The sequence below is a fragment of the Panulirus ornatus genome, chromosome 6, assembly GCF_036320965.1.
Source record: "Panulirus ornatus isolate Po-2019 chromosome 6, ASM3632096v1, whole genome shotgun sequence".
Classification (NCBI taxonomy): Eukaryota; Metazoa; Arthropoda; class Malacostraca; order Decapoda; family Palinuridae; genus Panulirus; species Panulirus ornatus.
The window spans coordinates 2,100,983-2,245,161 of NC_092229.1; the positions used below are offsets into that span (position 1 = coordinate 2,100,983).

The 144,179-nt window shown below is 39.1% G+C and overlaps 4 protein-coding genes across 7 annotated transcripts in view; 1 reads left to right on the forward strand and 3 right to left on the reverse strand.

Moving 5' to 3' along the window:
• Window positions 1-4,059, reverse strand: part of LOC139748994 (glycine receptor subunit alpha-4-like) — a 9,866-nt gene extending 5,807 nt beyond the window's left edge. The window contains exons 1-2 of the mRNA XM_071662351.1: window positions 3,670-4,059; window positions 3,230-3,312 (exon numbers count right to left, since the gene is read on the reverse strand). Of these exons, the coding sequence (XP_071518452.1) occupies window positions 3,230-3,312; window positions 3,670-3,815 (229 nt within the window). The 5' untranslated portion in view covers window positions 3,816-4,059. The remainder of the gene's footprint in view (window positions 1-3,229; window positions 3,313-3,669) is intronic.
• An 18,844-nt stretch (window positions 4,060-22,903) lies between these two features.
• Window positions 22,904-86,376, forward strand: LOC139749261 (mitochondrial intermediate peptidase). The gene is made up of 16 exons (XM_071662997.1): window positions 22,904-23,226; window positions 33,044-33,172; window positions 37,497-37,630; window positions 38,725-38,849; window positions 43,146-43,287; window positions 44,922-45,110; window positions 45,455-45,596; window positions 48,553-48,763; window positions 52,486-52,659; window positions 54,894-55,029; window positions 55,458-55,564; window positions 55,875-56,022; window positions 69,353-69,614; window positions 73,622-73,747; window positions 77,723-77,844; window positions 84,385-86,376. Exons 1-16 carry the CDS (start codon window positions 23,023-23,025, stop codon window positions 84,563-84,565), a joined length of 2,532 nt encoding a protein of 843 aa, XP_071519098.1. The 5' UTR covers window positions 22,904-23,022; the 3' UTR covers window positions 84,566-86,376.
• Window positions 86,377-116,287: 29,911 nt separating this feature from the next.
• GCS1 (mannosyl-oligosaccharide glucosidase) lies at window positions 116,288-132,498 on the reverse strand. 3 transcript variants are annotated; one of them, XM_071662354.1, is made up of 5 exons: window positions 132,397-132,498; window positions 127,325-127,603; window positions 126,943-127,100; window positions 124,597-124,774; window positions 116,288-120,338 (listed from the first exon to the last, which is right to left on the reverse strand). In XM_071662354.1, exons 2-5 carry the CDS (start codon window positions 127,601-127,603, stop codon window positions 118,464-118,466), a joined length of 2,490 nt encoding a protein of 829 aa, XP_071518455.1. In that variant the 5' UTR covers window positions 132,397-132,498; the 3' UTR covers window positions 116,288-118,463. The 3 variants fall into 3 exon arrangements, with proteins under 3 accessions (XP_071518455.1, XP_071518454.1, XP_071518453.1); XM_071662353.1 differs by having other exon boundaries at window positions 132,321-132,460; XM_071662352.1 differs by lacking the exon at window positions 132,397-132,498 and adding an exon at window positions 132,170-132,380.
• A 6,924-nt stretch (window positions 132,499-139,422) lies between these two features.
• Window positions 139,423-144,179, reverse strand: part of LOC139748998 (uncharacterized) — a 36,631-nt gene continuing 31,874 nt past the window's right edge. For both annotated transcript variants that reach the window (XM_071662358.1, XM_071662357.1), the window contains one exon: window positions 139,423-142,358. In XM_071662358.1, the coding sequence (XP_071518459.1) occupies window positions 142,176-142,358 (183 nt within the window). In that variant the 3' untranslated portion in view covers window positions 139,423-142,175. The remainder of the gene's footprint in view (window positions 142,359-144,179) is intronic.

Genomic DNA, 144,179 nt, shown 5'->3' on the forward strand with positions numbered 1-144,179 from the left:
ATACTCACGCCTCTACCCTTTATCATTTCATTTAGCCCGAATGACTCTTCTTCCCTGTACTGCTCTCTCCCTTATCTCTTCTTCCATATCACCACACTTACACAAGACAACTCCTACATACTCTATCAAGTTAAATTCTTGCATACATTTTTCCTGGTATGATGAACAGACTTATTCCCCCATAATTGCTACATACATCCTTAGCACCTTTTTCTATCAATAAAGGAACTATAATAGCTTTCACTCAATCCTCAGACACAACTTTCTGTTTCCATGCTGAATTACATATAAGATGCATCCATTCTATCACACTTTCTCCTCCATACTTCAGCATTTCAACTATAATCTCATCCTTTCCAGGTGCCTTTCCTACATTTAGCCTCATTATTGCCCTACTTACCTCCCTTTTTACTATAAGCCCCTGTACTTGTATCCTCTCCCTCTTATCCTCCATACCCATGCACGTAACAACTGCTGCCTCACCTGTTGTCACATTCATCAGTTCTTCAAAATACTCTGTCCACCCCTCTTATAAAACATCCTAATGGCTATACCAACACATTCAGATGCACAACCACTCTCAGCCTGATCTGGTGATATGTATGATACATTATACTGATGAGGGCGACGCTGAATGTGCTATATGATTGTGTTACGCCGGGATTACGTGACCGCTCTTTCCATCCTTCAACATTCTTATTGTTGTATAGTTACGAAATAATATTTATAGGGACTAGAGCACATAGGGATTCATACATTGTCACCGAGATCACTCAACCTGAAAAGTACATTTCCTCTCACCACTGCTCATAGTATCCATCTGACGAACTGTCACGAAGACCTAGCAAATCACCTACTCACACGACACAACACACCCACCCACCACTGTGGCTGGCTCCAGAAACATCATCCTTGATGATTTTAACGATTTCAGCCGCGGTTAGATGTAGACAGCTTGGGGCTGACATGTAACGTGCAACTGGTAAAAGAAAAAAAAAACATCAGTGCACGACGTGTGTTAAACTGGCCAACGAAAACTGAGCACTTTGTGTCTCCTCCTCCTGCAAGCTGGTTCCTCTGGGCGTCAGGAGGCGCCATATCGGCTACTAGCGACATATTCTAGCAAATATTTAGGGAGTATTATATGTTTATACGAATAATATGATTATGATTATAAATGATATGATCATGAATAATGCGATCATGAATAATATGATTATAAATTATATGATTACGAATAATATAATTATGAATAATAAGATCATGAATAATATGATTATGAATAATATGATTATGAATAATATGATTACGAAAAATATGATTATAAATATGATCATGAATAATGTGATCATGAATAATATGATTATGAGTAATATCATCATGAATGATTATGAACAATGTGATTATGAATAATATGATCATGAATGATATGATTAGGAATAATATAATTATCTACGTATTGAGACTCGTCTGTAGCACCGAGTCCACCGTGCTGGTGAACACCATGATGTTGGTGGCTGACAATAACTATGTTACCTGACATGCCACAGTGTGGCAAGTTCCATGCGTCCAGTAATGAAACTGTGAACCATCTCAGGTCTGCTGTGTGATTCAAAATTGTCGGACCGACCACAGTAAGGCATACCAACCCTCCCACAACATCAACAGCAGCTTGTCGGGTCGTTACGAAAGGCATGCACAAACTGTGCACCAATTTCCCTGATTAAATCAGTGTACATCAGCCAGTTGAACACGGCTGAGGGATGGAACACATCCCTGTGTACTCACTAGATATAGACGAAGGGGTAACTCAAGAGATGTGTGTGTGTGTGTGTGTGTGTGTGTGTGTACTCGAAGATAACACCTGGACTTCTCTATACGAAACTTGAGGCAGTAACTTGTGAGGGCGCCTCTGGTCAACAGTGAACATCACCACAACGTTTCAACAGTAGTGCTTCCTGCTAATGTATCTTTAACTACCAGTTAGTAGAGGTAATCACAGGCTTCCACTGCAGTAAAACAACAATACTTCCTGATTATTCAGTGGATTCAAGAAACGTGTTAGTCAAGAGCTTCTATCATGCCAGAAAAATGTAAAGGTAAATAGAAAATGGATTGAACACGTAGAAAATAGATTTGCAAACCAAACACGGCAGCGAAATTTATTGTAGGAGGAGGAAGATGTGAACAGACGAAGACACAACGGCGTCTCCATTCTGTGTCAAGAACAGATATATGACATTCAGAACAGCAAAATCTCTTGGGAAAGTAAAAGTAAGGACACAAAGTATAAAGATATCAGAATGTTAGTCGGAGGATAATGGGTAAAAGCAAAATATAGATTTTTTGCATACATCATGAAAGCATGGCGCCTGGGAGCACAAAAGACCTCCGTCAGCAAAGACCAACACAGATGATCGAAACATTTCAACAAAATCCGACAACTGAAGAAATTATACCAAAGAGGACGACTGTGAATACGAGAGAAACTCATTGAACGTTAAGACCGTCAGCAACAGACAACCTATCAATAATGAATGCCAAGTCCGGCAGCTGACGATGAGGTAGCTAAATGGAATGACCTAACCTAGAACCCAGTGAGACAACACAAGACATTACAGGTATACCGTTACACATGATATATGTATGGCTCTCTACATAGGTCTAGCACTCTCAACAGATAAGATTCAGTTTGACAACAATGCCGTTCAACATGTTGAACCAACAGGAAAAACGTAAGTAAAGCAACAGATCAACAAGGAAGCTCATCACTACAACCAGATGAAATTTCACTAATGCTTCTCAAATAGCAAAACTGACGATGTTGCTGCCGGGATGAAGCTTAGAAGAAAGCAGCACTGCAGGAATTCATGCATTGGTCCATGTACCACCATTATACAATGGAGACTCTACGTTTCTCCATAAACAATATACACCCGTAGGCTTGAAATGACACATAACAAAAGTCGTAAAGAATAGTTGAGACATATTCAGACACGTGACTAACGGTAGTTACATTGAAGTCTATATAGACTTGTGCCAGGTATAAGCTCACTACAACGTATGTACGCTTATCTGACTCTCATTTCACCATTTGTGAAAGTAAACAAAACGATCTTACCTCACCAGGTAGATATACTCCTCTCTCTCTCTCTCTCTCTCTCTCTCTCTCTCTCTCTCTCTCTCTCTCTCTCTCTCTCTCTCTCTCTGTACATAACCAAGGACTCACAGCTGAGGATGTCGAGAAGGCATTCCTGGACGTCGAAGGGGAACTTGGAGAACATGGTGGAGCAATCCAGCTCGATCTTCATCCTGGGGAGCATATGTCAAGATCACTTTGGAGGGTACTGGAGGATGAAGGTCAACGAAGGTCAAGAGGTATTCATATAAAGTCAACAAATAACAACGAGATCATGAAGGTCATGTTGGTCAGAGTTGAACAAGGTCAACAACCTTTAAGTGGAATGAATATCATTGACCGCCGGTGGATGTTTACCTTATGTATCATAGATCTAATGTACCAGCGTCTGTGCATCCTCATCATGGTCATTCATTCATTTTCTTCCTCCCCCCCCCCCCCTCACCCCCTTTTCTAAGTATGGAAGTGAAATATTCCACCAGTACAGACAACTCACCAGTCCAGACAACTCACCAGTCCAGACAACTCACCAGGTAGATATGAAAATGGTGTTGTTGGAATAAACATGGACTCCCTGCACATCCTTGAGGACCTTCACAGTCTTGACGCTACGCACGTTCAGGATGTAAGGGTCCGGCAGCCAGAGCTTATCCAAGATGACTGGGAGTACGACCATCCTCCTCACTTGTCCCTCGTCACCATGACGACTCCTGGGGTTACCTTCGTCCCATCCTTCTGCAGGGTAGTTGAGACGCCAGTCCTGCCAGATGATCCGGAAGTAGGAGTCGATCAGGACTGCCTGGAGGAGGAGGAGCAGGCAAGCTGATGTGTATACGACCTCACCCAGGGTTCTGTTTAGCGTTTTTTCACCAATCTGAATTAAGTTCAGATACACTTGCACTCACCAGCAGCTGTCCTGATTCGTATGGTATGAGATGATATTTGATAAAATCTTTTTACTACAGTTTTTTGTGACTAATCTTCAACAGGATGTGGAGAACTAACTCAGACCGTTACTGTCTAAATACAGTACTTGTGATGATGGTCACAAGTATTCAACCTTTCTTTTCCAGCTCATATCCTGTCTGGATCGAGCCATTAGTTCAACTCTTGATAAGATACAAGTTTCCCAGAACAATGACTGTAATCTTACCAGAACAATGACTGTAATCTTACCAGAACATTTTGGTGAATCTCTTACAATTCCGCCGTTAACTTAGAAGAGTAAAATAGAAAAGTTTTGGCGAGAAGTCTAAAATACTGAGTTCATAGCATGATTCAGTTATCTAGATTTCAAGCTGATTGCTGCTTAAGTATACATCTGATTATCGTATAAACACACACACACACACACACACACACACACAGCACTGTACTATAAGAGAACGTATCTGGCGTTGGTCGAGCAGGGACATCAACCCCCAGAACACCAGACCACACAAACAGCCTACGGCGCGCCTGCTCGTACCATGTGTAGCTACACCCCTGCCCATGACGCCCTCGTCCGCCACTATCTGGCAGGTCACACCCTTGTGTTCTAACATTATCTGGCAGGTTCTTTGCTCACCGTCTGTCTCGCGTCTGTTTCCACGATGCCGTTGACTTTAAGGCTGATATTGATCAGGAGGGGACGTCCGTCTGTGGACAGGAGAAAGAATACCTGAAGATTGTAAGAGGAAGATACTGGCAAGGGTAATGCTGCAGGAGAAGATAACTACCTCACTCTCCTCCTACACACTCACTAACACACACACACACACACACACACACACACACACACATTATATATATATATATATATATATATATATATATATATATATATATATATATATATATATATATATATATATATATATAGCTGAAATAGTTGTAATAAAAGCTGATGATAACGAAATTTACCGCTGATAGTTATCAACAAATACAAGCACTCATAAACTTTTTTCTTTATGTGAAATTTTCACATAAAAATAGATTTCCAGTAAATTCACTATTGATCTTTGTAGTATGAAACAGGAGTTCTGAAATTCACCGAACATAATGGAATTCAATACATATGTATTTTGTAGATCTGAATCAAATGACGATAGAGTCAGAGACGCGACGAAAGTGGATATCAGGTTGAAATACTGACATGGACTGGCCAATAAGGTTGATGGTGTGCGTCCAGTTGTGTAATGGTGCCTGTATTGACCGGGTCAGCGAGCATACCTGGCGTACAGGTCTCCCGCGTCACCAGCAGCTCCTGATACATCCGTCGGTAACCTGCTTTGAACGTCGATTGTAGGTGACGTGAAGGTCACAACGTATCGGCAGGAGTGTCATGAGGAACACTTCAGAGTATGTTGTTGTCGCATGGACCTTTAATGACAGCTTAGGAATGGTGTCCGAGGAAGGCTACAGTGAGGCCAAACTCTGTGGAGACGAACTGTTGACGCTGTCGTGTGAATTAGCCTTTTAATACTAGTTTTATTAGAGGAAAGCTAATGATGTTGACGTCTTCTGTGACAACAGATTAGTACCTCAGAAAGAGATGGAAGAGGGAAAGTAGAAAATTTAGAAGTAAAACCAGATGATAGAGTGAGAATGAAAATCTTCAGAAAGAGATTTGACGTGTAGCAAATTGCAGCTAATATACTATAACACAGTTAACCTCCGGTGGATGATATAAACTTTATGAAGGTAGAATCGCTCCATCGAGCTACATCATAACATTTCCTCTGTTGTCAACCAGGACCAGATTTTGCGTGAAATCTTTTCCCATTAAACTTTTGATTTACCTTGTGGCCACGGAGCTACCTCCTGTCGGTAGCCATCGGGAACCAAGTTGTGATTGTTGTTGTCTCTCTGTGTGGCACCGGTGGACTGCAGAGCCTGCTGGTTAGTGGCAGCCTGACCTGCTGCCCCACTGCATGAGGTCACCAGCCACACCCTGAGTGGAACATCAAGGTCAATCAGTTAGTAGGTAGTGAAGGAATTTGCACTAAATCATCATTTTGTCTACTTCTTATATTTTATGTTTCTCTCTCTCTCTCTCTCTCTCTCTCTCTCTCTCTCTCTCTCTCTCTCTCTATATATATATATATATATATATATATATATATATATATATATATATATATATATATATATATATATATATATATATATATATATATATTTCTTTAGCGAGGTAGCGTTAAGAACAGAGGACTGGGCCTTTGTGGAATATCCTCACCTGGCCCCACTCTGTTCCTTCTTTTGGAAAATTAAAAAAAAAAGAGAGGGGAGGATTTCCAGCCCCCGCTCCCTCCCCTTTTAGTCGCCTTCTACGACACGCAGGGAAAACGTGGGAAGTATTCTTAATCCCCTATCCCCAGGGATAATATATATATATATATATATATATATATATATATATATATATATATATATATATATATATATATATATATATATATATATATATATATATATAGTATCCCTGGGAATAGGGGAGAAAGAATACTTCCCACGCATTCCTCACCTGCCGTAGAAGGCGACTAAATGGGACGGGAGCGGGGGGCTAGAAACCCTCCCCTCCTTGTATTTTAACTTTCTAAAAGGGGAAACAGAAGAAGGAGTCACGCGGGGAGTGCTCATCCTCCTCGAAGGCTCAGATTGGGGTGTCTAAATGTGTGTGGATGTAACCAAGATGGGAAAAAAGGAGAGACAGGTAGTATGTTTGAGGAAAGGAACCTGGATGTTTTGGCTCTGATTGAAACGAAGCTCAAGGGTAAAGGGGAAGAGTGGTTTGGGAATGTCTTGGGAGTAAAGTCAGGGGTTAGTGAGAGGACAAGAGCAAGGGAAGGAGTAGCACTACTCCTGAAACAGGAGTGGTGGGAGTATGTGATATGCACCTGGGCATGAGAAGAAAGATCATGAGAGGCAAGTGTTTTGGGAGCAGCTGAATGAGTGTGTCAGTGGTTTTGATGCGCGAGACCGGGTTATAGTGATGGGTGATTTGAATGCGAAGGTGAGTAATATGGCAGTTGAGGGAATAATTGGTATACATGGGGTGTTCAGTGTTGTAAATGGAAATGGTGAAGAGCTTGTAGATTTATGTGCTGAAAAAGGACTGGTGATTGGGATTACCTGTTTCAAAAAGAGAGATATACATAAGTATACGTATGTAAGTAGGAGAGATGGCCAGAGAGCGTTATTGGATTACGTGTTAATTGATAGGCGCGTGAAAGGGAGACTTTTGGATGTTAATGGGCTGAGAGGTGCAGCTGGAGGGATGTCTGATCATTATCTTGTGGAGGCGAAGGTGAAGATTTGTAGAGGTTTTCAGAAAAGAAGAGAGAATGTTGGGGTGATGAGTGTGGTGAAAGTAAGTGAGCTTGGGAAGGAGACTTGTGTGAGGAAGTACCAGGAGAGACTGAGTACAGAATGGAAACAGGTGAGAACAAAGGAGGTAAGCGGAGTTAGGGAGGAATGGGATGCATTTAGGGAAGCATTGATGGCTTGCGCAAAAGATGCTTGTGGCATGAGAAGCGTGGGAGGTGGGCAGATTAGAAAGGGTAGTGAGTGGTGGGTGAAGAAGTAAGATTATTAGTGAAAGAGGAGAGAGAGGCATTTGGACGATTTTTGCAGGGAAATAATGCAAATGAGTGGGAAATGTATAAAAGAAAGAGGCAGGAGGTCAAGCGAAAGGTGCAAGAGGTGAAAAGAGGGCAAATGAGAGTTGGGGTGAGAGAGTATCATTAAATTTTAGGGAGAATAAAAAGATGTTTTGGAAGGAGGTAAATAAAGTGCGTAAGACAAGGGAACAAATGGGAACTTCAGTGAAGGGGGATAATGGGGAGGTGATAACAAGTAGTGGTGATGTGAGAAGGCGGAGTGAGTATTTTGAAGGTTTGTTGAATGTGTTTGATGATAGAGTGGCAGATATAGGGTGTTTTGGTCGAGGTGGTGTGCAAAGTGAGAGGGTTGGGGAAAATGATTTCGTAAACAGAGAAGAGGTAGCAAAAGCTTTGCGGAAGATGAAAGCCGGCAAGGCATCGGGTTTGGATGGTATTTCAGTGGAATTTATTAAAAAAAGGAGGTGACTGTATTGTTGACTGGTTGGTAAGGTTATTTAATGTACGTATGATTCATGGTGAGGTGCCTGAGGATTGGCGGAATGCTTGCATAGTGCCATTGTACAAAGGCAAAGGGGACAAAGGTGAGTGCTCAAATTACAGAGGTATAAGTTTGTTGAGTATTCCTGGGAAATTATATGAGAGGGTATTGATTGAGAGGGTGAAGGCATGTACAAAACATCAGATTGGGGAAGAGCAGTGTGGTTTCAGAAGTGGTAGAGGATGTGTGGATCAGGTGTTTGCTTTGAGGAATGTATGTGAGAAATACTTAGAAAAGCAAGTGGATTTGTATGTAGCACTTATGGATCTGGAGAAGGCATATGATAGAGTTGATAGAGATGCTCTGTGGAAGGTATTAAGAATATATGGTGTGGGAGGCAAGTTGTTAGAGGCAGTGAAAAGATTTTAACGAGGATGTAAGGTATGTGTACGTGTAGGAAGAGTGGAAAGTGATTGGTTCTCAGTGAATGTATGTTTGCGGCAGGGGTGTGTGATGTCTCCATGGTTGTTTAATTTGTTTATGGATGGGGTTGTTAGGGAGGTGGATGCAAGAGTTTTGGAAAGAGGGGCAAGTATGCAGTCTGTTGTGGATGAGAGAGCTTGGGAAGTGAGTCAGTTGTTGTTCGCTGATGATACAGCGCTGGTGGCTGATTCATGTGACAAACTGCAGAAGCTGGTGACTGAGTTTGGTAAAGTGTGTGAAAGAAGAAAGTTGAGAGTAAATGTGAATAAGAGCAAGGTTATTAGGTACAGTAGGGTTGAGGGTCAAGTCAATTGGGAGGTAAGTTTGAATGGAGAGAAACTGGAGGAAGTGAAGTGTTTTAGATATCTGGGATTGGATTTGGGAGCGGATGGAACCATGGAAGCGGAGGTCAATCATAGGGTAGGAGAGGGGGCGAAAATCCTGGGAGCCTTGAAGAATGTGTGGAAGTCGAGAACATTATCTCGGAAAGCAAAAATGGGTATGTTTGAAGGAATAGTGGTTCCAACAATGTTGAATGGTTGCGAGGCGTGGGCTATGGATAGAGTTGTGCGCAGGAGGGATGTGCTGGAAATGAGATGTTTGAGGACAATATGTGGTGTGAGCTGTTTTGATCGAGAAAGTAATAATAGGGTAAGAGAGGTGTGTGGTAATAAAAAGAGTGTGGTTGAGAGAGCAGAAGAGGGTGTTTTGAAATGGTTTGGTCACATGGAGAGAATGCGTGAGGAAAGATTGACCAAGAGGATAAATGTGTTAGAGGTGGAGGGAACGAGGAGTGGGAGACCAAATTGGAGGTGGAAAGATGGAGTGAAAAAGATTTTGAGTGATCGGGGCCTGAACATGCAAGAGGGTGAAAGGCGTGCAAGGAACAGAGTGAATTGGAACGATGTGGTATACCGGGGTCGACGTGCTGTCAATGGATTGAACCAGGGCATGTGAAGCGTCTGGGGTAAACAATGGAAAGTTGTGTGGGGCCTGGATGTGGAAAGGCAGCTGTGGTTTCGGTGCATTATTACATGACAGCTAGAGACTGAGTGTGAACGAATGGGGCCTTTGTTGTCTTTTCCTAGCGCTACCTCGCACACATGAGGAGGAGGGGGTTGTCATTTTATGTGTGGCGAGGTGGCGATGGGAATGAATAAAGGCCGACAGTATGAATTATGTACATGTGTATATATGTATATGTCTGTGTGTATATATATATGTATACGTTGAGATGTATAGGAATGTATATTTGCGTGTGTAGACGTGTATGTATATACATGTGTATGTGGGTGGGTTGGGCCATTCTTTCGTCTGTTTCCTTGCGATACCTCGCTATCGCGGGAGACAGCGACAAAGCAAAATAAATAAAGCAAATAAACATATATATATCCAGGATTGCTCATCGCTTTTCGCTCTCCACTATTGAATAATTCATTTCATCAATCATGACAAGCTACTGACACATTATGCTACCTCCTCAGCTACCGATCTCTCCCAGGTCAGGCTGTAGTAACATACCAACATTGACTGATTCATATCACCTGCTCTGAGAGAGCCAGTAAGAATCATGGTATCATTCTTCACCATCAGAAATAATGTTGAAATGATAAGTCGAGGTGTTTGAGCTCAAGTTTATCGTAAGTATTGTCTTTTTAACCAAAAAAAAAAAAAAATAGTGAAGGAATGCGCGTTATTCGTGATGAGATGCATGACTTCCTCATGTTCACTCACCTTATGACTTTCCTATAAAAATTTCTTTCAAGCATATCAGTTTTGCAAGGTATATAATTTTTTTGTAGCTGTCTCCCGCCCAGGTGTGCGTGTGCCGGAGGGAGTGGAGGGTGGGGATATAGCATTGGCTTTGCTATTCTTATTCTACTGCTGTTAAGAGGACTGAATTTTATTCTTCATTTTTCAGTATTGTTAAGGTAAGACCACTTAACTTGGCCCTTCGGTCTGTGTGGTCTGAGTATCCATGTAACTCTCTCTCTCTCTCTCTCTCTCTCTCTCTCTCTCTCTCTCTCTCTCTCTCTCTCTCTCTCTCTCTCTCTCTCTCTCTCTCTCTCTCTCTCTCTCTCCTCTCTCTCTCGTATAGTAATCATACCAGCCCCATGGAGTTTTGTCAAAGCCATGATTATATGTTATCTTGTCCCCCGTATGATGTGTGGGCAGGTTGCGTGTCGCTTAGTCATCAAGGTGTACAAGTATTCCCAATATTGGTAATGATGACCATGAACGACGTATTTCCTCTTAACCTCGCCTTTTTATCATCTTAATATCTTATTTATCTCTTCATTTATACATGCGGTTATAAGAAATATGAAGCTAGTAAAAAATGCTCACATTGTCCATTGTTCTGAAAGCATCGTGATTTTTTTGATACTTATATAAACCATGTTACTACAGTGTGTGATCTACATAAATTATGTGGCTACAATGTGTGATGTACATAAACTATGTGACTACAGTGTGATCTGCATAAGTTATGTGACTACAGTGCGTGATCTACATAAACTGTGTGACTGCAGTGTGTGATCTACATAAATCATGTGACAAAAGTGTGTGACCTACATTAAGTGTGTGACGACAGTGTGTGATCTACATACTAAGTGACGGCAGTGTGTAATCTACATAAACCATGTGACTGCAGTGCGTGATCTACATAAAATGTGTGACGACAGTGTATGATCTACATAAACTGTGTGACTACAGTGTGTGATCTACATAAACTGTGACTACAGTGTGTGATCTATATAAGATGTGTAACTATAACATATTTATCTAAAGCTTTACATATTTTTGTGTTACTGTTTTTGTATCCATCATAACGTATGACAATGTTTGCTCCTGTTTTTCAGTGCTTCTATTTGAATAGAACTGCCGGTGTATGAACAGCACACGAGTACCAGGGTTGACGCCAGGGTCTGGTAGACTACCAACATACTTTTTACTCACTGCACAAAATAGATTTTAATTCTCTTGCTGACGTGAGGAACCGGAGTGTGTGGTTCTTCCAGCATGGAGGAATGTCACGCAATGTATGTGGCTGATGGCGTAAACAGATGATGCATTTTCGCCTACATTTACTGAGAGGTAAAATAAAATGAAATGAGTATCAATTCGTTTCGCAACCTCAACAATGACACTGAAATATTTTGATAAACTGGCTCAACAGTTCATGATGTATTAAGTAATTACATACAATTTCTCATAAATAATCGGCATCAAAATGTGGACATAATGGAAACAGGTAGGCTACAGGAAAGACACGTAATGTTTAATTTATGAGTTTTGACGTATACGTAACCTAGCTTCAAATCACTGGTCGATGGCTGTTAGATCCAATATATATATATATATATATATATATATATATATATATATATATATATATATATATATATATATATATGTATTGGAAAGGATCACAATTTTGCGCGTGATCAAGTATATTCCTAAGAGTCTACGGGGAAAACGAAACACGATAAGTTCCCAAGTGCACTTTCGTGTAAAATTCACATCATCAGGGGAGACACAAGAGAGAAATATAACAGTCAGTTGATATACAACGAAAAGACGTAGCTAGAACGCCATTTGGTAAGCATACCAAATGGATACTTGACTAACTGGGCTGGTGCGTTACTTAAATACTGTCACTTCTCTGGTTTACTATTCACTCGTTGAATGGGTTACGACTGCTGTAATATTGAGGGAAAAAATAATTACATAGAAACTATACGTGGGAAACAATGTCTATCTTACCAGAAGACGTGGCTCGACAGGCGGCATTGTGTTGCCATTCTTCGACCTGGCCACCTAGGGATGTCCTCTGAAGAGCTGGCTTCTCTGACAGATAAGAAATGTCTTGTTCTTGTGATTTATCTCGTTCTAGCCAGTGACCAGGACCTAATCCAGTGTTGGTAAGTCAGTACTACAGAGAATTTTGGTCTTCCTTTTCAAAAGAAAAAAAAGAATATTGCACTGTTGTTCTCTCTTCTCTGACCAGACTGAAGTTCTGTACACACTGTCTCTCTGACATATCATATGAGGATGCAACTGTCTTCCTCCGTGGATTACTCTGGACGTCTTTCTAGCCTTTGACTGCAGAAAACATTAACACATCATCACTAAGGAAGGATCAGCGCGAGTGCCAGCCACGACGAGAATCCGCACGTGTTAGTGCAAAGTGGGGACAACAGAGGGGCTGGAATGGAGGACATGCTCAGCAAGCACAACCTACCGTGCATGCAGTACCTTACGGGCTTTTGGTGTGTTTATTGATAGACTGGAATAAAGGAGAAGGCTGACCCCACTGCCAGGCTTGAGGGTCTACATGGGAGTTGAAATAGCAATTTTTAATCGTTCTGCATCTCTGTTATGGGCTTCGTGCTGCTCCTGTTGACGAAAGAACACAAGTGAGGACTTTATGATGATTAGCGATGCATTTTGCAGAATCTTTAGGTCAGTTGAAGACTAAATTCTTCTGTAAGAGTGTTAAAAGATCTGGCTTGATTATTTTTCCCCTTTTTGTTTAAATCAGGTCCTCATCATACCCACTTCGATCATAATCGTGCCTTCAGTTCGATGTTTCCACCCTGTGCCAGATCTGTTCCAATGTCTTCCTCTTCAGTCTCACTGAAAATAGCAACGTTGCAAATGAATAAGTCTGTTGATCTTGATGTTCTTGATTATATCCAACATCACCTCATGAGGCTTAGTGTTCATGCCTGCAGAAGCTTCCCAGCAGTAGAGGTCAGATCCAATACGTCAACAACGCCGGGAGGAGGAGTGACTGCACGGCAAGCGGCCGGGCGGTAGGTCCGTCTGCACCTTACAGCAGCTCAGACACACTGGCGCCACCATAAACTCCTCCCCAGCCTGGACCTTTCTAGCACGAAGGTACGGCTCTTGCGTAGGATGGCTTAACGTCTTTACCCGAGGGTCGTAACGAATGTTCAAATGGTCAGCCGCCAATGCAATAGTGGCTATGATTTTTTTATATGTAGTGGTGATAAATCTGAGATGTATAAGTGTCTCCATGTTTCATGTGGATGATTGACTCACTGGTTCTTGTGGATGATTGGCTTACTGGCGTATGTGAATGACTGGCTCACTGGTTCATGTAGATGATTGGCGCACTGGTTAATGTGGCGGACTAGCTCACTAGTTCATAAAGATGTTTCGTGTCCTTACTGGATTAACACTGCTTGTCAAGGAATAAGATCAGAAACATGAAATTAGGTATACTCTCTGAAGGTATACCCTTATATATATATATATATATATATATATATATATATATATATATATATATATATATATATATATATATATATATATATATATATATATATATATTATCCCTGGGGATAGGGGAGAAAGAATACTTCCCACGTATTCCCTGCGTGTCGTAGAAGGCGACTAAAAGGGGAGGGAACGGGGGCCTGGAAGTCCTCCCCTATAGTTTTTAATTTTCCGAAAGAAGGAACAGAAAAGGGGGCCAAGTGAGGATTTCCTTCAAAGGTTCAGTCCTCTGTTCCTAACGCTACCTCACTAACGTGGGAAATGGCAAATAGTATGAAAAAAAAAAAGAAGAGAGAGACAGCGACAAAGCAAAATAAAAATAAAAAATATTGAGATGTGTGGGTGTGTGCATTTGAGTGTGTGGACGTGTATGTATATACATGTGTATGGGGGTAGGTTGGGCCATTTCTTTCGTGTGTTTCCTTGCGCTACCTCGCAAACGCGGGAGACAGCGACAAAGCAGAATAATATATATACATACATATATATATATATATATATATATATATATATATATATATATATATATATATATATATATATATATATATATATATATACATATATATATATATATATATATATATATATATATATATATATATAGGTTTGCGGCAGGGTTGTGTGATGTCTCTATGGTTGTTTAATTTGTTTATGGATGGGGTTGTTAGGGAGGTGAATGCAAGAGTTTTGGAAAGAGGGGCAAGTATGCAGTCTGTTGGGGATGAGAGAGCTTGGGAAGTGAGTCAGTTGTTGTTCGCTGATGATACAGCGCTGGTGGCTGATTCATGTGATAAACTGCAGAAGCTGGTGACTGAGTTTGGTAAAGTGTGTGAAAGAAGAAAGTTAAGAGTAAATGTGAATAAGAGCAAGGTTATTAGGTACAGTAGGGTTGAGGGTCAAGTCAATTGGGAGGTAAGTTTGAATGGCGAAAAACTGTAGGAAGTAAAGTTGTTTTAGACATCTGGGAGTGGATCTGGCAGCAGATGGAACCATGGAAGCGGAAGTGAATCTCAGGGTGGGGGAGGGGGCGAAAATCCTGGGAGCCTTGGAGAATGTGTGGAAGTCGAGAACATTATCTCGGAAAGCAAAAATGGGTATGTTTGAAGGAATAGTGGTTCCAACAATGTTGTATGGTTGCGAGGTGTGGGTTATGGATAGAGTTGTGCGCAGGAGGGTGGATGCGCTGGAAATGAGATGTTTGAGGACAATATGTGGTGTGAGGTGGTTTGATCGAGTAAGTAATGTAAGGGTAAGAGAGATGTGTGGAAATAAAAAGAGTATGGTTGAGAGAGCAGAAGAGGGTGTTTTCAAATGGTTTGGGCACATGGAGAGAATGAGTAAGGAAAGATTGACCAAGAGGATATATGTGTCGGAGGTGGAGGGAACGAGGAGAAGTGGGAGACCAAATTGGAGGTGGAAAGATGGAGTGAAAAAGATTTTGTGTGATCGGGGCCTGAACATGCAGGAGGGTGAAAGGCGTGCAAGGAATAGAGTGAATTGGATCGATCGATGTGGTATACCGGGGTCGACGTGCTGTCACTGGATTGAATCAGGGCATGTGAAGCGTTTGGGGTAAACCATGGAAAGTTGTGTGGGGCCTGGATGTGGAAAGGGAGCTGTGGTTTTGGGCATTATTACATGACAGCTAGAGACTGTGAACGAATGGGGCCTTTGTTGTCTTTTCCTAACGCTACCTCGCACACATGAGGGGGGAGGGGGATGTTATTCCATGTGTGGCGAGGTGGCGATGGGAATGAATAAAGGCAGTGTGAATTGTGTGCATGTGTATATATGTATGTGTTTGTGTGTGTATATATATGTGTACAATGAGATGTGTGGGTATGTATATTTGCGTGTGTGGCCGTGTATGTATATACATGTGTATGGGGGTGGGTTGGGCCATTTCTTTCGTCTGTTTCCATGCGCTACCTCGCAAGCCGGGAGACAGCGACAAAGCAAAATAAATAAAGATAAATATATATATACATATATATATATATATATATATATATATATATATATATATATATATATATATATATATATATATATATATATATATGAGAATTTTCTCTTGAAGTCCATCCCTCAGTAACGTTCTCTCACACCGCTTCTCAGTACTTCCTTGTCAAATTTCCTATTGTGTTCCCTAGCTCACTGCACGTGTCCCCTAGCTCATTGTATCCGTGTCCCCTAGCTCACTTCATCCTAGTCTCCTAGCTCAAGGCAACTAACTGTCCACCAGCTCACTGCTCCCGACCGTTCCCTAGCTCACTGCATCCAATTGTCCCCTAGTTCGCTGCAACCAACTGTCCACTAGCTCGCTGCACCACAATGTCCAGTAGCTCGCTGCACCCTAGTGTTCCTTAGCTCGCTGCGGCCCAGCGACCCCTCGCTCGTTGCATATTCTCCAAATCAGAACCACGTAAATCATAACGAGTACCTCTCTATCTCCTGTAAACATTAAGGAAAGTATTTTAAACCAGTCATTACAGGCCAGACTCACAAATACGGGCGCCATTCTGTTTTTTATGTTTTTCATCCTTCCCAACTAGTCTTTGAGCTTCTTTAGACAAGGTTTCCACAAAGATACACCATATTTCAGTTCAGGTCACATGTGAATATACATATTTAAACTTATCTCCACTCTCGCTCCTTCATCTCATTCTTAAGTTTGTTAGTAATGCATAAACTGCCCTACAATGTCCCGTAATGTGCCTCTCAAATTATTGTATTTTGCAACAATATCACAAGATTTTTCTCAAATCCTGACTCCTCTATAGTCTCCTCAGCTAGTCTATTGATCCACTGGTTCTCTTCTCATTCTCAGTACATGACACTTTGATGAGACGTCACCATCCACTTATACAGCCAAGCTGCTGGAACATCTAGTTCTGCAGTTTTACAAATCTCTCACATCACCAGTATCTCTTAACCACTCGCTGAAATATTGGCACACGGTGTCATTCCTTCTGGTATGTCATCAACCAAGAACAACACGGGGTTTACGACAGGTGTTTTTGCCAGTCCGCTGGTGATTTCCCTCCACGGTGAACAGCGTCCCCGTGATCAATACTGCTATCACTCCTCCTCTTTACTATCATATTCAGCTTTCCACCCACCCGGCGTTACGAATTCAATTCCTCATTTGCACTAATAACGTTATCAAATGGTCCCGCATCAATGCCTTTGTAAGATCCAAATAAACACAGTCCACCCATCCCTATCTGCTTGGTATCTTTTTGTTAATTATTTCATAACTATATCTTTCAGAAAAATAACATAATCTTCAATCCATAGAGGGGTGTTGGAAAGGATGTTGCCGTTAAAATACATACATCTATGAAGATGTGATCAGATGAACCAACTGGTGCGAGACTGCGTAGTTACAGCACGAAAGATTAGAGGCGAAAACAGATCCAGAATATTAGGAGATTGGTCACATGAATATGGGTGGCGTACGAGATAATTTGTTCTAGATCGTAAAGAATGGAGAGCGTGAGGGCTTCAGTTTCCCCCTCATCCGTATGGGAGGAATTCAACCATTCCATATAGTTAATCGTGAAATCCCGTGGGAAGAGGATCTTGGCTTGTGGATCAGAGGATTCCATAGTCTAATGGCCGGAGATTAGATAGTGGAAGAAAGGTATGAAATTTGTAAAGGAAAAGTACGATATTTCGGAGACAGACCTTGAGTCAGAGAACATTAAAGTTTGGGGACTCGTGTCCTCGAAGCAAAGAATAAGTGTGTCGTTGTTGGAAGTAGTACAGATACGACCTTTGAACCACAATCGAGAGTGGAGATTATAGATGGATACAAAAGGGGCTGGTGAGAACATAATTAGACGAATGGGTCTCAGAGAGGAGTAAGGTATTAGGAGAGGAACTAGACAGATAGTGCTCAACAGAAGGGAAGTTACTAAAAAGATTGCAATTGGTGGTACAGTAAATAGGAAAGCAGTCAGGTCTATCAGAGGGAAAAGTCGTAGTAGAGGCCGGTACTACTGCTGTCTGAGCCCTTCCTTTCAATAGTCAGGCGGGGCTTGAAGAATCTCAGCACCCCATGATGCTGGGAACTTAGTATAGTTAGTATATTTGGTGATGGACTTTCTTGTGCAATATTGCTCTTCTGTGTTTTTCCTCAACTGTAAGTTTTGTCTTTTTGTTTCCATTGTTGTATTTAGATTGTATCAAACTTCATGGGATTGTTTATATTAATATTTCCTTCACTTTTATGTGCTATGTGCTTTGTTTTTCTGAGTGCTTTTATGATTTGTTTGCGTTTTACATTTCTTATCCAAGTTATGTGACTCAGTATTTTTGTCTTTTTGCAGATTCGTGATGATGCCTCTGTGAAGGCGAATGACTGAATGTATTAAATGATGGACTTCGGACAACTGATGTTTGAGCATTTGGTAAACATGTTTAATAAATGGCGTCCTAGCTTCGTCTCTTCGATGTATATCAACTGACTTACATTTCTCTCTTGTGTCTTTCCTAATGATGTGATTATTACACGAAAGTGCACTTGGGAACTTATCGTGTTTCATTTTCCCCGTGGACTCATAGGAATATATATATAAATATATATATATATATATATATATATATATATATATATATATATATATATATATATATATATATAGGGTGGGGGAGGGGGGCGAAAATTCTGGGGGCCTTGAAGAATGTGTGGAAGTCGAGAACATTATCTCGGAAAGCAAAAATGGGTATGTTTGAAGGAATAGTGGTTCCAACAATGTTGTATGGTTGCGAGGCGTGGGCTATGGATAGAGTAGTGCGCAGGAGGATGGATGTGCTGGAAATGAGATGTTTGAGGACAATGTGTGGTGTGAGGTGGTTTGATCGAGTGAGTAACGTAAGGGTAAGAGAGATGTGTGGAAATAAAAAGAGCGTGGTTGAGAGAGCAGAAGAGGGTGTTTTGAAGTGGTTTGGGCACATGGAGAGAATGAGGTAGGAAAGATTGACCAAGAGGATATATGTGTCGGAGGTGGAGGGAACGAGGAGAAGAGGGAGACCAAATTGGAGGTGGAAAGATGGAGTGAAAAAGATTTTGTGTGATCGGGGCCTGAACATGCAGGAGGGTGAAAGGAGGGCAAGGAATAGAGTGAATTGGATCGATGTGGTATACCGGGGTTGACGTGCTGTCAGTGGATTGAAGCAGGGCATGTGAAGCGTCTGGGGTATAAACCATGGAAAGCTGTGTAGGTATGTATATTTGCGTGTGTGGACGTATATATATACATGTGTATGGGGGGGGGGGGGGGTTGGGCCATTTCTTTCGTCTGTTTCCTTGCGCTACCTCGCAAACGCGGGAGACAGCGACAAAGTATAAAAAAAGAAAAAAAAAAAAAAAATATATATATATATATATATATATATATATATATATATATATATATATATATATATATATATATATATATATATATATATATTGGAAAGGATCACAATTTGGCGCGTGATCAAGTATACTCTTATGAGTCCACGGGGAAAATGAAACACGATAAGTTCCTAAGATTCCACAGGGAAAAGTCAAACATTTTTCCCTGTTGACACATAGGAATATTATACTCTATCATGCGCAAAATGGTGACTGAGTTTGGTAAAGTGTGTGAAAGAAGCTGATAGTAAATGTGAATAAGAGCAAGATTATTAGGTACAGTAGGGTTGAGGGACAAGTCAATTGGGAGGTAATTTTGAATGGAGAAAAACTGGAGGAAGCCAAGTGTTTTAGATATCTAGGAGTGGATTTGGCAGCGGATGGAACCATGGAAGCGGAAGTGAGTCACAGGGTGGGGGAGGGGGCGAAAGTTTTGGAAGCGTTGAAAAATGTGTGGAAGGCGAGAAAATTATCTCGGATAGAAAAAATGGGTATGTTTGAAGGAATAGTGGTTCCAACAATGTTATATGGTTGCGAGGCGTGGGCGATAGATTGGGTTGTACGGAGGAGGGTGGATGTGGTGGAAATGAGATGTTTGAGGACAATATGTGGTGTGAGGTAGTTTGATCGAGTAAGTAATGAAAGGGTAAGAGAGATGTGTGGTAATAAAAAGAGTGTGGTTGAGAGAGCAAAAGAGGGTGTATTGAAATGGTTTGGTCACATTGAGAGAATGAATGAGAAAAGATTGACAAAGAGGATATATGTATTAGAGGTGGAGGGAACGAGAAGTGGGAGACCAAATTGGAGGTGGAAAGATGGAGTGAAAAAGATTTTCACCGAACGGTGCCTGAACATGCAGGAGGGTGAAAAGCGTGCAAGGAATAGAGTGAATTGGAACGATGTGGTATACCGGGGTCAACGTGCTATATATATATATATATATATATATATATATATATATATATATATATATATATTTTTTTTTTTTTTTTTTTATACTTTGTCGCTGTCTCCCGCGTTTGCGAGGTAGCGCAAGGAAACAGACGAAAGAAATGGCCCAACCCCCCCCCCCCCCCATACACATGTACATACACACGTCCACACACGCAAATATACATACCTACACAGCTTTCCATGGTTTACCCCAGACGCTTCACATGCCTTGCTTCAATCCACTGACAGCACGTCAACCCCTGTATACCACATGACTCCAATTCACTCTATTTCTTGCCCTCCTTTCACCCTCCTGCATGTTCAGGCCCCGATCACACAAAATCTTTTTCACTCCATCTTTCCACCTCCAATTTGGTCTCCCTCTTCTCCTCGTTCCCTCCACCTCCGACACATATATCCTCTTGGTCAATCTCTCCTCACTCATTCTCTCCATGTGCCCAAACCATTTCAAAACACCCTCTTCTGCTCTCTCAACCACGCTCATTTTATTTCCACACATCTCTCTTACCCTTACGTTACTTACTCGATCAAACCACCTCACACCACACATTGTCCTCAAACATCTCATTTCCAGCACATCCATCCTCCTGCGCACATCTCTATCCATAGCCCACGCCTCGCAACCATACAACATTGTTGGAACCACTATTCCCTCAAACATACCCATTTTTGCTTTCCGAGATAATGTTCTCGACTTCCACACATTTTTCAAGGCTCCCAAAATTTTCGCCCCCTCCCCCACCCTATGATCCACTTCCGCTTCCATGGTTCCATCCGCTGACAGATCCACTCCCAGATATCTAAAACACTTCACTTCCTCCAGTTTTTCTCCATTCAAACTCACCTCCCAATTGACTTGACCCTCACCCCTACTGTACCTAATAACCTTGCTCTTATTCACATTTACTCTCAACTTTCTTCTTCCACACACTTTACCAAACTCAGTCACCAGCTTCTGCAGTTTCTCACATGAATCAGCCACCAGCGCTGTATCATCAGCGAACAACAACTGACTCACTTCCCAAGCTTTCTCATCCCCAACAGACTTCATACTTGCCCCTCTTTCCAGGACTCTTGCATTTACCTCCCTTACAACCCCATCCATAAACAAATTAAACAACCATGGAGACATCACACACCCCTGCCGCAAACCTACATTCACTGAGAACCAATCACTTTCCTCTCTTCCTACACGTACACATGCCTTACATCCTCGATAAAAACTTTTCACTGCTTCTAACAACTTGCCTCCCACACCATATATTCTCAATACCTTCCACAGAGCATCTCTATCAACTCTATCATATGCCTTCTCCAGATCCATAAATGCTACATACAAATCCATTTGCTTTTCTAAGTATTTCTCACATACATTCTTCAAAGCAAACACCTGATCCACACATCCTCTACCACTTCTGAAACCGCACTGCTCTTCCCCAATCTGATGCTCTGTACATGCCCCCACCCTCTCAATCAATACCCTCCCATATAACTTACCAGGAATACTCAACAAACTTATACCTCTGTAATTTGAGCACTCACTCTTATCCCCTTTGCCTTTGTACAATGGCACTATGCACGCATTCCGCCAATCCTCAGGCACCTCACCATGAGTCATACATACATTAAATAACCTTACCAACCAGTCAACAATACAGTCACCCCCTTTCTTAATAAATTCCACTGCAATACCATCCAAACCTGCTGCCTTGCCGGCTTTCATCTTCCGCAAAGCTTTTACTACCTCTTCTCTGTTTACCAAATCATTTTCCCTAACCCTCTCACTTTGCACACCACCTCGACCAAAACACCCTATATCTGCCACTCTGTCATCAGACACATTCAACAAACCTTCAAAATACTCATTCCATCTCCTTCTCACATCACCGCTACTTGTTATCACCTCCCCATTTACGCCCTTCACTGAAGTTCCCATTTGCTCCCTTGTCTTACGCACCCTATTTACCTCCTTCCAGAACATATATATATATATATATATATATATATATATATATATATATATATATATATATATATATATATATATATATATATATATATATATATTCCCTGGGGATAGGGGAGAAAGAATACTTCCCACGTATTCCCTGCGTGTCGTAGATGGCGACTAAAAGGGAAGGGAGCGGGGGGCTGGAAATCCTCCCCTCTCTTTTTTTTTTATTTTCCAAAAGAAGGAACAGAGAAGAGGTCCAGGTGAGGATATTCCCTCAAAGGCCCAGTCCTCTGTTCTTAACGCTACCTCGCTATCGCGGGAAATAGCGAATAGTATGAAAAAAAAAATATATATATATATATATTTATATATATTCCTATATGTATATATATATATATATATATATATATATGTATATATATATTTTCCTATGAGTCCATGAGGAAAATGAAACACAAGTTCCCGTGTGCTCTTTCGTGTACTATTATTCTTTTATTCCAAGATACTTTTTGTAATGAATGATAATGTTGTATAATGGTTGGCAGAAATGTGCGCCAAGGTTGTTCGCTGAATCGCTGCACTTTTCCTCAGCTGTTCTATACTTCTAAAGTTGTAAGCACAGATCGAAAGGTCTTGTAAATGATATAGGTGAATTACATAAAGTCCAGATTTTCTTGTTGATGTCGCGTCGTTGTTATGGTAATGATAAGAACTAAATCTCTTTGGAGTCATTGGAAGAAGAGACCCTTAGGAAAGTGGCGATTGTGGTCAAAATCATCTGAAGTTAGATATGGGCAGAGCACCAATGTTAATTCTGTTCATACTTGGTCACCCCTCGCTACTGCCTTTAACACCAAGCCCATTAAGCTCCTGAGCCTTCATTTCACAAAGGGTGCATCTGTAAGTTATATTATTTATAGTGATATATCGCTGGATTTTCGTAAAAGCTCATGACTTCTTTTTCATATGACATTTCTTGAAGGCTCACAGATTATGACTTGTGTTTATGCTTTTATTGAGAATGTTGTAAATATTCTGCATTAAGGAAAGAAATCACAGTTTTTTTTATCAGTTTAGGTTCCAGTTTAACATAACGATTTATCTTTTGATATAAGTGACTAGTGGGAAGATGCTATGAACTTCAGGAAAAAGGTGAAGATAGAAAATTATAAGGCGGTGAGACATGCCTAGAAGTAAAAGAATCTTTTGAAGACCTAAGTTAACTTCTCCTGGCAGCCGAGATTTATCTCAGGTTTTGATGTATTCGAAATATAAGAACATTATCCTCTTCCACTTTATGAGGCTGCATGTTCATGACAGAATTGTCAGTGGAATCCTTTTGTTCACAGAAAGGAATACAAACCTTTGAGTGTTAGATAGATTAAGGTTATTGTTACCATTTCAGACATCCAGCGATATTAGATAAATTAAGGTTATTATTACCATTTCAGACATCCAGCGAAATTTCAGATTTTAAGTCATGGGTAGGTCAGTTAGTTTAAAGAGTACCTCAAATGTCTGAATTAACACAACCTATGAAAACCCTGTTGTGTAGTTGATAAGTGTTTCAATCCACCAGTTGAATGGGTCTAAGCTCGAACCTCAGACCTTTGAGTTCCAGAAGAATTGAGGGTGTTATTACTATTTTGGATATCCAGTGAAGTTCTGGATTTGAAGTCATTGTTAGGTTAATTTGCATACATGTGACTGAAATGTCTTTGAATGAACGCAATGGAAACTCTGTAGTATAGTTGTTAATGTAGCAACCCATGAGTCGAATGGGCCTAGGCATCAATGTTGGTCAGGGCAGCCAGCTCACATCTAACCAGGCTCTTCAAGTCACTCCTTTGGGCCTGGTCATTAAATGGATATTACATAAGTTGGAGAAGCAAATTGGAAGATCAAAGTGGGAATGAGTCTGATTGATTTCATCATGGCATCGCAAGGATATGATTCAGGACTGCACCTGAATATGAAACATAATCTTCCTCATCTGCTTAGTAACCCAGATTAACTTAGCATTTTAATGTTATGATCATATACAGAAGTTATTCCTTTAGCATTTCAGTGTTTTGATCATATACAAAAGTTATTCCTGCTTGCTCCTTCTGGCTATGTGATGAAGCATGTAAACTGGTAGCCCAACCTTCTAGAGTCTTTCTTTTTTTGTGTTTACACAATTGCACACTATGCCATGGAACTTTGTTAATGCAAACCGTAATACTCATGTGTTTCAAGCTACAGAAAAAATAAGGTAAATGTTGGTTGCTATGGAAAATTAGATATAAGTTGCATAGATTCTCTTGATTCCTTGACATGTTTTGCTGACTTTCACATTTGACCACCATCTTAATCTGAATTTTATACTCTTCCCATTGTTGAGTTAATTATTATCACACGATAAGAATTAATGCTGCTGATCATATTCATCCCACAGTTAACCATTGCAGTAGACTAGCATTGTGAAACATTATCATTCATATACCAAAGCTTAGATATTGATATTAGATATTTGCCAGGTACTGAAATTGGAAACTAACTTATGTTTTGTTCTTTTTTTTAACTACACATTTTGCCTAATCAGTAATGATATACTCAAGTCCTGCTACCATTTATTGCATGTGGAATTTAAAAGGATTTATGATGGAATGGTAGGACTTATTATGGAGAATGAATTAAGACTGGGGAACATGACAATGATTATTTTTTTTATATGTTAAGTAAGTTAAGATTAAGGATGTAAGGTATGTATCCAAGTAGGAAAAGAGGAGGGTGAGGGTTAGTCTGTTGCAGCAGTGTGTGATGTAACCATGACTGTTTATTGTTTATGGATGGGGTAGTGATGGAGGTAAATGTGAGAGTCTTGTATAGAAGAGCAAGTATTCAGTCTGTAAGGGATGAGAGTGCCTAAGAAGTGAGTCATTTTTTGTTTCCTGATAATACAGAACTATTGGCTGGTTTGAGTGAGAAATTGCAGAAGTTGGTGACTGAGCTTAGAAGAGTGTGTGAAAGGGGGAAGTTGAGAGTGAGCATGAATAAAAGCAAGGTTATTAGGTTTAGCATAGCTAACAGACAGGTAATTTGGGGTGTTTTTGAATGGAGAAAAATTGTAGGAAACTGTTTCAGATACCTGGGTGTGGCTAAGACAGTGGATGAAACCAGGGAAGCAGAAGTGAGTCATAGTGTGGGTGAAGGGGCAAAGGGTCTGGAAGCACTGAAGAATACGTGGAAAGAGAGATTGTTATTTTGGAGGGCAAAGATTGGTGTGTAAAGGTGTAGTAGTCCCAACAATGTTTTATGAATATTAGGCATAGACTGTACATATGACTATGGAAAGGAGGGCAGATGTGTTGGAAATGAAAGGTTTGAGGTCATTCTATGGTGTGAAGTGGTTTGATCAAGTCAGGTATAAAAAGGCAAGAGAAAGGTGTGGTAATGAAAAGCTTGTGGTTGAAAGAGCTGAAGAGGGTGTGGTGAAATGTCTGGATATATGGAGAGGATGAGTGAGGAAAGGTTGAAAAAGGGGATACATATGTCAGAAGTGGAGGTACAGAGAGAACTGTGAGACCAACTGGAATTGGAAGGATGGAGTGAAAATTTTTTAGCGATTGAGGCCAGCACATGCAGAAGGGTGAAAATTGTGTATGGGATAGAGTGAATCAGAACAATGTGGTATACAGGGGTCGATGGGCTATCAGTGGACTGAATCAGGGCATATGAAGCAGTCTGGGTAAACCATGGAAAGGTGCATGGACCCTGGTTGTAAATGGGGAGCTGTGGTTTTGATGTATTGCACATGACAGCAGTGGAATGGATGAGCTTTTTTTTTCACTGTTGGAGGCTCTAGTCAACAGACAGAATTTCACATCAAGGCTAGGCCTTAATAGAAATATAGAGAGGTTAATGAAAGGGAAAAAGAAGAGACAAGGGAAAGTAATTAAGAATTTTGGAGGAATTGAAAAACATGTCTTTTAAAATGTGCCAGGTCATGATTATTGGGAGAGATATGTTAAAGGAAAGAGTTCCCAAGCTTCAAAATGTAGGGAAAAAAACTATTATCAAGACTGCCCTTCCTTTAGTTGCCAACAGCCGCACAATAATCATGTGATGCAGTAACCCTTCCTTTAGTTGCCAACAGCAGTAGCAATGCCGATAGAAGAAGGAAAGTAAACCAACATTGCGGTGCAGAGCAAGTGGATCAAGTTTTGAAGTTAGCCTGGGAGAGTATGTAAGTTGGACCTCTTTCGAGTCACCTCAAGTAAGGATCTCAGCTAAATCCAAGACATCAAAGTTATGAAAGCAGTACTTCACCGAGGAGGGATTAGTCCTTTGTATTAACAAAGTAGCTGTTCTGAAGAAAATAAATTTCAGCATCTAAAACAGGACTTCTAGTTTCTTAGATGCAGACTTAGCTATTTTTGTTATGTGAGGTTTCCAAGTTAGAGTGGATGTTACAGTAATACCAATTATTTGCACTGAGTCAAGAGGTGGAATTTTTTATTGATAGTGAGATGGGTAGAAACTGGGTCTTGAAGGTATTAAACTTCAGCAGATTTTACCTTTCCTACTAGATATCCTGTCCAATTCTAAGTTTATTGAGGAAATTGTTTTCAAAAGTTTATCGAGGATATTGTTTTCAGGCAAGATGCTGATTGATTGAGAGAAGGAGCAAAATTGAAGGATATGGGGGAATGCATTGTTAAGTTTTCGGCATATGAGTGCATTAGAGTTTTTGAGGAAGAACGGATAACTTTGATCAAAAGTCCTTGAAGGACAGTGCTGTTGATGGAGAAAGGAGTAGAAGCTGATCCATCAACAACCACGGGATAGATTGGCCAGAGAGGAAGCAAGACATGAAGGAGCAAACCGAAGGAGGGAAGCCAGAAGAGGGGATCTGAAAGAGAAGACCCTGATGCCACACCCTGTCAAATGGGTAACTTCATAGGATTCCCCAGAATCTTTCCAGGATGATGACCAAACATTAGTAAGATAGGAAAGAATATCACCTGTGGATCTTGCCACATGGTAGCCAGAGAGACCATAGATAGGGGATAAGAAGGGTCACCCTTCTTAGAGATGGAATGTATCAGTGCATGCTTCCAAGAAACAGTAAAAGTTCTGGATTTTAGATAGGAGGGGAGTAGATAAACAAGCACTAATGCAAATTCAGCAGCACACTTTTCCAGTACAAATGCACTGATTCCATCAGGACCATAAGCTTTGCTTGTGTCCAGAGAGTTAATCACTTTTCAGACAGTTTAAAAAGATATTACAGGAAGGGGCATAAGATTAGTAAGAGGAGCATAAGGTGGTGAAGGAATGTTAGAGTCATCCATTATAGATTAAGAGGGAAAAATGGGAACCTAAGTGAGTTGTCTATGGGAGAGACAGCTATAGTATCATCAGGATGGAAAAATGAAGGAAGGGTAGAGCGACAGAAGTTATGAGCGATGTCCTAAGCTAAAGACTAGAAGGACCTCTCATTGTATTATTAGGAGAGGTTATTGTATTTCCTCTGAATAAAGGAACACTTTGCTTCAGTATAATGTGCTCAGAATGATTACGGGCAGTGATAAATGCTGAATGGGAATCAGAGAAAGGAGAGGCTTTCCAAGCCCAATATGCCTGATCCCTGGTGTGAATGAGCTCAGAATAGGAACTGTTGAACCATGGATTGGCGGAAAAGGTCATCTTGGGGGGATAAAGGATTCCATTCCCTCAGCAATAACCTCTGCTAAGTGCTTGACGGAGACAGAATCATCACTGCTTAGGAGACGGTAATTTGCCCAAGCAAAGTCAGAAAAGAATTTTCATAAGTTATTCCAGTTAACTTTGTTGAGGTGCCACTATTTTCATTTTGATAAGACTGCTGGAAGGGAAGATGCCATTTAAATAGACACATTATGAGAGTGCGGTCAGGTGAACCAACTGGGAGTGAGATTGTTTAGTACAGTGTGAAGGATTACAGATTGTGTAGTACAGTGTGAAGGATTACAGGTGAAAAACAGATCCAGAATAATAGGAGAGTGATCACAGCAATCGGGAATATGGGTGGGATGAGAGATGATTTGCTGTAGATCATTGAGAATGGAGTATGTGAGGGCTTCCATCCCCCTACCATCCATATAGAAGAAACTCAACCATTCCCTATGGCTTGCAGTTGAGAGGATGCCACAGTCTCATGGCAAGATTTTAGATAGTCGAAAAAGATATGATATTTGCATAATTAGGAGGGCATTAGGCAAAACAAAGGAAAAATATGGTAGCTGGGAGGCAGACCTTGAGCCAGTTATCATCAAAGTTTTAGGACTCAAGGTACTCAAAGTATGTAGCAGGTTTGTTTATGTTGGAAAAAGTACAGACACCACCTTTGAACTGGAATCGTAAGTGGAGATTATAGAAGGACATGAAAATGGGGCTAGTAAGAACATCATTAGACATTTGGATCTCACAGAGAAGTAAGACAATGGGAGAGGTATTAGATGGATGGTGTTCACAGAACAGAGGCTATTAGAAAGACTACTCATGTTGGTGTAGTGAATAGAAAATGAAGCTGGTCTATCAGAGAGGGAGAGATTGTGGTAGGAGCTGGTATTGCTGCTGTCTGAGCCCTCCTATTTTCTGGCAGTAGAGTCAGGTGGGTATCTAGAGATTCTTAACACCCCATGATATCAGGGACTGTGGGGCCATAGATTTGTTGGACTTTTGTCATGAATATCTTTGAAAGTGATAGTGTAGACAGGAGAATGCAAGAGAACCTATGTGAACTAAATAAGTGAAGTTTGCTAAGGTGTATGGTGCTTGTAAGAAGATGCCAGGACTAGCCTAATAGTCCCGTTCTGATGAGACAGAAAGTATGGTGAGTAATCCTAACGTTGATGGTATAAGGTGGTTCTAGGCACCACATTAACGCTCCTTAGTCAGGATGGTAGTACAGGTTGCGTGTCCCTAATCTGAAATGCATGGGACCAGAAGTGTTTCAGATTTTGGAATATTTGCATGTACATAATGAAATATGTGGAAAATAGTATGGTATGGAAGCAAACAGTTAGAGCTGAAACATACCTCAACATTTTGACTGTTCAACAGTCTTCTTCAGGAGATACTGATTTCAGCATTCTGTGGGACCATATTCCCCAACAAGTGATGGTCACCCAGTCAGATGCCTTAGCATGTTGCTTTCCGATTGGATTGCTCATCCGGCTTCCTCCACTCGTTCACAGCAATCTCTGCTGCCTGACATGACCAGCAGATGAACCAAATCCTTGTTTTAACATTGTTCTTATTCCCTTCCCCTAGGCAAGCTCTCACACTATCACTAAACAGTCGACAGCAAGGCAACTACAGGCAAGTGACAAACCGTTTAGTGATAGTGTGATAACTTACTTAGAGGAAGAGATTAAGAACAATGTTAATACAAGGTCTGGGTTCATCTGCTGGTCACATCAGGAAGCAGAGATTGCTGTGAACAGGTGGAGGCAGTGGACAAGCAATCCTATCAGAGAGCAACTCGCCAAGGAGTCTGACCAAGTGACCATCACTTGCTGGGGAATTCAGTCCTGCCAAATGCTGGAATCACTGTCTCCTTAGGAAGACCATTGAATGATCAAAATGTTGAGGTATGTCTCAGCTCTAACCCGTTTCTTTCCATACCATCCTGTTTTCCACATTTGTCATGATGGATAATAGATGATGAGGTATCTTGGGAATGGGACCCAAGTCTAAACACAAAATCCATTTATGTTTCATATGCAACTTATAGCATAAGGGTAATGTATATAACATTTTTGATAATTTTACCTTCTGTTGAGTTCCCATGTTTCATGTGATAACTATTACCCCATTTGATGCAAAGTTGGGAGGTATGACCTGCATGAATTTGGTAATGAAGGAAAGGAAAATCATGTAAAATGTAAAACAGATACTAGAACATCTTGTGATATGTGGAACAGTGAATGGGTTAAGGGTATTAGCTTCATATTGGTTACAAAAATATTTGCACTCAGGTTCCTTTTTACAGAAACATTGATATTTTGTTGGTAAATGCTGATATTAGGTTTGTCATTAAAACTTCTGCCTATTGTTGTGTATTGTTAATGTCTTAACCCCTAATTTTTTTTTATGTAAGTCCAAATTTTTCAAGTTGAATAGTGGACCAGTACTGTAAATAGTGTGAAGGGCCATGACCATGAATGTATAATTGCAGGTATATGATAATCACTTTTGTTGAGGAAAGATTGACCAAAAGGATATATGTGTCAGAGATGGAGGGAACGAGGAGAAGTGGGAGACCAAATTGGAGGTGGAAAGATGGAGTGAAAAGGATTTTGAGTGATCGGGGCCTGAACATGCAGGAGGGTGAAAGGCGTGCAAGGAATAGAGTGAATTGGAACGATGTGGTATACTGTGGTTGACGTGCTGTCAATGGATTGAACCAGGGCATGTGAAGCGTCTGGGGTAAACCATGGAAAGTTCTGTGGGGCCTGGATGTGGAAAGGGTGCATTATTACATGACAGCTAGAAACTGAGTGTGAACGAATGGGGCCTTTGATGTCTTTTCCTAGCGCTACCTCGCACACATGAGGGGGGGAGGGGGGTTGTTATTCCATGTGTGGCGAGGTGGCGATGGGAATGAATAAAGGCAGCCAGTATGAATTATGTACATGTGTATATATGTATATGTCTGTGTGTGTATATATATGTGTACATTGAGATGTATAGGTATGTATATTTGCATGTGTGGATGTGTATGTGGTTGGGTTGGGCCATTTCTTTCGTCTGTTTCCTTGCGCTACCTCGCTAACATGGGAGACAGCGACAAAGCAAAATAAAAAATATATATATACTTTTGTTGAATGTTATGCTTTATGTGTCTTCACAAACTGCAGCCAGTCTGTTGAAAGTAGAACAAAAAAGTAACAAACACTGGTATTTTGTGATTGGCATCCTTATATTACAGTATCATATGATATAACATAAAATAATACTGTAGTCTTGCCAGAATTACAGTGCCTTACTTTTAAATTCACAGGTTGCTATTATTGATAATGTGTTTTTTGTTTACTAAATAGATTAAAGTATATGGAGGTCTCAGTAAAACAAGGAAGAATAGCAATTGAATACTATATGACACTGATAACATACAAAAATTTCATCTCAAGACAGAAATTCAAGGCCAAAAATATTCTCATTCACAGTTTTGTATAAAACTTTCATGGCAGTATGCTTTTCTTGTACTGCATTGTGTTTCCTCATTTTTTTCCTCTGCTGGCATTTGCAACAGAGAGAAAAATAGGTGGGAAGCATGCTTTGCTGTCCTGTTTCTACCACAGTCTAGGGTAGCAAGCAGGTAATCCCATCATGAACAGTCAGGTCTCCTGCTACCTCTCCTTCCAGTGGGAAAATAATCCTAGAAAAAATCCAAAGGTACTATAGAAAAAATGGTGTTGCAGTATTGTACAACTTAATGCTGACAGCTATAAAGTGTAGGCACATATATATTTTTATGACCCTAGTCCTTTGAAGCAAGAAATGCTTTAAGAGACAACACTGTTTCATCAGCTGAGGAAGATGCAGCCGCACCAAAGATGATTTTTCACTCGCAACATAACCTCAGGCATGTGGAGTCGGTAATGCCTGTATCATAACTGTATATGTATACAAAACTATCCATTTTCGTAAATGTAGGTGAAATTTTCAACATCAGAGTTTGGGGAATTAAGAGATGTGGAAACTTTCTTATGATTGAGATGAGATTTGAGTTTGTTGCTTCAGTAGACCACATTTTTCATCACATCGAGTTCAGTATGCATGTCTATAACACATATTGCTTGAGCTTTGGAGATCCTTCCACACTTCATGAGCCTCATAGTGCAAACAGTTGTCACTTTTGAAAATATAGTAGAAAAAAAGAAGGAATAATTCTTATAGAAATGTGAAGCTCATGGGAGAATGTGGCATACTTGTAAACAAGACTTAAGAAGATATTTAAGCTGAAGGTATTTGGATATCCTCCCCATCTGTACTGTCACTTTTAAAAAGGTAGGAATAGCATAAGGAACTGAGAGAGGATCTTTCTTCAAAGGCTCTTTTATCTGTACCCTATACTGTGTTTTTAAGGAGGGAAGGGCAGGTAGGCATAAGAAACATGTTACATTTTCCCATTGTTATTAATATTTTGGCCATCTGAGGAAGTTAATGCTCCATAATCATAATTGAGTCCCAGTGTCTCAGTCCCCTTTAACTTGGAATTGCAATTTTCTCTTGAAGGTGCGTAAAACTTAATTCATCTTTTTTTTTCCTGTGCTTGATGTATTACCTCTGATAGCTTTTAACTTTGTGGTTACCCTCTAGTAACTTTAAGCCTGTAGTTTTGGGTGTAGTTTTTCACCAGATTAGAAAATTTCTTTTGATTTATGGATGATTTATATTTCTCTAGATGTATGGATGATCACATTTAATGATAGTTACTCTCTTCTACCATGTTTGCTTTTAATGGACATTACATAATGGAATCATGTTGTGATTAGAGAGACAGAAAGGGAGCAGTTAGTGTGGGAATGGAATTTTACAGGATAAGCTTTTTGTGTGTAACTTCATTGCTTTGGTATTTACTGTATCTGCTTTTTCCAATTTGGTTGTTTGCATGTGGAGAGAAAACATTTTCTCATCCAAAGAGATATTTCTTTTGGAATTGCTACACATTTCAACATTACAGGGCTTGTTTGGCATACAAGAGCTGCAAGAACCTGAGGGATTTTACTTATTGAAGGAAAATGCAGTTCATGAGACTGAAGACTTGGTGGCAGAGTGCTGCTCCCCAAACAGAACACAGAAGATGGTTGAGGTGAGTTAAGAGTGCTATACAATTAGTATACCTGGATATTAGCTACTTTAGCTTTTTATTTCTTTAGATAGGAGTTGGAAGGCAGACAGTGGGTATTAGAAGGGTTGGTGACAGCTGCATGGTGAGCCAGCACCTCCAGTGGTTGTCAAGTTACATTCCTTTGAACCAGTAACTGTCTTTCCTTTCTGTCTCACCCACATGTTGCCTGCTGTCATTCTATCCACAAACATACAATCTTTCCTTATCACCCATAACACTTGACACCACTTAACTTGCACAATCATTCCTCTTAACTGTAGATTTTCCTTCGGTGAGGGCTGTGCACTAGCCCTACCTTGGCAAAATGGTTGGAGCAATAGCTAGTTGTAGAAATGTTAGGCAGGAGCATTGGGTAGAAACTTTAGGTAGAGGTAGTAGATAGGAGCATTAGTTAGAAGGAATAGGATGGAACAGTAGACAGGAATATTAGGTAGAAGCAGTTGGTAGGAACTTTAGGTAGACGCCTCTGAAAACACTAAACTGTAGTATCCCCCTGCCAGTGGCCTGGTAAGGGTGAGGCACTGAAAGCTAAGAAGTGGCACTGGAGTACATCAGTTATGGAGATTTATTTGCCATGGCCACCACCTTGAGGGAGTTCCAAAAGGGAATGGTTGTTTAATTTGTTTATGGATGGGGTTGTTAGGGAGGTAAATGCAAGAGTTTTGGAAAGAGAAGCAAGTATGCAGTCTGTTGTAGATGAGAGAGCTTGGGAAGTGAGTCAGTTGATGTTCGCTGATGATACAGCGTTGGTGGCCGATTCGTGTGAGAAACTGCAGAAGCTGGTGACTTGAGTTTGGTAAAGTGTGTGAAAGAAGAAAGCTGAGAGTAAACGTGAATAAGAGCAAGGTTATTAAGTACAGTAGGGTTGAGGGACAAGTCAACTGGGAGATATGTTTGAATGGAGAAAAACTGGAGAAAGTAAAGTGTTTTAGATATCTGGGAGTGGATTTGGCAGCGGATGGAAACATGGAAGCGGAAGTGAATCATAGGGTGGGGGAGGGGGCAAAAGTTCTGGGAGCGTTGAAGAATGTGTGGAAGTCGAGAACATTATCTCGGAAAGCAAAAATGGTTATGTTTGAAGGAATAGTGGTTCCAAAAATGTTATATGGTTGCGAGGCGTGGGCTCTGGATAGAGTTGTGCGGAGGAGGGTGGATGTGCTGGAAATGAGATGTTTGAGGACAATATGTGTTGTGAGGTGGTTTGATCGAGTAAGTAATGATAGGGTAAGAGAGATGTGTGGTAGCAAAAAGTGTGGTTCAGAGAGCAAAAGAGGGTGTTTTGAAATGGTTTGGTCACATGGAGAGAATGAGTGAGGAAAGATTGACCAAGAGGATATACGTATCAGAGGTGGTGGAGGGAATGAGGAGAAGTGGGAGACCAAATTGGAGGTGGAAAGATGGAGTGAAAAAGATTTTTTGTGATCAGGGCCTGAGCATGCAGGAAGGTGAAAGGCGTGCAAGGAATAGAGTGAATTGGAACAATGTGGTATACTGGGGTTGACGTGCTGTCAGTGGGTTGAATCAGGGCATGTGAAGCGTCTGGGGTAAACCATGGAAAGCTGTGTAGGTATGTATATTTGCGTGTGTGGACGTATGTATATACATGTGTATGGGGGTGGGTTGGGCCATTTCTTTCGTCTGTTTCCTTGCGCTACCTCGCAAATGCGGGAGACAGCGACAAAAAAAAAAAATAAAAAAAAATTATATATATATTATCCCTGGGGATAGGGGAGAAAGAATACTTCCCACGTATTCCCTGCGTGTTGTAGAGGGCAACTAAAAGAGAAGGAAGTAGGGGGCTGGAAATCCTCCCCTCTCGTTTATTTTTTTTTTTTCATTTTCCAAAAGAGGGAACAGAGAATGGGGCCAGGTGAGGATATTCCCTGAAAGGCCCAGTCCTCTGTTCTTAACACTACCTCGCTAACGTGGGAAATGGCGAATAGTATGAAAAAAAATATGGCGATGGGAATGAATGAAGGTAGACAGTACGAATTATGTACATGTGTATATATGTAAGGCATGTGTTTGTGTAGGAAGAGAGGAAAATGATTGGTTCTCAGTGAATGTAGGTTTGCGGCAGGGGTGTGTGATGTCTCCATGGTTGTTTAATTTGTTTATGGATGGGGTTGTTAGGGAGGTGAATGCAAGAGTTTTGGAAAGAGGGGCAAGTATGCAGTTTGTTGTGGATGAGAGAGCTTGGGAAGTGAGTCAGTTGTTGTTTGCTGATGATACAGCGCTGGTGGCTGATTCATGTAAGAAACTGCAGAAGCTGGTGACTGAGTTTGGCAAAGTGTGTGAAAGAAGAAAGTTAAGAGTAAATGTGAATAAGAGCAAGGTTATTAGGTACAGTAGGGTTGAGGGTCAAGTAAATTGGGAGGTAAGTTTGAATGGAGAAAAGCTGGAGGAAGTGAAGTGTTTTAGATATCTGGGAGTGGATCTGGCAGCAGATGGAACCATGGAAGCGGAAGTGAATCATAGGGTGGGGGAGGGGGCGAAAATTCTGGGAGCCTTGAAGAATGTTTGGAAGTCGAGACATTATCTCGGAAAGCAAAAATGGGTATGTTTGAAGGAATAGTGGTTCCAACAATGTTGTATGGTTGCGAGGCATGGGCTATGGATAGAGTTGTGCGTAGGAGGGTGGATGTGCTGGAAATGAGATGTTTGAGGACAATATGTGGTGTGAGGTGGTTTGATCGAGTAAGTAATGTAAGGGTGAGAGAGATGTGTGGAAATAAAAAGAGTGTGGTTGAGAGAGCAGAAGAGGGTGTTTTGAAATGGTTTGGTCACATGGAGAGAATGAGTGGGGAAAGATTGACCAAGAGGATATATGTGTCGGAGGTGGAGGGAACGAGGAGAAGTGGGAGACCAAATTGGAGGTGGAAAGATGGAGTGAAAAAGATTTTGAGTGATCGGGGCCTGAACATGCAGGAGGGTGAAAGGCGTGCAAGGAATAGAGTGAATTGGAACTATGTGGTATACCGGGGTTGACGTGCTGTCAATGGATTGAACCAGGGCATGTGAAGCGTCTGGGGTAAACCATGCAAAGTGTGTGGGGCCTGGATGTGGAAAGGGAGCTGTGGTTTCGGTGCATTATTACATGACAGCTAGAGACTGAGTGTGAACGAATGGGGCCTTTGGTGTTTTTCCTAGCGCTACCTCGCACACATGAGGGGGGAGGGGGTTGTTATTCCATGTGTGGCGGGGTGGCGATGGGAACAAATAAAGGCAGACAGTGTGAATTATGTACATGTGTGTATATGTATATGTCTGTGTGTGTATATATATGTGTACATTGAGATGTATAGGTATGTATATTGTGCATGGGTGGACATGTATGTATATACATGTGTATGTGGGCGGGTTGGGCCATTCTTTCGTCTGTTTCCTTGCGCTACCTCGCTAACGTGGGAGACAGCGACAAAGCAAAATAAATAAATAAATTGTATATATGTATATGTCTGTCTGTGTATATATATGTATACGTTGAGATGTTTAGGTATGTATATTTGCATGTGTGGACATGTATGTATATACATGTGTATGTGGGTGGGTTGGGCCACTCTTTCGTCTGTTTCCTTGCGCTACCTTGCTAACACGGGAGACAGTGACAGAGCAAAATGAATAAATGTGTGCGAGGTAGCGCTAGGAAAAGAGAACAAAGGCCACATTCGTTCACACTTAGTTTCTAGCTGTCACGTAATAATGCACCGAAACCACAGCTCCCTTTCCACATCCAGACCCCAAAGAACTTTCCATGATTTACCCCAGACGCTTCACATGGCCTGGTTCAATCCATTGACAGCACGGCAACCCCGGTATACCACATCGTTCCAATTCACTCTGTTCCTTGCACGCCTTTCACCCTCCTGCATTTGTAGGCCCCAATCACTCAAAATCTTTTTCACTCCATCTTTCCACCTACAATTTGGTCTCCCACTTCTTGTTCCCTCCGCCTCTGACACATATATCCTCTTGGTCAATCTTTCCTCACTCATTCTCTCCATGTGACCAAACCATTTCAAAACACCCTCTTCAGCTCTCTCAACCACACTCTTTTTATTACCACACATCTCTCTTACCCTGTTATCACTTACTTGATCAAACCACCTCACACCACATATTGAAGCTCATTTGCTGTGTTCCCACTTTTTTCATTAAAAACTTAAACTAGTCCAGATAATGAATGACTGCTATTTTAGCTCACAGGTTGTTAAAAGTGAAGATGATGTGCAGGTCATGTATTGGCATTAAAAAGTTAAGATTACTTTGTATCTTTTGTCATCAGGTGTTTGATCAGTTGTCTGACACTCTGTGCCGCGTGGCTGACCTCGCAGAGTTTATCCGTATGGCTCATCCTCATGCACGATACTCTCATTCTGCTGAGGATGCCTGTATTGCCATTGGTGGACTTGTTGAACAGTAAGTATCATAAGGTTTGTTCATATGTATCTGTTTTTTACCCTTTATATGACAGTGTGTGAAAGGAGAAAGTTGAGAGTAAGTGTAAATAAGAGCAAGGTTATGTTCAGGAGGGTTGAGGGACAAGTTAGATGGGATGTGAGTTTAAATAGAGAAAAATTAGAAGTTTTGTGTTTTAGATATCTGGGAGTGGACTTAGCAGCAAATGGATCCACGGAAGTGGAAGTGAGTCATATGATTGGGTAGGGGAGCAATGAAGAATGTATGGAAAGAGAGAATGTCATGGAGAGCAAAAATGGGTATGTTTGAAGGAATAGTAGTTCCAGTGATATAATATGGTTTTGAGGCATGGGCTTTAGCTAGACTTGTATAGAGGAGGATGGATGTGTTGGAAATGAAATGTTTAAGGACAATATGTGTTTGAGGTGGTTTGATCAAGTGTGTAATGAAAGGGTAAGAGAGATGTGTGGAAATAAAAAGAGTGTGGTTGAGAGAGCAGAAGAGGGTGAGTTGAAATGGTTTGGACTTAAGAAAAGAATGAGTGAGGAAAGGTTTACAAAGAGGATATATGTGTCAGAGGTGGAGGAATCAAGAAGTGGGAGATCAGATTGGAGGTTGAAGGATGGGGTGAAAAAGATTTTGAGTGATCGGGGCCTGAACTGGGGCCTGAACATGCAGGAGGGTGAAAGGCATGCAAGAAATGGAGTGAATTGGAACAATGTGGTATACTTGGGTCAGTGTGCTGTTAAGGGACAACAAAGGCTTGTGAAACGTCTTGGGTAAACCATAGAAAGGTCTGTGGGGCCTGGATGTGGATAGGGAGTTGTGGTTTCAGTGCATTACACCTGACAGCTAGAGACTTAGTGTGAATTGAATTTTAGATACGTTTGAGTGAGATTTGAAACATTATGTATATGATCCATACACAAGTGTGGGAATGAATTTAAAGGTAATAGAATAAAATGAAAGTTTTATCATTTATATGCATGTTAGTATGATTGATTTTGTAACAACTGCAGTAAATGATAATTGAAATATGTAATCCAGCCCTTAATGATAATTTACTTATTAATGGGTCATCATTTATATTTTAGGTTAAACACCCATAGAAAATTATATGACTCTTTGCAAGATGTTGTTCATCATGGTGATAAGTTCCCAACCACAGAAGTTGATAAGCATGTGGCAAGACTGTTCCTTTTTGACTTTGAACAATCTGGTAAGTGTTCGTGTAGTTTCCTATGAAACCATAAGAATATGTGTGTAATGCAGCTGTAAATATTACATATATTTTGTTCTTCTGTAGCCAGTTAAATGGAAAGCTGCACCATAAAAGAAAATTGTGGCCATCAAACTTGCCAGATAACCACCATTCAGTGGCTCACTTAATCAGCAGAAATACATAGCAAACTAGCAGTCAACCCATTCCCAACCTACACTAAGCTTAGACCTTGCAAGCAGTCAGGTTTTAACTGACTCATGACTTGACAGTTCCCCATTGAAGCTTTAATATAGATTTCCTTTAAAACTTTGTTAATTCCTTGCTTCTGAGGTGACAGTGAAACTATTTCAGCATTTCAGATTGGAAAAAAAAATTGGTTCAATCCAACAGTGCAAAAATGCACTCTCTTCTAATATCTCATTTCTTATCATTAGACTTAATAATGCTGCAATTTATCTCTGCAACAGCATAAGCAACAGCATAAACATAACGGGTATATCCACGTCTTCCACTCTATTTTGGAAACCCCACATAATGCTCATTACAAAATTTGCTTCTCAAAAGTTGGAGATGGTGGAGAGGTGCCAAGATTATTTTCTGTTTGTGAGTGGCCATTCCATGTGTGCAGGAGTTTTATTCACCTCAACATAGAATACTGTTCACATATCTGGGATGGCTTATCCCTTATTTATCTCATAGCCAGAGAGGAATCAAGTGCTGTACACTTTATTAACTGTCTTGTTATTACATGTTCTTAACCATCCCTATCTGTCCACACTGATTTGTTGCCCATCTTCTGTTCTTCAGGTATTATTATGACCAGTGCTCCTGTAAGCTCTTACCATGTGTCCCAGCAACTAAGGCCTGGATTTTTGCCACGTTGATGGCTGCAGCTTCCCATAGTTTCTGTGTGGAAACCAGCTATACTAGGATTGTCTGTTGAGGTATTCTTTCCTCACACAACAAAGCTGTGGAATTCTGTTTCATGTGTCTTTTCCTCACAGCAAAGCTTTGGGACTCTGTTTCATCTGTCATCTTTTCATCTTCCTATGACTTCTTCTTTAAGAGTCTGGTCTGCAAACAACATAGGAGCTCAAAGTAATTTCTTCTTTGGCATTTATTCGTATTTTATCTTTCATCAGAGATGGCTACTATTGTTGGATGTTTTTGCCTGTGCCATGTTGGTTACCACAAAAAGAGATCCTTCTAATATTTACTGTAAATTCCTTGTATAAGTTAATGTAAGTGTTGAAAGTTTCATGTCAATCCACCAGAGAGAATTATTTAATTGCCTTAAAACATGGAAGAAAGTGGTAGATTGTAAGTATCTCATCTTAGTAGGTTTATAATGTAAACATGATTTGCTTGCATGAAAAATCTTGAGAATTGTTATGAATTAGGTAAGGCTTTGTTCTTATATCATACTTTAATATGAAATATTATTCTCATAAAGGGTTTCAAAACCTATCAAAAAGCAATAAGCAAATCTCTTGTAAAGGAAGATGTAGGTCATGTAAAGGAAAACCTCCTAAAATAAGTAGATGGGAATAAGGTAGTAGTTGGCAGGCAGCCAACAACTGGAGAAGTATATTAATAGTACTATCTGCCTGAATATTGGGAGAGTTAGTGATGGCTCTGCAGTGAGCCAGCACTTCAGCGGTTGTCAAGTTGCTCTCTTTTGACCCAGATAAATGTCTTTTCTTTCTGCATCGCCCACATGAGGACTGCTGGCATTCTGTCCACATACATGCAATCTTTCTTAGTCATACATAACACCTGACAGCACTTAACTCACACAGCTCACTCTTTGTACTCTAGATTTACCTGGAGTGAGCACATATGCCTCACCATGTCTTTTAGCAAAATGATAGAAGGTATAGATAGGAACATTTAGGGAGGAGCTTAGTTAGGATCATTAGGTAGAAGTAGTTGGTAGGAAGATTTGACAGGAGCATTAGGTAGTAGTTAGTTGGAACATCTGGTAGGAGCCTCTGAAAGTACTACGCTAGAGTAGCTTTTGCCAGTGGCCTGTTAAGGGTGAAGTGCTAAAGGCTAAGATGTATTTATAGAGTTCACTAGTTTTGGAGACTCTGTTGCTCCCTTGAGGGGGTTGCAGGAGGGAACAGGCATCAGAGATATAGATAGAGATAGAATAAAGATATAAAACATGAAAATTATGATTTATCAGTGAAAGGATCATGGAAGCAGAAGTGAGTCACAGGGTGAGGGAGGGGGCGAAGGTTCTGGGAGCGATGAAGAATGTGTGGAAGGACAGAACGTTATCTCGGAGAGCTGGTATATTTGAAGGAATAGTAGTTCCAAGAATGTTATATGGTTGCGAGGCATGGGCTATTGATAGGGTTGTACAGAGGAGGGTAGGTATGTTGGAAATATGTAGCATGAGGTGGTTTGATCGAGTAAGTAATGAAAGGGTTGAGAGAGCAGAAGAGGGTGTGTTGAAATGGTTTGGACATATGAAGAGAATGAGTGAGGAAAGATTGATAAAGAGGATATATTGTCAGAGGTAGAGGGAACAAGAAGCGGGAGAACAAATTGGATGCGGAAGGATGGAGAGAAAAAGATTTTGAGTGATTGGGGTCTTAACATACAGGAGGGTCAGAGGCATGCAAGGAATAGAATGAATTGGAACAATGTGGTATAACTGGTTTGACTTGCTGTCAATGGACTGAACCAGGGCATGTGGAACTTCTGGTATAAACCATGGAAAGGTCTATTGTCTATGGGGCTTGGATGTGGATAGGGAGTTGTGGTTTCGGTGCATTATATATGACAGCTAGAGACTGAGTGTGAACGAATGTGGCTTTTTTTTTGTCTTTCTTGGCGCTACCTTACTGAAGCAGGGGTAGCAATGCTGTTTCCTTGTGGAGTCGGGTGACACCAGGAATGGATGAAGGCAAGCAAGTATGAATATGTACATGTGTATTTATGTATGTATATGTGTATGTGTATGTATGTGTGTATGTGTTGATTGTATATGTATGTATATGTGCATGTATGGGCGTTTATGCATATTTATGTGTATATATGTGGTGTGAGGTGGTTTGATTAAATGATGAAAGGGTAAGAGAGATGTGTGGAAATATAAAGAGCATGGTTGAGAGAGCAGAAGAGGTTGTGTTGAAATGGTTTGGACATTTGGAGAGAATGAGTGGAAAGATTGACAAAGAGGATATATGTTTCAGAGGTGGAGGGAACAAGGAGAAGCAGAAGACCAAAGTGGAGGTGGAAGGATGGAGTGAAAAAGATTTTGAGCGATCGGGAACTGAACATACAGGAGGGTGAGAGGCATGCAAGGAATAGAGTGAATTGGAACGATGTGGTACGCCGGGGTCAACGTGCTGTCAGTGGACTGAACTAAGGCATGTGAAGTGTCTGGGGTAAACCATTGAAGAGAATGTGGGGTGTGAATGTGGATAGGGAGCTATGGTTTTGGTGCATTGCACATGACAGCTAGAGACTGAGTGTGAATGAATGTGGCCTTTTTTTGTCTTTTACCTGACGCTACCTCACTGAAGTGGGGGGTAGCGATGCTATTTTCTCCTGAGCAGGGTAGCACTAAGAATGGATGAAGGCAAGCAAGTATGAATACGTACATGTGTGTATATGCATATATTTGTGTATGTGTCTGTATATGTGTATATGTTGATATTCTTATGTATATGTGACTGTATGGGCATTTATGTATACATATGTGTATATGAGTGGATGGGTCATTCTTTGTCTGTATCCTGGTGCTACCTTGCTGATGTGGGAAACAGCAATTAAGTGTAATGATAATGATAATAATAATAGTAATAATGATGAGAATAATAATAATAATAATGATGATGATGATGATGATGATGATGATGATGATGATGATGATGATAATAATAGAAAATTATATGAGTAGATGAGCCCTTCTTTGTCTGTTTTCTGGTGCTACCTCACTGACGCTGGAAACAGCGATTAAGTATGGCGGGATGGCGACGGGAATGGATGAAGGCGGCAAGTCTGAATATGTACTTGTGTATATATGTATATGTCTGTGTTTGTATATGTATGTATATGTTGAAATGTATATGTATGTTTATATGTGTGTATGGGTGTTTATGTATATACATGTGTACATGGGTGGGTTGGGCCATTCCTCATTTTTTTCCTTGCGCTACCTCGCTGACCCAGGAGATGGCGATTAAGTATAATGAATATGAATAAATAAGATGTATATAATTTCATTGCAATGTTCCCTCATGTTTACTTTTTGATTATAATCTTCTCATCTCCTTACAGGCATACATTTGGATAAGGTACAGCGTCATCGTGTTGTGAATCTTAATAAGTCCATCCTCACATTAGGTCAGCACTTTATGAATGGCTCCCTTCAGTCTAGAGCTATACCAAAAGCTAAACTTCCTGAAGCTATAAGACAACAGTAAGTTTGAAAGTATCCTTGATTATGGTTTTTGATTACACAGTAGTAGGTTGCACCCTGAAAATGATAAGATTGATGATGTATATCATTATTACTGATGTCTGCATTGTCTTCTTGTTAGTAGGATTCTTTGGTATAATTATGATCCAGTCTTCCGTAAATTTCAAGATTCAGACTTTTGAGCTTTCCTTACAGTGATACCTGATCTAATGAATTAACTGTGGGAAAAGGCAGTCTAGTAAAAGCTGAATTCCACTATGTCCTGAATTTTTCCTCAGGACTGCAAAGACTAAACTTACCTTGGTCCAACGTTGATGTGGTTTTTAGGTCATTCCCCTCAAGGCCGGAGGTGTTTAGGAAGTAGTAAAGGCTTCTCAGAATTGGATGGAAATACTTGTAGGAGTGATTCTGGAATCATATGAATCACTTCGTGGTCAGAAATATGGCATTCTTGAAATGCAAACCACTCTCCTCATGCTCATGATGCTTTGTCATTTTCAGCCTTTTAGTTGTGCTAAGGTGTTTCCTGGGCCTCTTATCATGTACAAAGATTAAGACTGATGAAAGCAAGAGGAAGGGTTTTAGAAACAGAAAAGGAAATGTATGGAAAACAATGTAATAAGTTCCAAAGTGTATTCAAAGTGGATATATTACCTCTAGCACTAAGTAGATGGGATTAGGAGAGACCTTTGAAAGGAATGAAGTTGCTCGCCAGAAAAGGAGTAGTGGAAGTGGGCTAATGCCTTGTATTGGCAGATGGCTTCATCATTTCATGATTTTTTTTCACTCTGTTGTTCATTTGCTGAGTACTGTATTTTTTCTTAAGTCATATCATGGATGGAGCTACTGTGCAAAGCTGGAATCAAATTTTTCTTGATTTCATATCCTAACTTCGCAAACTAGATTTTGAGCTATGACCTCAGATCACCTATTCTAAGTTCCTAGAAAAGATTTTCTGTGGTCAATATCCATCTTCTGAACTAGAATATGTTTTAACTAAATGGGACTAGGAGACCATGGAAAGCTTGGACATTATTTACCAGAAAAGGAGGACTTGAAGTGGATAATGCCCACTTTTTGCAGACATTATCATGATTTCAGAATAGTTTTCATTGTGTATTTCATTCTCAAAGATCTGTTTATCTGTTGTTATTGGCAATATTGGGGCCATTATTCATGGCAGTAATGAAATTTTTCTTTGTAATTTCACTTTCTTGCTTAGTTTTGGAGAAGGATTTTGAGCTCTTATGCCCTCAGTTCTTTCATTTTAGGATCCCAGAAATGTTTCTATGTAGTCAGAAATTATCTTATGACCTAGTTTTTCTTACTAGTTATATGATCTTATTTTTAAACTTGTCTTTTAGCTTAGGGTAGATTTCTTGAACCTTAGTACACTTTTTGCATTGTGGGTAGGTGGGATCTAGATCAGTTGCGACCCATTGGTAATCTGAGAGAAACATCTGCATCTCTTGGACACATATCTAATTTATTAATCACTTTTGTCTTCAGATTTTAAGCCATTATTTGTTGAATATGCATGCATATTCCGCTCTATCAAAAATGTATGTTTATTGAATTATATTTAAGTCATTAGATTTTATCACCATTGAAGTAAAGATTGCTTGTTTTACCAGTTTTGCTATAGATGGAGACAACATTGTTGTAACTGGCTTGCATGCTGATGCTCATATGGAAATCACTCGTGAGGCTGCATACAAGATATTCCTGCATCCAGATCCTCATCAGGAAGCACTTCTGACTGAGATGATAAATGGAAGGCATGAGATGGCAACTCTCTGTGGGTTTCCTTCATATGCTCATAGGTTGGTAAATTTTGTATTGATGAATAGTGTTTGTTTATTCATGGGGATGGGAAATGAATGCTACTCATATACCTCTTGCATGTCATAGAAGGCAACTAAGAGGAGCAAGCGTAGGGAACTGGCAATCCTCCCCTCAAGTAGAATTTCCTATAAAGGAACTGAGGAGGGAGCCAAGTGAGGATATTTTTCTCAAGGCTCAATCATCTGTTTGCTTTGCTGCCTTACTTGTTTGAAAAATGGCAAACACATGTGTTTCAAGAGAATTGTATTTGTGTAATATATCTTTGCATAAACTTTTTACTTTTGTTTTTGTATTAGTTCATATATACCATGTGTCTTTTTAGAGCTGTAAATGGGAGTTTAGCAGAAACTCCCAATCTGGTAACAGAATTTTTGAAACTTCTTGCAAAAGATGTAAGGATCCGAGCTTCAGAAGATTTTGCTGAGATGAGTGCCATGAAGAAAGCCCAGTACAAATATTCTCGGGTAAGATACAATACATGCTTTAGTGTTTGATGATTATATTACTCTCTGGTTTCATTCAGAAGAGAAATGGCATTATCTATCAATCTTCATCTCTGACTCCAGTTCCTTCCAGGAACTCCCATCAAGGGGTTCACCATTTCTCTCTCTCTCTCTCCAGTACTCTTCCACTCTGTTTCCCTATGTCATTGGTGGTCATCTTCCCACACCAACCGCTTTGATTGTAGTATCATACACTCTCCTTTTAAACTCCCTGTCCTGCATTCCATCCACATGCTCAAACTACCTTAAAGTATTACATTTCACCCACTGCCACTTCACACTTCATTCCCTTTGCATTGCCTGCTATATCAACTCTCATACACCCCCCCTCATTTCTGGTCATACCACATGCTCCTCTCAAATAGCTTATTTCCACAGCCTGGATTCTTGATCTCTGTGATTCATTCCATGTGCATGTTTTTGCTGCATCAGTCAGGTTTGGGAGGACTATGCTGTCCCTTTATCCTTTCTTCACTTTCGTACTTACACCTCTACCTTCATTATTCTCTTAAGGGACCCAGTGACTCTTCTGCCCTTTACTGCTCACTCCCTTATCTTTCCTATATCACCAAATGTACCCAAGATAACTCCTAGATACTTAAATTCTCTTATCTCTTCCAGTCTTTTTTCCCCGTGTGTTTAACACTGTTTAGTACACTTTCTTTTTTCACTCTATAGGGTTTTGCAAAATCTACACTTTTACTAAGTTTCCTATCAAACTCCATTACTTAACTTGTTTTTACCTTCAATTGCCAATGCTTACACACATCATAAAACACTCAACCTTCTGCAGCTCCTCTTCTCTCTCATCAAACAGCATAGTACCCTCTGCAAACAGGCTTGTCATTGGCTACCATAACTCACCACCACACTCCATTTCAGCATCCTGTGACCCAAGTTTTGTTTTCATATGTCTCATCACTCCACCAATATATATGTTTAAAAGCCACAGTGACATCACACAGCCCTGCCTCACATCCACATATATACTGAAACTTGCTCATCTCTCCATCCACTCTTATGCATGCATTTGTTATTCTATAGAAGGCTTTCACACCATCCAGCAGTTGTTCCCCTACCCCATATATCTTTAACACATCCCATTGAGCATTCCACATAACTCTGTCATATGCTCTCTCTAGATCCATAGATGCTGCTTAAAGCTTCATGCCTTTCACTACTTACTTTTCCCCAGTCGTTGTCTCCACAGAAGTCTGATTTACTCATCCCCTGCATTTCGTAGAACCCCATTGCTCCTCTCTTATTCTGCATTCATTTACTTCTATAACTATCATTCATCTTTTGTATATACTTTTCTTGGTATACTTAACAGACTTATTCCCCTGTAATTGCTAAATATATCCTTAGAGAATGAGAGGAAAGGTTGACAAAGAAGATATATGTGTCAAAGGTGGAGGGAACAAGAAGCTGGAGTAAATTGGAGGTGGAAGGATGGAATGAAAAAGATGTTGAGCTTTCAGAGGCTGAACATGCAGGAGGTTGAAAAGCGTGCTTGGAATAGAGTGAATTAGGACGATGTGGTATACTGGGGTCAACATGCTATCAGTGGACTGGACCAGGGCATGTGAAACATCCAGGGTAAACCATGGAAAGCTCTGTGAGACCTAGATATGGATAGGGAGCTGTGGTTTTGGTGCATTATACATGACAGCTAGAGAATGAGTGGGAGCAGATGTGGCTTTTCTTCATCTGTTTCCTGGTGTTGCCTCACTGATGCAGGGGGTGGCGATGCTGTTTCATGTGGGGCAGGATGGTGCCGGGAATGGATGAAGGCAAGCAAGTATGAATATGTTCAAGGTATATGTATGTGTATGTGGTTGAGAGAGCAAAAGAGGGTGTGTTTGGACATATGAAGAGAATGAGTGAGGAAAGATTGACATAGAGGATATACGTGTCAGAGGTGGAGGGAACAAGGGGAAGCGGCAGACCAAATTGGAGGTGGAAGGATGGAGTGATAAAGATTTTGAGTGATCTTGGCCTGAACATACAAGAGGACGAGAGGCGTGAAAGGAATAGAGTGAATTGGAGCGATGTGGTATACCAGGGTTGACGTGCTGTCAGTGGACTGAACCAGAGCATGTGAAGCATCTGGGGTGAACCATGGAAAGGTCTGTGCTGCTTGGATGTGGAGGGGGAGCTGTGGTTTTGGTGCATTACACATGACAGCTAGAGACTGAGTGTGAACGAATGTGGCCTTTTTTGTCTGTTTTCCCGGTGCTACCTCACTGAAGTAGGGAGTAGTGATACTGTTTCCTGTGGCCATGCATCCCAGTGCTTCCTAATGGATTTGTTAGAGCTCTCTTCATTTTGATGTTAATTTCAACCATTCTTGATTATTTACAATATAAGTATTCCTCTATTTCATGTGTGGCTGGGTGGCAACGGAATGGATGAAGGCAGCAAGTATGAATATGTACATGTGTATATATGTATATGTATGTGTATGTATATGTATGTATATGTTGAGATGTATGGGCATGTATATGTACATGTGTGGGTGTTTATGTATATACATGTGTATGTGGGTCGGTTTGGGCCATTCTTTCGTCTGTTTCCTTGCGCTACCTTGCTAATGCAGGAGACAGCGATTAAGTATGATAGATATAAAAAGTATTCCTCTGATCTTCACAAGTTTATTAGCCATTTGATTCTCATAAAAGTATCTTTTCTTAGTATCCTCATTCCCCCTAATTTCTTTTACCCAATTTTACAATTAACCCTTAAGGAAAACATGTCAGCTTGGGATTAATGTCCAGACTGTAAGTACAGTTTTGATAAATGTGAGACTGTTAAATGTAGGAGCAAAGAATTAAAATGGCTTACTACAGTTGTCACATTACCAATAGACATTATTTACATTAACTTAACCTTCTCTTATTCCTATGCAATACTTCAGGAACTAGCTCCTTGGGATGTGCCATACTTCACAAGCCAAGCTAAGCAAAGCAAGTTTAAGGTCAGTGCAAATGATCTGGCACCGTATTTCTCCCTGGGAGCAGTAATGGAGGGACTAAATGGACTCCTCAGCTGTCTGTATGATGTCACTTTGGAGGTAGAAGAACCAGTACCAGGAGAACTTTGGACAAGTGATGTTTATAAACTGGCAGGCAAGTGTATGGAAAGGACAGAATATATTAGTTTCAGGTCATCGATTTCATTTTCCTTTTTCATTGAGTAATTATTGTAAAATTTGTGTTGATCCAAAAGTCAGTGACCACTGTCAATTTGCATTGGTATTGCTTCATCAGTTTTTTCATGTGTAGTATTCAAATTAGTACCATATACCCAGAATCTTTTCTAGGCTTTTAATTTTTCTTAATCTACCTATCCAGATTTATTATTATCTTTCAAGGTATTTATTTTGTCTTTAAGGAATTGTTACAAGTAAGATATTGTAGTCTCTGAGCTTCATATTGCTAAAATAGTGTAGTAAATTAATAAAATAGCCTTTAGCTTAATACTTGAAAGACCTGTCATTGGATGATGATGAGAGTAGGAATGCTTTGCCTCACAGATAACATACATGCGACAATTAAGGGCAGTGATGAATGCTGAATGGGATTCAGAAGAAGGAGAGTATTTCCTTGCCTGTTCTGCCTGATCCCTTGCCAAAACGTCCTCAGAACAGGAATGGTTGAATGATGGGTTGGAAGAAGAGGTCTTCTTGGAGAAATTAGGGATAAATGCTTCCATTCCCACAACAATAACCTCTGCTATGTGTTTGGTGGAGACAGAAGCATCATCACCTAAGAGACAGTAATTTACCTATGGGAAGCGAGAAAAGAATGTTTATAAGTTATTCTGGTCAGCTTTGTTGAGGTGCTAGTATTTATGCTTAAAAGATGCTGCTGGAGGGGGAGGTCCCATTAAGATAGATACATTTCTGAGAGTATGATCATATAAACCAGCTGGGCAAGATGATGTAGTTACAGTGGGATGGATTAGAGGTGAAAAACAGATCCACAATATTAGGAGAGTGGTTGCAGCATTCAGGAATATGGGTAGAGTGGGAGGTAATTTGCTCCATATCATTGAATTGCCAGTACCATGTCACGTATCATTAAAAAAAGAGTGGGGAAGTGATAAAGGTTGTGATAAAGTGAAGAGGAGATGGAATGAGTGTTTTGAAGGACTGTTGAATATGTTTGATAATAGGATGGCAGATGTAGAATGTTTGGGTCAGGGTGGCATGTGAAGTGAGGGAGTTATGGAGAGTGGATTGGTGAAGAAAGAAGACATGGTGAAAGCCTTATTTAGGATGAAATGTGGAAAAATGGTTAATTTGAGTGGTTTCTTTCTTTCTTTTCTTTTAAACTATTCGCCATTTCCTGCATTAGTGAGGTAGCATTAAGAACAGAGGACTGGGCCTTTTTTGGAATATCCTCACCTGGCCCCCTCTGTTCCTTCTTTTGGAAAATTAAAAAAAAAAAAAAAGAAACGAGAGGGGAGGATTTCCAGCCCCCTACTCCCTCCCCTTTTAGTCACCTTCTACGACACGCAGGGAATACGTGGGAAGTATTCTTAATCCCCTATCCCCAGGGATAAATTTGAGTGGTATTGCTAATATATTTCATAAGAAAGGAGGTAATCATGTTGTTGATTGGTTACTTGGGATTTTTCAGTGTATGTATGGATCATGGTGAGGTGCCTAAGATTGCCAGAATGCATGTATAGTGCCATTGTTTGAAGGCGAGGGGAATAAAGGTGAGCTTTCAAACTACAGAGGTATGAATTTGTTGAGTGTACCTGGTAAGTTGTATAGGTAGACAGTGAATGATACAGTGAAAACCTATACAGAGCATCAAACTGGGGAGCAGCAGTATGTTTCAGACTTGGTAGAGGATGTTCTGATCAGATGTTTGTCTTGGAAGAATGTGTGTGTGAAATAATTTGAGAAATGGATGGATTTGTGTGTGGAATTTATGGATCTGGAGTATACCCCAGTATACCACATCATTCCAGTTCACTCTGCTCTGTGCACACCTGTCATCCCCCTTCATGTTCAGGCCTCAGTTGCTCAAAATCTTTTTCACTCCATTCTTCCATCTCCAATTTGATCTTCTGTTTCTCTTTGTTTCCTTCACTTCTGACATGTATATCCTCTTTGTCAATCTTTCCTCACTCTTGGAGGTAGAGTTGGAGAGAGAACAGATGATGAAAGCCTTTGTAAGATGAAGTGCAGCAAGGCAGCTGGAGTGGATGGTATTGTCATTGAATTTCTTGAGAAGAGAAAGTTGGTGACTATGTAGTTGATTGGTTAGTGAGAATTTTCAGTGTATGTTTAGATCATCATGGGGTGCTTGAGGGTTAGCAGAATGCATGTATAGTGCCACTATATAAATTCAAAGGGAATAAAGGTGAGTGTTCAGACTAATAAGGTTTAAGTTCCTTGAGTGTAATTGGTAAAGTGTATGTAAGAGTAGTGATTTAGAGGGTGAAGGCATATACCGAACATCAGATTAGAGAGGAACAGTGTGGTTTCAGGAGTGGTAGAGGATGTGTGAATCATGTGTTTTATTAAAAGAATGTGTGTGAGAAATACCTAGAGAAACAGAAGATTTGTATGTGGCATTTATGGATCTGGAGAAAACATAGGGTTGATAGAGATACCTTGTGGACAATCTTAGAATACATGTTGTGAGTGGAAAGTGGCTAGAAACTGAGTTTTTATCAAGGGTTTAAGGTGTATGTTCAAGTAGAAAGAGATGAGAGTGTGTGGTTCTAAGTGAAGGTTGTTCTGCAGCAGGGATGAGTGATGTCACCATGGCTGTTTGATTTGTTTATGGATGCAATGGTGAGGTAGGTAAATGCATGTCTTGGAAAAAGGAGCTAGTATGCAGTCTGCAAGGAGTGAAAGGGCGTTGGAAGTGAGTCAGTAGTTTTGTGCTGTGTACAGGGCACTGATGATAGTTTCAAGTCTTGAAAGTCAAAGGGAACAAGTAGAATGATTAAAAGAATATCTTTTAAACCTGAAAGTAACCAAGCAAGGAAAATACAGAATCATTTAATCAAAAACATTTCCTGGAATATAATAATTTCATGAAGTGATTAGTTTTGCAGTATCTGTTGATTTTAAGAAATTTACATAGAGTGAATATAGATACATGCAAAAGAAGATTAGATGCATGATTTAAAACTACCAGATGAACCTAGAATAGACAACGTTTATAATTTGTGTTATGGAACCATGCTTGATAGAAAAGATACTAGTCCGACATTTTTGAGGGCCAGGACCAAAAGGTACAAATCATTGTCTATCTATCCATATCTCTGACACTTATTCCCAACTGGAACTCCTTCAAGGAGGTGGCCATGACAATAGTCTCCATAACTAGTGAATCCCAATGCTGCTTTTTAGCCTTTAGTGCCTCACCCTAATTAGGCCACTGGCAAAGAGCAACTGTAGCACAGTTGTTGCAGAGGCTCCTACCTAATTTTCCTGCTGACTACTTCTCTCTGTATCAAGACACAATTAGCCACTCTCACAGCACCAATGTGAGCAAATGAATGATGGGAAAGCCTAACTGCTTAGTATTACCTCACCTGTGCTTCATAAAGTCGTAGGTCACAGTGGGATGTAGTATGGTCATTGTGTCATTCATATGTGCCCTGATGATCGAAGGGGATGAATCCTCATGAATATACATCGTCTAATGTGGGAAAACTGTCTTTCAACCTCCCATGGAAAGCATGCTTTCACCGTTGCTCATAAGACTTTCTCTTTAGATGAGAAAAGAATAGTATTTACCTGAAAAACAGTTCCTATGTTAAGGATTGTATACCAGTGGCAGAAATTGAATGTTCATATAATTTCTTATTTCTCCAACAGTGAAGCACAGCACAGAGGGAGTATTAGGGTACATATATTGTGACTTTTATGAGAGGCTTGGTAAGGCTCACCAGGACTGCCACTTCACAATAAGAGGTGGAAAGTTGTTACCAGATGGCTCATACCAGGTGAGAAACAACAGTTTATTTCATATTTTGTATTCTGCATTTATTCGCAACACATGAAGCTGGTAAGGTAGATTAGTGTGCAGAGTGAATAACTGTAAAGTAATAATGTGGAAGAGTTTATCATATTGCACACAAGATGAAGATGCATTTGAATAGTTGAGAGGTCATATGCACTTGATACACCTTATATGATTGAGAATGGAGGGACATGTAATGTACCCCAATGGAGGGACAGAAGCTAAATTATTTTTATGAAAGAATTGCTCCTCTGTGTAGAGATATTACTAAGAAACTGAGATATTTTTTAAAATAAAAGTATTATGAATTCACAAATTAGCTAGCTGTTGTCTATTTTAGGGAATGCTGAAATTACTGATATAATTCATTTAACTTCATGCTTGTGACTGCTGTTGGTGAATTACAAAGAAGCAAGTTTTACACTTATGTAGCCCCATCTTTTAACCATGCATATATTTTTTTTTTTTCTTTTTTTTTTACTGTCTCCCGCGTTTGCGAGGTAGCGCAAGGAAACAGATGAAAGAAATGGCCCAACCCACCCCCGTACACATGTATATACATACGTCCACACACGCAAATATACATACCTACACAGCTTCCATGGTTTACCCCAGATGCTTCACATGCCCTGATTCAATCCACTGACAGCACGTCAACCCCGGTTTACCACATCGATCCAATTCACTCTATCCCTTGCCCTCCTTTCACCCTCCTGCATGTTCAGGCCCCGATCACACAAAATGTTTTTCACTCCATCTTTCCACCTCCAATTTGGTCTCCCACTTCTCCTCGTTCCCTCCACCTGCGACACATATATCCTCTTGGTCAATCTTTCCTCACTCATTCTCTCCATGTGCCCAAACCATTTCAAAACACCCTCTTCTGCTCTCTCAACCACGCTCTTTTTATTTCCACACATCTCTCTTACCCTTACGTTACTTACTCGATCAAACCACCTCACACCACACATTGTCCTCAAACATCTCATTTCCAGCACATCCATCCTCCTGCGCACAACTCTATCCATAGCCCACACCTCGCAACCATACAACATTGTTGGAACCACTATTCCTTCAAACATACCCATTTTTGCTTTCCGAGATGATGTTCTCGACTTCCACACATTCTTCAAGGCTCCCAGGATTTTCGCCCCCTCCCCCACCCTATGATCCACTTCCGCTTCCATGGTTCCATCTGCTGCCAGATCCACTCCCAGATATCTAAAACACTTTACTTCCTCCAGTTTTTCTCCATTCAAACTTACCTCCTAATTGACTTGACCCTCAACCCTACTGTACCTAATTACCTTGCTCTTATTCACATTTACTCTTAACTTTCTTCTTTCACACACTTTACCAAACTCAGTCACCAGCTTCTGCAGTTTGTCACATGAATCAGCCACCAGCGCTGTATCATCAGCGAACAACAACTGACTCACTTCCCAAACTCTCTCATCCCCAACAGACTTCATACTTGCCCCTCTTTCCAAAACTCTTGCATTCACCTCCCTAACAACCCCATCCATAAACAAATTAAACAACCATGGAGACATCACACACCCCTGCCGCAAACCTACATTCACTGAGAACCAATCACTTTCCTCTCTTCCTACACGTACACATGCCTTACATCCTCGATGAAAACTTTTCAATGCTTCTAACAACTTGCCTCCCACACCATATATTCTTAATACCTTCCACAGAGCATCTCTATCAACTTTATCATATGCCTTCTCCAGATCCATAAATGCTACATACAAATCCATTTGCTTTTCTAAGTAATTCTCACATACATTCTTCAAAGCGAACACCTGATCCACACATCCTCTACCACTTCTGAAACCACACTGCTTTTCCCCAATCTGATGCTCTGTACATGCCTTCACCCTCTCAATCAATACCCTCCCATATAATTTACCAGGAATACTCAACAAACTTATACCTCTGTAATTTGAGCACTCACTCTTATCCCCTTTGCCTTTGTACAATGGCACCATGCACGCATTCCGCCAATCCCAAGCTTATGCCAGGCACCCATTCATCGATCAACCCCAAAGGTGAAGATGAACAGCTGGGTTGACTACGAGCCAGCTGCCTTGTCCTGGACTCAATCCCAGGTCCATTATATTGTCAGGTTACAGTGCTAACCACTGCACTCTGGTTGCATAGCATTGCTGAGAAATGCAAGTGCAGTTAACAAAGTCTAAAGCACAAAGAACTAAAATTTGTATAAAGTTCAATATTTTTCAATTGTGTCTTGAAGTTAATAAGGATAATTTGAAGCACACATTCTCAGTGATTGGACTGTACCTGGCTTTGATGGATGATAATGCTGTAAGGAGTAGAAAGGTAATTCAGTTTCACCAGCCTTCTGTGTACCATATTGATCAGCAGTATCAGTATTGAGAGTTTAAGAGTTTTTGCATTGATATATCCCTTAACACCTTGAGATGGATATTTACATGAGCAATGTGATCCCTCTAGGTGAATTTTTATGCATCAAGATTTGTGTCTCAATTTCAAAGTTGTGTACCAAACCTGGGTGTGGCAGTGCACATTTTAGTGAGTTGGGAAAGAAATAGAGCAGATTTCAGCTAGATTTAGAGGACCAAGCAGATCATCCTGAATTATTTGGAAATGATGATCTGTCTTTGAATCATATGGAGAGTGATTTTTGGGACTCTAGCTCTTTCAGCACCAAACATTAACCAAGATGAGGTAAGGAAAAGTTTTCTAGCAAAAGTGGAGGAAGTGTTACTGTTGCCTGCTTGACCTTGACAGCACCACATCTTACTTTTGTAGCTGTTAATCTTACAAACTTTTGCAGTTTTGACTCCTACCAGAACATGTTTGCAGATGATGCAGAAGTCATAAGGGAAGTAAAAAGCAAGGAGGTTTTCATCAACTTACTGGGGAACCTAGGCATACCTCAAAGTTGGTTGAATACATGGTTGATGAAATTCAGTTCATGTAAATGTAATGAGGATGGGTCACAGTGAAAGAAGGTCTTGATATGAATATTATTTAGCAAGAGATTAGCAGTGGGAATCTGTGTGTGAGAGCAGTTTGGGAGTTGATATCATCGCTAAACTATCACCAGAGTCCCACCTTCGGAGAACCGTAGTTACAGGTACCAACTGTGTGCTGGCAAATATTAGAATTGCATTCAAATTCTTGGGGAAGGAAATATTCAGCAAGCTGTTTTACATCCTACATAAAGCCAGAACTAGAGTACACCTTTCAGATTTGGTCACTTCACCAATAGAAGCACAAAGAGCTAATAGGAGAGGTCCAGAGGAAGGCTACAGAGATGATACTAGAATTAGAATTGAGTTATGGGGAAAGACTAGAGGAATGAAATCTGACTACCTTAGAAGCAAGAAGAGTGAGGGGTGATCTGATCATAACCTTTACATTTTTAAACTGATCAGTGATGTGGAGAGTGAACTGTTTTCAAGAAATGAAGGAATAGAGCAACTACAGGACCTAACATAGAATTAAGCAAGAAACTTAAGAAAATATGAAGAAGTGCTTTTATACTGTAAAATTAGTGGATGAATGAAAGATATGATGGAGGATATGGTTAATTCAGAAAGCATTCTGTATATAATTTTGAAAAGTTGTTTGATAGCATAGAATGTTCAAAAGATAGAGCTTTACGAGAGTAAAATACTCTCCCTGTATGTTACAAATAGGTACTCACAAATAAGTAATAGGTAATTATATGGGCTTCTGTGGTGTAGCAGTTAGTTTTGATGACTATGATTCATACATGGGCCTGCCTGGGTTTAAATCACAGGTGTATCAGTTGCCTTGCAGCCAACCCATTAGTTCATCTTTCCCTTGGAGTTGATCTGTCTTTGGGTACCTGACTTAGGCTAGAATGTGTGCATACATATTTAGAGACAGAGTGTATATTATTATTATTATTATTATTATTATTATTATTATTATTATCATTATTATTAGAGAGAATGAGTGAGGATAGAGTGACAAAGAGGATATATGTGTCAGAAGTGGAGGGAACGAGGAGAAGTGGGAGACCAAATTGGAGATGGAAAGATGGAGTGAAAAAGATTTTGAGTGATCGGGGCCTGAACATGCGGGAAGGTGACAGGCGTGCAAGGAATAGAGTGAATTGGAACGATGTGGTATACTGGGGTCGATGTGCTGTCAGTGGATTGAACCAGGGCATGTGAAGCATCTGGGGTAAACCATGGAAAGTTCTGTGGGGCCTGGGTGTGGTAAGGGAGCTGTTGTTTCGGTGCATTATACATGACATCTAGAGACTGAGTGTGAACGAATGTGGTCTTTGTTGTCTTTTCCTAGCGCTACCTTGCGCGCATGCGGGGGGAGTGGGTTGTCATTCCATGTGTGGCGGGGTGGCGATGGGAATGAATAAAGGCAGCAAGTATGAATTATTTACGTGTATATATGTATATGTCTGTGTATGTATATATGTATACGTTGAAATGTATAGGTATGTATAAGTGCGTGTGTGGACTTGTATGTACATGTATGTACATGTGTATGTTGGTGGGTTAGGCCGTTCTTTTGTCTGTTTCCTTGCGCTACCTGGCTAACGTGGGAGACAGCGACAAAGTATTATAGATAAAAAAAATTATCATTGTTGTTGCTTGTCATTTCCCACATCAGCAAGGTAGCGCCAGGAAACAGACGAAGAAAGACCCATCCACTTATACACACTCATATATATACATATGTGCACATATATGTACATATACATACAAAAGGAGAAGAATGTTATCTCAGAGAGCAAAAATGGGCATGTTTGAAGGAATAGTAGTTTCAACAATATTATATGGTTGCAAGGCATGGGCTATAGATAGGTTTGTATGTAGGAGGGTGGATGTGTTCGAAATGAAATGTTTGAGTTAGTAATAAGAGATGTGTGGAATTAAAAAAAGTGTGGTAGAGAGAGCAGAAGAGGGTGTGTTGAAATGGTTTGGACATATGGAGAGAATGAGTAAGGAAAGATTGACAAAGAGGATATATAAGTGGAGGGAACAAGGAGAAGTGGGAGACCAAATTAGAGGAGGAAGGATAGATTGAAAAAGATTTTGAACGATTTGGGCCTGAATAGAGTGAATTGGAACAATGTGTACTGAGGTAAACATGCTGTCAATGGACTGAACCAGGGCATGTGAAACATCTGAGGTAAACCATGGAAAGATCTGTGTGACCTGGATGTGGTTAGGGAGCTGTGGTTTTGGTGCATTACACATGACAGATAGAGACTGAGTGTGAATGAATGTAGCCTTTTTTGTCTGTTTTCATGATGCTACCTTGCTGATGCAGGGGGTAGTGATGCTATTTCGTGTGGGGCGAGGTGGCGCTGGAAGTGGATGAAGGTAAGCAAGTATGAATATGTACATGTGTATATGTATGTATGTCTGTGTATGAGTATGTATATGTGTATATGTTGATATGTATATGTACATGTATTGGCATTTACGTATGTATATGAGTGGATGGGTTGTTCTTCTATTTCCTGGCACTACCTTGCTGACATGGGAAATGGCGATCAAGTATGATAATGATGATAATGATAATAATGATGATAATGATAATAATAATGATGATAATGATAATAATGATGATAATGATAATAATGATGATAATGATAATAATGATGATAATGATAATAATGATGATAATGATAATAATGATGATAATGATAATAATGATGATAATGATAATAATGATGATAATGATAATAATAATGATGATAATGATAATAATGATGATAATGATAATAATAATGATGATAATGATAATAATGATGATAATGATAATAATGATGATAATGATAATAATGATGATAATGATAATAATGATGATAATGATAATAATGATGATAATGATAATAATGATGATAATGATAATAATGATGATAATGATAATAATAATGATGATAATGATAATAATGATGATAATGATAATAATGATGATAATGATAATAATGATGATAATGATAATAATGATGATAATGATAATAATGATGATAATGATAATAATGATGATAATAATAATAATGATGATAATGATAATAATGATGATAATGATAATAATGATGATAATGATAATAATGATGATAATGATAATAATAATGATGATAATGATAATAATAATGATGATAATGATAATAATAATGATGATAATGATAATAATGATGATAATGATAATAATGATGATAATGATAATAATGATGATAATGATAATAATGATGATAATGATAATAATGATGATAATGATAATAATGATGATAATGATAATAATGATGATAATGATAATAATGATGATAATGATAATAATGATGATAATGATAATAATGATGATAATGATAATAATGATGATAATGATAATAATGATGATAATGATAATAATGATGATAATGATAATAATGATGATAATGATAATAATAATGATGATAATGATAATAATGATGATAATGATAATAATAATGATGATAATGATAATAATGATGATAATGATAATAATAATGATGATAATGATAATAATGATGATAATGATAATAATGATGATAATGATAATAATAATGATGATAATGATAATAATGATGATAATGATAATAATGATGATAATGATAATAATGATGATAATGATAATAATGATGATAATGATAATAATAATGATGATAATGATAATAATGATGATAATGATAATAATGATGATAATGATAATAATGATGATAATGATAATAATGATGATAATGATAATAATAATGATGATAATGATAATAATGATGATAATGATAATAATGATGATAATGATAATAATGATGATAATGATAATAATGATGATAATGATAATAATGATGATAATGATAATAATGATGATAATGATAATAATAATGATGATAATGATAATAATGATGATAATGATAATAATAATGATGATAATGATAATAATAATGATGATAATGATAATAATGATGATAATGATAATAATGATGATAATGATAATAATAATGATGATAATGATAATAATGATGATAATGATAATAATGATGATAATGATAATAATGATGATAATGATAATAATGATGATAATGATAATAATGATGATAATGATAATAATGATGATAATGATAATAATGATGATAATGATAATAATGGTGATAATGATAATAATGATGATAATGATAATAATGATGATAATGATAATAATGATGATAATGATAATAATGATGATAATGATAATAATGATGATAATGATAATAATGATGATAATGATAATAATGATGATAATGATAATAATGATGATAATGATAATAATGATGATAATGATAATAATGATGATAATGATAATAATGATGATAATGATAATAATGATGATAATGATAATAATGATGATAATGATAATAATGATGATAATGATAATAATGATGATAATGATAATAATGATGATAATGATAATAATGATGATAATGATAATAATAATGATGATAATGATAATAATAATGATGATAATGATAATAATAATGATGATAATGATAATAATGATGATAATGATAATAATGATGATAATGATAATAATGATGATAATGATAATAATGATGATAATGATAATAATGATGATAATGATAATAATGATGATAATGATAATAATAATGATGATAATGATAATAATGATGATAATGATAATAATGATGATAATGATAATAATGATGATAATGATAATAATAATGATGATAATGATAATAATGATGATAATGATAATAATGATGATAATGATAATAATGATGATAATGATAATAATGATGATAATGATAATAATGATGATAATGATAATAATGATGATAATGATAATAATAATGATGATAATGATAATAATGATGATAATGATAATAATGATGATAATGATAATAATGATGATAATGATAATAATGATGATAATGATAATAATAATGATGATAATGATAATAATGATGATAATGATAATAATAATGATGATAATGATAATAATGATGATAATGATAATAATGATGATAATGATAATAATAATGATGATAATGATAATAATGATGATAATGATAATAATGATGATAATGATAATAATAATGATGATAATGATAATAATGATGATAATGATAATAATGATGATAATGATAATAATAATGATGATAATGATAATAATGATGATAATGATAATAATAATGATGATAATGATAATAATGATGATAATGATAATAATGATGATAATGATAATAATGATGATAATGATAATAATGATGATAATGATAATAATGATGATAATGATAATAATGATGATAATGATAATAATGGTGATAATGATAATAATGATGATAATGATAATAATGATGATAATGATAATAATGATGATAATGATAATAATAATGATGATAATGATAATAATGATGATAATGATAATAATAATGATGATAATGATAATAATGATGATAATGATAATAATGATGATAATGATAATAATGATGATAATGATAATAATAATGATGATAATGATAATAATGATGATAATGATAATAATAATGATGATAATGATAATAATGATGATAATGATAATAATGATGATAATAATAATAATGATGATAATGATAATAATGATGATAATGATAATAATGATGATAATGATAATAATGATGATAATGATAATAATGATGATGATGATAATAATGGTGATAATGATAATAATGATGATAATGATAATAATGATGATAATGATAATAATGATGATAATGATAATAATGATGATAATGATAATAATAATGATGATAATGATAATAATGATGATGATAATGATAATAATGATGATAATGATAATAATGATGATAATGATAATAATGATGATAATGATAATAATGATGATAATGATAATAATGATGATAATGATAATAATGATGATAATGATAATAATGATGATAATGATAATAATGATGATAATGATAATAATGATGATAATGATAATAATGATGATAATGATAATAATGATGATAATGATAATAATAATGATGATAATGATAATAATGATGATAATGATAATAATGATGATAATGATAATAATGATGATAATGATAATAATGGTGATAATGATAATAATGGTGATAATGATAATAATGATGCTAATAATAATAATGATGATAATGATAATAATGATGATAATGATAATAATGATGATAATGATAATAATGATGATAATGATAATAATAATGATGATAATGATAATAATGATGATAATGATAATAATGTATGGTGTTGGAGGAAAGCTAGTAAAAGCAAGAAGTTTTTATTAAGTGTATAAGGTTTGTGTGTGTGAATAGATAGAGAGGAGAGTGAGTGGTTCCAAGTGAACATTGGTCTGCAGCAAAGTTGTGTGTTATCACCATTTTTGTTTGATTTATAAATGGATGGGATGTCGAGGGAGGTAAATGCAAGGATATTGGAGAGAGAGGTAACTATGTATTCTATAGGGAAGTGAGTCATTTGTTGTTTTCTAATGACACAGCACTGGTGACAGATTGGAGTGAGAAACTGCAGATGTTGGTAAGTGCTTATTTGTAGATAAGAATTTTTAATGAGCACTGCTGCCATACAACTTCTTAGATATATACATATATATATATATATACTGTCTACACGAACTATGTCCTTTATCATTCACTACCATTTGTCCACCTCTTTCATACTGTAAAAGTATTTCTTTACATCCATATTTACAAGTATCTTACTTAATTTCATGTTATAGCATCTGGTTACTGTACCCCTTCATCTCTCAAAGAACTGTCCACTTCATCAGTCTTAGAAATATAAAAAGGTTGTGATTAGGTCACCCATCACTCTAGCCTTTCCCTGTAGCATAGCTCTCTTAAGTCTGATAACATCATTGTTGGCCACCTCTGGAACTTTCCTATGACCTCCTTGCACTTCCTTAGGTGTGATGACCAAAACAGAGAAGCATATCCTAATTTTGGCCTCATGTAGGATAAGAATTGCTGGCCAAATATTTCCTTATCTGTATACCAAAACTGAGAAGCATATTCTAATTTTGGCTGTAGGGAGGATAAGGATTGCTAGCCAAATATTTTCTTTTATGTATACTTGAAAGCTGTTCTAATATTTGTCTGTAGACAGTTTGCCCCTTAAGTGTTTTCTTGATATGGTACTCAAACAATAGGTTAGGGACAGTGTCTGCTTGTAAGTCCTTCTCACGCACACAATCCTGAAATTTATTTGAGGCCATCTTTAGCTTGGGTTGAATTTCATCGATCATATTTCAGACCAACTTTGAATTCTGTTTTGGGCCCCTTGAAAGCTTATGCAATCCTTCATGCTTTTCACTTCCCTCATGACCTTTGCATTATCTGCAAATATATTCAGGTAGGATTCCATACCTTCAGGCAGGTCATTGATATAGATCAAGAAGAGTAATGGTCCCAGAACCATACTTTGTAGCACTCCGGAAAAAGCTCGTGTAATATTTGTCCTTTGTTCCCTCTCACTGAGGTAATCTGTTCATCATTGGAATATCCCCCCTCATTCTTGCTTGTTGATCAAGCTTCTTAATTAGCTTCCTATGTGGTAAAGTGTCTAATTCCTTTTGGCAGTCCAGATACAGATAGTCAACCCAACCTTCCCCTTTGTCCAGGACTAAGTTTACTCCTTTGAAAAACTCTAAGAAATTAGTTACTTATGACCTCATTTTCCAAACACCATTCTGTCTTTCACATAGGAAATATCTGCTCCATAGAAAGTCATCCACTTCCTTTCGAATAATCTTTCCCAGAACCTTACACACCACACTCATTAGTGAGACCAGTCTGTAATTCAATGCTTATTCCCAGTCTCCTTTCTTGTATATAGATATGAAGTTTTCCCTTTTCCATTCCCTTGGCACTGTGCCTCTCTCCATTGATATCTTGAACAGCAATTCAAGTGGTTTATCTTAAATATCTGCTCTTGTCTTTTGCATATATGATAAAATTCACAAGGACCATGAACCTGGTGTAGGTCAAGTCCTTTTAGTATTCTGTTAAAAATTTTTCTAGGTATCTTGATGATTTCCAAGACCTCTTCCCCATTCCATCTCACTGGTGTTGGGACTACAGTGTCTTCCAAACTGAAAACTTTTTTGAACTTAATATTCATGTCCTCACTTATCCTAACATCATCCTCTACAATTTTTTCTCTCTGAATCCATTGATGATTTCCAAGACCTCTTCCCCATTCCATCTCACTGGTGTTGGGACTACAGTGTCTTCCAAACTGAAAACTTTTTTGAACTTAATATTCATGTCCTCACTTATCCTAACATCATCCTCTACAATTTTTTCTCTCTGAATCCATTAGCCAGATTGGCTGCTCCTGATGAATTTTTAGAAATGTTTTGGAGTTTCACCTGCTTTGTACAAAATTTCGTAATTCCTCTTTTCTTATCCTAGCTTCTAGCTCCTCAAAGTTTCGTAGTTCCTCTTTTCTTATCCAAGTAATCTTAGTTACTAGTTCCACAAAGTTTCTTAGTTCCTCTTTTCTTATCATAGTATACTTTTTCTGCACTGTCTGATACTTTACAAATGCTAGCTGGCTTGAGTGCCACCTGTATCTTCGCACTGCACATCTCAAAGCTCCTTTGCTTCATGACATCTGTTATTGAACCATTCCTTCCCCTTTTTTATCATTCCTTCTGTATTTGATACGCATACCTCTACTCCTTCATTGTGATATCACAGGAACTCTCAGTACAAAGCCCTGGTTCCTGGCTACTGAACTTCCAATTGTCAATCTATGTTACCATAGAAATTATTGAGGTTTGTGTAGTTTCCACAAATATATCTCTTTATTTCCTGTCTCACCTCTTCTCCTGTAATGTCATTGTTTACCATGATTTCAGACTTAAGCATTACATGATCACTTCTTCCAACCAATATATCATATATAATGTTCTCAATATCTATGCTAGTATTGGTGAAGATTAGATCTAGTAATGATGGTAATATCCATGCTAGCATGGGTGAAGATTAGATCTAGTAATGATGGTGTATCAGTCTCTTTCATCTAGGTGTGCTCTGTTACTTGTTGGTGTAGGAAATTTTCCTGTATACATTCTAAGAGGTAGTAAAAGCTTTGCGGAAGATGAAAGCCGGCAAGGCAGCAGGTTTGGATGGTATTGCAGTGGAATTTATTAAAAAAGGGGGTGACTGTATTGTTGACTGGTTGGTAAGGTTATTTAATGTATGTATGACTCATGGTGAGGTGCCTGAGGATTGGCGGAATGCGTGCATAGTGCCATTGTACAAAGGCAAAGGGGATAAGAGTAAGTGCTCAAATTACAGAGGTATAAGTTTGTTGAGTATTCCTGGTAAATTATATGGGAGGGTATTGATTGAGAGGGTGAAGGCATGTACAGAGCATCAGATTGGGGAAGAGCAGTGTGGTTTCAGAAGTGGTAGAGGATGTGTGGATCAGGTGTTTGCTTTGAAGAATGTATGTGAGAAATACTTAGAAAAGCAAATGGATTTGTATGTAGCATTTATGGATCTGGAGAAGGCATATGATAGAGTTTATAGAGATGCTCTGTGGAAGGTATTAAGAATATATGGTGTGGGAGGCTAGTTGTTAGAAGCAGTGAAAAGTTTTTATCGAGGATGTAAGGCATGTGTACGTGTAGGAAGAGAGGAAAGTGATTGGTTCTCAGTGAATGTAGGTTTGCGGCAGGGGTGTGTGATGTCTCCATGGTTGTTTAATTTGTTTATGGATGGGGTTGTTAGGGAGGTGAATGCAAGAGTTTTGGAAAGAGGGGCAAGTATGAAGTCTGTTGGGGATGAGAGAGCTTGGGAAGTGAGTCAGTTGTTGTTCGCTGATGATACAGCGCTGGTGGCTGATTCATGTGAGAAACTGCAGAAGCTGGTGACTGAGTTTGGTAAAGTGTGTGAAAGAAGAAAGTTAAGAGTAAATGTGAATAAGAGTAAGGTTATTAGGTACAGTAGGGTTGAGGGTCAAGTCAATTGGGAGGTGAGTTTGAATGGAGAAAAACTGGAGGAAGTAAAGTGTTTTAGATATCTGGGAGTGGATCTGGCAGCGGATGGAACCATGGAAGCGGAAGTGGATCATAGGATGGGGGAGGGGGCGAAAATTCTGGGAGCCTTGAAGAATGTGTGGAAGTCGAGAACATTATCTCGGAAAGCAAAAATGGGTATGTTTGAAGGAATAGTGGTTCCAACAATGTTGTATGGTTGCGAGGTAGTGGGCTATGGATAGAGTGGTGCGCAGGAGGATGGATGTGCTGGAAATGAGATGTTTGAGGACAATGTGTGGTGTGAGGTGGTTTGATCGAGTAAGTAACGTAAGGGTAAGAGAGATGTGTGGAAATAAAAAGAGCGTGGTTAAGAGAGCAGAAGAGGGTGTTTTGAAATGGTTTGGGCACATGGAGAGAATGAGTGAGGAAAGATTGACCAAGAGGATATATGTGTCGGAGGTGGAGGGAACGAGGAGAAGAGGGAGACCAAATTGGAGGTGGAAAGATGGAGTGAAAAAGATTTTGTGTGATCGGGGCCTGAACACGCAGGAGGGTGAAAGGAGGGCAAGGAATAGAGTGAATTGGAGCGATGTGGTATACCGGGGTTGACGTGCTGTCAGTGGATTGAATCAGGGCATGTGAAGCGTCTGGGGTAAACCATGGAAAGCTGTGTTGGTATGTATATTTTGCGTGTGTGGACGTATGTATATACATGTGTATGGGGGTGGGTTGGGCCATTTCTTTCATCTGTTTCCTTGCGCTACCTCGCAAATGCGGGAGACAAAAAAAAAAAAAAAAAAAAAAAAAAAAACATTCTAAAATCTCATGTTCCCATGACTCCCTCATGGGAGTCCAAATTCCCCCTTTGTATCTCGTGATGACTAAAATTCCCCATCATCAGAACTTTACCATCTCTAAGATGTGATTGTTTCACTGTTTCATGTACCATCTTGATTGTTCCTTCATTGTTATCACCGTGCATTTTTTACAGTTCATTGCAATTCTTTGGAGAATTATATGATAACTCCATTGTGTTCTTCCCATCAGTTACTGTTCACATTATGTAATGTCTGAATGAGTTCTCATTAAGAGTGATCATCCTTTCCCTCCTTTACCTCCTCTTTCCTCTCATGCTGTCATGTACCCCTCTGGGCACAACAGGTTTAAAGCTTTGCTTCTTGGTAAGCTTAGGTTCCATGACTCCAATGATATCAGGTGCACTTTCCTTGATGCAGTCCTTGAGTTCCATTTCTTTACCAGTAACCATTAATCCATCAATACTTGAATACATTACTTTCAGTCGGACTTTACTGTCTCCTATCGCTTCTACCATCTTTGCAGAACTATTGGGTTTGTTCCATCCTCTTGCTATGTATGGTGTCTCCATTCTTTTGTTTTCTGATTGCACTGTTTACTTTTCTCTCTCTCTTCCTTAGACTTGTCACATGTGATGAATATCCTGCTGAATTCAACAGTGCCTGTAAGATTCTTAGTTTTTCTACGTACTTCCTGCCTTGACTCCAAATCGAACATAACCGTAACTGGTTGCCCCTTTTGTCTTGGTTACAATTTCCTATTCTTCTCCTTTCCTTTATCACAAGAAACCATTTCTAGCAGTCCCACTGCCTCCAGCAGCCTTTTGATTTGTATTTCTTCCTTTTTGTCCCCTTTCTTTCTTACCTGGTGTATGATCTTACAAGCCAAAAATAATGATCTATGTCTATCAACCTCTTGCTTTATTAATCTTGCTAATCTTGGTTCCACCCACTTTTCAGGTCAGTTCCTCTGTGTGGTAATGTCAACCTCTGTGTCTCAAACTTTCTCTATAATCTCACTTTTGGCTAGCAAGCATTGGTCCTGTATTCTTGGTACTATTCTAAACTTTCCATCATCAAGCCCAAATACTTCTATACAAAGGAATGCAAAGATATGAAAATTATAGATCATTGTGGTAAGAGTAGAAATTCATAGATGGTATGAAAAATATTATAAACTTTTCATGTAGCTAAGGAGATGCAAGTAATGTAAGTTGTAGATTTGATGCAAGTTGTTTATAAATTCTTTTCTGAAACGTATCTGTGGTACTGCGATCATTCACTCTAATGGTATATCATTCCATATGTTCACAGTTCTGTAGAAAAATTAATTTCACCTCATTCGAGGTATAAAGGTTTTCTGACAAGTTTATGACCATTTCTTAGAGTGATATCAGACAAATTTAAACCCATGTAAGTTGTTAGATTAAGATTATCGAAGCCTTTGATAATTTGCATGCTTTCAACAGATCATCCCATAACCTTCTGTGTACAGAACTAGTTTCTTTAGTGCCTCACTATTCTATCCCATTTCAAAATAGTTTTTCTAATAGATTGCAGAACAAACTAGAAATGAACTAACCTTTTTCCTTAAAGAGCAAATCCCTGGGGAATTCCCTAGGACAGCTAGGATTGCTAATTCGTGAAGTAGGTGCCAGTCTTTGTATCACATTGGTGAACTAGAAGCTCAGGAGGAGCATGTCATTTCTCGACATCTCTAACAGTGCATATTATTCTTTCGATTCTTTCGCATAGTTTCCTGTGTACCACTGTTTGTGTTACTTACCTCATTTATTCATATCCACTCTATATTTGTCACATATTATGTAAAACACATTTGGTTATGGATAGATATTAGGGGAATTGATTTGGGCTGGATATTACAGATTGAAGATATGAGAGGAATGATTGGAGATTGGATGCATTCAAAGCATTTTGTATGAAGGCATTGTGAATTGAGACATAGATCTTATTTGGCAGATTACCTTAAAATGGAAAATGAAATAGCAAGAGACACCTTTATTAGTGTGGAAGTCCATATTTCACTTTAGCACGATGGGTATGGGCTAAGGGTGTGGGAGTGATATTTGAAGGATGTTTGTTTCTGATCCATTGCAACAATTAGGGAATGGAGTAATGATTTTGAATTGAAATAATTGATAGGTATTGATGAACACTTGCTAATCAAGGGAGAGTAATGTGATAGACCACTGTTGATATTGATTATTTTCTTAAAATCATGATTAGTTTTAGATGTTAACCCTCCTATGTCACTTTGTAGTCCATTTAGTTGTTACACAGGAACTTTTTCTGCCATTTATATGAAATGGCTTAGTTCATAAGTGCACAGACAGGATTTTGTCATATACCATTATTGATAGATAAGCAGCGATGCCGTATCACTCACTTGCTTTGATTAATCATGTTTATACTTGAACAGGCCATAGGACACACAATAAAGAAGTATCTTAACAAATTATTTTTTTGAAATGATATGACACCACCAACAAAAGATTTTAAGAAATTAGTCTGATCTTACATTGGTAGCCCTCCTTTTGTGATATTGTAATAATGGATTGCTAGTGACATTTTCTGTTATTTGCTGTGAAAAAGATTATTCTGAATTTATATTTGAATAGAAATAACTGTAAAGTAAGGCTACAATAATTATTAGAACATTTGTCTGGCATTCATACCTACCAACCTTGCAAAGAACATGAGTCACACTGATTGTTTTAAAATTGATTGGACCCATCCAGGAAGATATTTGTTTACCAAATGTTCATTTTGGTTGCATACATTGTATTTGTTAAAACTGAGAATGTTCAGATTCAGTTATGATAAGAATGATAAAATTTTCATAGGAATAAAGTTTGATGAATTTAGATATTAAAAGCAATGTGAACTCACATTTCACCACACCCAGGACACAGTATCAACATGTCACAGGGACACGCTGCAGCACTGATTTTGCTGAGGTTCCATCAATTCTCATGGAATTCTTTGCTATGGATCCAAGAGTACTTAGCACATTTGCTCGCCATTACAAGACAGGAGAAAGTATTCCTAGTGAACTCCTTGGGAGACTGGTGGCTTCGAAGTCAGTTTTTGCAGCATCTGAAATGCAATTGCAGGTATGTGATATACTGCAGTTAAGACATGTGCTTAATCTTGCTTCAGTCACATGTACAATTCATGGCTGAAGTAACCAAGATTTTTAATGGAAATGTTCCAAGAAATAATTGTTGCTACATTTTAGGCTATTTCATTTTCAAAATCTTACAATGATGACAGGGATACAGTATAAACAGTGTGTCAGTATGATATCATTGTATAGAGAATGCTAACTTATATGGACAATTGAAGTATAGAGAATGCTTACTTATTATTTTTTCATCATACTTGATTGCTGTTTCCCGCATCAGCGAGGTAGCGCCAGGAACAGATGAAGAATGACCAGTCCATTCATATACACAAATATATGCATAAACACCCATTCAAGCACATATATGTACATTTACATATCAACGTATACTTATATATGTACATATACGTACACATGTCAAAGGCAAAGGCAAAGGGGATAAGAGTGAGTGCTCAAATTACAGAGGTATAAGTTTGTTGAGTATTCCTGGTAAATTATATGGGAGGGTATTGATTGAGAGGGTGAAGGCATGTACAGAGCATCAGATTGGGGAAGAGCAGTGTGGTTTCAGAAGTGGTAGAGGATGTGTGGATCAGGTGTTTGCTTTGAAGAATGTATGTGAGAAATACTTAGAATAGCAAATGGATTTGTATGTAGCATTTATGGATCTGGAGAAGGCATATGATAGAGTTGATAGAGATGCTCTGTGGAAGGTATTAAGAATATATGGTGTGGGAGGCAAGTTGTTAGAAGCAGTGAAAAGTTTTTATCGAGGATGTAAGGCATGTGTACGTGTAGGAAGAGAGGAAAGTGATTGGTTCTCAGTGAATGTAGGTTTGCGGCAGGGGTGTGTGATGTCTCCATGGTTGTTTAATTTGTTTATGGATGGGGTTGTTAGGGAGGTGAATGCAAGAGTTTTGGAAAGAGGGGCAAGTATGAAGTCTGTTGGGGATGAGAGAGCTTGGGAAGTGAGTCAGTTGTTGTTCGCTGATGATACAGTACTGGTGGCTGATTCATGTGAGAAACTGCAGAAGCTGGTGACTGAGTTTGGTAAAGTGTGTGAAAGAAGAAAGTTAGAGTAAATGTGAATAAGAGCAAGGTTATTAGGTACAGTAGGGTTGAGGGTCAAGTCAATTGGGAGGTAAGTTTGAATGGAGCAAAACTGGAGGAAGTAAAGTGTTTTAGATATCTGGGAGTGGATCTGGCAGCGGATGGAACCATGGAAGCAGAAGTGAATCATAGGGTGGGGGAGGGGGCGAAAATCCTGGGAGCCTTGAAGAATGTTTGGAAGTCGAGAACATTATCTTGGAAAGCAAAAATGGGTATGTTTGAAGGAATAGTGGTTCCAACAATGTTGTATGGTTGCGAAGCGTGGGCTATGGATAGAGTTGTGCGCAGGAGGGTGGATGTGCTGGAAATGAGATGTTTGAGGACAATGTGTGGTGTGAGGTGGTTTGATCGAGTAAGTAATGTAAGGGTAAGAGAGATATGTGGAAATAAAAAGAGCGTGGTTGAGAGAGCAGAAGAGGGTGTTTTGAAATGGTTTGGTCACATGGAGAGAATGAGTGAGGAAAGATTGACCAAGAGGATATATGTGTCGGAGGTGGAGGGAACGAGGAGAAGTGGGAGACCAAATTGGAGGTGGAAAGATGGAGTGAAAAAGATTTTGAGTGATCGGGGCCTGAACATGCAGGAGGGTGAAAGGCGGGCAAGGAATAGAGTGAATTGGATCGATGTGGTATACCGGGGTTGACGTGCTGTCAGTGGATTGAGTCAGTGGATTGGATCCTGTATGTTGAAGCCCCAATCACTCAAAATCTTTTTCACTTAATCCTTCCATCTCCAATTTGGTCTCCTGCTTCTCCTTGTTCCCTCCACCTGTGACACATATATCCTCTTTGTCAATCTTTCCTCACTCATTTTCTCCATATTTTCAAACCATTTCAACACACCCTTTTCTGCTCTCTCAACCATGCTCTTTATATTGCCACACATCTCCCTTACCCTTTCATTACTTACTTGATCAAACCACCTCACACCACATATTGTCCTCAAACATTTCATTTCCAGCTCATCCACCTTCCTCCATACAACCCTATTTATAGCCCATGCCTCTCACCCATATGATATTGTTGGAACTACTGTTCCCTCAAACATACCCATTTTTGCTCTCCAAAATAACATTCTCTCCTTCCACGTATTCTTCATTGCTCCCAGAACCTTTGTCCCCTCCCCCATCATGTGACTCACTTTCATTTCCATGATTCCATTTGCTGTTAAGTCCACTACCAGATATCTAAAACACTTCTCTTCCAATTTTTCTCCATTCAAACTTGAATTTACTTTCTTACACTGTATCGCACACTCCCACAACTGCTTCAGGAGTAATACTACTCCTTCTATAGCTCTTGTCCTCTCCCCAACCCCTGACTTTACTCCCAAGAATTTTCCAAGCAATTCTTCCCCTTTACCCTTGAGAATTATTTCACTCAGAGCCAGAACATCCAGGTTTCTTTCTTCAAACATGCTACCTATCTCTCCTTTCTTTTTATCTTGGTTACATCCACACACATTCAGACACCCCAATCTGGGCCTTCGAGGAGGATGGGCACTCCTCATTTGACTGCTGTTTACCGTTTTAGAAATTGAAATACAAAGAGGGGAGGGTTTCCAGCCCCCTGCTCACGCCCACCTTTAGTTGCCTTCTATGACACTTGGAGAATACATGGGAAGTTTTCTTTCTCCCCTATCTCCAGAGAATGCTTACTTATATTGGCAGTTAAAGCCCAAGACTGTTGTCTTGTCTGTCTATTATTGTTTGTTACAGCATTCTTATCTCTTTGTTCCCAGTAGAACCCAAAGCTTATAATTCTTAAGGACCACCTACACTAGTACATTATAGGATCCCATGTTTTCACAGTCTTGTAATCTGACAAATGTTACTGTACCCTGCCAGCATGAGGTTACATTGTGAGTGGAAGGCCATGTATACTAATGTTGTATTATTGTCGTGAATGAAAAGGAGTAAAATCTCATTGAGGAACTTTTTGCTTTGAAGGAGGCCATTATTTCCCTGCTCCAGATTGGACTGTAGCCTTGAAGTTTCAGGAGCCAAATAAAAGGTTCCTAGGGTTGTATGATTAATTAGATTATAATCATTGTCAATAGGTGAAAAGGAGCACAATTTCTTTGAGGAACTTCTCACTTTAAAGGGGTCCATCATTTTACTGCTCTTGTTTGGAGTGTAGCCTCAGAGCTTCAGAAGCCCAATGAAAGTTTTCCTGGAGCTGAATTATTATCACCAAAATATACCTAAACATAAGGATGGCGAGGAAAAGTTGCATCCTTCCACTCTCATGAACATGGTGTAACTGAGTGCACAAATGATGTTCACCTGATTTTACCATGCTGTCAGACATTTAGTATCCTCACCACAAATGAGTAATAGCATTTATTTCACAAATAAAACATGATGCAGGAAAGCCTTGATCTAGATGAAAATAATTTTTTTCTTAGCGATTCTTTGCTTTCATAACCTGGGAACTAGCTCCATCCACAAAGTTTTCATAGATCTGTAAAGAATTACCAGAAAAAATGCAAAGTATTTGGCTGATAGTGCAAAGAAATGAATGTCTTTGAAAATACTTTTTGATGTGATTTGTGAATAATCACCACAAAATTTTGCACACTGAAGCACTGTTCTCTCCCATTGCAGTAATTTGAGTATTTACTGTCTCATATTTTGAAAATCAGCCATAACCATGATGTTAGATATACCATTACACTTATAGCTTAGGTGTAGATATGGTCCAAGGGCATTAGATTGAGGTTAATTTGGTTCTAAAGCACTATGTTAAGAATGCTAGAATAGTTGCATGCAGTGGGCTTAGGGAGCTTGAAGGGTTTCATAGCCACAATTTGCCAAAAAATACACCGCATGTGTTTATGATATCTGAGGATAACAAGATTTTCTGATATAGTGTTGTCACACTGCAGACTTTCTACTCACTGCTTGATCAACGTTATCATGGAGAAGAAAGATGGAATCCAAAAATTACCACTACACATATACTGGAGGAGGTTCAAAATGAGTACTATGGTCTTCCCTATGTCCAAAACACAGTAAGTCACCTTTACACCTCAGGAACAAAAGTATAACAAGTTTTAAGAATAGTGATAGAATAATTAGCATATGGTTGAAGTTGGAATTGGGTGAAATTTTTGTTTGAATGGTTGCAGAAATTGTTCATTGATGATGTAATGAAAGAAGTCAGTTAAGACATGTCAGTGAGTGGAATTAACAGGCTTTCTTATGACAATTTTAGCAAAATTCTCATGTTATAAAGAAAACTTTGGGAAAATATGCTAGAAAATTTCTGAATTACAAATAAAGACACAGATGATTTAATAAAGTCAAAGTATGCTGTTTAGGTAGATATACAGATTATAGAGAAAGTATAGAACTCAAAATCTATTTGACAGCTTTGGTTGAATGTTTGAACAGAGAAAGTAGATTGTTTATGAAATTGCCTAAAGGTAACCTTATCAATTATGTTTTAAACAAATGAAAGTTTAAGATCTCTGTACAGACAAAGAAGTAAGATGCTGAAAGTTGTGCACTTACTGATGTATATTTTGACAAAATGTAAATTTGATTTCAGTAGCGATTTATTTTTGACTTTCAGATAAAATTGGTCAGGCAAACTTCTCCACTTGCTGACACCCATGTATTACTCTTAAACTTGTATTACCATTAGGTAAGTTAGGACACAACTAAGTGTGCAGCATTGTTCAAACATACAAAATTAATGCATGCAAAGATGGCAACATGAATGTGTCAATAGGGTAATCTGAATGATTTGCTTTAAAGCAATTCTCTGATTGCTTGCTAAGGTGTACCTTCTAATGCAGTGGCTCCCATTCTTTAAAAGTCACCACCCTTTTTTCGTATAGCTTCCTTCATAATGGCCCCTACCCAACCAAAATATTGTTGGGATGTATTTAGGGAACCTGTGATGGCATGTGCAAAAGATGCATGTGGCATTAGAAAGGTGGAAGGTGGGCGGATTAGAAAGGGTAGTGAGTGGTGGGTTGAAGAAGTAAAGTTGTTAGTGAAAGAGAAAAGAGAGACATTTGAACAAAGAAGTGCAAATGATTGGGAGATGTATAAAAGAAAGTGGCAGAGGTCAAGAGGAAGGTGCAAGGGTTGAAAAAGAGGATAAATGAGAGAATAAAAAAATGTTTTGGAAGGAGGTAGATATCATGCATAAGATCTTTTCCTAGCGCTACCTCACACACATGAGGGGGGAGAGGGATGGTATTCCATGTGTGGCGAGGTGGCGATGGGAATGAATAAAGGCAGACAGTGTGAATTGTGTGCATGTATGTGTCTGTGTGTGTATATATATGTGTACATTGAGATGTATAGGTATGTATATTTGTGTGTGTGGACGTGTATGTATATACATATGTATGGGGGTGGGTTGGGCCATTTATTTCGTCTGTTTCCTTGCGCTACCTCATAAATGCGGGAGACAGCGACAAAGCAAAATAAAGAAAAATAATAATATCTCTTTTTGAACCAGGTATTCCCAATCACCAGTCCTTTTTCAGCTCACAGATCTACAAGCTCTTCACCATTTCCATTTACAACACTGAACACCCCATGTACACCAATTGTTCGCTCAACTGCCACATTACTCACCTTTGCATTCAAATCACCCATCACTATGGCCCGTTCTCTTGCATCAAAACTACTAACACACTCACTCAGCTGCTCCCAAAACACCTGCCTCTCATGCTCTTTCTTCTCATGCCCAGGTGCATAGGCACCAATAATCACCCATCTCTCTCCATCCACTTTCAGTTTTACCCATATCAATCTGGAGTTTACTTTCTTACACGCTATCACATACTCCCGCAACTCCTGTTTCAGGAGTAGTGCTACTCCTTCCCATGCTCTTGTCCTTTCACCAACCTCTGACTTTACTCCAAAAGCATTCCCAAACCTCTCTTCCCCTTTACCCTTGAGCTTCATTTCACTCAGAGCCAAAACATCCAGGTTCCTTTCCTAAAACATACTACCTATCTCTCCTTTTTTCTTGCCTTGGTTACATCGACACACATTTAGACACCACAATCTGAGCCTTCGAGGAGGATGAGCACTCCCTGCGCAACTCTTTCTGTTTCCTGCTTTAGAAAGTTAAAGTACAGGGAGGGGAGGGTTTCTAGCCCCCCCACTCCCGTCCCCTTTAGTCGCCTTCTACGACACGGAAGGAATGTGTGGGAAGTATTCTTTCTCCCTATCCCTATATACAGTAATTACATGCTACAGTGGGTCTTCCATAGTACCAGCCTGTAGAAAGAAATTTATTAGAATAAGATCTTCCATCATTTGCATTTGAACAAGTAAGCTACAGTACAGAAAATGGATGGTATGTATAGTAGTGAATGGGAGGAAATCAGTGAAATTAAAAGATGACATCCTGAATGAAGGTTACTATATAACTTCATCACTAATGTTATCTTAATAAAAAAGATTTCCAAACGTCTTCATTCTGCTGTTTCATGCTAGAATTATCAAAGGCAGGCCTGACACATTATGCTTCACTCTCCTCTATCCTCATATACTGTTTTCCTTCCCACACAATCATTTCTCAACCCCAATCATGATGATTCAACCTCTGACAATTAAATCATTATCAAGTAATAAATATTATCATTTATCAATATTCTCTGATAAAGACCTTTTTCACATATGAATACTTAGTATTTTCTGCTTGGGTAAAGATGACACCGACACCATAATCAAGGTATCAATGGTGTCAAAGAATAAATGGCGTGGTTTCACACTTGAGCTTACAGAACGCCTCTGTTTACCCATATTGTCTTCCGACTCACAGGCTTGTACTTCCAGGTTCACATACCATGGAGAGGAAGGGATGACATCACAATGGTATACTCTTAAGGTTCACATACCATAGACAGGAAGGGATGACATTGCAATGACGTGTTGTTAGTTTATCAAAACCTAAGTTAACATCACTTATAGTGAGACATTGTGGATACTAGTAATGACCTCAACATTATAAGCAAAACCTCAGACACTGAAAGATTGGAAGTAGTTTGGAATGAACACTTCAGAGTATTGAGTCAATACACCTTGGGTTCGCTCTTCATGAAAAGAAAGGATTGACAATGGTGATTGTTCCAGTTTGAAGGGAAGGTGGTTGTACACTGAAAGCACTGGTGAATGGAAGGAATTTGTGTTCAAAGTGCAGGAAGCTTACGTGAGAGTGTACTTTTTCCATCTTTGATATATGGATGTGAAACCCTTTTATGTAGGTCATTTTGGGTAAAAAGAATTAAAGAGTAGTAAAGATGAACAACTTCCTTAGTATTGTTGGAATCAGGAGGTTAGGTAGAGTTGAGAATGAAGACTGAAAGGTTAGAAAAAATTGAGAATGCACATGGTTTGTATGTAGGATGGTCAAGATTTGTACCAGTGATAATGTAAACAAAGACAGTAGGAGGTAAACTATGGAAGGGATTTATAAATGTACTGAAAGAATGAGTTAAAGGAAGAGACTTTTTTGATGGAGGTCATATAGGAATGCTTTATGATAGGTGCAGTGGAATAGTTTTGTGTTTATAGTGGAACAGGAATCGAGACTGATCTTAAATGATGAATCAAGTTAGTGTTAAGTTGGAAAAATAAGAAGCATACATGTTAGCAACAGAGTTCAAGTTTCTTTTCAGCATAATGGACTTAGATACAGGATATATATGAGTGAATTGAGGTGATGTACACACCTGAACCATGCTTTGTAGTTGAGAATTGAGTTTAAGATTTCAGATGACATTTCTGCTGCAATTTTCTTAACATCCAGTATGTATTCATCATGTGATGTTTGTTCCTGTACAAGAAAATGTCTCTTTATTTTCTTCCACATGGTGTTTGAGCATTGTCACTTTCAAAGAGCTTTCATTTGGATGTCATACACTTTTCCAGCTAATACTCCTAGAAGGAATAGAGAAGGATGTTGCATTTTTATTCTAACAGGAAGAGTTAAACATTCACAATTGAAAATATTTCAGGCTTGGCAGCTAAGATTTGGTCATCTAGTTGGATATGGAGCCAAGTACTATGCTTATCTTGTTTCCCGGGCTGTGGCATCATGGATATGGCAGAAGTACTTTTCAGAAGCTCCATTCAGCAGGTAATTGTTATAATCCCAGATAATTTATTTCATGCCTTCTACCAATCGAAAAAAGTCACACATTGTTCAGTCTTCATTTCGGATCATATCATATTCTGAGGCAACCATATTTTCACTTTGAATCAATACACCTGTGCATGAGCTGCAAATTTCTGACACTTTAAGGGATATAGCAGATTATTACTGTTTGAAGCACTTCACTCATTGCTTCTGACTCAGTAGCATTGCCTAAAACTCTTGGCCAAAATTTCTACATATTGACTAAAGCATATGTATCATAATATACAACTCTGTGAGAAATGGAGCTACTGTATTAAGATGTCATGAGTAGGGTCATTGGCATAAGAGGATAAAAAGCAATAGACATTGGCAGAAGAGGGTAAAAAGTAATTGGATGTAGTTGTATGATTACATTGCTTAACTAGGGTTAGGGTAGTAAATATATTAACGATGTATCTCTTGCTCCACATCTAAGGCAAATAATGAGCAGATGAAGGCTTAAAATCTTCCCTTCTTGTAACTTTCTGGAAATAAGAACATAAGAAAGAGACAAGTAAGAATGTCTTTGAAGGCTCAATTCTGGAAGGTCTGGATATGTTTGGTTGTAGCCATGATAACATAATGGAGCAATAGATATAATGATCAATAAGAGAAACTTGGCTATTCTGTCTTTAATTGAAACTTATGTGAAAGGGAAGGGAGTATAATGATTCACAAATGTTCAGGGCATAAACTCTGGAGTTAATGAGAATACAAGAGTGATATAAAGGATGGCACTTCTGATAAAGAGGCAGCTCTGGGACTGTGTAGAGAACATAAGAAAGAGAGTTCGGGATTGATGTGGGATACAATGAAAGCAGATGATGATGAGAGGTGGATCACATATTACATATAGTTCTTCAGTTTTCCTTTTCTTTTTTTATGGGATACATTCCATCTTCTTCCAGTTTCTAGGAATTAACAACTGCTGGCATCATAGCAACCAGATTTTCGCTATGTATGGCAAAAGGAAGCCACCTGATCAGTCAAAGCTGATTCAGAGTCTTATTAGTTACATTACCATTTGCTACCAATTTTTACCATTTTATGATACTTTACTAACTTGACTTTTTTTCAGAAATTCATTAAGGTACATTGTATGCAAAAGCTTTGTTCAATTCCCCATACATTTTCACATCTATATTTTTGTATTTTCTTGTCTGTCCTTTGACCTTGATCACTATCTGCAGATATCTGGGCATGGAATTGGCAAGGTTCCATGTTTTGAGTCTATAGGGTCTTGATCTCCTGAATGAGATGAGGCACTGGTGAGGTGTTGCAGGAAACAGCCACCTGATCATGTGTTCCGACTGCCCAATGCTCATAGAAATCTCATGTATACCCACATTTTTCTGTTTCCAGGCAAGAATTCAGGGTTTATCCTCCTTAGAAAGGTAAAAGTCAACCATTTTTGAAGCATGAGTGGAGGAAATACATCACCCAGAAGCAAAATTTCCAAGTTAAGTGGGAGCTAGGATAAGTAAAGAAAGAACATCATGCCCCTCAAGATAGCCTAAGGCACACTGAGGCAGATTGCTAATGTAGTGTACGTTGTACAGATGTACAATGATTTCATATGCTTATACCCACAATGAACCATAGCTGTGTATCACCTTTGAAAATATATAGAGGGCAGACAGTATTTTTGCAGACATGGTATATTCAACATTTACAGAAGAGTATGCTTTAGAAAATTTTCTGGTCACCATTAATTTTGTTTGTGCAGTATGGTATTGTGTTGATGTTCCATTGTCAGTAAAACCATTCACAGTTCTTGGTTGTGGATGTATGCACTTTTACATGCACTCTTTGGGTCATTCTTTAGATAATTAGGTAGTATTCAGTAGGCAGCCAACAACCAGGGAGGTATGTTACCAGGACTACCCTTTTACATATCGGGAGGATTAGTGACCACTGTGTTGTATTTATCTGTTTGCACTCCTGTGACCAAGCTAGCTTTCTTTTCTTTCTGCCTCAACCACATGTGGACACTGGCTTTCTGTCCACAAAACATAGAATTTCTCTTTGTCACAGATAACACCTGAAAACACTTAACTCACTCAGCTCATTCTTTGTAACTCTAGATTTTCCTGTGGTGAGCATTGTGTGCAAGCCCTGCAGAAATGGTTGGGGCAATAGATAGAAGTAGGTAGGAATATTTAGGCAGGAGCATTAGGTAGAAGTAGTTGGTAGGAACATTAGGTAAAAGCAGTTGGTAGGAACATTAGGTAGGAGCCTTTGCAATCTTTGTACTAGAGCTGCCTTCTGCACAGAAGGCTAAGAAGTGGCATTGGGGTTCGCTAGTTATGGAGAGACTATTGACAGGCCACCCCTTTGAAGGAGTTCCAGGAGGGAACAGGCATCAGATATTGATAGACTTTCTTTACTAATGAGAATTGTCATATCATGGGACTATAGTCATCCTTTTTTAGATCAGCTGTACAGTGAGTGGTTGTGTTGATGCATTTTTCAACCATCAGATGAATGTAATTGAGTTCTTAAGTTCTCTCATCTCTTCAGTCCCTTTTTTGCTCCTTTGACTTACTTTAGTTCACTGAACAATTGTCTTTATATACTGTCCTACTCATTGGCTTCAAGAAAACACACTTTCTTTATATTATTGTACTTCAAAAAGGAATGTGTACGTGTAGGAAGAGAGGAGAGTGATTGGTTCTCAGTGAATGTAGGTTTGCGGCAGGGGTGTGTGATGTCTCCATGGTTGTTTAATTTGTTTATGGATGGGGTTGTTAGGGAGGTAAATGCAAGAGTTTTGGAAAGAGGGGCAAGTATGAAGTCTGTTGGGGATGAGAGAGCTTGGGAAGTGAGTCAGTTGTTGTTCGCTGATGATACAGCTCTGGTGGCTGATTCGTGTGAGAAACTGCAGAAGCTGGTGACTGAGTTTGGTAAAGTGTGTGGAAGAAGAAAGTTAAGAGTAAACGTGAATAAGAGCAAGGCTATTAGGTACAGTAGGGTTGAGGGTCAAGTCAATTGGGAGGTGAGTTTGATTGGAGAAAAACTGGAGGAAGTGAAGTGTTTTAGATATCTGGGAGTGGATCTGGCAGCGGATGGAACCATGGAAGCGGAAGTGGATCATAGGGTGGGGGAGGGGGCGAAAATTCTGGGGGCCTTGGAATGTGTGGAAGTCGAGAACATTATCTCGGAAAGCAAAAATGGGTATATTTGAAGGAATAGTGGTTCCAACAATGTTGTATGGTTGCGAGGCGTGGGCTATAGATAGAGTTTTTCGCAGGAGGATGGATGTGCTGGAAATGAGATGTTTGAGGACAATGTGTGGTGTGAGGTGGTTTGATCGAGTGAGTAACGAAAGGGTAAGAGAGATGTGTGGAAATAAAAAGAGCGTGGTTGAGAGAGCAGAAGAGGGTGTTTTGAAGTGGTTTGGGCACATGGAGAGAATGAGTGAGGAAAGATTGACCAAGAGGATATATGTGTTGGAGGTGGAGGGAACGAGGAGAAGAGGGAGACCAAATTGGAGGTGGAAAGATGGAGTGAAAATGATTTTGTGTGATCGGGGCCTGAACATGCAGGAGGGTGAAAGGAGGGCAAGGAATAGAGTGAATTGGAGCGATGTGGTATACCGGGGTTGACGTGCTGTCAGTGGATTGAATCAAGGCATGTGAAGCGTCTGGGGTAAACCATGGAAAGCTGTGTAGGTATGTATATTTGCGTGTGTGGACGTATGTATATACATGTGTATGGGGGTGGGTTGGGCCATTTCTTTCGTCTGTTTCCTTGCACTACCTCGCAAACGCGGGAGACAGCGACAAAGTATGATAATATAATATATATTCAGAAAGGAAATGTTTTCAGCCATGTATTTTAGAAATGCTGATAGATTCCGTCTTACAAGAGATGACCTTCTGTAAGGACATTTAACTAATTAGAAATCAGTTACCCTTAGCACTTACCTTCTCAAGAGGCTTCAACCCTATGGTCTTGAAAAAGCTTTTCAATTTTGTGATGTTTTGATGCACAGGCTGTTTGGTGATAAAGGAGAAATCATGACCAGCATATATACTAAATATTTTTCCTATGTAACCACAACTTGAGTTGATTAAACAATCTACCTAGTTTAAAGTTATTTTATATACTTAAACATGAGGTTCATATTAAAAGGGATATAGAACATAATAAAGAAGGGTGACAGAGATGAGAACAATCCAACAGGTTTCCTTTAATGATAAGAAACCATGTCTTTCATATACACAAGTTAACTTTATGTAGCTCATAATTGCTGTGAGTAAACAAAATGTTGCTTATTGTGACCAAAAATGGACTTTGTGCATAACCAGCCTTGTAGTATAACAAAAGAACATGTCATCATCCCTGAACTTGGATGTTGACCTGCTCCTTCAAGCTTTTGTTCTGGTTCTGGTTCCTATGGTATTGTTAAACATATAAGTGGCCTGACTTATAAATTTTCATAGTGTATAGTGTATATAGATTCTGAGACAGTAATACCTCACAAACCAGTTATTGTTGGAGCAAGAGTGAGCTAGTCCACAGACACAGAACAATGCCACTGACATGGAAACATTAGTGACACTAATTCTTGTACTTGACTAAGGACCTAACATATGTTAAGGTTCACAGACAAAGATATGTACATTATGTTACAGAGATTATGTTTCCTCTTTGACTGTCTTTTATTACCAGTAGTTCAGAACTAATAAAAATTATTCTTGACATGTTTGAAATATCTTGGGATCGTAGAGGTACTAATAGGGGCTGTGGCTGAATGTCATTGATATAGTTGTGGCTCTGTCTTGTATGATCTTGATCTGGCTCAGATATTTATGTCTGGGCCAGTAACATAAGATACCTGAACAACCAACCAGGAGAGGTCAAGGACAACTTTGGAATACTGTTATTTCTTTTCCTGTATGGTTTCCTAAACTCATCAAATATCTTGTAATTACAATCAGGTCATTGATGAAAAAGGTGTAGCCTACTGTTTAGGAGAGGGAGGATTTCCAGTCTCTTTCTCAGGATCCAGAACAATCCTAGGGGAACGTAGTTAGCTTTCCTCGTTTCCCCTGTGTGGTTCCCTTAACCTTCCTCAGATCTCAACATCTGGTTCAGTGAGCATGGAGATCTAGCCTTCCTAGTAGGAAGGAAAGTGTTCCTGTTTTGCTCCTTAGAACCCAAAGGAGGTGCTTTAGTTTGGGAGACAGTTGCCATGCCACCGTTATGCAACTGCTGTTCTGTTCAAACTGTCCAACAACCAAGTATGCATCCCCTGTATTGAAACTTTTCCATCCAGTCAACCATGTTGACATTCTAGGCGTTTGCTTACCTCTGAAAAAGTAGACAAAATTGAACTCGCCATCGAGGGACCATGACATGTCTGATTCATCTTAGACTCCTAGAAAGGTCTTGGGCTTGTCAGGTATCTTCAACACAGATCTCAGTCTTCTTATCTTGACAGAAGACTATTCCTCATATATTTAGCATGAAGTTGAATCAGTAATGAGGTTCATGCCACGTTCAGACACCAGGCTTCACCCACCATCTCCCATGTGGACTTGGATTGGATGGATTTATTGCCTTATATGAAGATCATAGAAACCAAGATGGTAGGTTTTGTAACAGAAGATATCACCTCCTAAAGTTGGAAAGAAGAAACTGGGTACCAATGCTTGTTTCTTGAATATACTGTTATTGAATATGTGGATTCCACAAATATCAGCCCTTTTCCATATTTATATATTTTGCCCAACTGCAGAGTTTTGTCAGCAAGAAAAGTATGCAGATAAGGAAACCATACTAACACTTAAACCAGATAGCACCATCGGACATCACGTTTTGTACCAGGTGGCCATGACATGCTTACTAGTGAGATCTTCCTGGAGGACAGGAATTGCAGAGGAAAGTCATCCTACAGTCATATCATAGGACCCTGTGTGGGGACCTTTGAGATACTTGATGTGTTGTTCTGGGAAACCTCCTGGACTCTTCCAAGTAAGTCCTCTGTCATTCCATCCTTTGCTGTTAAGAACAAGTAGGTTCCTTATTCCTTCATGGGGCCATGTCCTAACTATTGCTCACAAAATGAAGCCTTCTGTGGAATAGATGGAGTTCGGAAGTTTGAAAAACCTTTTCATCCAGCTGGAGAATCTTGAGAGTAATCATCAGCCTTTTTCTACCCTTCTTCATTCTAACTTTTAATTTTTTTTTCCTCGATTTACTTCTTTTAAGCAGAAAATTGAGCAAATTTGTGAACCACTGAAAGGAGCTGGAAAGTTATTGAGGATAGGGATCCCATTTACAAACACTGGGCTTTGAGTATAACATGATCTGTAAGTAGCTGATATTCTGAACAAAAAGGTAAGAACTATTTGAACCTGATTAACCTGTAATTGGATATGCAGACTCATACTCACAAGACTCACCTTAGAAAGAAAAGATTTTTCATTTTTTAAAATCTCATCATAGGCAGTAAGTTTTAACACCGAATTTCTAATCACTGACTGAATTCAACAGAGAGATGGGTGAAAAATACCGCAGAGAAGTGCTTTCTCATGGTGGAGGAAAGCCGCCACGTGCCATGGTAGGAGAGTTTCTTGGTCGAGAGGTGACAGCGGAAAACATGGTGGATGCTCTCATGACTGACTTGGACCAGAAGAAATTAAAGGTTGAGTCTGCCTTGTCTCCTTCATGCTGACTCTGACTACATGCTAACCCTTCTCAAAGAATGTAAGAAATTTGTCAATTAAAGCATAATTCTCTTGATATTGATTATTTATCTGTACATGTCTACCAACCTCCACTATTTATTAGATCAGCATTTGTAGAATATCTTCCAAATAATTTGGCCCAAGTATTTCCATTTCCCTTGGTTTGCTCTTCAAAGTTATTATGGTCTTTTTACACAGAGTTGCAGTCATCCATCACACACACTAATTCTGATTTTGTTTTGATTCTGGTATCTTTATCCTACATACAGTTTCTATCTTAAGGTATTACTTTTTCCCAGTTAAAACTTCTTTCTTAGTTATTTGTCTTCTCCAGACTTAATTTTGCATTCTAACCATTCTCTTGATATATTATTCTTTTCGTAAAACAAAAAAAAATGTCTTAATTATATTTTCATAGCCAGCTTTCTTTTGCATTCCACTGGTTTTGGAACACAAGCAAAAGTTAGGAGCATCTTTCCTTTTAATATTTTCCTTACATATAAACTGAGTTTTACGAGATAACTTTTCATTTGATATCTACTGCTCTTGCTTCATAATTTATTGAGACAGTTAACCCTTCATTCTTTTATTCTAACAAGGTAAAAGAGAATCAAAATGAGGTGTAAGAATGGTGGAGAGAAATATAGATGGATTAGAAAATAAACAGTGGAGCAAACTTTACTCTGGCATTTGACAAAATGCTTGAGTTTTAAAAGAGACAGTTTCATTAGAGATGATAGGCAAACAAAACATTAACTCTATCCTCTCTGGTCCTAAGGATTCTCCATTGGGCTGCTCTGGTCCTCACAGGCTAACCAAGAGCACAGGAATGCTGTGACAAAATCCCTGGGGCTTGGGGAACCCAGAAGATAAAAGATGAAATTTAATGATATTGATAAAATAAAGATCATATAACATAGAATTTCAGTAATACACAAAACTTTTATAGAGATTCTCATTTGCTGCCATCTTTCTTGTCACATTGAGCCCCCTAGACCTCTTTCATGGAGGACTTATGCCAACACCTCTATAGGGCCTGTTTCAGCTCCAGGCAGACCTGTGTCTCATATGAGGATTTAATGGTTCCTGCCCTCATTTGATTTCCCAGCTAATATTTGATTCTGTGAATTATCCTGCTGTTGCTGGGAACGATATCACAAGCTTAATTCACTCACAGATCATTATAGAAGTTACTTGTATGATAACCTGCTGTGTTGACCATCATACATACCCACAATCATACGAAATGTAGGATAAATAGGACAGTTGATGAATATGTGATAGAGGAGAAAGCTGAATATACACAGTACAATATTATACTATTCACTTTAAGTAGAAATGTTTTAGAAGAAAGCAAACCTTGAACTAGAGCAAAATGTTATAAAGTAGGCATTTTTTAATACTGAAAAATATAATTGTATATTCCTCTTCTATTTTCTTCCACCATTTTTCTTCCTCCAGTGATGGAGAGAAATGAAACAAATGAAATATTATGAATTTTGTTTATGTTAAACCTTTGCACTGGTCTTATAGGTTTCTGTTCATAAAAAAGTAAAGTAATTTTGGATGATTACATTCCTTCCTCCATGGTAAGCATTTTTAGGCAATCATTAAAGAGTCAAATGCCTGATGTTTTGTGATGTTAACATAAACTCCCATTTTCTCCCTTCAAGTAGAACACCAGTGAGAAACACTTAAGTTTTTGTTACTATTTGGTGATGATACAACTGCTCGTTCATTTTTTCCCTGTAAATAATGTTCTGCCTGTGTAAACAATGAATAAATACTGTAATATGTATGTCTGTAGTGTTTTTAATGCAAAGTGGGGAAAAACTTGCCCAAAAGAAAACCATAAATTGTGTATTAGTATTGTGCTAGTGTAAATTTATATGAAATAATACCTGAAGATACCTGAAGAAAAAATTAATCACACAATGGCCACTCATGTACATTAACCTAGGCCATCCAAAACCCTATCACACCAACTTGCGCTACCTTGCTAACATGGGAGACAGCAACTAAGTATAATAAAAAACATATATATATATTGATAAAATAAAGATCATATAACATAGAATTTAAGTAATATACATGTAAGGCATGTGTACATGTAGGAAGAGAGGAAAGTGATTGGTTCTCAGTGAATGTAGGTTTGCGGCAGGGGTGTGTGATGTCTCCATGGTTGTTTAATTTGTTTATAGATAGGGTATAGATATGTATATATATGTATGTGTGTGTGTGTGTGTGTATGTGCGTGTGTGTGTGTGTGTGTGTGTGTGTGTGTGTGTGTATATGTATATATATATGTATATTATCCCTGGGGATAGGGGTGAAAGAATACTTCCCACGTATTCCTCGCGTGTCGTAGAAAGCGACTAGAGGGGACGGGAGCGGGGGGCCGGAAATCCTCCCCTCCTTGTATTAACTTTCTAAAATGGGAAACAGAAGAAGGAGTCACGCGGGGAGTGATCATCCTCCTCGAAGGCTCAGAGTGGGGTGCCTAAATGTGTGTGGATGTAACCAAGATGTGAAAAAAGGAGAGATAGGTAGTATGTTTGAGGAAAGGAACCTGGATGTTTTGGCTCTGAGTGAAACGAAGCTCAAGGGTAAAGGGGAAGAGTGGTTTGGAAATGTCTGGGGAGTGAAGTCAGGGGTTAGTGAGAGGACAAGAGCAAGGGAAGGAGTAGCAATACTCCTGAAACAGGAGTTGTGGGAGTATGTGACAGAATGTAAGAAAGTAAATTCTCGATTAATATGGGTAAAATTGAAAGTTGATGGAGAGAGGTGGGTGATTATTGGTGCATATGCACCTGGGCATGAGAAGAAAGATCATGAGAGGCAAGTGTTTTGGGAGCAGCTGAATGAGTGTGTTAGCGGTTTTGATGCACGAGACCGGGTTATAGTGATGGGTGATTTGAATGCAAAGGTGAGTAATGTGGCAGTTGAGGGAATAATTGGTATGCATGGGGTGTTCAGTGTTGTAAATGGAAATGGTGAAGAGCTTGTAGATTTATGTGCTGAAAAAGGACTGATGATTGGGAATACCTGGTTTAAAAAGCGAGATATACATAAGTATACTTATGTAAGTAGGAGAGATGGCCAGAGAGCGTTATTGGATTACGTGTTAATTGACAGGCGTGCGAAAGAGAGACTTTTGGATGTTAATGTGCTGAGAGGTGCAACTGGAGGGATGTCTGATCATTATCTTGTGGAGGCTAAGGTGAAGATTAGTATGGGTTTTCAGAAAAGAGGAGTGAATGTTGGGGTGAAGAAGGTGGTGAGAGTGAGTGAGCTTGGGAAGGAGACCTGTGTGGGGAAGTACCAGGAGAGACTGTGTACAGAATGGAAAAAGGTGAGAACAATGGAAGTAAGGGGAGTGGGGGAGGAATGGGATGTATTTAGGGAATCAGTGATGGATTGCGCAAAAGATGCTTGTGGCATGAGAAGAGTGGGAGGTGGGCTGTTTAGAAAGGGTAGTGAGTGGTGGGATGAAGAAGTAAGAGTATTAGTGAAAGAGAAGAGAGAGGCATTTGGACGATTTTTGCAGGGAAAAAATGCAATTGAGTGGGAGAAGTATAAAAGAAAGAGACAGGAGGTCAAGAGAAAGGTGCAAGAGGTGAAAAAAAGGGCAAATGAGAGTTGGGGTGAGAGACTATCAGTAAATTTTAGGGAGAATAAAAAGATGTTCTGGAAGGAGGTAAATAGGGTGCGTAAGACAAGGGAGCAAATGGGAACTTCAGTGAAGGGCGTAAATGGGGAGGTGATAACAAGTAGCGGTGATGTGAGAAGGAGATGGAATGAGTATTTTGAAGGTTTGTTGAATGTGTCTGATGACAGAGTGGCAGATATAGGGTGTTTTGGTCGAGGTGGTGTGCAAAGTGAGAGGGTTAGGGAAAATGATTTGGTAAACAGAGAAGAGGTAGTAAAAGCTTTGCGGAAGATGAAAGCCGGCAAGGCAGCAGGTTTGGATGGTATTGCAGTGGAATTTATTAAAAAGGGGGGTGACTGTATTGTTGACTGGTTGGTAAGGTTATTTAATGTATGTATGACTCATGGTGAGGTGCCTGAGGATTGGCGGAATGCGTGCATAGTGCCATTGTACAAAGGCAAAGGGGATAAGAGTGAGTGCTCAAATTACAGAGGTATAAGTTTGTTGAGTATTCCTGGTAAATTATATGGGAGGGTATTGATTGAGAGGGTGAAGGCATGTACAGAGCATCAGATTGGGGAAGAGCAGTGCGGTTTCAGAAGTGGTAGAGGATGTGTGGATCAGGTGTTTGCTTTGAAGAATGTATGTGAGAAATACTTAGAAAAGCAAATGGATTTGTATGTAGCATTTATGGATCTGGAGAAGGCATATGATAGAGTTGATAGAGATGCTCTGTGGAAGGTATTAAGAATATATGGTGTGGGAGGAAAGTTGTTAGAAGCAGTGAAAAGTTTTTATCGAGGATGTAAGGCATGTGTACGTGTAGGAAGAGAGGAAAGTGATTGGTTCTCAGTGAATGTAGGTTTGCGGCAGGGGTGTGTGATGTCTCCATGGTTGTTTAATTTGTTTATGGATGGGGTTGTTAGGGAGGTAAATGCAAGAGTCCTGGAAAGAGGGGCAAGTATGAAGTCTGTTGGGGATGAGAGAGCTTGGGAAGTGAGTCAGTTGTTGTTCGCTGATGATACAGCGCTGGTGGCTGATTCATGTGAGAAACTGCAGAAGCTGGTGACTGAGTTTGGTAAAGTGTGTGGAAGAAGAAAGTTAAGAGTAAATGTGAATAAGAGCAAGGTTATTAGGTACAGTAGGGGTGAGGGTCAAGTCAATTGGGAGGTGAGTTTGAATGGAGAAAAACTGGAGGAAGTGAAGTGTTTTAGATATCTGGGAGTGGATCTGTCAGCGGATGGAACCATGGAAGCGGAAGTGGATCATAGGGTGGGGGAGGGGGCGAAAATTTTGGGAGCCTTGAAAAATGTGTGGAAGTCGAGAACATTATCTCGGAAAGCAAAAATGGGTATGTTTGAAGGAATAGTGGTTCCAACAATGTTGTATGGTTGCGAGGCGTGGGCTATGGATAGAGATGTGCGCAGGAGGATGGATGTGCTGGAAATGAGATGTTTGAGGACAATGTGTGGTGTGAGGTGGTTTGATCGAGTGAGTAACGTAAGGGTAAGAGAGATGTGTGGAAATAAAAAGAGCGTGGTTGAGAGAGCAGAAGAGGGTGTTTTGAAATGGTTTGGGCACATGGAGAGAATGAGTGAGGAAAGATTGACCAAGAGGATATATGTGTCGGAGGTGGAGGGAACGAGGAGAAGAGGGAGACCAAATTGGAGGTGGAAAGATGGAGTGAAAAAGATTTTGTGTGATCTGGGCCTGAACATGCAGGAGGGTGAAAGGAGGGCAAGGAATAGAGTGAACTGGAGCGATGTGGTATACAGGGGTTGACGTGCTGTCAGTGGATTGAATCAAGGCATGTGAAGCGTCTGGGGTAAACCATGGAAAGCTGTGTAGGTATGTATATTTGCGTGTGTGGACGTATGTACATGTGTATGGGGGGGGGTTGGGCCATTTCTTTCGTCTGTTTCCTTGCGCTACCTCGCAAACGCGGGAGACAGCGACAAAGTATAAAAAAAAAAAAAAAAAAAAAAAAAATAGATAGGGTTGTTAGGGGGGTGAATTCAAGAGTTTTGGGAAGAGGGGCAAGTGTGCCGTCCGTTGTGGATGAGAGAGCTTGGGAAGTGAGTCAGTTGTTGTTCGCTGATGATACAGCGCTGGTGGCTGATTCATGTGAGAAACTGCAGAGGCTGGTGACTGAGTTTGGTAAAGTGTGTGAAAGAAGAAAGCTGAGAGTAAATGTGAATAAGAGCAAGGTAATTAGGTACAGTAGGGTTGAGGGTCAAGTCAATTGGGAGATAAGTTTGAATGGAGAAAAACTGATGGAAGTGAAGTGTTTTAGATATCTGGGAGTGGATCTGGCAGCGGATGGAACCATGGAGGCGGAAGTGAATCATAGGGTGGGGGAGGGGGCGGAAATTCTGGGAGCGTTGAAGAATGTGTGGAAGTCAAGAACATTATCTCGGAAAGCAAAAATGGGTATGTTTGAAGGAATAATGTTTCCAACAATGTCATATGGTTGCGAGGCATGGGCTATGGATAGAGTTGTGCACAGGAGGGTGGATGTGCTGGAAATGAGATGTTTGAGGACAATATGTGGTGTGAGGTGGTTTGATTGAGTAAGTAATAATAGGGTAAGAGAGATGTGTGGTAATAAAAAGAGTGTGGTTGAGAGAGCAGAAGAGGGTGTTTTGAAATGGTTTGGTCACATGGAGAGAATGAGTGAGGAAAGATTGACCAAGAGGATATATGTGTTAGAGGTGGAGGGAACGAGGAGAAGTGGGAGACCAAATTGGAGGTGGAAAGATGGAGTGAAAAAGATTTTAAGTGATTGGGGCCTAAACATGCAGGAGGGTGAAAGGCATGCAAGGAATAGAGTGAATTGGAACGATGTGGTATGCCGGGGTCGATGTGCTGTCAATGGATTGAACCAGGGCATGTGAAGCATCTGGGGTAAACCATGGAACGTTCTGTGAGGCCTGGATGTGGAAAGGGAGCTGTGGTTTCGGTGCATTATTACATGACAGCTAGAGACTGAGTGTGAACGAATGTGGCCTTTGTTGTCTTTTCCTAGCGCTACCTTGCACACAGAAGGGGGAGGGGGTTGTTATTGCATGTGTGGCGAGGTGGCGATGGGAATGAATAAAGGCAGACTATGAATTATGTACATGTATATATATGTATATGTCTCTGTGTGTATATATATATGTATACGTTGAGATGTATAGGTATGTATATTTGTGTGTGTGGACGTGTACGTATATACATTTGTGTGGGTTAGTTGGGCCATTCTTTCGTCTGTTTCCTTGCGCTACCTCGCTAACATGGGAGACAGCGACAAAGCAAAATAAATAATAATAATATATATTTTATTTTTTTTTTTTTTTTTTTATACTTTGTCGCTGTCTCCCGCGTTTGCGAGGTAGCGCAAGGAAACAGACGAAAGAAATGGCCCAACCCCCCCCATACACAAGTACATACACACGTCCACACACGCAAATATACATACCTACACAGCTTTCCATGGTTTACCCCGGACGCTTCACATGCCTTGATTCAATCCACTGACAGCACGTCAACCCCTGTATACCACATCGCTCCAATTCACTCTATTCCTTGCCCTCCTTTCACCCTCCTGCATGTTCAGGCCCCGATCACACAAAATCCTTTTCACTCCATCTTTCCACCTCCAATTTGGTCTCCCTCTTCTCCTCGTTCCCTCCACCTCCGACACATATATCCTCTTGGTCAATCTTTCCTCACTCATTCTCTCCATGTGCCCAAACCATTTCAAAACACCCTCTTCTGCTCTCTCAACCACGCTCTTTTTATTTCCACACATCTCTCTTACCCTTACGTTACTTACTCGATCAAACCACCTCACACCACACATTGTCCTCAAACATCTCATTTCCAGCACATCCATCCTCCTGCGCACAACTCTATCCATAGCCCACGCCTCGCAACCATACAACATTGTTGGAACCACTATTCCTTCAAACATACCCATTTTTGCTTTCCGGGATAATGTTCTCGACTTCCACACATTTTTCAAGGCTCCCAAAATTTTCGCCCCCTCCCCCACCCTATGATCCACTTCCGCTTCCATGGTTCCATCCGCTGACAGATCCACTCCCAGATATCTAAAACACTTCACTTCCTCCAGTTTTTCTCCATTTAAACTCACCTCCCAATTGACTTGACCCTCAACCCTACTGTACCTAATAACCTTGCTCTTATTCACATTTACTCTTAACTTTCTTCTTCCACACACATATTTTATTATTATTATCTTTATATTATACTTTGTCGCTGTCTCCTTCATTAGCAAGGTAGCGCAAGGAAACAGACAAAAGAATTGCCCAACCCACCCACATACACATGTATATACATACACATCTACACACTCACATATACATACCTATACATTTCAGCGTATACATACATAGACATAATGCATACAGACACATGTACATAATTCATACTTGCTACCTTTATTCATTCCCATCGCCACCCCACCACACATGAAATGACAACCCCTTCCCCCGCATGTGCGCGAGGTAGTGCTAGGAAAAGACAACAAAGGCCACATTCGTTCACACTCAGTCTCTGGCTGTCATGTATAATGCACCGAAACCACAGCTCCCATAATATATATTTTTAGATTCATAAATTTTTTAAGAGCATTGTTTCAGATGAATTGCACAGATAAAGGGTTAACGGTAAGCGAAGTACATGGATTAAGGAGTTTCCAGTAAGTAGAAAATTCCTAGTGATAGCTAATCAAACTATGTCAGATGATTTTATATCAGGTGTGCCTCAAGGTGTGGTATTAGTTTTCTCCCTGCCAAAAGATTTGAAGCAAAACAGGCAGAATGCGGATTGAGCAATTGGTTACAGCACTCAGCCGAGCCTTTGAAATACTGTTCATGATTACCATAAAGGTTTAGTCATATATTTTGCAGATGACACCAAAGTCAGTAAGAGTTGGGTAACATCAATATAAGTAAACACTTCAAAGTACACTGGGATCTACTAACCTGATCCATTGGATACAGTCTTGAGAGGTAAAAGGTTTCAAACTAATTTTAGGGAAAAACTGGCTTATAAATAGGGTTGTTGATCACTGCATAAGCTGTGTGCTAATGGCATAAATGCGAAAACGTTTTGGAAATCCAGGGATATATGAGGAATGTCTCCAGTCATTATTTTTTCTAAATAGAAAAACATGAAAGATCCTCAGCTCCTTCAGGAGGTATCCTGGTTTCAGATCAGTAGGACTTGTATTACCTTTTTGTTCTATGTGTTTACATTTTCCTGCAAATTACAGAAATGGCAGTGTCCTTGCACAACATATCAGGTTTTGAACAAGGCAGAATCCAGCCAACCATCTTTGAAGAAGTAGTGATTGATTTGTTGTGTATCTTGAAGGTAAGATCATATGACTGATTGTCCCTGAATTTTTACTCCTCCTGTCTATGATACAGTGATACTTGTTTTAATCCAATATTCAGCACTATTGTACTTTCTTTCAGCCATAAAAAAGGGGTTGAAATTTATCTCCAGTGAGCAGGATGTTATTTTCTCAGTGCCTCACAGAAATGTGTGAGTAATCTACCTGTATCTTTAACTCTTTTTTGATTCTTCAATTAACTCATAGCAAAGGAGTTGAAACATATCTCCAGCAAACAGTAGTATTATTTTTGGAGACCTGATGGAAGATGTGCCTCGTTAGCTTCTCCATTTGATTCCTTTTTCATGGGCAAAATTAACCCTTAGAGGACAGACCCAAGAAAATTTAATTTTGTCTTCAAGATGGAGATTTATCAAAAGTTGAATGAAACATTTGTCAGATGATTTAATTGTAAATATTAAGACAAGTATAAAACAGAAAAAGGTAAATTAATCATAGGTAATGTACAGATATTTAAATTTGGCACACATGCCAGGGCAATACCTTCCCCATCGTGTTATATGGGTAACTAATAGGATTTTGTCCAGATGCAGGCCACATAAGTATGGCTAGAGCCCTGTCATTAGTAGCCACACAGTGGGTAACTAGGCACTTAAGAGTTTTTGATAGTGCTAACTGTGGTTGCTCGTAGTGTAAAGCACCTATACATAGTGATAAAACATGTAAGTTTAAATGAGAGCAAGAAGAGGTATCTTGTACATGTACAGCTAGTCCCGACACCTTAAACTGTACAAGTTCATTTAAAGTCCTCCAAATATTAAGTGCATGCTGCCTATTAGTTCATCAACATATATCCTCAACTTATGTCCAATCTGCTAAATTTAGTACTAGACTACCATACTGTTAAAAGTGTTTTTTAAATTTCATTGTTCATCGGTGATTCCACACCTTCAGCTGCCCAAGAAAATTATTCAATATACTACTTTAGTTATTCACTGACCATACGTCTTGTGACCATATCATCTAAGAGATTTCTGTCTTTCTAGAGATTTCTTCATTCCATAGAACTTTCTCTTCTTCATTATATATCTTTATAACCCATTTAATTTGTGCTGTATGGCGTATGTTATCTATCACACTACTTTTATTTTGTACTTGTCTCAATGTAGAAATCCTAAGGTTTCTTACTTAACATTTGTGTTGGGACCAATACTTGCACTACATCATGCAGTCTTCTTGTGTACATTTCTGAGCTTTCATAAACCAAAGTTCTCTGTGTAGTTTAAGCTCTCTTCCATTTCTTGACTGCTGTCAACTTCAGTTTCTTCTTTACCATCTCCACAATCAGGTCCCACAGACCTTTCCATAGTTCCCTTGAGTGTTTCATATGCTGTGGTTCATCCCATTGATAGCACATCATCACATATAAACCACATCACCCCAGTTCACTCTGTCCCTTGCATTCCTTGGTGGAAGGTGTTAACATGTAATAAAGTTGCAAAGAAGTTGACTTCATTCATTTCTTTCTGGTAATCATGACTTAAGAGTTGAGTCTTTTAGCATTTATATCATTAGCAGTCAGTTTATTTCAGTGTTTGATGACAAATAAGGATTTTTCCCTCCAAGACTCGGTCATCTGAACTTGATGTTACCTCACTGATGGGGGAAATGGCGAATGTATGGAGGCTGGAAATCCTCTCCTTCTTGTGTTTCATTTTCTAAAAAAAGGAAACAGGAAAAGAAGCCAGGTTCAAGGATAATGAGCACTAAGTGCTCATTATCCTTGAAGGCCCAGACTAGGGTATCCGAACGTGTATGGATGTAACCATGATAAGAGAGGAGAGACAGATAGTATGTTTTTTGAAGAAACCCTGGATGTTCTGGCTCTTAGTGAAATTAAGTTCAAGGGTAAAGGGTAAGAATGGTTTGGAAATGTTTTAGGAGTAAAGTCAGGGGTTGGTGAGAGGACAGGAGGTTAAGAAAGGAGTAGCACTACTCCTGAAGCAGTTGCAGGGGTATTATAAAATGTTATATTATTTATTTTTTATTTTGCTTTGTCGCTGTCTCCCGCGTTTGTGAGGTAGCGCAAACAACAGACGAAAGAAATGGCCCAACCCACCCCCATACACATGTATATACATACACGTCCACACACGCAAATATACATACCTATACATCTTATTGTACACATATATATACACACACAGACATATACATATATACACATGTACATAATTCATAGTCTGCCTTTATTCCCATCGCCACCTCACCACACATGGAATAACATTCCCCTCCCCCCTCATGTGTGCGATGTAGTGCTAGGAAAAGACAACAAAGGCCCCATTCATTCACACTCAGTCTCTAGCTTTCATGTAATAATGCCCAAAACCACAGCTCCCTTTCCACATCCAGGCCCCACACAACTTTCCATGGTTTACCCCAGACGCTTCACATGCCCTGATTCAATCCATTGACAGCACGTTGACCCCGGTATACCACATCGATCCAATTCACTCTATTTCTTGCCTGCCTTTCACCCTCCTGCATGTTCAGGCCCCGATCACTCAAAATCTTTTTCACTCCATCTTTCCACCTCCAATTTGGTCTCCCACTTCTCCTCGTTCCCTCCACCTCCAACACATATCCTCTTGGTCAATCTTTCCTCACTCATTCTCTCCATGTGCCCAAACCATTTCAAAACACCCTCTTCTGCTCTCTCAACCACGCTCATTTTATTTCCACACATCTCTCTTACCCTTACATTACTTACTCGATCAAACCACCTCACACCACATATTGTCCTCAAACATCTCATTTCCAGCACATCCACCCTCCTGCGCACAACTCTATCCATAGCCCACACGTCGCAACCATACAAAATTGTTGGATCCACTTTTCCTTCAAACATACCCATTTTTGCTTTCCGAGATAATGTTCTCGACTTCCAAACATTCTTCAAGGCTCCCAGGATTTTCGCCCCCTCCCCCACCCTATGATTCACTTCCACTTCCATGGTTCCATTATAAAATGTAAGGGAGTAAATTCTAGATTGATGCCATGAATAAAGTGTACCAAGAAAAGCAGTATGCAAACCACGAAGGAGCTACCAAGTATGTGGACGAATTTGCGAAACTCTTAGCTGACAAGCCCCTCAGTCCTGAGCAGGTGTATAATGTATTTCATTTATTTATTTAATTATTTGAAATTTGTTTAATTCAAATTTCTAGCAGTCCATGGTATACTTTAGACACATGGCAGATGCATAATTAGTGGGTTAGAGGTGTGTTGATGAATTATTATTATGTGACCATGGTTGGTCCGGTAAAATGGCTAATCCGGCAAGGCTTTGGAACCAAGAGTGCCAGAAAATCGGCGGTGTACCTGTATACACGTGTCAGATGTGGAGGGAACAAGAACAGGGAGACCCAGTTGGAGAAAGGAGGTTGGAGTGAAACAGATTTAGAGCAATCAGGGCCTGAACATGCAGAAATGTAAAAGGCATTCAAAGGATAGAGTGAATTGGAATGATGTGGTATACTAGGGTTGACGTGCTGTCAGTGGACTAAATCAGGAATGTAAAGTTTCTGGGGTAACTCATGAAAAGGACTGTGGGGCCTGATTATGGATAAGGGGCTGTGGTTTTGGTACATTATACATGACGGCTAAAGAATGGATATGAGCAAATGCGGCCTTTCTTTGTCTATTCCTGGTGCTACCTCACTAAGGTGGGAAACAGCAATCATGTATGAAAAAAAATCAAAATTACAACTGTGGTTATTTACTGCACTTAAATTTCTTCACTGTATCCTCCCAAAATATTTAATGTAAACTATGGTAGCAATATGTCGTTACAGTACGAGGGCTGAGAGTGGCATTTGGCCCAGTTGTGGTTGAGGGTAAGTAAACATGAGTGTTATCTTGCTGTGATGAGGCTAATGCCTCAGGAGAGTCAAAAGGCAGGTCTTGCCTCCCATTTAATGCAGGAGCTGGTCTAGATTATCTTGACATCAAAACTCAGGCTGAGGAGGCTTACGCAAGGGGATTGGTGAAGGGATGAGAATGGCTACGCCTGGACAAATAAAATACTTTGGTGCCACCTTGAAAGAGATGTTGCAGGGTCATTGCCACATAAGCTGTATTCATTAGTTCAAACCAGAATAACCAATGAAATGTGGTGAAGCATGGATGCCTTGACAGCTCCTCGATGAGAAGTGGTGAATTCTGTTAACACAAGCATCAGTACCACTACAAGTGCTGGAGTATGGGAGGTGCTGACATTTGGAACATTGGCCTGAAGACAGAGTTTGGTTTTCATAATCCAAATATATGATTAATAGAAAGAAACACTGATTTAATTTTATTCTGTTATGCTTTAACATTTAAAATTTTCATTCTCATACCTTAGGAAAAAATAAAAATATTCTGGACAATGATATATTTGAAAATTACAACAATACATTTGAAATAAGTGAAAAATTTCTATTTCAATATCAACATAACCCAAGTAATGCAAAGTAATTTTTTTTATATATTTTATAATACTGTATGCTTATAAATTACCTCAAAAGGAGTAAAAAATGTTCAACAATATACATGAAAAATTGTGTATCCAGAAACACTATAAAGTAATAATTATGAATGGACATGTGATAAATACACAATTCTAACAACAATGTAACACAATGCTTTCATTGTGAACTTTAGAATAATGAATCTATTTTAGATGTTTGGCTTCATGCCAATCTCACAATGGAGCATAATGATATTAAACTACTAATGTATTGGCACAAAGTTAAATGCTACAGTCCATTGATGAAAATTATAAGAGTAAATACTCTAAAATTGTAATAAATTCTATAACACTCTTGTGAGCCTAATACTACTGTAAGATAAAGAGTGGGTAGATAACCCAAACAGGTACTTGTGATATTCATTCTTAGGCATTCCTCATTTCTCACCAACTGGTTAGGTACAATACACTCATTGTTCACATAAAGGCACATACAAAAGCAACGTACCATATTCCAAAGATATCTGCATATTAATTTTAACTACCTTTGAGACCATGCCAATTTCTGAGGTATAAGAAGGCACATATTCTTAATCATTACAAATTTCTAATAAGAAATACATATATTTCAATGATAACCAGAGAGGCATTTACTTGAATAAGTTACAGGAGTTGTACATTTAATCTGAAGGATCTTAATAAGATTACTTAAATACAGTAGTCATAGTAAGACAAAAGAAATACCTAAAAGAAATAAAGAATTTATCCTCATTTCCTAGAGCCACTGATAACTTGAAGATGAGTAGACTCCAGTGAATCTTTGTTTGGCTGCCACCACCCAAAAGAAAACCTTTCCAATAGACTCTTTTTTTTCTTAACATTGGAGGCTCCCTACATGGACAAAAGTCCACATCAAGGCTGGGTCTTGACTGAAATATAAATAGGTTAATGAAAGGGAAAAAGAAGAGACAAGGAAAAGTATTTAGGCATTTTGGAGAAAGTGAGAGACCTGACTTTTAAAATGAGCCAGGTCATAATTGGTGGGAAATTCATGAGAAGGTTGAGTTTCAGTGCTTCACGGTGTAAAAAAAGAAACGGTTATCAAAATGGCCAACTGTCACACAGTAATCATATGATGTAACTGCTTGCAAAGTATTTTAGCCAGCTCTTGGGAGAAAAAACAAAGCAATACCCACAGAAGAGGTAAAGTGAACCAACATTATGGCATAGGGTAAGGAGATCAAGGAGACTTTATAAGTCGGACTGCTATCAACCCGACTGTCCAGTAGAACCACCCCAATACTCAATACAAGGATGGCTCAATTCTTTGTATGCACAGAGCAACTGTTTGGAAGAAAAAAAATGTTGACAAATAAATAGGACTCCCAATTTCTGAGAGGTAGACTTAGCTATTTCTGTAATGTGGGGTTTCCAAGCTAGAATCATGTTACAATAATACCAAGTACATCAATTGAGTCAAGAGGTGGAATTACAGAACCATCAAAGAAGAGGGGGAAAGTTGTGATGAATTTTCAATAGATGGGTAGAAACTGGGTCTTGGAGGATAAACATGACCAGATTTTGTCTAACCCACTGTGGAATCCTGTCCGAGTCAGAGTTTGTTGAGGAAGATGTATCAAGACAAGATGCAGACTGAGTTAGAGAAGAAGCAGAACTGATGAGTTAGAGAAGAAGCAGAACTGAGGGATGTGGAGGGATGCAGTGTTGAGTTGTCAGTCTACGAGTGAACATGATTATTTGTGGAAGAAAGAAAATCATTGATAAAAAGGAGAAAAGTGTAGGGGATAGGACTGAACATGAGGGGCACCACTGATGCTGGAGAAAGGGGGAAGAGGCTGAGTCATCATAAATCATGGAAACACACTGGCCACAGAGAAAGCTAGATATGAGGTAGAAAAAAGAGGGAGGAGAACTTAGAGAAGAGACTTTGAGGCCAGTCCCTGTTAAAAGTTTTGGATTTGTCAAGGGCAGGTACATAGGACTCCCCCAGAATCTTTCTAGGGTGATAACCAGACATTAGTAAGATAGAAAAGAATATCAGAAGTGGATCTCATCTTACAAAAGCCACACTGGAGATCAAAGAGACGGCTGTGAGATTCAAGATGTCTGATGATAAGGGATGTTGGGAGGTGATTCAGTGATTAGAACAGTCACCCTTCTAGGGGATTTGATGTACCAATGCATGCTTCCAAGAAGAAAGGAAAGTTCTGGTTTTTAAACTGAAACAGAACTGACGAGCAAGCATAGGTGCAACTTACGAGGCACACTCTTTCAGTACAAAAGGATGTATGACATCAAGACCATATGCCTTGCTTGTGTCCAGACATAGAATCACTTTTCAGATGATTTGAAAAGAGATTATTGGAAGGGGCACTGGATTAGTAAGAGAAGCATCAGAGATTGAAGTCATCTAAGGTAGAGTTAGAAACGAGAATCAAAGAAAGTTGTTTTGCCTACAGGAGAGAGAGCTATGGTACCATCAGAATGGAAGAGTAAAGGATAGCTATAGTACCATCAGAATGGAAGAGTAAAGGAAAGTTAGAGATACCCTAACTACAGAAGAGAAAAATCTATCTGCAGCAGACAAGAAGTTATGTGGGCACTTCCTTACTGACAAGGATTATAGTACTTGCACTTCTGATTGGCCTTGTAACTACACCATGCAAGGTATGGGAATTTATGTTGCCATGAAAAGCTCTGGCAGGTAATCCTGCCTTTCCATTTGAAAAATCTTTAGCTGCGTCCATGTATAACTGTTGCCATCTATGGGTCAGAGAGAAGCAAGACAACAAAAAATATGAAAGACCTACACATCTACAAGGTAGGTGTATGCAACTGTTATACTGTAATACATTCTACCAAGCCATCATTGCTTGCTGTTCGAAGAGAATTTTTAACATTCTAAAGTAAAGGATGCTTGCATTAAATTTTCACTAATGCAGGTTGAGTATCTCAATCCGAAATGCTCCAAAATCCAAAACTTTTTGAGCAGCAATGTTACAAGTGGAAAAATTACACATTTAAACATTATTTTTTCATCGTATTAATGGTATTTCATATTTTTTACTGTTAAAAGCTTATGTGTGAATAAATGTAAGAAAAGCATTACTTAATAGGAGCATATAAATTCAGAGTCAGGAATGAAGGTGATGTCAAACAACTCCAGATTGTCCACGTGGGCAGCTGAGGTTGTGATACCTTAGCTTTCTGATGGTTGTGTTACACAAACTGTTTCATGTGCAAAATTATCAAAAATGTAAAAATTACCTTCAGGCTGTGTATAAGGAGTATATGAAACATGAATAGATTTTGTGCTTAGACTAGGGTTCCATTCCCAAGATATCTCATTATGTATATGCAAATATTCCAAAATCAAAAGAAAAAAATCCGTAACACTCTGGTCCCTGGCATTTCAGATAAGGGATACTCAACCTGTATTACCAAGGTTCATCTACAGATGAAGATATTGCATGTAGTTTTAAATCCTTTTAGGGTAATATATATATATATATATATATATATATATATATATATATATATATATATATATATATATATATATCTGCAGTAAATATGATTAATCATACAACCACATAACCCTTTCATGGATCTTCTGTAGCCTTAAGGCTGCACTTCAATACAGAGAGGGAAAATTACCGATTCCTTTGGAGCAAGTTCTTCAAAAAACTGTACTCCTTTTCATTACGTGATAATGATATAACCTTGCCAAAAATGTGATTTTTCAATATAACTAACGTAGCCAAAGTTTGGTAACACCACATGGCACTTACAGGCACTATTGACAAGGAAAAGAATCCTTCAGTATTCTTTAAAAAATTAATTTGCTCTTCCCTAAGCTGCACCTCATGAGCCCAGTTATCCACTCTCAAAAGTATTTGGGCTTGTCCATGTGTACAGTATATGGAGGGGGCAATGGGATGATCCAAGGCATATTGAGCAATCAAAATAAACAGGCTTGGCTGTGTCAGTTAGTTTTTGGTTTCAGTACAATATACGTGACACCTAGAGACTGAATGTAAGCTAGTGAGGCCTTTGTTCACTTTCACCTGTTGCCACAGACTGATTTATATGGCCTGTGGAGGCTCTGGTGCATTGAGTAAGGTCTTTGGCAGTGAGGTCTCCATACCAACCTTTGTACCAAGGGATGAAAATTCCAAACTTATACAACCCACAAGATTGAAATTTTGGATTCACAGAACTGTGAAGAAAACAGAACCAAGGGCAAACCTTCAAAATTATTAAAGTTTCTGAACTCTGATAAAAGGATCCAGGTTACTGGAGGAAATACAGTAAGGATGTTCAAGTGTTCCAATTTTGATAGCAGTGAGATCCACCAGAGCTAAAATATCCACAGTGAAGATCCACTTAAAAGGTGTTTATCTTAAGGCTGCTTCTGATGATAAGGGACCTGGCCATAACAGACTGCCTGTCCACTTGTTGTTACAAGCTGTTAGGGTAGCATGATACCCTGTGAGCTACCAACCAGAAGATTGAACAGCTGGATGGGCTGCACGCTCTCTGCTCATGCTGGGAAGTGAACCAGGGGGCCAGTGGACAGAGGTCAACAACACTTCTGATACACCAATGAAGCATGTTTTAGATCACTGCTGAGGGACCTAGTTGTTTAGAGGATAGTGACATTGAAGAGGAAGCATTGTGGACACCTACATTGCGATGCTGAGAATGAAGAAGGTTCATCAACGAAGAGGGTCATTATGTTATTTGAGCTTTTTCCTTAGCCAGATCTGATCTCTTGTGGAGCATTTATGACAGGGAAAGGACCAAGGTAGTATCATGCTTCCATTCTGAGTACCAGAACTGTGAAATCCTAACTGTTTCTTCAAATACCTGAAATATGTGTTGAGCTTTGCATAGGTGAGTTCTACTCATCTTGTCTGCCCCATCACCAGTGGGAGCATGCTGTGACTTTCCTCTGCAATGGAAGAGGATAAATAAATAACAGCTCTGCTATTTCCAGGAGTTTAAACCTCACAGTTAGATAGGCCACTGGGAGGATGCTACCATAGATAGCATGATCATACAGGTTGACTCTAAAGCCTCGCTGCATTTCTCCAGTGCACATTACAAGGTGAGCTTCGTAGTATAATGGGGTTCCATCTCTGGATCAAGAGATAGAAAGCAGGAGGCAAAAGTAAGAAAATTAAATGCAGGCAAAGGTAAACCACCCTTCCTTAACTACCAAAATAAGGATGAAAATAAAATTGGACACAGTAAAATCAGTAGGTCCATATAATTTTTATAACTGACTGAGATAGGAAAATTCATCAATAATCAAGGTAAGAAATTGTAGAAGTTAAACCCATTTAAATCACAACCTTCCCTAACAGATAAAAGCACATAAACCATTGGAAAGATGGATCAGTCCCAAAGAAAAACTTAAAACAAATGGAAACCAGAAGATACTGTACAATCTGCAGGAAACCACTTGGAAAGGAAGCAGTCTGAGATTGGAACCCTTATGCAATTCAACAGTCTAGAGCAAAGTGCAAGGTGAGGGAACAGTCTGAAGAATCATCATTATGAAAAAGAAATAGTCTAAGGTTAGAACTATTAGGCAGGGGAAATGGATCAAAGTATGAACATTCAAGCAAGATAACATTTTAAAGACTTGCTATGCAAGGTAACAGTCCGGATTATAAATCATTACCACGTATATCTACATGAGCCTGATGACTCTTCCATTCGTATATTTATGCACAGTTTCGTACCTCTCTTTCAAGGTTGACTGCTGAGCCTGAGTGGTTTCTGAGGTGGCAGTGATCAGGAATTTTTCTCCACAGTCAATCATCTTCCAAACATGCTAATACTGGCACATTCTCATAAGTTTGAAAATGAGTAGCTTTTAGCTAGATTTAGAGGACCAGGCAGGAGATGAACTTGAATTACTTTGAGAATGATATGTTATCAGATCATGTGGAAAGTGGTTTTAAAAACACCCTCTTCAAGCATCAAAAGACAACCACGATGAGGCAGTAAAACAAGCTTCTGGCACAAGTGAAAGCAGTGTTGCCAGTGTGCAATGGCATCTGAGTAGTACAGCTGGTAATTTTACTAACTTTTATAATTTTGCTGTTATGAAATTATTTTCCATGAATCATACTGATTTCAAAAAGTTATTGTATTACATAAAACAATAATAAACTAATAATTTTTTGGTGCAGGTAAAATAAAAAATAAAATATGCATAGAGATTCACTTGACACTGAAATATCAACAAAATTTAAATTGTCAGCTATCTGAGTAATAACATTTAACCAAGTATAATTAAGAAATTCTATTCATAGTTATATAAATATTTTTTAAATTTTATGGCAAAATAGATTTTCAACCTAGAGTGAAAAATATTAAGTTCACACAGGGTGGAAAGGAAATCAAACTAAATGGTTCAGGGGGTAACCAAGAGACTTACCTGTGGTGTAAGCCTCTGAGCATGGGAATGCTATAAAGAAGTGCTACATAAACTGTTTATAGACAATTCCTTGTAAACCTTCCCAAAGGCTTTCAAGCAAAACATAAAACTAATACAAAATATATTTGTAAGACTCATTTTGGTGTATCAGCGTACGCAACTACTGCTAGTGAGAAACACCAAAAATCAATATTTTTACAGAAATATCTTTAGGACCTCTCCATTTAATGTTAAAAACATGGAAAGATAGAAAATTCTTTTCTTAAACATTTTCAGATGGATGAGTTCCAAGATGCATATGGTAATTAATGGAGTGAGGAAGGGAAGATATTTTTCTCCCATTGCATATTTTGTAATCTTACATTGTATTGTTCTGAAAAACAGGATAAAGGCACTTATGACACAAAGGAAAGACTAGATTTCTCTAAATCATAAATATAAACTGCTAAAGCACTACTACAGAAGGCAAGATGCTTTGCAGTAGGAAGGTAAATGGAGCTGCCAACAGATAACATTACAGTCACACTCAACAGCAATAGTCCCAAAAATAAAAGGCACAGAAAAAGAATAACAAATATACCCTTGTGAAAACACTCTGAAGATCAAATTTACATTGATAAATGCTCTCACATGCATAATAGGGAGTAAAAATAATATGCCTGCTATTATGAAGAAACCAGATTCGTAAGGGCCCTATATGTATAAAAACCTTTGCTAGGGAGAACAACCCAACAATTGATTCCCCTTAATATAAAAACTATGCAATGATAAATTATTTTTAGTTTGATGAAGAGGTCTGATGAACTGTACATGACAAAAAAGGGGCACAAAATGGAAACACGAGCCAAAAGCTGCTGCTAAGTAGGTAGTAGTGACTGATTTGGCTGTGTATGCTAAATCTGGATTTCAGCCAGACTTTTTTTTTTCCTTAAAAGGAGATCATAGCAAGCAGTTCCAAGTGACCCTGTTCTTAGGGATGTATGACTACCCACATGTTATTAGGATCTGACCAATTAGTCCCAAAAAGAGCAGGGATATCATTTCCCTTGCTCGCAACTCAAATCCTCCTGTTAAGAAGAACATTTAAGTAACTGCAAGGGAGTATCAAAGAAAAGTGATAAAATCAAGGCATAAGATTGATGCCTCATATGTCAAAGTTATAAAGATTATGCATTTTGAATTACTAAAGAGCTGAGCTTAATGTTCTTTAAGACAAACTGAATATTTATCATGATTTACAAGTCACAAACTGAATTCAAACAATAATTCTGAGATTAAATATACCTCTCACAAGTCATATGTTCATACAACCAAGTATAAAAGCGGTAATTACAGTAAGCAATCAAGCAATTATTATTTCTCTGCCAAAAAGATTAAGAACTTTTTTTATGTTTCATACCTAACCCTAACCTTCATTACTGAGCACAATTTTCACTCTTTTCTCTGCAGTATTTTGAATCTTATTATAAATTTAAATGCTTACTTCTAATTCAGGACTACATCACTACTAAATACACTGATAAGCTTACCACTGAAGGGAAAACATTCTTATGGAATAAATTTGCATGGGCATATCTTTGATAAGAATGAATCTGATTCATGAAGAATTTAGGATACAATATATTCATATGTACAGTCAACTATGTTCATAGATTTTTCTACACATCCAATAGGTGAACCTGAGGCATGCAAAATGAAAGATATTTTGATTACAATAACCATTCAGTTCGCTCATTTGGCTTCCATTTTCTGATTAGCCAAAACTTTTACTAGAACCTTGACCTATAGTCACAAACAGCATTTTGTAGAGAATTTACATATCAAAGTCCTACTGGCATCACCAAACTGTTGGCATCTCTGTACATCTTCACTCAAATACACTTCTGAAGGAATACTGCACCTCCAGAAATAGACAAGTCTAAGAAATAACAAATCATGATCTTCAAGCTTTTCATTGATAACTTGGATGACTTGCAAAGGTTTATATTTCAGAGATACGAGCAGTTCTGCAGGACAGCTAAAATCCTAAAAAATTAGGTAGCTTTAATATTATTTGCATAATCCCAAGTTTATGTTAAACACTTTTGTTCTCCATTATCTGTCACATACTAGAAACTACCTAAAAAGTTGTAAACATCTAGTTGCAACAGGAACAAAAAATCTTAGAAATAAGAAAGCCTTTTTTATGTTACCTTCTTTGAATATACTATAGACATTAATATTATTGTATCTTTATAGGCAGTTACTATGAAGATGACTTTTAGGATCATTATTAGATATGGCCCTGTTCTTTGGTGACATAATTAATATGGCCGCGAAATAATTTTTTTGTAGCACCACACCTGCTTAGAGGTAAAAGTAACACCACTGTACTGAGCAGACCATTCTTCATATCTATACACATCAGTGTAGTTGGTTCTTTGTATTTGTACATTATTTCCCACATCTACCGCAAGGTAATCATTAAAGAACATGACTCCACCTAAGATACTGTGTTCCATGGAGACCAGTTTTGCAGAAAAGAGGAACTACTGTATCCCTAATGAAAGTTTGTTACAATTCATCAAAAAAGCCTACTGTCTATATAATCATAATAGTGAAGAAGAAATGCTGACCTCTGTTACCCACTAAAGCATCACTGAGGGAAAAGTAAAAGGATTGATCCTTTTCTAAATGATTCTTTTCTTTTGCTATGATATAATGCATTTATAATGGATGAAATTATGAAAATAATCAGTTGTTTCCTAAATCTGACTACTGTTATCAATTATACAATACTGAAATGGTTACTTTAGATTAATTTTCCACAAGCATTTTATGAATGCACATTTCTAAGACCGTTTGACAATAGCTGTAAGTTTTTGAAAGACAGAAAAATCTCTACCAGAAGCAGAGCCATTTATGAGTTTGTGAGAGGGAACTTCCTCAGTAAAGAGTTGGAAAACCATTTCATCCACCATGAGTGCAAACCCCCTATGACTATCAGAAACATAAAAGGCCAGTTGATGCTCATCCATAGGAACACAACAATCACACAGCAACCTCCTAAGGTATTTGATATTACAATGCAATTAGATACACTAATGCCAGGTGTACGGCCAATATCATCATTCGCTGACCACTAGTGTCTATACATTAAGACCATTATTGCCAAAAATCAAGATATGGTATTCTGAAAAAGGAAGAAAGAAAAGAAAAAATGCACTGCTGCTCATAGGGCTCTGCTTCCAGTAGTGATATGATTTTGTCATCCTTCAAATCTGACCTGTCTCACCTACATCAGGAGTTGTAAGAGAATCTGAGAGCATATCTATATGAAAGAGGAGCTAGTTAAAGAAAACCAGAGCAAAATTAAAGGACCAACCCTTGGAGACACTTTGACTCCTGCTCTGGAGCTATATTGAGGTATCACATTCAAAGAAGCTTGTCAAATGCTAATCTCATCCAACAAAAGGTTCCTTAAAAAAGTCAAGGTAAAAGTCTAACAGATGGCCCTAGTTGTGAAAGGAATACTGGTCCAACTCCTTAATCAAACCTGAAATGTTTATGTTCATAAAGGCATAAAGAACTCAGGATGATCAAACATGTTTTATATATTTTTCTGCAAAATAAAGTTTTAAGTATTGACTGGAAATAATGCAGCAATAAGAAAACAAGTTAATAAATTATGGTAAAAAAAAACTCCCAAAGACAACAAACCCACTATATTACAAGTACCTCTGCCCAGTTGAAGGTTATAAATTGAAGAAAAAAATATATAACTTACATCAGTATGACTGCTGCATCATTCAGCCGACACATAACAGTCCATCTTCAAAATGGAGGCCCCAAGCTGCATGTAACATCAACATAATGTAAATCTCACACCAGCATCTTATTGAAAGAAATACGGAAACATTGCCATGACCCTAAAAGACTACAGATAACAGAAGTCCTGTACATAAGAGAATATAACCCCTTCATAAACCAACAAAGCACAGGAGAAGCTAGGGCCATACAGATATTTTCAACCATACCTAAGGAGAAGCTAGGGCCATACAGATATTTTCAACCATACCTCAGGAGAAGCTAGGGCCATACAGATATTTTCAACCATACCTCAGACGACCCAAGTCTTTACCTCCACATGACTCCTCAAGTTCGACCCCCTACAAACCACACGAACTTCAAAGGTCCTCAAATCAAGATATTACCTACATCACAAATCTTATATATATATTTTTCATATTATTCACCATTTCCCGCGTTAGCAAGGTAGCGTTAACAACAGAGGACTGGGCCTGAGAGGGAATATCCTCACCTGGCCCCCTTCTCTGTTCCTTCTTTTGGAAAATTAAAAAAAAAAAAACGAGAGGGGAGGATTTCCAGCCACCCGCTCCCTCCCCTTTTAGTCGCCTTCTACGACACGCAGGGAATACGTGGGAAGTATTCTTTCTCCCCTATCCCCAGGGATAAATATATATATATATATATATATATATATATATATATATATATATATATATATATATATATATACATTTTTTTTCTTTTTTTTGCTTTGTCGGTCTCCCGCGTTTGCAAGGTAGCGCAAGGAAACAGACGAAAGAAATGGCCCAACCCACCCCCATACACATGTATATGCATACGTCCACACACGCAAATATACATACCTACACAGCTTTCCATGGTTTACCCCAGACGCTTCACATGCCCTGATTCAATCCACTGACAGCACGTCAACCCCGGTATACCACATCGATCCAATTCACTCTATTCCTTGCCCTCCTTTCACCCTCCTGCATGTTCAGGCCCCAATCACACAAAATCTTTTTCACCCCATCTTTCCACCTCCAATTTGGTCTCCCACTTCTCCTCGTTCCCTCCACCTCCGACACATATATCCTCTTGGTCAATCTTTCCTCACTCATTCTCTCCATGTGCCAAAACCATTTCAAAACACCCTCTTCTGCTCTCTTAACCACGCTCTTTTTATTTCCACACATCTCTCTTACCCTTATGTTACTTACTCGATCAAACCACCTCACACCACACATTGTCCTCAAACATCTCATTTCCAGCGCATCCATCCTCCTGCGCACCACTCTATCCATAGCCCACGCCTCGCAACCATACAACATTGTTGGAACCACTATTCCTTCAAACATACCCATTTTTGCTTTCCGAGATAATGTTCTCGACTTCCACACATTCTTCAAGGCTCCCAGAATTTTCGCCCCCTCGCCCATCCTATGATCCACTTCCGCTTCCATGGTTCCATCCGCTGCCAGATCCACTCCCAGATATCTAAAACACTTTACTTCCTCCAGTTTTTCTCCATTCAAACTCACCTCCCAATTGACTTGACCCTCAACCCTACTGTACCTAATAACCTTGCTCTTATTCACATTTACTCTTAACTTTCTTCTTTCACACTCTTTACCAAACTCAGTCACCAGCTTCTGCAGTTTCTCACATGAATCAGCTACCAGTGCTGTATCATCAGCGAACAACAACTGACTCACTTCCCAAGCTCTCTCATCCCCAACAGACTTCATACTTGCCCCTCTTTCCAAAACTCTTGCATTCACCTCCCTAACAACCCCATCCATAAACAAATTAAACAACCATGGAGACATCACACACCCCTATCGCAAACCTACATTCACTGTATATATATATATATATATATATATATATATATATATATATATATATATATATATATATATATATTACTTCAAGATGTGATCCATCACTAGTTCTTTCTTTTTATATTGTATTTTATTTATTTTGCTTTGTCGCTGTCTCCCGCGTTAGCGAGGTAGCGCAGGGAAACAGACGAAAGAATGGCCCAACCCACCCACATACACATGTATATACATACATGTCCACACACGTAAAATATACATACCTATACATCTCAATGTACATATATATATACACAGACAGACATATACATATATACACATGTACATAATTCATACTGTCTGCCTTTCTTTATTCCCATCATCACCTCGCCACACATGGAATAACAACACCCTCCCACCTCATGTGTGCGAGGTAGCGCTAGGAAAAGACAACAAAGGGCCCCATTCGTTCACACTCAGTCTCTAGCTGTCATGTAATAATGCACCGAAACCACAGCTCCCTTTCCACATCCAGGCCCCACACAACTTCCATGGTTTACCCCAGACGCTTCACATGCCCTGGTTCAATCCATTGACAGCACGTCGACCCCGGTATACCACATTGTTCCAATTCACTCTATTCCTTGCACGCCTTTCACCTTCCTGCATGTTCAGGCCCCGATCACTCAAAATCTTTTCCACTATATCTTTCCACCTCCAAATTGGTCTCCCACTTCTCCTTGTTCCCTCCTTCTCCGACACATATATCCTCTTGGTCAATCTTTCCTCACTCATTCTCTCCATGTGCCCAAACCATTTCAAAACACCCTCTTCTGCTCTCTCAACCACACTCTTTTTATTTCCACACATCTCTCTTACCCTTACATTACTTACTCGATCAAACCACCTCACACCACATATTGTCCTCAAGCATCTCATTTCCAGCACATCCACCCTCCTGCGCACAACTCTATCCATAGCCCACGCCTCGCAACCATACATCATTGTTGGAACCACTATTCCTTCAAACATACCCATTTTTGCTTTCCAAGATAATGTTCTCGACTTCCAAACATTCTTCAAGGCTCCCAGAATTTTCAACCCCTCCCCCACCCTATGATTCACTTCCACTTCCATGGTTCCATCCGCTGCCAGATCCACTCCCAGATATCTAAAACACTTTACTTCCTCCAGTTTTTCTCCATTCAAACTTACCTCCCAATTGACTTGACCCTCAACCCTACTGTACCTAATTACCTTGCTCTTTTTCACATTTACTCTTAACTTTCTTCTTTCACACACTTTACCAAACTCAGTCACCAGCTTCTGCAGTTTCTCACATGAATCAGTCACCAGTGCTGTATCATCAGCAAACAACTGACTCACTTCCCAAGCTCTCTCATCCACAACAGACTGCATACTTGCCCCTCTTTCCAAAACTCTTGCATTCACCTCCCTAACAACCCCATCCATAAACAAATTAAACAACCATGGAGACATCACACACCCCTGCCGCAACCCTACATTCACTGAGAACCAATCACTTTCATCTCTTCCTACACATACACATGCCTTACATCCTCAATAAAAACTTTTCACTGCTTCTAACAACTTGCCTCCCACACCATATATTCTTAATACCTTCCACAGAGCATCTCTATCAACTCTATCATATGCCTTCTCCAGATCCATAAATGCTACATACAAATCCATTTGCTTTTCTAAGTATTTCTCACATACATTCTTCAAAGCAAACACCTGATCCACACATCCTCTACCACTTCTGAAACCACACTGCTCTTCCCCAATCTGATGCTCTGTACATGCCTTCACCCTCTCAATCAATACCCTCCCATATAATTTCCCAGGAATACTCAACAAACTTATACCTCTGTAATTTGAGCACTCACTCTTATCCCCTTTGCCTTGGTACAATGGCACTATGCAAGCATTCTGCCAATCCTCAGGCACCTCACCATGAATCATACATACATTAAATAACCTTACCAACCAGTCAACAATACAGTCACCCCCTTTTTTAATAAATTCCACTGCAATACCATCCAAACCTGCTGCCTTGCCGGCTTTCATCTTCCATAAAGCATTTACTACCTCTTCTCTGTTTACCAAATCATTTTCCCTAACCCTCTCACTTTGCACACCATCTCGACCAAAACACCCTATATCTGCCACTCTATCTTTTATATTGTGTTGTATCATTTATCATCAGTTTGATGGAGCAGTGTTTGTGGGTCAAAAATGCTTCATGTATTTCAAATATAAAGTGAAAATTAATAAGACATTTAACTCATACTTTATCTGATGAAACAAAATGTTTTGAGAAAAACTTGCAAAACTAAGAAAAAGCCAGTTAATATCAAATATGCACTAGTTGTCAACAGTGTATAAAATAAAATATTCTGCCCAGTGTGGTTTCAGAAGTGGTAGAGGATGTGTGGATCAAGTGTTCTCTTTGAAAAATGTGTGAGAAATACTTTTAGAAAAATAGATGGGATGGTATGTGGCATTCATGGATCTGGAGAATACATATGATAGGGTTGATAGAGATGCTTTGTGGAAGGTCTTAAGAGTATATAGTGTGGGAGGTATGCAGCTAGAAGCAGTGGGGAGTGTTTATCAAGGATGTAAGGCATGTGTACGAGCAGGAAGAGGGGAGAGTGATTGGTTCCCACTGAAAGTCAGTCTGTGGCAGGGTTGTGTGATGTCCCCATGGTTGTTTCATTTTTTTATGGATAGGGTGGTTAGAGAAGAAAAGGCAAGAGTTTTGGAGAGAGGGGCAAGTATGCAGACTGTTGAGAATGAGAGGGCCTGGGAAGTGAGTCAGTTACTGTTTGCTGATGATATAGCAGTGGCAGATTCGAGTGAGAATCTGCAGAAGTTGGTGACTGAGTTTGGAAGACTATGAGAAAGAAAGATGAGAGTGAATGTAAATAAAAGCAGGATTATTAGGTACAGTAGGGTTGAGGGACAAGTTAGTTGGCGTGTGAGTTTGAGCAGACAAAAATTGGAGGAAGTGAAGTGTTTTAGATATCTGGTAGTGGACACGGCAGCCAGTGGAACCATGGAAATGGAAGTGAGTCATAGAGTGGGGGAAGAAGCAAAGGTTCTGGAAATACTAAATGTGTGGGGAAAGAGAATGTTATTTGGGAGAGCAAAAATGGGTAGTTTGAAGGAACAGTAGTCCTGATATTATTATGGATGTGAGGCAGGGGCTACAGATAAGGTTGTGTGGAGGAGGGCTGCTGTTGGAAATGAAAAGTCTAAGGAAAATATGTGTTGTGAAGTGGTTTGATGAGTAAGAAATGTGTGGTAATAAGAAGAGTGTGGCTGAGAAAGCTAAAGAGGGTGTGCTAAAATGGTTAGGACATTTAGAGAGAATGACTGAGGAAAGGTTGAGAAAGAGGATATATGTATCAGAAGTGGAGGGAACAAGAAGAATGGGGTGATCAATTTGAAGACAGAAGGATGGAGAGAGAAACATTTTGAGCAATCAGGGCCTGAACATGCAGGAAAGTGAAACAAAGTGAATTAGAACTATAAGGTATACACCGGGGTCAACGTGCTGTAAACTGACTGAACCAGGACATGTGAAGCATCTGGAATAAATCATGGAAAGGTCTGTGGGGCCTGGATGTACATAGGGAGCTGTGGTTTCCATGCATTACATATGACAGCTATAAAATGGACACGAGTGGATGTGGCCTTTCTTTATCTGTTCGTGGCACTAACTCGCCAACTTGGGAAACAGCAAACAAGTATGAAAAAAGTAATAATAATAATCGAAACAGCAACAATAACTAATGCATGAAGAGATCAACCATACATGCTTCCTTAGCACAACTAATTTTGAACCTCTTCTAATTCATCAATTTCCAGTTTGACTTTCACAATGAATTTCATTCTCATGTATCACCACTTCATGCTTTTGTATTTCTTCTTGCTCACTTTCCTAAGTACATCATGATCATAGTGTCTTAAAATTTCACTGTAAATCTCAATCTGTCATTTCCCAGAAGTATATGAAAAAAATTATTTAGAGTTCAAGCTGGAATATAATCTAAAGTACTTTCAAATCCATTGCAGAAAATACAAGCATTTCTGGATATCACAGTTACATTTGCCCTATCCCTTGAATATGTTATTTTCTTTCATAAAATCTCAGTTTTCGTACTTTAGCAAGGTAGCATCAGGAAATTAGCCCTTATTGAGAAAAATCCTTGCTCTACCCCTAATTTTAGAAAGTAATAATACAATATAAAATATTTCCAACCCACTGCACCTGCTTCTCTAAGTAACCTTCTACAAAATGCAAAGATACAAAAGTAGTATTCTTTCAACCTTGTTCACATGGATAAAAAAGGCAGAGAGATGGTGTATCATACATTACTTCAAAAACAAAAAATGATCAAATGCAAAATTTGTCATTCTTTTGTAAAAATAATTGAACAGTCTGCCTGACAAATGCAGATCATGCAGTATGTAGGTAGTATAACGTCAAAAAAACCATTAATTTCGTGATAAGATATATATAACATGTAGACCACATATGCACAGCTCCCTCATAGTTGATGTATATCATAAAAGAAGTGGCTCTATATGAGTAGCCAAAAGATGATGAAATGCAAAGCAAACACATCTTGAGATGAAGAAAAAACAAAGATAAAAAAATGCAATACTGAATACTATAAATATTGAAGAAATCAAACAAGGGAAAGAGGTGACAATGGGATGACCTAGAAGATAATGAGAAGTCAAGGAGAGATTAAATGGGAATGCAGATGATACAAAATATTAAAATTTACTGACACGAATGATGGAAAGCAACAATGAGCAACTGAAAGAGGATGATGAAAATACCTATTAAACTGCATGATACAAAAGGGTATAGATGCATATCTAATGAGCATATATATGAATATATATATGGTGTGAGGTGAGCTGCTAGAAGCAGTGATGGTTTTATCAACAGTGTAAGGCACGAGCACAAGTAGGAAAAGAGGAGAGTGATTGGTTTCCAGTGAAAGTCAGACTGCAGAGGGGGTGTGTGATGTCCCCATGGTTGTTTAATTTGTTCATAGATGGGTTGATTTGGTAAGTAAATGCAAGAGTTTTAGGGAGAGGAGCGAGTAAGAAGTCTGTTGGGATGAGAGGTATCGGAAGTGAGTCAGTTGTTGTTCGCGGATGATACAGCACTGGTGGCTCATTCAAGTGGGAAACTGCAGAAGTTGGTGACTGAGTTTGGAAAAGTGTGTTAAAGGAAAAAGTTGAGAGTAAATGTGAATAAGAGCAAGAATATTAGGTTCAGCAGGGCTGAGGGACAAGTTAGTTGGGAGGTGCATTTGAATGGAGAAAACTGGAGGAAGTGAAGTGTTTCAGATATCTGGGAGTGGACTTAGCAGCGAATGGAACCATGGAAGTGGATGTGAGTCATATGGTGGGAAGGGGGTGAAGGTTTTGGGAGTAATAAAGAATGTATTGAAAGAATGCTATCTGGGAGAGTAAAAATGGGCATATTTGAAGGAATAGTAGTTCCACCAACATTATATGGTTGCAAGGCATCAGCTATAGATATGGTTGTACAGTGGAGGGTGGATGTGTTGGGAATGAAATGTCTGAGGACAATATATGATGTGAGGTGGTTCAATCGAGAAAGTAATGAAACAGTAAGAGAGATGTGTGGCAATAAAAAGAGTGTGTTTGAGAGAGCAAAAGAGGGTGTGCTGAAATGGTGTGGACATATGGAGAGAATGAGTGAGGAAAGGTTGAAAAAGAGGATATATGTGTAGAGGTGGAGGGAACAAGGAGAAGCCTGAGACCACACTGGAGGTGGAAGGATGGAATGAAATAAAATTATGAGCAATTGGGGCCTGAACATTCAGGAGGGTGAGACACATGCAAGGAATAGGGTGAACTGGAATGAAGTGATATACCAGGGTCGACAGGCTGTCAATGGACTGAACCAGGGCATGTGAAACGTCTGGGGTAAACCATGGAAAGCTCTTAGGGGCCAGGATGAGGATAGGGATCTGTGGTTTTGGTGCATTACACATGGCAGCTAGAGACTGAGTGTGAACGAATGTGGCTTTTTTTTGTGTTTTTCTGGTGTTACCTCGCTGATGCAGGGGGTGGTGATGCTGTTTCCAGTGGGATGGGGTGGCACTGAGAATGGATGAAGGCAAGCAAGTATGAATATGTACGTGTGTATAAATGTATATATCTATGTATTTGTATGTGTATGTGTATATGTTGATAGGTATATGTGCATGTATGTATGTATGTGTGTATATGAATGGATGGGTCTTTCTTCATCTGTCTCCTGGCACTACCTCACTGACACAGTAAATGGCGATCAAGTATAACAATATAATAAAATAAAATACTACTTTGGAAGTTCTAATGCTAAGGGTTAAGACAAAAAAGAGAACTGTAATTACAGACCCAAAGACCTATGTTCCTATCATGATAAATACCGTGAATGTGAATGGACAGATGTAGGTAGTAGCTGAAAGGCAGCCAAGGACCAGAAAGGTATATTACCAAAAATACCCACCTGGGTATTGGGAGGGTTAGTGACAGCTGTGTAGTGATCCAGCACTTCAGTGGTTGTCAAGTTGCACTCCTCTGACCCAGGTAGCTATCTTGTCTTTTCTTTAAGCCTTACCCACACGTGGACTACTGGCATTCTGTCCACAAACATACAGTCTCTGTCACACACAACACTTTACAACACTTAACTCACACAACTCATTCTCTGTAACTCTTGATTTTCCTGTGGGAAGCGCTATGCACTAACTCTGCCTTTTGGCAAAATCATAAGAGAAATAGATGGTGGTAGTAGGTAGGAACATTCTGGCAGGAGCATTACGTAAAAACCGTAGTTGGAAGAGGTAAGTAGGAACATTAGACAAGAGAATTGGATAGAAGTAGTCAGTAGGAACATTAGGTAGAAGCCTCTGCCAGGGGCCTGTTAAGGGTGAGGCACCAATGGATAAGAAGCAGCACTGGAGTCCACTAGCTATAGAGACTCTACTGCTGTGGCCACTCTTGAAAGAAGTTCCAGGAGAGAACAGGCATCAGAGATATAGTAGAAAGATAGACAGTTTAATGAAGAGAGATAATAAATTAAAAAGATGTTTGCTACCATCATGACAAATATTGAGGATATAACTGGAGTGAGTACTATAGATTTTTACATTTACCTGGAATAAGAGTAACACAAGTATACAGAAACGGCAATGAGAAGACCAGAATATAAAGAAATTAGGTTAATGATAATGAATAGGACAAAAATAAACATGAAAAAGAGGTTTCACAAAGCTGTAGACAAAATGAAATACATAAAAGGATGGATCAAAGGAACAGAGGAAGACATAAAGACTGACAGAAGAAGGGGATGGATATTAGAACAAATTACAATATAAATTAATATCAAATTTGAGTAAGGTATACCCTGGTAAAAACTAGTAGTAGGGATGACATACAAAATGGGAATAAGTGAGACAAAAGTACACCTGAGAGGACACACAGCTCCAGATTTATAATTAATGACTCATAAATATAAAGAGACGAAGAAAGAGAAAACAAATGTCAGGAAACTGTGGAATATATGATATCTAAATGTACATAAGATAAAGAAGCATCTTGCCAGTTTTTGTGTGAATTAATAGGACAACACAAATGAAGGATTTACAGAAATGCCCAGTGGTCTGGCCTCGAATTGGCAGCAAAGCTTTCATGATCTTGTAATATATCTACAGCTAGCAACATTTCCTGGCATTTGCCATAATAAGTGTCATGTTGATTTCATACTTCAATGGAAACAACTAAAATGTGGGGGCCGCCATAATTATTAGGAATTCTGTCTCATGCATGCTTACCACCTCTGCCAAGACAACATGTCATATTGATAATTTCAAAACTCATCGGACCCATCCAGGAAGATACTTTTTTAATGTATGTACAAAGTATGATTACTGAAAACTCAAAAGTCACTTGTTTAATCATTTCATGTAAAAATTATCAAGCTGTGTGAGAAAGACGGCACTGAAAAGAATTATGGTACCATTTGTTAACACATCTAAACTATTGATCACCAGTTGAATATAGTAACTGTTTGACATGTCATGAATGTTTACTTCAGGCAATTAAATTTGGCAAGCAGTGTTTATACAAACACCAATCAACTTACTATTATCAGTATCCATATTGAGCACCAATATAATTCAACCAAATAACAAGTAGTACTAAAGAATTCCAAATTCAAAATGCTTCTCCCATCATAAGTACAACAAGGGCAGTCCATCCAGTAAATGGTCTACAGCCCTCCCCTCGCCCTGTTTTGTCATTGTAGTGTTCCCATATATACCCTGTTCTCTTGTACTCTCGTAGAATATTACTTATGACATTCTGCCGAAGACTTGTATATATCTCCTTTGCAAGATCTTGGTGAGGTCCATCTGTATTGCTGTAATAGTATAAAGCTCGTACAGCCAAGTAATTCATGTTGATCCAAATAGGACCCCGCCAATAAGGTGGATCATGCTTAGTGTTTCGTTTGTTATACAGAGGTGAATTCTTAGCTAAGGATCGCAGACCATAAGAAGTCCAGAGGAGATCTGGCCGCCGGAGATCATCAAGAACTTTCCCAAGTTTTGCTGAGTAAGGATCTATGATCTGAAGAAAGAAAGGAAAGAAACTCACATAACCAAAGGAGTCCACAAACCTTAACTTTGGATCTGTGTGAGCAATACGTCTCATTTCAGAATTGGGTGTCAATTGTTTTAATTCTACATCATCTGTGTGGAGACCATAGTCCATGTACCCATTTGCAGCATATGACCAATGTAGTGAATCAAGAACATTATTATCTGAGAGATATCTATATGCATCATCAAATCGGCTAGGATCCTTTTCGGTAAGTCTAGCAATATCAGCCATGAGACCTGAGGCTAAAGTCATCCAACACCTGAGGTCCAAGTGGCGTTCATCTGCAGTGGGATGGGATGCTCGAGGGTAATCATCAAGACCTGAGGTAAGAGTTTTTGGATTCAATTCTTGCACTGCTTTTGGATCTCGACCTCGCCATCTGTAAGTACCTGGAATGTCTCCAAACTGAGTTGTGTTAAACCAATTGTACCATGCTCTTAAACGTGGCCAAAGGTGACTAAGGTATTCATAGTCATCATCTGACAGTTCTTGCTTGAAACCAGCCATCATAGAGTGGAGAGTAAGGAGCAAGGTTGGAGGATTAGCATTTTTTCCTCTTTGAACAACAAACTCATCTGGAACTCTTGCACGTGCCTCCACACCCAAAATCTGCTCTCGGGGTATCCACCCATCCCAATTCATCAAATCAAACCAATGAGCTAATATATCCTGGGATATTTCTCGATCCCACTTTGAGATAAGTAGGTTATGGAAGCCTTCGTCCCAAAGAAAACCTCGGGGAAAGAAGCTACGTGATGGCACTGCTGTGTAAAGTGCAGCCTTCCAATAAGGGACTGGATCACTATTATACTCTCCAAGTACCTTGGAAGCACCATAAAAGTAACCAATGCCCCCAATCATGTTACTTAAAGCAGCTTTGGCAAAATCAATTTCTTCCTTATCAAATCCTTTAGCTTCCATGGAAAATTTTTTTTCAAAATCTACATGGAATTTTTTCTCATACTTTTCTATTTCTTCAGTTAGAGATTCACCCATCAGCATCCCAGGCCTTCTCACAACACTGTCACTCTCATATACTACTTCTATCTCAAATGGAACCTGTCCGGTAGCTTGATAAACCACAAAGTTGGGAAGTCGATCCGTATCTTCATGACTGAACATTTCTCCTGCGAGGCCAATATATTTATCCATTTCATTTTTCCCTTGGAAGACTCTTAAACTTTTGTACACAGTTTCTTTCAGCATGTGAAGCCCCATATGTTTAGTACTCAGTAAGTGATGATGTAGCACAATCCCAGAAGCATTCAGCACATGAAGATGAAAGCCTCCTACAGAGTCTGAGATACCCCTGACAGAGCCTAATGAATGACTTGTTCCAACTATGGGCTGCAGAACTGAATCTCCATCATCTGGGTCCAGTGCTACATAGTATAGAAGAGATGCCTGCCCACCTTCCTCTCTCCGAGTCTGTAAGGGGTTAAAAAATTCAAATAACAACATATATATTTCAGTGTTCCATACAGTCATAATATATAAATTATTTTCATAAATCCACAGAAAAACCTGGAAAAGCCATTCTATTTTAACGGGAACTGACATACATGCAATGTAATATATATATATATATCTTTTTCATATTTGATTACCATTCCCAGTGTTAGTGAGGTAGCACCACGAACAGATGAAGAAAGGCCACATCCACTTGCATCCATTCTCTAGCTGTCACGTATAATGCACAAAAACCACCAATCCATATCCACAAACAGGCCCCACAGACCTTTCCATGGTTTATCACAGATGCTTCATATGCCCTAATTCAATCCAGTATCAGCAAGTCTTCCCCAGCAAGCCACATTATTTCAATTCACTCTATCCCATGCCCATCTTTCACCCTCCTGCATGTTCAGGCCCCGATTGCTCAAAATCTTTTTCAATCATTTTTGTTTGCTGAGATGGCACAGACATCTCCAATTTGGTCTCCTCATTCTTCTTGTTCCCTACATTTCTAACACATATATATCCTCTTTGTCAACCTTTCCTCACTCATTCTCTCCATATCTTCAAACCATTTCAGCACACCTTCTACTCTCTCACCTACACTCTTTTTATTACAACACATCTCTTTTACTCTTTCATTACTTACTTGATCAAACTGTCACATTACATACTGTCCCAAACATTTCATTTTCAACACACCCATCCTCATCTGTACATTCTCATCTACAGCCCATGCCTTGTATTCATATATTGTTATTACTAGCAAACCTTCAAAAATATCTACTTTTGCCCTTCCAGATAATGACTACTTTCCATATATTCCTCAGTGCTTCTAGAACCATCATCCCCCACCCCTTACCTACACTATCACTGACTTCCACTAAGATGGTATCCATTTCCACAGCCAGGTATTCAAAACAGTCCAACTCCTTCATATTTTCTCCATTCAAACTCACACCCCAAATAACACATTTCTCTATACTGCTCAACCTAATAACCTTGCTTTTATTCAAATCTACTCTCAACTTCTTCCTTTCACACACTCTCCCAAACTCAGACATCAATTTCCTCAGTTTCTCACTTAAATCTGCCACTAGTGCTGCATTATCAGCAAACAATAACCGGCTCACTTACCTGTCCTCCTCACCCCTAACAAACTGCAAAGTCATTCCTCTCTCTAAGACCCTTGCATTTCCCTCCTTCACCATCCCATCCATAAACAAATTAAACAGCTATGGTAATGTCACACATCCCTACTACAGACCTCGTTCACCTGGAACCACTGATTCTCCTTTCTACCTACTTGCACACAAACCTTACAGTTTTGATGACAACTTTTCAGTAATTCTAGTAGCTTTCCTCCCTACCATATATTCATAAGAACTTCCAAAATACATCTGTATCAAGCCTACCATATGCTTCCTCCTTATCCATAAATACCACAAACAAATCCTTCTGTTTCAATAAGTATTTCTCACACACATTCTTTAAAGCAAACACCTGATCCACACATACTCTACCACACTGTTCCTTCCCAGTCTGCTGCTTTGTACATGCCTTCACCCTCTCAGTCACTACTCTCACATACAACTTACCAGATTTCTTTCTTTCAAACTTGTTTAATGTTTCTTGTGTTAGTGAGGTAGCATCACAAACATGAAAAAAAGGCCAATTCACTCATATCTGTTCTCCAGCTGTCATGTGTAATGCACCAAATCCACAACTTCCTATCCACAACCACACACTACAGACCTTTCCATGGTTTTCCAGGGTGCCTCACATGCAATGATTCAATATATTGACAGCAAGTAGCCAATTGTATACCATATTGATCTAATTCACTCAATGCCATCCATGCCATTCACCATCCTGCATATTCAAGCCACTTGCTTGCTTTGTCGCTGTCTCCCGCGTTAGCAAAAGGAAACAGACAAAAGAATGGCACAACCCACCCACATACACATGTATATACATACATGTCCACACACACAAATATACATAACTATACATCTCAGCGTATACATATATATACACACACAGACATATACATATATACACATGTACATAATTCATACTGTCTGCCTTTATTCATTCCCATCGCCACCCCGCCACACATGAAATAACAACCCCCTCCCCCCAAATGTGCGCGAGGTAACGCTAGGAAGACAACAAAGGCCACATTCATTCACACTCAGTCTCCAGCTGTCATGTAATAATGCACCGAAACCACAGCTCCCTTTCCACATCCAGGCCCCACACAACTTTCCATGGTTTACCCTAGATGCTTCACATGCCCTGGTTCAATCCACTGACAGCATGTCGGCCCAGGTATACCACATCGTTCCAATTCACTCTATTCCTTGCACGCCTTTCACCCTCCTGCATGTTCAGGCCCCGATCACTCAAAATCTTTTTCACTCCATCTTTCCACCTCCAATTTGGTCTCCCACTTCTCCTCGTTCCCTCCACCTCTGACACATATATCCTCTAGGTCAATCTTTCCTCACTCATTCTCTCCATGTGATCAAACCATTTCAAAACACCCTCTTCTGCTCTGTCAACCACACTCTTTTCATTACCACACATCTCTCTTACCCTATCATTACTTACTTGATCAAACCACCTCACACCATATATTGTCCTCAAACATCTCATTTCCAGCACATTCACCCTCCGCACAACTCTATCCATAGCCCACGCCTCGCAACCATACAACATTGTTGGAACCACTATTCCTTCAAACATACCCATTTTTGCTTTCCGAGATAATGTTCTCAACTGTTCAAGCCACAAGCACTCAAAACCCTTTGAACTCCATCCTCCCATCTCCAGTTTGGTCTCCCTCCCCCTCTCTCCTTTTCCCCTCCACCTCTCTGTGAACCTTTCCTTACTTATTCTCTCTAGCTGTCAAAACCATTTCAGCATTCCCTCCTCAGCTCTCTCAACCACACATTTCTTATTACCACATATTTCTCTTACCCTTTTATTACTTACTTGATCAAATCACTTCACACCACATATTGTCCTCAAATATTTAATTTCTAACAATTCCACACTTCTCTGCACATTCTCATCTATAGCCTCTCCCTTACAACCATGTAACAACACTGAGACTACTATGCCTTCAAACATAACCATTTTTGCCACCCAGATAACAACCTTTCTTTCCACACATTCCTTCATACTCCCAAGACCTTTGCTCCCATACCCACTCTATGACTTACTTCCACTTTCATGATTCCATTTGTTGTCATGTACACTCTCAAGTATCTAAAACACTATGCTTCCTCCAGATTTTCATTCAAACTCATACCCAAACTAACCTGTCCTTCTACCCTGCTAAACCTAATAACCTTGCCTTTCCTCACATTTACCCTCAATTTCGTTCTTTCACAATCTCTCCCAAACTCAGACCCCTCTTTCTGCAATTTTTCTCTTGAATCTGCCACCACTGCTGTGTCATCAGCAAACAACAACTGACTCATTACCCAGGCTCCCTCACACACTACAGACTGCATATATGGTGAGGAGGAGAGACACTAGAGGGAATTTGAAGTTTTATCAAGGATGTAAGGCATGGTGTACAAGAAGAGAGGAGAGTGAGTGGTTCCAAGAGAAGATTGTTCTGCAGTAGGGATAAGTGATGTCACTATGGCTGTTTAATATGTGTATGGAGGGAAATAAATGCAAGAGTTTTGGAGAAAGGGGGCAAACATGCAATCTTCTAGGGATGAGGGGGGCCTGGGAAGTGAGTCATTTGTTTTTTGTTGATGACAGAGCACTGGTGATAGATTCAAGTGAGACACTTCAGAAGTTGGTGACTGAGTATGGGAGGGTGTGAGAAAGGAGGAAGTTGAGAGCCAAGGTGAAAGATGTGCACACAATACAGTGAATTGGAATGATGTTATACAGGGGGTCATGTTTTCACTGCACTGAACCAGAACATGTGAAGTAGCCAGAGGAAACAATGGAAAGGTCTGTGGATTGGTGGATGTTGATTCAGTGCAATACACATGACAGATAGACAATGGATGTAAACGAACAAGTATGAAAGAAAAAAGATGTAAGTACAGACAGACATATAGCTATGACTATTGCTATTCATATTTATTGAAATGACAAATATGACAAGCATCATTTTACTCTAACTCTTGGAAAGTGTTGACAAGAAGAAACACACAAACACACACACACGCAAAAAAAAATCAAATCAAAATTTTCTATTTACCTTAGGCAAGACACTTATCCTAGCTGACCAGTCCCCTCCATGTTGTCCACCTGCCCTCTTTACAAAATTTGTGTGGAGAATTACATGCTTGTCTACAATGGTTTGTATACCTATATTGCGACCATCATGAACCTGCCAGCCATATTTGGGTAGGTCATCAGCTTGATCACACCAGTGCCTGTAAAAAGAGGACAAATAAAAAATAAACGCATTCAAATATGCTGTATATCTAAAAAGTTTAAACATAATATATTTTCTATGCTTGCTCATCTTGTGTTTAATGGAAAGTCATCCCCTCCTACATCAAGTTCTAAAAGCAAGAATGTAAGAGGAGTAAAATGAAGCTTTAATTTCTCTCTAAGACTCAGAACATGGTAAATCCTTGTTCACATGGATTATGAATGGCTAACACCAAAAGGTTGTCATCAAGGCTAATTGACTTTGCCATATTGAGTGTCCTTATAAAGCTCAGAAAACACAGAAAAGTTGTAGCAGCCTTAGTCTGATATCAAACTAAGAAGATGCAAACACTAACAGCAACAATGTCTGTTCTATGTATAAGGTCTTGCAAAACCAAGCCTGATGTCTGATAGGAATCAAAGTCATTTCGTGTACTTCTGCAGAGAGCTCCCATGCAGCCCGATATATGTGTAGTCTATGAAGTGTCAACTCCCAGGTGCTTGTGTCTCTTCCTCCTCTGGTATAGAAATGCTCAGTTTCTCCAGGCTGTAAAGTTGGAGTACATCTGGCAAGTAGAGACACCTGGGCAGCAGAGTGCTTTGAAATACTAACACAACTGTTTAAACAATGCTGTGTATACTGGGGTTTTGTTTAATGGACATAAAAAATATTCATTTAACAAATACAGCATATATAACGGTCAGTGAAATACAAAAATAAAAACTCCATCATAAAGTTCAGGAAAAAGAACCAGGGAATATATCTGCAGCCATCCTGGTTTACTTTTTCTAAGCTAGTTATATGCATCTCACCATAATTCAAGTCAGTTCACTCTTGGATGCTCTCTTTTTAGCTAACTTTTATGTGTATTTAGAGGACATTTCAATCCCATCATGTCTGGAAAACAACCTGCAAATGTTAGTGTTGATGAAGCATCCAAGGTGAATAGGAAAGATGCAAGTAATACTCAGGGTTGATGTAAACAAGTGTTAGGCATGTGTGGGTCAGCGGCTTGGATTAATTTCTTCTAATATTAAAAAGATACTTAATAACAGCAACAACATTAAAAAAAAACAGCCAATCCACCAAATCCTAAATCACCATGAATTTTTCCCACTCAAGGAGTAAGCCCCTGAAGAAGATGAAAAGCAGGCCAGGAAGGTACAGAAGTGCTATCAGAATTGTCAGAGCATGGCAGCAGTGATCAACACTGTATGCTCTGACAAAACGGTGAACATCTATCATAATCAGTTTCACAAGGGGTATATATTAACAATGTCTTTATTCTATCTGTCTATCTAGATCTCTGATGCCTGTTCCCTCTGAGAACTCTCATCAAGGGGGCAGCCACAGCAAAAGTCTCCACTTATCCCACTCCTGTGCCTCCCTAGCAAACACCATTCCATGCATTCTTCCCCATTTCTCTCCCTCCAGTACTCTTTCACTTCAATTTATCAATAAAACATAAACATAAAGTCTGCAGAGCCATTACTGTTGCAGAGGGAAGCCATTATACAGCACTTGCTTGTGTACGATCTGATACTGTCAGGAATGCATCTCCATAGACATGTTATAAATGCCCATTTTAACAGATTTTTTGCTTAACAGATATTCCTTAAGAATGCAGCTCATCCATTATAAGAGGTCTCTATGTAATATGTATACTTCTCTCCTCTAGCTACTAAAATCAGGGCAGCTTAAGGACATGAGTGATGAACAATATAAAACTTGTGAAAATTTTCATTATCCAAAACCTTGGAACATGGTCCAGACAGGCTTGTGCTACCCATACATTCAGCAAAGTAAAGTTGGGTAAAAGCTCACCTTTTATGGAATTCAATGGCCTGAAGACACAGAGTAACATACTGGAGAAGTTGGATTCTTAGGTGAAAAGATTGTTTATGTCCAATGATTAGGTTTTTGATCCACAAAGAAACTCATACTGGCAGACATATTTACAAAGACATTAGCATCTCAACCGTTAGTTTTAATTTCATGCATTTTCGCAAGTTCTTACATTCATTAAAGGTAAAAAATATCATCAGTGCTATGTTTAAGTCACAAATATTCATATATTGTTCTGTTTAAAAATCTACTGATCAGGTTAATTAATCTGATGCAAAGTAGGAAATTAACCATAAAAATTATATGGTGATGTTAGCATACCTAAGGGCCAGCATATTACTCTGGAAATGTCCAGGCACAAACCACATCAGACCTGTGACTATTGATGTTGGATGTCTTGTTCTTGTACCAAAGTAGATTCCAGGTCGATAAGTGCCCCAGTATCTCTCAGGTACTGCTAGTCCTGATTTTGTTATAACCTAAGAATAAAGGATAAAAGTTGAGAAAGAGACAAAAGAAATTATATACAATAATCCAATGTTCACCTGATTTCTTTACTATAGGTCTACTTTATGAAATTATCTGATACCATTTCAGTATCAGAGACAAGGAATACATTTACTGTAACATGTGAAAATGAAAACACAAAATGCACATGCTTGTGGAAAAGCAAGTAATATTTACTTATTCTCTAATAACTTACCTTTGGAGCAGATATAGGAGTATTGATTCTTGTTTCCATATATCCAACATATAAAAAGTATGCAACAACAAGTATAACTACTCCTGCAAAGGTCATGTATAGCAATGCAGGACACCAACTGTTGCCATCAGACCTCTGCCGTTGTTTTCTTTCTCTTCTGCTTGAGCGCTCTGACCGGCAAAGTGCTCGTGCATCATCAAGTAAAGCAAGGCCATGGAGGGTGTGCTCACTTGAGGGCAGCTGGCTTGCAGACATCTTCGCTCGACGTTGTCGTGCCATCTGCAAATTTTCAAACTATGAGTTTACGCAGTCAAAAAATGCTTCAAATTCAATGAGAATTGGCCAAAAACGCTTTGGTCAATTTGACTCCTATTAGCTTTCATTCTTATCCTTATTTGGGATTACGGGATGAAATGCATAAAGCTTTACACACTTAACTGCCGTATAACTGTAACAGAGTGAATAACAACAATCTCTGCATTGACAAGAATGCTTCACATGAATTCAATACATTTATTGAGCTGTCAGACAAAACTTGCCACTTTCATACATAATCTCTCTAACTGCACATTATTTCCAGTCATACACAATCTACCTCTGCCACTCATACTCTCTGACATGCTATGATGAACTCAATATCCAAACTTTCAATTACTCAGCAAGATGTATCAGCTACGATGCTGTATAGAAACATAAGAGATATGGAGGGGTAGGGATAGATATAAAGCGAGGAAGACATTACAAAAGAACAAATAAAAGGGGTAATAAAGCTCTTAAAAACTGGTAAAGCTGAGGGCATATATCAACACTTTTGAGAGCCCTACTGTCATCTGCTAGGTGAATGCAGGATGCAGCACCTAGTAATGACAGGCTCATAATTGTTTAAACACAACTTTAATCTGTTATATTGTTTCTATTTGTTCATCCATTTTTTCACATTTAATTGTTCTTAAAGTATATGATCATTATATAATATGATCATATAACTATCATATAATACATATCACGAAAGGCAAGTGTTTTTAGAAGGAGACAAGCGTGTGTCAGCAGTTTTGCTGCATGAGACCGAGTTTTAGTGATGGGTGATTTAAATGTGAAGGTGAGTAATGTGAGTAATGGGACATTCAGTGTTGTGAATGGAAATGGTGAAAAGCTTGTGGATTTGTGTACAGAAAAAAGACTGATGATTGGGAATACCTGGTTTAAAAAGAAAGATATACATATGTATGTGAGTAGGAGAGATGGTCAAAGGGAATTATTGGATTATGTGTTAATTAATAGGTGTGTAAAAGGGAGACATTTGGATGTTAATGTGCTGAAAGGGGCAGCTAGAAAGATGTCTGATCACCATCTTGTGGAGATGAAGGTGAAGATTTGTAGAGGTTTTCAAAAAAGAAGAGAGAGTGTTGGGGAGAAGAGAGTGGTGAAAGTAAGTGAGCTTGGAAAGGAGACTTGTGTGTACCAGGAGAGATTGAGGGCAGAATGGCAAAAGGTGAAGTCAAATGACAGGAGAGGAGTGGGTGAGGAATGGGATGTATTTAGGAAAGTAGTGATGGCTTGTGCAAAAGATGCATGTGGCATGAGAAAGGTGGGAGGTGGGCAGATTAGAAAGGGTAGTGAGTGGTGGGGTGAAGAAGTAAAGTTGTTAGTGAAATGGAAAAGAGAGGTGTTTGGTCAATACTCGCAAGGAAGGAGTGCAAATGATGGGGAGATGTATAAAAAAAAGTGGCAGGGGGTCAAGAGAAAGATACAAGGGGTGAAAAAGAGAGCAAATGAGAGCTGTGGTGAGAAAGTATCATTAAACTTTAGTGAGAATAAAAAGATGTCTTGGAAGGAGGTAAATAACGTGCATAAGACATGAGAACAAATGGGAACATCGGTGAAGGGGGTACGTGGGAAAGTTATAACAGGAAATGATGAAGCAAAACGTTTGGGATAACCATGGAAAGCTCTGTAGGGCCTGGATGTGGATAGGGAGCTCTGGTTTTGGTGCATCACATATGACAGCTAGAGACAGTGTGAACAAATGTGGCCTTTTCTCTGACTTCATGGCAGTACCTCGCTGAAGCAAGGAGTAGCAATGCTGTTTCCTGTGGGACGGGGTAGTGCCAGGAATGGATGAAGGCAAGCATTATAAATATGTACATGTGTATATACGTATATGTCTGTGTATAAGTATGTATATGTACATATATGTCTGTATGTTGGTATGTATATGTATGTACATGTGCATGTATGGGTGTTTACATGTATATATATATATTTCTTTTTTTTTTTTGCTTTGTCACTGTCTCCCGCGTTTGCGAGGTAGCGCAAGGAAACAGACGAAAGAAATGGCCCAACCCACCCCCATACACATGTATATACATACGTCCACACACGCAAATATACATACCTACACAGCTTTCCATGGTTTACCCCAGACGCTTCACATGCCTTGATTCAATCCACTGACAGCACGTCAACCCCGGTATACCACATCGCTCCAATTCACTCTATTCCTTGCCCTCCTTTCACCCTCCTGCATGTTCAGGCCCCGATCACACAAAATCTTTTTCACTCCATCTTTCCACCTCCAATTTGGTCTCCCACTTCTCCTCGTTCCCTCCACCTCCGACACATATATCCTCTTGGTCAATCTTTCCTCACTCATTCTCTCCATGTGCCCAAACCATTTCAAAACACCCTCTTCTGCTCTCTCAACCACGCTCTTTTTATTTCCACACATCTCTCTTACCCTTACGTTACTTACTCGATCCAACCACCTCACAATACACATTGTCCTCAAACATCTCATTTCCAGCACATCCATCCTCCTGCGCACAACTCTATCCATAGCCCACGCCTCGCAACCATACAACATTGTTGGAACCACTATTCCTTCAACCATACCCATTTTTGCTTTCCGAGATAATGTTCTCGACTTCCACACATTCTTCAAGGCTCCCAGGATTTTCGCCCCCTCCCCCACCCTATGATCCACTTCTGCTTCCATGGTTCCATCCGCTGCCAGATCCACTCCCAGATATCTAAAACACTTTACTTCCTCCAGTTTTTCTCCATTCAAACTTACCTCCCAACTGACTTGACCCTCAACCCTACTGTACCTAATAACCTTGCTCTTATTCACATGTACTCTTAACTTTCTTCTTTCACACACTTTACCAAACTCAGTCACCAGCTTGTGCAGTTTCTCACATGAATCAGCCACCAGCGCTGTATCATCAGCGAACAACAACTGACTCACTTCCCAAGCTCTCTCATCCCCAACAGACATCATACTTGCCCCTCTTTCCAAAACACTTGCATTTACCTCCCTAACAACCCCATCCATAAACAAATTAAACAACCATGGAGACATCACACACCCCTGCCGCAAACCTACATTCACTGAGAACCAATCACTTTCCTCTCTTCCTACACATACACATGCCTTACATCCTCGATAAAAACTTATATATATATATATATATATGTATATATATATATATATATATATATATATATATATATATATATATATATATATATATATATGAAGGAATAGTGGTTCCAACAATGTTGTATGGTTGCGAGGCGTGGGCTATGGATAGAGTTGTGCGCAGGAGGGTGGATGTGCTGGAAATGAGATGTTTGAGGACAATATGTGGTGTGAGGTGGTTTGATCGAGTAATTAATGTAAGGGTAAGAGAGATGTGTGGAAATAAAAAGAGCGTGGTTGAGAGAGCAGAAGAGGGTGTTTTGAAATGGTTTGGGCACATGGAGAGAATGAGTGAGGAAAGATTGACCAAGAGGATATATGTGTCGGAGGTAAAGGGAACGAGGAGAAGTGGGAGACCAAATTGGAGGTGGAAAGATGGAGTGAAAAAGATTTTGAGTGATCGGAGCCTGAACATGCAGGAGGGTGAAAGGCGGGCAAGGAATAGAGTGAATTGGATCGATGTGGTATACCGGGGTTGACGTGCTGTCAGTGGATTGAATCAGGGCATGTGAAGCGTCTGGGGTAAACCATGGAAAGTTGTGTGGGGCCTGGATGTGGAAAGGGAGCTGTGGTTTCGGGCATTATTGCATGACAGCTAGAGACTGAGTGTGAACGAATGGGGCCTTTGTTGTCTTTTCCTAGCGCTACACTCGCACACATGAGGGGGGAGGGGGATGGTATTCCATGTGTGGCGAGGTGGCAATGGAAATGAATAAAGACAGACAGTGTGAATTGTGTGCATGTGTATATATGTATGTGTCTGTGTGTGTATATATATGTGTACATTGAGATGTATGGGTATGTATATTTGTGTGTGCAGGAAACTACGACTGAGTATAAAAAAAATTTTGTTGCAAGTATCAGGTCTCATACAAGCCAGTGGTAATGAGCAGAAAGTTCAATCATAATTTCACCAAGTCCACAAATGGTGCAAAAAAGGTACTACTCATTACTATTTTAAGTGTATGAAAAATGTTGAGGTAAACTCACCAAACCAAATAACCTAACCTAACCTTGTAAAAAAATGCCACCTTGACCCTAGTCTCCCTTAACGTAAACCTGAGGTGGCACAAGGGAAATTCATGCTAATGTCAAGATTTTGGTTGGCAAAAATAATCACTATACCCACAACCAACAGAGGCGGCTTGACAAAACTTTGATGGCCTGTCATTCGATCTGAACCTCAAGGTTCAGGTCAGTGACTGAGTGGTCATGCCATGGTAAAAAGACGGGCCAGTTTACTTAAGAGTCGCACAGTCGGTATTTTTCCCTTTCTGGACATCCAGCGAATTTGGTCGTTAGGTCAGGTTTGGTTTGGTTGAAACTTTCCCAATGGATTTTGATGTTTTGTGAACGATTCTAACCTTCATTTCCTTCGCAAACAGATGTCCGCACCTTTATATTCAAAGCTCGTACTGTCGTGTAAAAGTTTAATCTAATAAAAATGAGACTGCACGGACCATATTTCCTCTCTCTTGTCTTATATGATCGCCTCACTCTGCTGAACAAACTTACTTTGGAAGCCAACCCTGAAACAGATCACTAATAAGCCCAGTCAACTTTGTAAACTATATACATCAACAATGTTTACAGTGTAATTTAAGGCAATCTCGTATATGTCAGCTGTTGTTGTTTTGACTGGCCATGACGTGTACCGGGGTCCAGAGTCACACTTCTCCCTCGCTCCGCTAGATGGCAGTGATAAAGGACGCGTTGCTATGGTGACCACTTGGAGGACATGACCCAATAATTTCGCATGACACAAGTATGTCACAGGTGCACCACTAGTCTGCCAATTTAACAATGGCTCTGTCTTCCTATGATGATAATTTTTACCTCAAGCTTTTAGGCTCACATTTTGACTTTTGTCTTCTTGAAAGTTTTTACGGCTTTCAAGATTCATTCACATCTTATAACGATGTGAATGGGTTTTCACTTTTTCTTTGCAAAACAGCTTAGGTTTCGTTGGATTCGGGTACGTTAGGTTAAGGGAGTTTCATGTTAACAATTAGAAACAGAAAATCTACATCAACTAGTACATATTGCAAGGGTTTAGTGAAATGTCAAAATCATTTTCGGTGTGATACGAATGTCAATTATTGCAATAACTTCCTACTACAATAAAATTACCATAAAATGCCAGATAAAGATAATATTAGTAAAAAGACCGCGAGAGATATAACCTATCTCCACGAATTCAGATAAAGCTTTGATAAAATGCAAAATCTTGGGTATATCTACTAAACAGTGTGGTTTCAGAAGTGGTAGAGGATGTGTGGATCAGGTGTTTGCTTTGAAGAATGTATGTGAGAAATACTTAGAAAAGCAAATGGATTTGTATGTAGCATTTATGGATCTGGAGAAGGCATATGATAGAGTTGATAGAGATGCTCTGTGGAAGGTATTAAGAATATATGGTGTGGAAGGAAAGTTGTTAGAAGCAGTGAAAAGTTTTTATCGAGGATGTAAGGCTTGTGTACGTGTAGGAAGAGAGGAAAGTGATTGGTTCTCAGTGAATGTAGGTTTGCGGCAGGGGTGTGTGATGTCTCCATGGTTGTTTAATTTGTTTATGGATGGGGTTGTTAGGGAGGTAAATGCAAGAGTTTTGGAAAGAGGGGCAAGTATGAAGTCTGTTGGGGATGAGAGAGCTTGGGAAGTGAGTCAGTTGTTGTTCGCTGATGATACAGCGCTGGTGGCTGATTCATGTGAGAAACTGCAGAAGCTGGTGACTGAGTTTGGTAAAGTGTGTGGAAGAAGAAAGTTAAGAGTAAATGTGAATAAGAGCAAGGTTATTAGGTACAGTAGGGTTGAGGGTCAAGTCAATTGGGAGGTGAGTTTGAATGGAGAAAAACTGGAGGAAGTGAAGTGTTTTAGATATCTGGGAGTGGATCTGGCAGCGGATGGAACCATGGAAGCGGAAGTGGATCATAGGGTGGGGGAGGGGGCGAAAATTCTGGGGGCCTTGAAGAATATGTGGAAGTCGAGAACATTATCTCGGAAAGCAAAAATGGGTATGTTTGAAGGAATAGTGGTTCCAACAATGTTGTATGGTTGCGAGGCGTGGGCTATGGATAGAGTTGTGCGCAGGAGGATGGATGTGCTGGAAATGAGATGTTTGAGGACAATGTGTGGTGTGAGGTGGTTTGATCGAGTGAGTAACGTAAGGGTAAGAGAGATGTGTGGAAATAAAAAGAGCGTGGTTGAGAGAGCAGAAGAGGGTGTTTTGAAGTGGTTTGGGCACATGGAGAGGATGAGTGAGGAAAGATTGACCAAGAGGATATATGTGTCGGAGGTGGAGGGAACAAGGAGAAGAGGGAGACCAAATTGGAGGTGGAAAGATGGAGTGAAAAAGATTTTGTGTGATCGGGGCCTGAACATGCAGGAGGGTGAAAGGAGGGCAAGGAATAGAGTGAATTGGAGCGATGTGGTATACCGGGGTTGACGTGCTGTCAGTGGATTGAATCAAGGCATGTGAAGCGTCTGGGGTAAGCCATGGAAGGCTGTGTAGGTATGTATATTTGCGTGTGTGGACGTATGTATATACATGTGTATGGGGGGGGGGGGGGGTGGGCCATTTCTTTCGTCTGTTTCCTTGCGCTACCTCGCAAACGCGAGAGACAGCGACAAAGTATAATAAAAAAAAAATAATCTACTAAACAGGAATGTCCTCTTCCAAAGGTGAATCTAATGTAAATATAGCAATAATACATCTTACTACCCAAACACATGAATTCAATCAACACATCTGCATCTAATGTTTCAAAGTGAAAGATCAACTAAGCAGCAGGAATATCTTATAGTCATATTTTTATGTTAAGGGATTTTAAGCTTGGATAATATAAAAAAAAAAAATGCCCTTCATAATGCTAATTCTAAAATTCGGAGAGGAGACACCTGCCTGAATTATAAGAATCATGCTGAATTTACAGATAGCTGTATTGCACATATCTCATTTCCTTCTTTACTGCTAGTCCTACAGCTACTACAACTACTGCTATTATAATTTTCATCATTATTATCAGTAATACTATTATTATCATTATTATTATTATTATCATTATTATTATCATTATTATTATTATTATCATCATCATCATTATTATTATTATTATTATTATTATTATTATTATTATTATTGTTATTATTATTATTTTTTTTTTTTTTTTTTTTTTTCCAAAAGAAGGAACAGAGAATTGGGCCAGGTGAGGGTATTCCCTCAAAGGCCCAGTCCTCTGTTCTTAATGCTACCTCGCTAATGCGGGAAATGGCGAATAGTATAAAAGAAGAAAGAAAAATTATTATTATTATTATTATTATTAATGGCCAACATTGCACAAATTATTGCCTTTTCTGATGCAAGGAAAATTGGAACAAATGAGAAAAAGATGGTAAATAAGTTGGTGCCCAGATGTTTGTAGACCCTTATACTTAAGGTAGAGTAGTTTTAAGAACAGGAAAAGAATAAAGAAACTATTCCGCACTTCCCTATTTAGGAAGGAATGATCACAACGGAGAGATACAAGAAAGAAATATGTCAGCTGATACACAAAGAATAGACGTAGCTAAGACGCCATTTGATAAACACGTGATTGTCCAAGAAAGACAACGAGCGTATCATAAACTTATTATGTGGACAAGAAGGGGAAATGTTTACAAATTTCATCAACAATTAAGTTATCCAATTTGTATAGAACTTCACTAATATTAAGAATTTAATTCTTTGTGTATCTAATAATAGAAGATTCAATGATATTTCTCGTCATACTGGAGTTAGAGTTAATAACTGAGAAGGCATTACTCCAGTCAATACAATGACCGTAGCTTTTAACGAGATTAAACAAGGCATTTGATTCTTGTCCTGTTCTTATACTATATTCATGTTGCTTAAGTTTAACAGAAAGATCTTTACTAATCTGGCCAAAAAAAAAAGAATTATCACAATTACTACGTGGCACTTTATAGATGCATGCATGCATGTATCGGTAACTGTTGAGCATTATGATATATTTTCCATGATTACTTCAAGTACAGAAGTGTTTGAATATTTCATCTTTCAATTTTGAGTTAAAAAATTCCCTGAACTATTACTTTCAATTTTTGATATTTGTGCATAGGCACTAATAATCACCCATCTCTCTCCATTCACTTTCAGTTTTACCCATATCACTCTAGAGTCTACTTTCTTACATTCTATCACATATTCCCACAATTCCTGCGTGAGGAGTAGTGCTACTCCTTCCTTTGCTCTTGTCTACTCACCAACCCCTGACTTTACTCCCAAGACATTCCCAAAACACTCTTCCCCTTATCCTTGAGCTTCGTTTCACTCAGAGCCAAAACATCCAGGTTCCTTTCCTTAAACATACTACCTATCTCTCCTTTTTTCTCATCTTGGTTACATCCACACACATTTAGACACCCCAGTCTGAGCCTTCGAGGAGGATGAACACTCCCTGCATGACTCCTTCTGTTCCCATTTTAGAAAGTTAAAATATAAGGAGGGCACGGTTTCTAGCCCCCCCCCCCCCAACTCCCGTCCCCTTTAGTCGCCTTCTACGACATGTGGGGAAACCGTGGGAAGTATTCTTTCTCCTCTACATATAATATATATATATATATATATATATATATATATATATATATATATATATATATATATATATATATATATATATTTTAAACTATTCGCCATTTCCCGCGTTAGCGAGGTAGCGCTAAGAACAGAGGACTGGGCCTTTTTGGAATATCCTCACCTGGGCCCCCCCCCCCCTGTTCCTTCTTTTGGAAAATTTAAAAGTGTCTTCCATCACTTGGTGTGACTCTATGCTCTCAGCATAGGAGGAAACTGTCAGCGGATACGTATTATTGTCGATAAATGTCCGCTGATGTGTGTATGTGTGTGTTGGGGTGGAAGCGTGGTCGCTCGCTCGCTCCCTCCCTCCATCCCTCCGTCCCTTGCTGGCTCGCTCCCGTGCGTACCTCCTCCTCCTCATATATATATATATATATATATATATATATATATATATATATATATATATATATATATATATATATATATTTTAAACTATTTGCCATTTCCCGCGTTAGCGAGGTAGCGTTTAGAACAGAGGACTGGGCCTTTTTTGGAATCCTCATCTGGCCCCCTCTGTTCCTTCTTTTGGGAAAAAAAAAAAGGGTGGATGTGTTGGAAATGAAATGTTTCAGGACGATATGTGGTGTGAGATGGTTAGACCAAGTAAGTAATGAAAGGGTAAGAGAGATGTGTGGAAATAAAAAGAGTGAGGTTGAGAGAGCAGAAGGTGTGTTGAAATGGTTTGGACATATGGAGAGAATGAGTGAGGAAAGGTTGACAAAGACAATATATGTGTCAGAGGTGGAGGAAACAAGAAGTGGGAAACCCAATTGGAGGTGAAAGGATGGAGAGAAAAGGATTTTGAGTGATTGGGGCTTGAACATATAGGAGGGTGAGAGGCATGCAGGGAATAGTGTCAATGACGTGGAATGACATGGTATCCTGGGGTCAACATGCTGTCAGTGGACTGAAACTGGGCATGTGAGACATCTGGGGTAAAGGTTTGTGGGGCCTGGATGTGGATAGGGATCCGTGGTTTCAGTGCATTACACAAGAGACTGAGTGTGAACGAATGTGGCCTTTTTTGTCTGTTTTTCTGATGCTACCTCGCTGAAGCAGGGGGTAGCAATGGTTTTAAAAATGATTTGCTTGTCCTTGGGACAATCACTGCAAGTGATCCATATTTTTCAGGGGAAACAAGCCATCTGTGTCCAGTTTTACCTGCTTTGAAGGGGCAGAATTATCAAATCTGTTTTTCAACTCTGTTGAGAGTAAGAATATATTTACAACCTTACTTTTATCCTTTATCTTGCAAGTGCACACTAGAAAGTGGGTAAAATTATTATACTTGTGACTAAAATGTATGTCTCTTTATATCTCTGGTGCCCATTCCATCTTGAAACTCCCTCATAGGGATGGCCATGGCAAAAGTCTCCATAACTTTTAGTGCCTAAACCTCAACAGAAGGCATCTCCAGAGCAGAGCTCCCGAAGGCTCCTACCTAATATTCCTACCAACTACTTCTACCTAATATTCCAGCTTACTACTTCTACCAAACATTCCCACTTAATGTTCCTACTTGCCAATTCTCTCACTGTTTCTACATAATGCTTCTGCCTAATGTTCCTACCAACTACTTCTGTCTATCGTTCCTAACATTTTGCCAAAAAGCAGTGCTAGTGCATAACACTTACCACAGGAAAATGTAGTTATGAAGAATTAGTTGTGTGAATTAAGTGGTGTCAAGTGTTATGAGTGACAAGGAGAGATTGTATGTTTGTGGACTGAATGCCAGCAGTCCATGTTCAATTAAGGCAGAAACAAAAGACAGCTACCTAGGTCAAAGGAGTGCAGCTTGACAACCACTGAAGCGCTGGCTCATCACACAGCCATCAGTGACCCTCCCAATATCCAGGCAGATTGTAATGGTAATATACCTCCCAGGTCAATGGCTGCCGACCAACTGTTACCTACCAGCTGAAACTTCTAGGAGCATAATTAAACCTGACATGTATAAAGTGTGTGGAAAAGTGTGTGGAAGAAGAAAGTTAAGAGTAAATGTGAATAAGAGCAAGGTTATTAGGTACAGTAGGGTTGAGGGTCAAGTCAATTGGGAGGTGAGTTTAAATGGAGAAAAACTGGAGGAAGTGAAGTGTTTTAGATATCTGGGAGTGGATCTGGCAGCGGATGGAACCATGGAAGCGGAAGTGGATCATAGGGTGGGGGAGGGGGCGAAAATCCTGGGGGCCTTGAAGAATGTGTGGAAGTCGAGAACATTATCTCGGAAAGCAAAAATGGGTATGTTTGAAAGAATAGTGGTTCCAACAATGTTGTATGGTTGCGAGGCGTGGGCTATGGATAGAGTTGTGCGCAGGAGGATGGATGTGCTGGAAATGAGATGTTTGAGGACAATGTGTGGTGTGAGGTGGTTTGATCGAGTGAGTAACGTAAGGGTAAGAGAGATGTGTGGAAATAAAAAGAGCGTGGTTGAGAGAGCAGAAGAGGGTGTTTTGAAGTGGTTTGGGCACATGGAGAGGATGAGTGAGGAAAGATTGACCAAGAGGATATATGTGTCGGAGGTGGAGGGAACAAGGAGAAGAGGGAGACCAAATTGGAGGTGGAAAGATGGAGTGAAAAAGATTTTGTGTGATCGGGGCCTGAACATGCAGGAGGGTGAAAGGAGGGCAAGGAATAGAGTGAATTGGAGCGGTGTGGTATACCGGGGTTGACGTGCTGTCAGTGGATTGAAGCAGGGCATGTGAAGCGTCTGGGGTAAACCATGGAAAGCTGTGTAGGTATGTATATTTGCATGTGTGGACGTATGTATATACATGTGTATGGGGGGGGTTGGGCCATTTCTTTCGTCTGTTTCCTTGCGCTACCTCGCAAACGCGGGAGACAGCGACAAAGTATAATAAAAAAAAAATAAAAAAATGTATAAATGACATTTATATAATCATACACTGCTTAAGAATTACCATAAAGGGATCATTCCATAAAAGTGGAGGTTCTACTCATCTGGTAAAGAAAAGGTCATAAAAATATATATTAATAGTTTATATGCTTCTCAGTGTAAGGTACAAATTCTGTAAGAAACTTGCATATTTCATCACTCCACATGAAATTAATATAAAAAGGCTGATATATACATTGTTATGCTTCCTACTATATTTTCTTAACTTTTTCAAACAAAAAAAATGAAGAGAATGAGACTTTAAAATAATGAGACCCTTTTTCATGCCTGACATGGAGAAACATTTTTTTGGAGTTCTTGGGAATCATTTAGGTTCAGTTGATAAATGTTCAACTGATACACATTTAGGCTTATGGCAAATATAACTTAACCAATTGTAGTCACATCACCCTGATTAATGAATGGTCAGCTATGGTTCATTATAAAAATAGTGTCAATCCTATGATGTCAGCATCGTCTCAATTTGTATTCCTCCTGTCCTGCCTTCTTATAAATCTATGGTATTCAAACCAAACATACAGTAGATGGCAGTTAAAAATCTTATGAGTCTTACTATCTAAGGCTAATAATCACTTAAAGACTTTTTTCAATCATAATAGAGAACTGCAGACCCTTTGAATAATTACATAGTAAATGTCAATTACCAGGGCAAAGGCCGTCTACTCAATTGGCTTCTAAAGTGAGAAATTTCAGCCATGAATCTAAGCAATAATCTATTTCCGATATAATATTCAGTTTATCTATTTTGTAGAAAATCTATTTTACTCCAACATTACATACGACTTTGTTGAAATTCAAACCAATTAAAATGCCAACATTTTCATCTATCAATTCTTTAATGGCCCCAGCGACTTCCTAGAGATTCTAATACAGTAAATGGTACATCTTTATCTGTGCTTTGTATAATCATGGATTTTGCATAGGAAGTCTAACTTAGGTCTAAAATAGCTGCTGGTTATACATATTTCAGTACAATACGCTATGTGCTGCATTCAGAGTTTACAGTCCAAAGATTTTCTTTTCAGTCATTACTGATCGGCATAAATCATTCATTTTTTACACCTAATTGCTTTCCTTGCTTTGGCTGTCAATCATAGTGCACCAAAACCAGAGCCTAATATCCATACCCAAGCCCCAAGGCTGTAACATGGTCTACCATGACTTCATATGCCCTGGATCAGCCCGTTGATACTACCTTACCCCCAGTATTACATCAATCCAATTAAAGCTATTCAATGCATCCCTCTCGCCCTCCTGAATGTTCAGTCCCCAATAACTCACAGCCTCTTTCATTCCATTTTTCAACTTCTCAGTCTTCTCCTCAATCCTCCACTTCTGACTCATAAATCACAAGCACTGGAAAATGCTGATACCCAACGTTCGACCTCAGAAAATATTTTTCTTCCTTTATACTTTAAAAATGTGATCCTGTCTGCCCATCCATCTTTCAGTTCAGCAAAAAGACTGTACCAACAATATGACAGGTACAGAGATGTGTATAGTGGGGTGGGAAATTATACCAGTGAATGATGCCTTCTGTCATTCAAGGTGTGGTGGCCCTGGAAAGCGAAAGTGGTGGTGGTGAGGGAAAGTGTAGTGGCTAGAGAGAGAAGGAATAGTGGTGGATAGTGAGGGTCTGGTAGACAGGAAGGAAAGGAAAGATGATGAAAAAGGACAGTGTGGTTACCAGGGATGAAGGATGTGGTAGTGGTAAGAAAGGGAATACTGGTGGTGAGAGAGTGTGTGATGGCCGGGTATGGTGGTGATGAGATAAGATGCGAAATCTCTCCACAGAAGCAATCAGACGAGGGCCTAGTGGCCCAAATCTGATAGCAGTAATTAACACAGCACAGGCAAAATTACCCTAACCAAGGCCATCTAAGATGAAGGAAAGAAAGAACACAAAGAAAAGAATTGCATCAACTATAGCTCCTTATGTGTCTGTTGACCTGACTCTCAAAAGTGAAAAAAGTTGTAGATAAGGAAAGGAAAGGAAGAAAATTCCAAAGCTTCATGGCTCAAGAAAAGGTTTCATAAAAGTCATTTCTCATTTGGCTGGTTTCCAAAAAATCTAAAGGAGGCAGCAGCCTGGTGTGTGAGGGTTCAAGCATTTGTGGCAAGAGCACACAAGAGAAGTGGCTGAAATAATACCTACAGAACTGAGATATGGTAGCAACATCATGGTGCACAGAAAGGGATGGTTGAAGAGGTGATAGCAGTAGAGTTAAAGTAGCAGAAGGCTTTTGTTTTCACTCTGGCTAAGAGATGTGGAGGATGAGCCACACTGCTATGCTTGCAGTGCTCCATATTGTGAATATAAAGGCCTTGTTGATGTAGAGCAGCTGCTTACATGAAAAATAGCTGCAGTATGTATACAGCTCTTACGAAGCAGATCTTATAATGAGTATATAAGGCCAGTTCTGGTAAATGCATTCAAATATAATTTAGTCCGATGTGCCCATGATACTAATGTTTCATCCAGCTGATATACAGCTTGTATTAAGGGCACAAAAATTTTTGAACACTTATAATGAAACAGTTAAAGTTAAAGCTATAACTTATATCACCACACTAGCACCATTCACAACTTTTCATTTTCTCTTTGGATCTACTTGGCATACATAAAACTCAAGAGACATAATACTAGGCAAGGAATGCGGCAGTAAACCTTGTGTGACTCTTCTTCCCTTGTATAAACTCATACCAACACTCTTTATAGCATGTCATGAAATAAATTCATGAAACAAATACCTTGATTGACTTCTTTTCTCAAAATTTACAAAAAATTCTTGTACTAAAATGCAGCTAATATAGATGGTATTTAGCTCAAAATATCTATATCTTCATCATCTTGATCCTGCTGTTGGACTCTAGTTTGACAAGCAGTGGCAGACAGAGATACCACTACCTCATGTTCAAACAGTCCACTTCTCTTTTCTTTCATCAGCTGCCTGTACTCCTTCCTGGTTCTGGTGCGCAACTGCAGCAGATCTTGCGTAGTGGACTAAAGGAAGTAAAAACATAGTTATTACTTGTTCATGACAGAAAGGGCATTAGTGGTAAAAGCAGCATCAGCAAAAACATTAAGAAGAGAATGAACAAAAGCAAGAACAGCAACAGGGACTGCTCATCATTAATCTAATTTCTTGCTGTGTTCCCAATATGAGTGTGGCACCTACGTTCAAAACTAACAACAAATCTTGCCATTTGTGATCCTATCTATGTTTCAGCAACATTACTACTCAGAAAAAAAAAATCACAATATAGGTATGGAAGTACATACATAATAGAAATTGTTTTGTTTTGAACTTGAGCTAATAAACAATTAAATGTGTACTGTCACAAAGTTTGATCAAAATCTAGTATGTATGAACAAAGCTACTTATCAAAAGCTAAAGTCTTTGATGTAGATAATTACATACATTTCGATGTGTGATATAGCTTTACCTTCAAAGGCTAATTGCTGATCATTAAAACAGCAATCTCAAAAGCCTAACGCTGTTTTTCAGTGAAAATACATAATTTTGTCTGATAATCAAATATTTCTTTCTTTCTTTCTTTCATACTATTCGCCATTTCCCGCGTTAGCGAGGTAGCGTTAAGAACAGAGGACTGGGCCTCTGAGAGAATATCCTCACCTGGCCCCCTTTTCTGTTCCTTCTCTTGGAAAGTTAAAAAAAAAAAACAAGAGGGGAGGATTTCCAGCCCCCCGCTCCCTCCCCTTTTAGTCACCTTCTACGACACGCAGGGAATACGTGGGAAGTATTCTTTCTCCCCTATCCCCTGGGATAATCAAATATATAATGCATAATTTCTTTTTCAAAACCCATTTCTTCTAGAATGGACCTCTTATTCTAACACTTAAGTCTGAACACATATCTGATCTTATCATAAACAGATGAAAAATCTAGCTTTACCTTTAACTTGAGCTAAGGATAAATCACAAGAACTTTTTCATCAACTCATTACAGTGAAAAACATTTTGGGCAAGAATGAGATTCTTAAGTATCACCTATTTGTCATACAAGGCAGAAGTAAAAGGTTGGACTGGGGACAGGAAATCCTCCTCTCCTTTATTATTGTTTTTTAAATGACCACATATGAAGCAGTTGGGTAAATCAAAGAAGGGTCTGTAGGGTTTCATTGTGGAAAGGAGTTTCTGATTTTGGTGCATTACACAAGACAGCTAGAGTGTGGATGTGAACAAAGAGGACTTTTCTTCTTTGTTCCTACTCCTAACTCGCTACACAGAAAATAGTGAGCAAGTGTGAAAAAACATAAGAAGGTGCCAATCAAAAATATTTCCTCAAAGGCCAGGCCAACAATTAGTTATACTACCTCACTAAGGTACGAAAAGGCACACAAGTATAAAAACAAACATATAGACAATGGAGAGGTCCATGGGGCCTTGTGGAGAGGGAGCTGTGGTTACAGTGATTATACATGACAGCTAGAGAGTTGATGCAAACGAGGCTAATTCTTTATTCTTGGTACTTCTTCACTGACATGGGAAAGAACAAATCAGGCATGGGCTATAGATAAGGGTGTGCAGGGGAGAGAAATGCTTGAGGAAAATAATGGTGTAAGGCAGTTTGATTACGTAGGTTATGAAAGGGTAAGAAGAAGGTGTGATAATATGAGAAGTACGGCTGTGAGAACTGAGGAGGGAATGATGAACTGGTTTGGACATACAGAAAGAATGACTGATTAAGAGGATATATATGTCTCAGAAGTGGAGAGTACATGAAGAAGAGGGAACCAAACTGGAAATGAGAGGTATGGGATAAAAAATACTCTGAGTGCTCAGGGTCTGAATAAGCAGGAG

What these genes read in the sequence shown, in the direction of transcription:
- LOC139749261 (XM_071662997.1), top strand. Translation starts at nt 23,023, where the DNA reads ATGGTAATGATAAGAACTAAATCTCTTTGGAGTCATTGGAAGAAGAGA. An exon ending in CCCAGTACAAATATTCTCGG is followed by an intron (nt 45,597 to 48,552) that starts GTAAGATACAAT and finishes GCAATACTTCAG; the next exon opens with GAACTAGCTCCTTGGGATGT. An exon ending in TTCCCTATGTCCAAAACACA is followed by an intron (nt 73,748 to 77,722) that starts GTAAGTCACCTT and finishes AAAATATTTCAG; the next exon opens with GCTTGGCAGCTAAGATTTGG.
- GCS1 (XM_071662352.1), bottom strand. An exon ending in CTCCTATATCTGCTCCAAAG is followed by an intron (nt 127,101 to 127,324) that starts GTAAGTTATTAG and finishes CTTTATTCTTAG; the next exon opens with GTTATAACAAAATCAGGACT. An exon ending in AGTAATATGCTGGCCCTTAG is followed by an intron (nt 124,775 to 126,942) that starts GTATGCTAACAT and finishes CTCTTTTTACAG; the next exon opens with GCACTGGTGTGATCAAGCTG.